Source organism: Oryzias latipes, chromosome 20 (assembly GCF_002234675.1).
Source record: "Oryzias latipes chromosome 20, ASM223467v1".
Classification (NCBI taxonomy): Eukaryota; Metazoa; Chordata; class Actinopteri; order Beloniformes; family Adrianichthyidae; genus Oryzias; species Oryzias latipes.
Genome location: NC_019878.2, coordinates 17,638,625 through 17,779,800, shown reverse-complemented (window position 1 = coordinate 17,779,800; position 141,176 = coordinate 17,638,625). Strand labels below are relative to the sequence as shown.

The window sequence follows — 141,176 nt, the reverse complement described above, 5'->3', positions numbered from 1 at the left end:
GTTGGCCCCATTTCTGAGTCGGTATCCATAGCCAGTCTTGGTGATTATTTGACTGAGGGGGTTCAGACCTATGCAGAACAGCAGTGGGGACAGAGCATCACCTAGGTATATCCCACATTTGATGGACACTTGTGCAAGTGGCTTTCCATTGGCTTCAAGGGTGGTTTTGCACAGCTTCATTGAGTTTCCTATGAAGGCTCTTAGAGTCCTGTTGATGTTGTACAGCTCCAAGCATTCAGTGATCCATGTGTGTGGCATTGAGTCATAGGCCTTCTTGTAATCAATCCAGGCTGTGCACAGGTTGGTGTGTCGTGACTTGCAGTCTTGAGCGACTGTTCTGTTGACCAGAAGTTGGTGTTTGGCTCCTCTGGAGTATCTACCAATGCCCTTCTGTGTGTTACTCATGAATTGATCCATGTGCCTATTTATCTTTGTTGCAATGATGCCTGACATGAGCTTCCATGTTGTGGACAGACAGGTTATTGGCCGGTAGTTGGATGGGACTGCACCCTTTGAGGGATCCTTCTGGATCAGGATCGTTCGCCCTTCCGTTAGCCATTCGGGGTGAGTCCCATCTCTTAGCAGCTGGTTCATTTGTGCTGCCAGGCGCTCGTGGAGTGCGGTAAGCTTCTTTAGCCAGTAGGCATGTATCATGTCAGGGCCCGGTGCTGTCCAGTTCTTCATACCTGAGACTCTTTCTTGGATATCTGCCACTGTGATGGTTACTGGATTCTGTTCAGGGAGGTTGCTTTGTTCTTTTCTCAGAGAGACCAGCCACTGGGCATTGCTGGTATGTGCTGTCTGTTTCTCCCATATACTTTTCCAGTACTGTTCAGTTTCTAGCCTTGGTGGGTCTGCTCGGCTGTTTTGACCCTGCCACTGAGCGTACACTTTTGCAGGTTGAGTTGCGAAGAGCCTGTTTATTCGTCTGGCTTCATTGTCTCTTGTGTACCTCTTTAGGCGGCTGCTCAAGGCTAGGAGCCTTTGTTTGGCAGTTTCCAGTGCTTCAGGTATGGGCATCTGGCTGTATCTCTTAGGTACTTACTTTCTCATTGTACCTCTTTGAGCCTCTGTCAGCTTACTCACATCCTTCCGAGTTGCCTTGATTTTGGCCTCTAACCGTTGCTTCCATGGTGGGTACTGTTTTCTTCCATGGTTGCTCTTGTAGCCAAGCATCTCAAGGATCACTGCTGCTGAAGTGTAAACCAGTTCATTGGTTTCTGTAATGTTTGTGGTAGGAATTGCCCTCAGTGCTTCATTCACAGTTTCCAGTAGACTTTCAGGTACGTCACTTAACCGTCGTAGTTGGTGTCGGGGTAGCCTAGTGTTCATTGTAGACATGATCTTGTCTTTCAGGTCATTTGCTGCCTCGCTCAGTGTAATTGTGGTTGTTGGGGCTGTGTACCCAATCTCAGGGTGGAAGTGTGGCATAACCTCCTCTCAGACCTGTTGTTCTGGCTCTCCCGTGGCATTGTATTGTATCGCTTCAATCTCAAGTTGTGATAGAGTTGCCGTTTGTGGATGTTAGAGAACTGAGATACCAGTTGTTTGGCAGTTAGCTTTGATTGTGGGTTTCGAAGCATCCATTCATTCCACATTCTCTGCATGTAACCCCTCTGGGTGGGATTACTTGAGTAGTAGCATTCTAACAGAACCTTGTTCTCACATCTAGTCCATTTCCGTCTTGTTCCAGTAGCCCACTTTCCATCAGGGTGCTCTGGTTCCTCAACACCTGACGCAGACTTTGTTTGGCCGGGCGACGTCTGAGCCGGCATGACATGTGGTTCATTGTCTCTCATGTTGTGAGGTAGGCAATAAAGTTAAGGGTCTTGCCCAAGGACCCTCACTGGGTGATGTAATTGCCCGTCTTTGTTATGGTAATTGCCCAATTTCCATTGTTATGGTAATTGCCCCATTTTCCATTACCATTAGTTGTTCGTTCCGCCCTGGGAATCGAACCCGGGTTTCCTGCATGACAGTCCTGTATCTTACCAACCGAGCTACCCATATATATATATATATATATATATATATATATATATATATATATATATATATATATATATATATATATATATATATATCTGAATTCTGATGTCTGAATAGGAGATAAATTCAAACCTTTTTTAGAATACGGTAATAAAACTATTTTGTTCCCCCCCACCCACATATTCATATATTTTGATTTCATAATAAAAGTGTCACTTATTATTAAGAATAACATTCCAACAATAAAAAAAAATCTTTGTGTGAAAAAAGGGTGAGATCTCAACATATAGGCTTCAACATATAGGCTTCACTCTGTTCTTCTCGGTGGTCTGCTGGGGGGGCAGTATATCTGCTAGGGACAGCAATAGACTGAACAAACTGATCCGAAGAGCGGGCTCTGTAATTGGTTGCAAAATGGACACGTTTGAATCTGTGATGGAGAGGAGGACTTTAAATAAACTGGTATCCATCATGGATAATCCTGAGCATCCTCTCCATCCTGTACTGGATGGTCAGCGGAGCTCCTTCTCCAACAGACTAAGGCAGCTTCGCTGTCACACAAACCGCTTCAGGAGATCTTTCATTCCTCACTCCATTGGACTCTATAACTTGTCATCCATGTGCAATAGATAAAGTCATTTATGGTCCGTCTATTTTCTCTCTCCTGAGGTGGCATGCAATACGACTGTGCTAATTCACTGATGTTTCTTTCCGATTGATTGTTTTGGTTCTCTGTCATCTATTGTGTGTAAGTTTGTATCTTGAGCCTAACGCCGATGCTGCAACAACTGAATTTCCCAAGCTGGGATCAATAAAGTATCTTTATCTTATCTTATCTTATCTTATCAAAGAGGTTAAAGAGAGAAGGACAAATGTTTTCAAAATGAGCAAAGATGAGGATCATCCATTTATTTTTCAATCCAGCTTCATGCCACACAGGTTGACAGAGCTGCTGGAGCCTATCCCAGAAACTGTTCCAGCACTTACAGTTTACCTTGTCTGTTACAGGGTAAGATGTTGATCAGTACCGTTTTCTGCTTGTCTTTAAGTTTTATTAAAGATAAAACTGCGATAAGAAGATATAGAGAAGATATATATAAGATATATATAGAGGATAAAAAGATAAAGGTTTGTAAGGTGGGACGCTGCCACCCAGGAATCCAGGGTTTGATTCCCGGAGGGGAATGAACAATAGTAAAGGGGCAATTACCATATCAATGACGAGCAATTAACATCACCCAGTGAGGGCCCATGGGCAAGACCCTTAACAATGCTGCCTCCTGAGCGCGGCTCGTCTGCAGCTCACCGCTCCCCGCTCCCCCAGGGGATGGGTCAAATACGGAGAACAAATTTCGCACACCTGTGACAGATGGTGGGACTTTTTTTTCTTCTATTTGTTAAAGAGAAAGGTGGGAGAGTTTAAAATATTTATATTGATTGACAGTCTCTTTTTTTTAGAAAATGTTTCTTCTACGTAACAAACTTTTTTGTATTTTTAATATTTCAACCTGTTCAGAAATCTTGTCATGTGAGCAGAATTTTTTTTATTTACTTTGTTTCTTTGTTCATAAAAAGGATTTCACTAACTTTTTAAGTGGTATAAAAGGTGGTTTTGCTTTCCCAGATTTTCAAATTAAAACAATCCATTGTCAGACAAGTGTTTTTTCATTAATTAAACTGTGGCGTGGACCTCCAATGAAACAACGGAGGCAGAAGTGGCTCTGAGTTTTTATTTGAGTTTGAGAACCTAGGCGAAATGCAACTTTAGGAGCAGACCACAAAAAAAAAACGATTGTCTGGCTTCCTGTAACAGTCCAAAGACATCCATGTCAGGATTAATGGTTCCTCTGAGTGAGCGTCCGGTTATTTGTCATGTCACCCCTGTGATCAAAAGGCAAGCTTTCAGAGTACACCCTATCCAGATGATTGCTGGGATATGCTCCCCTCCTAACGCTGAACATCATGGAATGAGTACGGAAAATAAATCGCTGTTGGAATTCAAGATGAACGACTCTGAGGTAACTTGGAGTTGAAAAAGTTTACTTTTTATTTTTGCTTCATTACTGAACCACCTATTTCTTAATGAAACCTTCAGATTAAATTAGTTTGAAATACTCGGCCCCTACAAGTTGCTAGGTAGGTTGCGACTATTTAACCTTCTTTGGTAAATAACTTTTCAAGGTGTGGCCGTGTCCTGAGCTGCCTCACATCTTCACACTTTTCGCATTTGACATTTTATCTCATTCACCTTTAAACGGTTCAGGAGCAACAAAAGAGAAATGGAAACCTCAAGAGCACAGTCTTCATTGTGTACTTTGTGATCAACATTCATTAGTTGCACTGAGATTTTAAGAGAAACCATTAAGTGTGATTAAATATAATTAGTTCTAGATGGTCAGCAGTGCAGAGAATTGCTTTCAAAGGTCTTTTAAAAGTGGTTCACCATACTTGGGTGCAAACTTTTCATACCAGGTGAAAAAGAATTAACCTGTTTGTTCTCTAGCAAAAAAAAATAATTTTAGAATTACTAATTTTTGTTGCAGTACAAAAGTGGCAAAAACAGATGATTTACTGTATGAACTCAACTCAAACACCTGAGAAGCGCTCATATAACCTTCATGCAATGGTTGTGCAACACATGCACTAAAACACATGAATGGAGTTCACCTCTTCAGGACATTGTCTCAGTGTTGCTGCAGGTCCTCTTCTGTGGTGGAGAATAAAGGGCAAACGTTACTGCTTTGCAAATTACCCTCACAATGTAACTGTGTTTTTTTTTTTTTTTTTTATCTTCAAGCCAGGTCTCAACCAGGGAGCTACTCTAAGAGATAATGAGCAGAAGGGGAGTCAGACAGCACAAAGGTCAGAACAATTCTTCCACTTCAATCTGGATTCAACAGAGGAAATATCCCAGGAGAGAAGGAGGGAATCACAGCAATAAATAATCCCACTCTTCTGTAACGACGTAATTTAACTTGAGTTTGCTTTTAATTGCAGATCATTTCCTTGAAAAGGTGGTAGACATTTAGCAATGCATCACGAGGAGACATGTATAAGTAATGCTTTTTATGCATGGTCATACCACTGCACCTCCACTTTTTAGGTCTCTGGAGTAATTAAACCAGGGACTCCCAAACCTCTTTCCAGGATTTAAACATGAGTAAAAATCTAAGATTCATATGAGTCTTTGGGTGGAAACACGGTCATATAATGTCTTCAATGGTTTTTCTTATTCCGAATACATCGTATGCAGTCAGAGTTCATCCATGATCAAATGTGGTGCAATTATAGACCCAAGCTGCCACAGTGACTCACTAATTACATACTGGGTTTTTGTGCTGAACGTCCATCACAAACAGACGTGATGTTTTAAAAAGACATATTGCACCAAAGCTTGGATCGGAAAACGTTTCCCCAAAAAATCTGCCAACTTTTCACATTCATGCATAATTGTACATCTTCCCACACTTGCAGGCTGTGTTTACTTCTCTGTACCACTCTCTAACAAGCACCTGGATGCAATTGGTTACAGTAATCAGCTCAGTCACACACTGCAGCTCCCAGCTTTAATAAGACTCTGCTTTTTTTCTCCGTCTCAGGTTTTAACTCTGCGTTTTCCTACGTTAACGTGCGCAAAAATTATGATTAAAATTAAGATTTTGTGACCTGTTCCTTCGATGAATCTTACCTCCAGCTATCTCCAACTTGTATTTCCCCTGGCTCAGTCTGCCTTACAGTTGGGAGAGCCAGATTCACATCAGTCAATGTGTCTTTTGATTTTTTTTCCCCCCTGATAGCTGCTACATGCTTTCAGTAGAAATAAGGATTTGAATCAAACACATATAGACTTCATATCTAGAGAGAAATGTTAACAAAACTCAAACTTTAAAGCCAAAATCAGGACTGTATTTGATCATGTGTAGATGCAGCTCCTATAGTTTTCATTTCAGCTGCATTTCAAACTGCATCAGAGCATATAGCAGGTGCTTGCTAAATTATGAAGCCTCCTGCATGCTTGAGTCCTGCTCCTTTTCTTGGCACAGAGTTAAAGTCTTTAAATAGATTTTGGCATTTTTACTTTGAAGTGAATACTTTGGATTTGAATGCATGTACCTTCCATCAAAAAATAAAGAATTTGTGTTCAATGAATTGCATCATCTCTTGATACTGGTCACATGTTTCCCTTTTAAAGTTTGACAAACAAATGCACATTAAGAAAGTAAGCTTGCATGAAATCCTTTTTTCTGCACTTTTTTTTATTGCACAACATCAGGCCAGGCAGAACAGTTGCAGAGCACAATAATCAAAAAGACAAAAAACTTCCTAGTATAACCATCATTATGAAGTTTGCATCTTCCTCTTGTATCCGCCAGTTTCCTCAATTTAGGCAGCTTGTAATTGTTCTAATCACAGAATCAAATAAAAGCCTTGATGGCTTTTTGCATCATTTATAAGCATTTGTTAGAGTTAGGAACTGTGTTCTCTGTATTTCACAGTCTACAATGGATAAATTCAACACAGAAAATTAAAATATGAATACGCTCTTTATTAAAAATATGTTTTAGCCCTTTTTTAATAATTGTTATTGTTGTTACAACTTTTATCTTTTTTATTTTATTTATTCTTTGGCCCTTTAATGTTGGTTTTCTTTACCTAACTTCAGGTGTTTCTACCTGGGTTCAGTTATCTATCATATCTTAATCCTATCTGCTATTGATTGTATTATTTTAACTCATTCTAGAGCTAAAATTTCCATTTTGATCATATTTCAGCAATGTAGTTTGTTAAGTTTCCCGAAAATTTAATTCCCACACCTACTGTTATGTTAAACTTCCTTTTAATAAATTACATGACTTTGACTTCCCATCAAAGTCTTGATTTTTAATTCTCCAGCTATACTCTTTCTGGTCATTATCCACAACGGGTCATTTCTAACTTCAGAAACAACAGCAGTTTTTACAGGATATAACGTTTGAGAAAGTGAGAATATTAGCCACCATGAAATAATAGAGACATTTTCTTCACAAAATGCATTATTTGTTAGGACAAAACACACAGTTTAGCTCATTCAAAGATCAAGTTTGTTTTCTTAAAGGCCTTCTTTATTTTTCTTCAGCTCATCTCATTCACAGTCTAATCCATCTGCACCTCAGAGTTAGGGTCCTTTATCTTATTTTTTCTGCTGCCTAATACAATTTCTCCAACCCATTACATTTTTGTCGCTCACACCTTTCCTTTCTTACATATTCTTCATTTCCTCTGTACTAGAATCTTTTGTCACCCTCTCAGCTGCAGGCCCCTGCTGCCTGTTAGTCCTTTGAAACTTGTTAATTAAATCTGCTGATTGAAAGAGCCTGAGGGAGCCATGTTTAATCGATGAGCACAAATAGATGACTTTCATTCTACACAATTCCTCCCTGAACACTTGCCTGATCCTTGGCTCAATCCAGAAAATTGTGCATTTGGCCATTTGGACAGAAACGAAGCGCCCATCTAAACATTGTGAGAGCAATCTAAACCGATTGCTATAAGAATCTCTTTCTCCTTAAAGTCCCAGTGACAGAAAATAAAGGATTTCTTAAGTGCCTGATGTCTCCTTTTTGATAAATGTGTTTAATCTTTTCATTTTTTTTACATTAAGGTTTTTATACAATCTTCCTCAGGCTCTGCTCGCCCTTGCTCTCCACTCCTTATGTCATGTTGAAATGTCAGCCAAACCAGAAAAACTGAGTGTCTCTTGGTTAATAGGTACCTGTGGTGCATAGTGCAAGAGGTTCCCTTTACTCCCCTTCTTCCATCTCATTACTAAAGCCACACTGATGTTGCCTGCAATTCACAAAAAGATCAAGGTTACATGCAAATGTAGTGCCTAACTATTTGAAAAAAGGACATGGCATGAGCACATGTGCACACAGTCGTGAGACAATGGCGGCCCTGGCCTTTTTTCAGCTGCAGGCAGAATCCAGTTTCACCCAGCTGTTCTTCTAACCCTGCAGCTAATACTGTGCCTGACCTCCCCGTCTCCAGCAACAACAGCCTGACCCAGCTGGCACAAACATCAGCAGCAGCCACGACATCGCTGGAATGCAAATTTGTAAGCAAAATATGGGCATGACTAACCCACACCCAACAGCCTCTCAAATAATCCAACTGTCCTGGAGAAGTAGTGCATATATCACTTTCAGGAAAATCAAATCGCTCCCATGTTTTTAATTTGTTTCACAGTAAATTGGAAAGCCTGAGAGGATTAATCTGATTATCAATCTGAATATCAAGCAAGATAGAAACTTTGTTTCAAGAAGGAGCCTCAGTGATGACAACAATAATCCAAGAACTAATAAAAAGAGGCTAAATTTGATTTGATTAATGCCTCTAAAGGAAGGGGTAGGCAAACATTTGACTTGTGGGCCACAAAGCGTTTTAAAATTTTAACAGAAGGGCCGAACCAGGAGCCCTGGAGTGGGGGGTGTTGGGGTAATCCACCATGGAAACTGGACAAAAACATACTTTCATTTTGATTGAAAATGACTTTGTTTATTTTAAAACAGATAATTTGGGAGTTTTAATATCAATCTGTGGCTTTTTTTCTCATTTTAGTAGCAAGTGCACCAGTGGGTGGACTGCAACTTCCGAGAAAACGCAAATTGGTGAAATGATGCATTTATGTGGTGTTTGAATAATTGGACAAATGACTTTCTGACTCAGAAAAACAACAAATCTCTCAACACCACATATACGCAAAGTAACTGTGCACCTAAAAAAAGGTAAATTTATCTGTGCAACATCATCTATGGGGAGACAACAGAATTACAGGAAAATAAAACATTAATAAGGATTATCATTATAATTTATTCCAGTTTGACGGGCCAGATTAAATAGTTTAACAGGTCACATGTGGCCCCTGATGGCGGTGGTGTTCACACAACAGACAAGCAGGAACCGACAGGGACGGGCGTCTTGCTCTTTTGTTTTTTTATTATTAACTGGCGCTTGTCCACCTCCTACAGGGGGATGAATGTTGAAGAGGGGCACATCCCATAATTGTTGCTCCAGGTTTTTTGTTTTTACAGCTCTATTCCAATACATGAAAGACTTGGTGTCATATAATTCAGGCAAATATTAATTTCTCCTTTGTGATCATGTTCACGACGGTTGATACTTGTTGATACATGTTTTGAAAAAGATGCTTCTGACACGTCACTGCCAAATCTGAGTTCATTGGTCACAGTTCAGCATTGTTGCGGTTTTACCGCCAATAGGTTTAACCAGTTAAACCTTCAGTGCAGAATCAATGAACACCCTTTCTGTATGTAGAGCCCGTGACCGGACTTAAAAGCTTGCATAGCGACGCGTGAACGTGAGTGTTGTGGACGCGGAGGCCCAAAATTCCGGTTGACGCAACTTTACATTAATACTTGGAAAAAAGTAAATTTAATTGAAAGTGGCCTCTGAAACCCGAGTCGACGCAGTCGGTCTGAATGTAGCTTTACCGTGTTCTTCAACTCATGCTCGGTGTGTACGTAGATTTACATCAAAATCCAAAGTTGTAAAGAAGTAAAAGAAGTATTTGACTTGTCTTGATCCCTGAGACAGTTAAACCGTTTTCTGTTTAAGTGCTTAAATAGAACTCTGTTGGCAAAGCTTTAATTTATTTATTTACAAGAATAATAAAATAAATAAACATAGATGCCTACAAAGTTGCTCACAAAAACCAGCACAAGTGTAAAGCTTCTGCCTGTCCTCTACCATTTACCTTGATTTTTATCACTTTTCTGCCGTGCATCCATACATATATATATATATATATATATATATATATATATATATATATATATATATATATATATATATATATATATATATACTACGCGATAAGTATGAAACAGGAGGATTAATATTCAGCTTTACTGCTCCTGGGCACGTGAGGCTGAACTCTGCCGCGGCAGAGCCTTCACTAAGGTGCTGATCTTGCTGTGACAAAATGCTGATGTTATTCAGGTGCAATGTGACAATCTTCATTTAGCATGTTAGCACACTAATACATCCTTAATGGAGTCTCATTAGCATTGCAAGTATTTGGGCTTGATCCAAGCAGTAACTAAACGACCAGTCTACACAGCTGTTAAAAGATTTCAAGAAAGCACAAGTGGCAGCCCTAGGGTACAGAAAAACGGAGGGAGAAAATCACAGGAACTTGAACATCGTTAACATTTCTGGCAACAATTAAGGACAGTTTTTAATGTCCCAATGGACTCAACATCAGACAATCACCTTAAATACCATCAAGCTGATCGAAAGGAGTTTTTGAGCATGAAATTATGAGTCGATATACTATTTTTTAATATATTTGTTAGCTAGAGAGAATTGCGTCCTGATATTTGAATGTGTAATTATCTGTCAGCCAAGGTTTTTACTTACTAACATTTTGTACAATGACAGCTTTGCATATTTTTGTTGTTGTAAAATAGGAGGATTAATTGATGTTTTGAAGATCAAATTTAATAGCGGGTCACCTTCTTCATACATAATTGCATAAAAACGTTTCCTCAGCAGACAGAGCTGGAAACTGACAGAGGACACAAAAGCTGGTTTGAAAAGAGGGCGAAAAGCTATTAAACACACACAAAAAAAGGAGACGGACCTGACAGCTTCAGCTGAAGAATCAAATAAATGCATTAGCACAGTGCTTCTATGGAGTAAGGCACTCTTGTTTTTAATATACAGCCTTCTGCAAAGTCATTATTGGCTTTAATAACATGCAGCTGTGTGGTCACCTTTCCTGTTGTCATGCATCAAATCGTCTGTTGCACAGAAAGGCTTTTCCAGTAATTGTTACTCTCAGCCATCCAATGTCCAGAGCATTTTCTAACTCCTTTCAGTGTTTTGGGGATTACATTCTCTCCCTATCCACCTGTATTACAATGCATTGTATGACTGGTCAGTGGGTCCATGCTGGCTATTATGCTACAACAAATGTTTGCAATGATGGAAAGAAGAAAAGAAGAAGAGAGGCTGAGAAGTAAGTAGCGCAACAAGGCTTTGTGATGGGCACAGCTCATTTTGGCTGTTTTGTGTTGAAGGAGCTGCTGACTCGTTATAGTTCTGAGTGGGAAGAATGCTTCTTTGTGCAGTGAAAGCTGTTCAGGTTTGCTTGGACTCTGATTTTACGGCAAAAACATCACTGGAGCGTTGCAGCACCAGATCCTTTAATGCGCGTCTATTAAAAAGCGCCAAAGCGATGCCTCGTTTGGACTTCATTCCTACCTTTGTGGATATCATTTTTAAAGAAAAGTGTGTTTTGTGTCTTATTTTAAATTTCTCAACAAGTAACTTTTAGTCAACATTCACAAAAGTTTTAGTGCGATGCTCAATTTACTGCAAGTTTTTTTTGAAAACTTTTATTTTAAAGGGGTAGTGGAAGGTTTCTTTGACAGTTGGAGCGCGTTTCCTTTGTCTCTTCAGGTGACATCACTGATGGGATCCTTCGAACATTTGACTGATGGGATCCTCCGAACAGAAATATTAAACTTGTCTTGGAAACAGCTATCGATGAAAGCCAGCCTGATTTGAGTTCATTTGCCCCGATAATCCAGAACAAATTTTCAGTCTGAATACACCCAAGCGGACCCTGGTCCGGGACCAGGAATCGTTCTCTCTGACCTATCTTTCGAGGTGGTCCTGGTTCGTTTCCAATCGTACTGAGCTTTAGTTCAGTCTAAGATTCCTCAGTCTGAATATAATCCGTTCCCGGAGCAGAAAAAATGAACCAAACTGCTACTGTAGTCAGTGGTCATGTGATGTTCAAAATTAATGAGAAAAACATAAAGTTTGAATACGTGAACTATTCGAACAAAGACTGCAAAGCGCAGGACTTCCATAAATTCTGCCTCCAGTTGCTTTACCCCGCACTCGTAATTCCTGACCAATGAGTGAAGAGATCTTTAGTCACATGGCTTTGTTCACAAGCTTTGGTGCGAAACAGAAAAGTTCCTTTGACTGCAGTCTGAATTCAGACCAAAACACAAAAGTTCAGGACTCAATCTGGAACAAATTGAGCAGACTAGGTCCGGGCCAACAGATTTCTCCAGTCTGAATTCACCTCAGATTAATTTACATTCATAATAAATAGTGAAAAATTGTTTCTATCACTTGAGAAAACTGGCAAAATACAAAAAACATTTTATGCAGACCTGACTTGGAGATGATTATTCACGCTTTTATTTCTTCTCGTTTAGATTATCGTTATTTCCTTTTACTTGCTTTAACAATATCTCTTTGAAACGTCTGCAATTTGTCCAAACGGCTTTTAACAGCTGTCTTGAAACGAGATAATATATATCTTTTCTTCTGTCCTCTTTAGGTTGGCTCTCAATCAAATTTAGAATAATTTCAAGTTTTTAGAGCCTTGCACAACCAGCAAACATTGTTGACCCTTTAACCCTTACCGCTTTCTTATAAAACCAGCAGAGATCGCGCCTTCCAAGTGGTTGCCCCTCATCTTTGGGACACCCTCCCTTTGACGTTTAAAAAAAATACAGGTCAGACGATTTTATTCAGAAAACCTTTTGATGATTTTAAAGTTTTATTATGACTAAATCTTTGTTTTAGCTAATAATGACAGGACTGCTCCTATTTCTTGTTAGAGTATTCTGTCTGATATTATGCTCCCATTTACTGTTGTGAGGCAGTTAGTGATTTTCTCTGAGAAAGGTGCAATAAAAATTTACATTTACTTACTGTATTTTGAAGGGAAAACCTCAAGGGAAATCTTTCATCTAATATCCATATGTAGACAGCACAACCTGCAAAATAAGTAAAGACATTTACAACTTTTTATGGAGTAAAATAACAAAAATCTGTCACTCTAAACTTTCATGATGAAGATGTTTTGGTTTTTATCTACATTGATGCACTTCCTGATACTTTTAAAATTAACTGGAAATAAAAAGTATTTAAAAATTCACATATCTTTGGAATTTTATTCCATGTTTAACATCTTCAAATTTGGCTGTCTCTAATTTCCTGCTGCTCTGCAATACTAGCATTCCAAAAATCCCACAGAAACTTTCACACTTCCATCAACACCTTCTTTTTGAATAATTTTTAGATTAATAAACAGAGCTTTTCTCCTCAGAGCTGTTTCATTTGAAATAGTTTATAAAAACAGGACCCTATTTTTTGTATAATTGGTTTAGCAATGCAATTATTTTGTTTGTCAATTGCTCGAAGAAGGTGGGCTGTTCTATAGTTACTCATAATTTCTTTTGCAATGAGATGTACTGATAACGCCTGGAGAATTCTCTGTGGTGCTCGATGCTATCCTGCCTGGGCTCTGCGTGTTATCCAGGTGCTCCTACAGTGCTCTTCCCTTATCATTTAATCCTCTTGATGTGTTACAATCTTCTCTTGGTGATGTTTGTTTTTCATCTGGTAAGAATCTGTACCCAAAGATAAGAGCTTTATTTCAGGATGCCCTACTTTCTGTCCCCATTCAACTCAGTTTATTGGTTTGATTTTGTGGCATTAGGTAGAACAAAGTTTAAACTTTATCTATTTTTTATTTGTCTAGAGTGCACTTTTCGTGATCCATGAAGCCAAACATTATAAATGTGATGCAATGTGGTTGTTTTCTTTTTCTTGTTTTTCTTGGAGTCTATTGCAAACAAGGGTGCTTTAAAGCATCCAGCCAATATCTTCTGCATTTTGAAGTGTTACACAAATAATTTCACGTTAGGGCCTCGTCCAGCCGCAACTGTCTCAATCCAGTCAAATTTGTCCTACTTTTGCTAATTGGAATAAAAACTTGTATCAAGAGAGGAGGAAAAAAAAGTCACTGACAAATAAAACACAAGTTTAGGCTCCCTCATGTATTAGAAACAGAACCACCAGCTAGAGCCACCAGAGATAGATGGGTCTTCAATACCAGCAGGGTACAAATATAAATGTGTTAATTTTTTGTTTTTTTTAGCACACAGTGTCTTTCCACAGTTTGTATAGTCACTTAAATCTGAAACCAAAGCTATATTTTTCTTTTTCTGTGGGCTTCACTTTGACAACAAAACAATGCAAATTGTAGATCACAACCTTTAATAAGACCTTAAAAGCCCATAGAGTAAACAATTTAACAAGCAGTAATGAAGGTCTCATGAATTTCTACCACATGGCTGCATGCGGTGAATTAAGTAGTGTCAAAAAAACATCAGGCGACAGCCAGAAAAGCACTTACTCCGTGTGGGTACATGACAAGTTCCTCTTATGCATTTCAAGTCACTGAGTCCACAAGAGAGGCAGATGTTACTGCCCTAGTTTACGTCTGCACACTCAGACCACAGACCTGGAGTTATTATTCAACTAAATGTCCCAAGTGGGGGCAACTGACGGAGACATATAGCAGATTTGTGGAGTGCAGAGGTGGACAACAGGAGAAATTTGTGCGCATGTGGCCGCCTGACAATGTATTTATCAAAACCCTGAACTGATGCCAGAGTTCCAGTGACTTCTGGAGCGAGCACAAGAGGTTTGTAATTCATGGAACGTCAGTCTCCTCCCTGTGGAGCAGAGATGTGACATCCTGCTTACAGCTGAAAAAGAAAACTTCTGGGTTGAAGGAGTCAAAATGCAGACACTCTATCTGCTGAAAACTTTTTCTTTTTTTATCTGAGTCACCAGAACATCCATCTTTGACTCTATCGAGACAAAACGAAATTGCCTTCAATTCAAAGCAAGTCACTGTGTCTATCAGAGAGGCATCATTAGTCACACGGCGTCTTCCTCAAAACAACTTAAGAACTACTTTTCGATAGCTTTTTTCTCAACTGTGCGGCACTACTTCCTTTATTTGTGTGACTTTTTACAGACTGATGTTCTCTGGTGGCTTTTTCTCCCTCTGTTCATGTGCAGCCCTTTCCTCAGAATAAATATTCTTAAAAAAAAAAAAAACGTTGGCTAAAGACTCATATGGCACATGTCAAACACAGTTAAGGCCTTTATTTTCCTTTTCCCTTCTTGAAACCTCACAGATGTTTTCCTACAGTAATAAACCTTGAAAAATGGAAAGCAAAAGCATTTCTGAAACATTTATAATCTGCATCATTTTCTTAATCCATTATTGAAAGAGGGTTTTGACCTCTCCGGCTAAAGGTTCATATCACAGCTGCTGCAAGGTAAAGACGTTTAAGATATAAAATAAATACTAAGCCGTATGCATGGGTTTAGCTATCAAGAGAGAAAAGGAAGTTTGAGGGTTTTAAATCCCAAAAACTGAAAATCTGAGGGAAAAATAAGATAAAGTTACATTGAGAGTCCTGCAAATGCACACATCTCTGACTAAAAGGGAAAGCACTGCCTAAATCGAAACTGACTTTGAATGGCTTTTAACTTAAATCCTTTGAACGCCTTTAACTATTACGATGTGTGAAGCAAGACTAATGAAAAACATGTGCTGGGGATGAGCCCAAGCACATCTTAACCCCTCAGGATGTGCATAAATGGGTATCTTTTTGCAAAAGTCCACCCAACCTTTTCAGCAGTTTGGGTCAAACGGTTAATCTTCAAAAATGAAAAAACACAGTCACATTTCACAGCTTTTTTTTATTACTTCTACCCCATAAACTAAGACAAGTCCGATTGGATTTTATTTGATGGAAATTCAATTTTAAAACCTTAAAATATCTTGTCAGAACCTGAAGCAAGAAGTATAACTCCAAGTCTGTAAGTTTTTATTTTATTAGGCAAACCCTCATGAGAAATTTGCCCCTTTAGTTGACACTTTAATGTTGTTAGCTAACCCCTGGCAGCTGCAATTTGATTGGATCTAAAGGTGTATTCAGTGTTCATGTGCTATGATGGAGGTGGTGAGATTCCTCATGAGAGATGGGGAGGAAAAATGCAGGACCAGCCCTTTCTTGATGTCTGCCACAATTCCAGACACACTAGGACATGTTCAAAGTGTTCAACAATACATTATTAGGTTACAAGCAAAAGGCTCTTCTGAAGTGTGAACAAATGCTACAGCACTCAATCAAAGTTGTAAATCACAGCAGCATGATCTCCATAAAAATTGGAACAAATCCTCAGAGTTCCTGTTATTTCAAAGCAAAAAAGATGTAACATGGAAAGAGAATCAGCTTGACTCCTTTTTAAAGGCATGTCATGTGAAGCTGAGAGTTATGGACTTCACAGCTCCACAGCAGCACGATTGGACCATTAATAGTCCTGCTGGGTGGAGCAGGAGGCCTGAGGCAGCTGGAAAGTTCAATAATAATGGACTTCAGTACTCATTTCAGCTGTAAAGTAGATAATTTTAAAAACCGTTTTTATCAAAGCACGGTGCATTAGCGTTGTTCAAATCACATCTGAACGGGAGCAGAAACTTCAGCTTGAAACTCCTCACTTTTGTAGCTGAATGTTCTCTATGGTGGGAAACCGGCAACAGATTTGTGACATGACTTAAAGCTTGACAAGTGAATGTGCTTTTGAAGTCCCTTCAGATTCAGATGAACTTTAAAGTCCCTGCTATCGGTTGTCTTCACTGCAAGGTTTTTCAATCTCCTCGCTGGAATTTGGCTTCCTGCAGTGGATGTGCTCCCTCAAAAGCTGCTGTCAGCTTTAGTTTCCCTGTCGTCCATTCACTCTTCTAAGTCCCGCTTTTTTTTATATTCTAGCAACTTCAAAAGAAATAGTAAACACCAAACAAAAAACTATTAGGCTTTGTCTCAAAGTTAGAATATCATCAGCAAAGACAGATGCAAACCAAATATTGGCGCCTTTTTGTTAATATAACTTCATCTGAACAATAAAACTGAATTTGATCTCTTTTAAATCAAAAGTGTTTAGTCTTTTAGATTGATTTCTCTCATTGTTTGGTCTCCTGCCATTTGAAAATGGGATAATGGCTCCACACAAAAGACTAGAAGAACATATTGTGTTTTCATCCCCACCTGCAGGCTTTGAGAGCCAAAACAACTTGTTAAAGAGATATCAAATAAAAGACACAGCTGAAGTAGGGATCCTTAAAGACCCACTCGGATGAAAATCATGTTTTTAGGGTTTTCAACGTGTTCTTGTAGCAATTGTTTTGATGATAGAGGACTTTTATAAAGAAAATCAAGTTCAAAATTGCATTGCTGAGCATTTCTTTATTCAGATTGTTGAGAATCAGGGGCAGATGGAAAACATGCTGTTGGGAAAAGCTTGTAGGTGTGACAGAAGCTGCTACAGCAGGTCACAAGCTCCCTGCTCTGCTCCATTCTGATGCATCCGCTTGTAAATGACTAGATCCATCTACGTTTTCGTGTTCCTCATCCGAGCTGGTATCAGGCTCAAAACTGGGTAGCTCGGATATTGCTCAACACTTTTGTTGCACCACTGACATTAGGTTTGGGGTGTGAGGGGCTGTAAGCTAGCGGGAGAGCATGAAAAACAAATGGATGATGGGAAGTGGGGGCAGGCCTACTCAACAGGTGAATTTCTAATTAGCCACTGCTGCTCTGAAGGAACTGTGTAAAGAAAATTACTCAGATTTTGTTTTCACCTCAAAACGGCATAATCAAATTTTTCAAATTAGATAAAAAGATGATCGGAGAGGGATTTAAAAATGTATTCATTTGGATAGCAGAGTTTTGTTCCCATAACAACCTGGTGTACTACTTAAATTTTACAAAGTACTGTAGCCCTTTTAGAAAAGTTTGCCATTACCCCTCTTTTCAGTGTCCTCTCCATCTTTATATAAATTCCAAATGACCTCGAGAAAAGTGGAAGTTTGTGTTCTGTGGAAGGTCTACCAATGAGGCATTGCTCCTTGTTATCTTAGTCCCTGGAGATTTCTTCAAAGTTTTTACTGCAGTTTGCAGCAAAGTGAATGTTTGGCTTGAATTATTGGTCCAGGACAGCAGCACCAGCTGAAACATTTAAAGGGCTTTGTGCTTTTGCTCCAGTGACCATATCAGATGAAGATATGCCAGCTTGGCGTACTCGCCACTGGACATGTTTTTTCTCATAAAACTAGCTGCAGATAAAGTTAAGAAGGTCAATAAATGAATTAAAACATCCATGTAGTGTATTTATATAGAATATTATTAAAGTCACTGCAGTACAGAGAGAGTGGATGGAGCTGCTGATCCAAACACAGTCAGTGTATACTAAAGTCATAAAATGTGCTATTAAAATGGCAATTTCCTTTTTATTTGTCGTTATCAACTCATCGACCTATTATTCCCCAATCATTTTAGTCAATTTAAAGTATGTAGTAGCAGGAGGGGATTTTAGGATACCAGCACCTGTCTGTCTCAGCCTATTAGTTCATGTTCTTCAAACCGTTTTTTATCAGGTGGCAGAGAGCTTACACAGCACTGTCTCCTGAGGAATTCAGTCAGTTCAAACTTTAGGGTGTCAAAGATCTTTAATTACGTTATGATTTTCATAAATCCATTTAAGTTTCTGGCCTACTGCACATCTGGAAATCATGTGAGAACACCACATGAAAGGTCCAAAACCACAAAAGAATGAATGAAACTGACATTAAACCCCGCTCTAAAGCAGATTGCAGGAACAAGCTACACAGCTGTTTTAACTTGTAGCGACCATTAAATGACATTAGCGCCGCACTCTCACATCCTCCTCCAGATTGTTTTTGTACTGCCATGAATATCATTACTATAAAACGGTGACAGACAATATTGCCCAAATATCTGTTTGTGGGAGGCTAATTTATGAGTCGCCAACATTTAAGAATGTGAAAATGAATGCCTTTTCATGATGAGTGAGCCACAGGTTGATAAATTATTAGCAGAGTGGGTTATTTTATTCACCCAAAAATAACTAAATTAATTATCTTTTAGAAAATTACAAAATTGGGTCCATTAAAAAGGTCAACTGAACATAACTATTATGAAGAAACTTAACAGCAAACACAAACTTAAACAGTAAACAAACCAAACTTACAGGGACATAAGCATAGCATTGAATCAATTTAATGCTACTGACTTCCACCAGGCAGTGGCTCCATAGGTAAGGCAGACAGTGAAATGAAAGAAACTAACAAAGCTAAGTATAACAGAACAAGAAAACTAACTGTGCTCACTAAATAAGGTTAATCTTATCCTGTTAAATAAAGAAAATAAAACAAATAGTGTTCATTTGCATTAATGTTTCTGAAGTAATGTGGCTGTAACTGAAATTAATGCATGAAAAGGATGTGGAGAGTGAGTAGACATTGCCTTCACAAGTTAATATGTTTATGAAAGTGTTTGTCATGTTTTTTCGGTCATGTTCTATTAAGCTTTGTGCTTTGCTCAGATACAATGACTTACAGTATTTGTCAACCCTATTTCTGATAATTATTCTATATTTAATGCTATGGTTTTCAGTTTATCAGTTTCATATCCGATCCTTCTGTCTTCAGTCTTAATCACGTCATTTTTTTGTTTTTTCATCTTCTTGTTCAGTTTTTGCTTTTTTAATGTTAGTTTTTTTTTTTTGTTTTTTTGTTTTGTTCTTTTCAAAATGTCATTTTTCGGTTGTTTGCAGTAGTTTTTTTTTTTGCTCCTTGTTTTGTTGTTGATGCAATGGCATTTTGTTGGCCACACAAACTTAAGGTTATCCAACAAGTGGGGTGGCGTGGGGGCGGCCGTGGTGCAGCGGTAGGGCGGTCGACCCATGATCATAAGATTGCAGGCTCGATTCCTGCCTTGCGCGGCCATGAGTCGGTGTGTCTTTGGGCAAGACACTGAACCCCACCTTGCCTCTGGTGGGAGGTTGGCGCCAGTGTTCGTCAGCGGAGCCGACACCAGTGTGTGAATGTGTGTGTGACTGGGCGAATGGGACTGTGACTGTAAAGCACTTTGGGCCTTGTAGGTAGAAAAGTGCTATGTAAGTATAAGCCAAGTTCCCATCCTGACATTATATGTATTAACCCATAAGAACCCATGGTGACATCAGTGTAACAGAAAAATATGAGAAATGAATTCTGTCCACTTGGTTAGTGGTAAAATACACTCACCTTTTAAGAAAAAATGTGTCTGGGTTCTTATAGGTTAAAACGTGACTGATTTGACATCATTTTTAGAAAGAAATTTGCCACAGTATTTATCATTGTCAAGCTTTTAAATCACTTCACTTCCAAAAACCTAGTCAGGATCAACATAAAGAGAAATCCCCAAAGTAGAGCAAATACCCTCCTGAATTATTTTGCTCTCATTAATACTCTTTTGGGTAATGCTCTATTCACCAATTTCTGCAAACAGTGTTCAGTTTATGCTGAATGAGACTTTTCCTCCCCATTTTCCTGCATTCATCAGTAAAGGTCAAAGTCTTTGTGGCCTTTTCATCTATCCACTTTCCTACCACACTGAACATACTGACCTTTCCCTCAGCTCCCTCTCACCTCTGAGGCAGCAGAGCAATAAATATGAAAATCCCACTTTAAAAAAAAAGCTAAAATCACAGAAGGGCAACCAGTGCTCTATAACATGCCGTAATTTGTTAAGACTTTGTAATAAAATGATTTAAATAGTTTTATTATGAACTGTTATAAGGCATCACAGTGACGGAGAGATAACTTTATTAACAGATACCCAGAGATCTAAAAAAAAAGGTCTTGTTTCTTCTGAGCAACAACATGGCTGGAAACATTTTGGTACTACTTTCTGTCTGTTTTTATTTGCAGATTTCATTTATTCTGGTTGGAATTAAAGTAAAAAGTTCCTCCAAACATTGTGTAGGGCTAATTCATTCAAGCTGTCCTGTCAGTATCTTCTACATCAAAAGAATTTGGGTTTTTGTGAAAGAATGGCAGGCTTCATGGTGGAGTAGTGGTTGGCGCTCTGGCCTCACTGCGAAAAGGCCTCGGTTTGAATCCCAGTGGGACCTTTCTGTGTGGAGTTTGCATGTCCTCCCCATGTATGTGTTGGTTTACTCCAAAAACCTGCTTCGTGGGTTAAACAAATTGCGTGTGACTGTTTGAGGGGCTGCAATGGACTCGTGACATGTTAAGGGTGCACCCCGCCCCACCCAACAGTAACTGGGTTGGCTTACGCAACCATGTAACCCCAAAAGGGATCAAAGAAAGCAGGAAGCAAAACCCACATGGTTAGTTAAAAAAATCTAACATCTTAATAAAAAATAATTTCAGTGCTAAGATAAAACTAGCATCATTGTTACTTTTTATTATTAAACCTTAAGACACCCTGTGAGCTCTTTTGTTTAGGACTCACACCAGCAGTCACTAATAAATAGCTCACATTTTGTGTTTTTTTATTCTATTAAAAAAAGATAATTTTGAGATTTTCAAAGCATGTGTTACATAATTTAATAATTATGAGCCATAGAGACTCTCCAGCTTCTGTTTGTGTATAATTGTGCATACTGTGCTACAGTTTGCATTTTAGAGGTCTTTGTCTCCCTGAAATACTTTTTGTTCTCCGCTTTGTCTAATTTTTTTGAATCGCAAACATCTAATTTAAGTTTTCTTCCTTCTGCTCCCTTTCATTTCCCTTAAGAACTTGTGTGAAATCTTTATTTTTCGTTGTTTTATAGAAATACAAAGAAATTGAAAAAAAATTAAAATCAGAAATCTTGTTGTTGTAATCCTGACTTTTATAGCAGTGCAAACACTTGCTGCTGAACTGATTTGGTGCATTTAATTATTAACATCTGACTGCTATTCAGGCCATTAATTTATTTTAAAACTTTAAAGGTTTACTTGATATTTTCACATATTATTTCTTCAGTTTGCCTTTTTTTCCTGTGTGGTGTTATGGCACATTTTGTTCCAAATGTCAATAAATTTACCTGACTGTAAAGATGTATTTTTAACTCTCATCCTCACATGTGAAACTCCATATAAAAAGCTGACATGGTTTGTAATAATATATTCAATCAGAGCTTTTGTGGGAAGTAAAATGTCTGTCCTAGTTTGGAACACTGTAACGTGATGCCACATCTTATATAAATGAATCTTGAAACACATCACAGAGATAATAAGGCTTTTGGCTTTCTGCTTTGTGAGCAATCAGTTATAGTTGGAAGAGAGGGAAGAATCACGGGTACTGCTTGATGGTGGTCAGGGGTTACCATGGGGACAGTGCAGCAGGTCAGCATCTAGTCGGGGAGTCGTATCCGTCTCGGTTCATGGTGTCCTGATTGTTTTTGATTGGGTGAAATTGAGGCAAGCCTAATAAATGAGCAGCCTCTGTGTCGATGCGTTTTACCTGTGAGCAGTTAATGATCAGAATTTCTATACTGTAAGTCTACCAGTTTGTTGTTTTTTTGTAAAATAAAATAAACAGTGTAAGAAAATGATGAAATGAATGAAAAGATGTTACTTTGACCTCTCCAAAATGATTGACGTTTTTTTTTTTTGGGTGTTTGCTAAAATTGTAAAGAAAAGACAAGAAAGTAGAACAGAAGTAAAAAAAATTATTTGTCTAAAACAGTAAAAATTTTAATTAGTGTAGGTTTTTTATGATCTATGATCTATGATAGGACACAAACTTGGAATACTTGGTTAGCATGCACAGATTTAACTTTATGGCTCAGACAGAGATCTGCTGTGCAAAGAAAAGCTGCAAAATCAGACTAAACGTACAAGAAATGATTAAATTGGAATTAATATTGTATAAGAGATTTCTTGTACAGAAAATTGCACAGAGCTTGTATTCAAATACAAATGAAATCTAATTTAAAAAAACGTTTCACTGTGTTTAATGCAAAACAATAAGACTCCATCATCTGCAAATGAATTGCATTAACCTCAAAGAACTAATTTTTCTAGAAAAAAAGTGATTTCTTTGGCGTCAAACATTAACAACCAGAGCACAAGTATAAACATTGAGTTCTACTAAAAACCCAATTTAACCAGTAACTGCAATTAACTTAAAATTTTTTTTTACCAAGTTGGTTTCTTGTAGAGCCTTCATGAAATGATGTTTGATCAAATATTTAAGCTTCATGCACGGAGATACCTCATAAACTGGCACACGCTAACTCTAGCTCGTGTCTACAGGTTCCATTACAACACAAGACAAACCCTTTTACTGACCATTGTTTCCTCCTGCCTCACACCACTAGTTTTATGAAACACTGTCATGTATCCATGCTATTTTTGAGGGAGCAGCTGGCCTCATTCTTTTTTCATGGCACACCATCACCACGGCAGATAACCATCCGGCTGCCATGTGAAGTGTGAGATAAATGTGAAGTTTGGCTCACACCGCTGACTTGTCCAGAAGAGCAGAGGGGAAGAAAGAGACTTGCAGCGATGTAGTCTGAATAGTTCACTGCAGCTGTATAATTGGCTGAAATGAGGGATGAGGGCCACCTGCTGACTGTTTCATTTAGAGCTGCTTTACATGGAAATGTTCAGTGTTGCTTGAGAAGCACAGAAAGAGGCAAAGAAGAAGTGTGAGCAACACAATTAGCAATACCCTCACCTCTGACTGATTTACAAGATAACTTTCTCACTGCCTACACTCTTATCACCATTAATACATTTAAATGAAAGGTTTAAGATAGTAACTCATGTGAGGATTATTATGCCTCTATGGACCTCTTCCAAAAAAATAGTATATCATGGAAAAGTGTTTTCAATTCTATAATTTCATTTTTAAGTTAAAGTGTGGGTGACATGGCCTATTTTAATAAGCCAAAATATAGTAAATAGTTTCTATTTCATGTTGCGATTGTTTTTAATATTTTTCGAAAAAGAATAAATAGCGAAAAACGCAATATAAACAACGAGGACGGCCGCCGGCTTCACGCATTCCGCCGAATTCGCGCCGCCCTGTTTGTGACGTAACGAAAGGAAGACAAGGCAGACAACATGGCTAGCACCGATAGCGAAGCACAGAGTGATGCTACCGTCTCTATTAGCGATTTATCATCAGATGAACAGAAAGATGAAGAGGAAAGTTGCGGAGATTATCATGATGATGAGTCACTTTTGCAACCGTATCGATTCGAACCCTTTTGCGAAAGTGAGGAGGATATAGCAGAAAGTAGTAGGTCTAGTGATCATGCCGATCATGACGATAGCCAGCATGAAGATTCGGCTAGACTCCAGTAAGTCTAAAAAATGTATAAAATTAAATTACTCCACTTACCCTAAAATATACTCAAAATGTCCCCTTTTGGCCTAATCTAAACAAAGGTAAACACTGGTTTTCAACCCAATTTACAAAATAAATGTCACAAAATAAAAGTTTCCCAGATGGTACTACTCTTTAGTTAACAAAGTCACTGTATACCATTAACAACTGTGGAACATTAACAGTTTTACCCGTTTGAACCCGTTTGAAACCTTTTCTCGTGCGCGCGCGCGCGCTCACACACACACAGTTCAGTTTACTCGCGGTACCGGCACCTCAAAAGCAAAAGAAAAAAAACGTTGCAGGCCTGTTGCTTCTCTTGCAAAACATTGAGTGCGTTGAAATACTCCAGTTGGATCCAAGGACAACAGAAAACACGACTACTTCGCCTCAATGTGATCCATCGTGATGCACACTAGCTTAGCAGCCTCCGCTCCCGACTCCAGCGCCGTCCTCTCCGACCCAGAAAACGGCTCGCTCGCTTCCAGCTCACCCGCCTTTCCTCGACTCAGAAGCCAAGATCCTCCTCCCAACTCTCCGTTCAAAATTCTTCGTTTGTGTCCCGGTTTTTGTCCCTTCGAAAACGCAGACTTCTCTCCTGCAGATCTGGAGGGAAAAATCCTTCGCCGTCCACCTTCTTGAACTTTCCCCTTTTCAGCAGCGTTTCTTGTTTGGGAATTTTATACACAGATACACTTTCAGTAGATGTATTGCTACATCCAGCTGCCACACAAAGACTTGGCATGTTGATGATTAACAGATTTAAACACGAGAGAAACGAAGACTACCGGTTTTGTTTACATGCTGTCCGAAGCGGAACTGCGAAAATCAACGCCTTTCATGACGTCACAGGTCATATCGGGTTCACTTCCAGCCTGCGCTCTAGCGGCAGATCCAAATCTCTGATTCCTTCGAAAGATGTCTATTATTCATATGCTTCGGATTTTTTTCGACGCGAACTATTGGTATCAATAGAATCAGCGTTTAAAGGGCTTTTTTATTTGACAAAGTTGTTCAAAGCATGGCATCCACACTTTAAGCTTTCATAGAATTTAGTTCCGGGGCCAACTACTTCATTGATTTCACATGTTTGTTTACTTTTACATAAATTGGGAACATAAAACAGGACTTTAGCAAATTAGAATACTGTGGAGAAATCACCATTTACTTATGAGTTCTTGTAAAAAAAAAAAAAAAAAAGACAGAGATTCTGATAACATCAATCCAAATAAAGTATTTTCTAAAATGATGTCTTCAATACTTCAATAGTCTGGGAAGGGGTCCAGGTCCTGCTGGAAGATAAAATCTGCATCTCCATCCAGATCCTCAGCAGAAGGAATCATGAAGTCCTCTAGAATACTTTGCCAGACTGTTGTAGTGATTTTGGATTGAAGAAAAGCAGAGTTTACTAACACCAGAGCAGCCATTTCAACCCAAATCATGACTGACTCGCCAGTCTTTCTCCAAATCCTTGGACCTTTATTCCCAAATGAAAGGCAGACTTTACTTTCATGAGGACTTCTGATCAGCAGTCCAGTCCTTCTTCTCCTTGGCCCAGTTGAGACGTTTCCTCCGTTGGTCCAGGCTCAGAAGTGATTTGACCCAAGGAACCCAGCAGTCGTAGCCCACCACTTGAATGTGTCTGAATGTGGTGGTTTTTGAAGCTGTTCCTCCAACTCATTCTGCATGTCTCCTGGTTCTTGAATCTTTTGATTTATCCGCTGAAGCCCACGGCTGTCTCCTTTACTGCTACATCTTCTCCTAACACATTTTCCCTTCCATTAGACTGTCTGTTGATCTGCTTGGACACAGCCAACCCTGCTTAGCTAGGAACTTTTGTGGCTTATCAAGACTATGGAAGGGATCGAAGTCGATGACATCTGGAACTGAAGAACTGAAAAATTTGGTCAGATTTCTTCTCTCTGAAACCCTGTTTTTATGAGTTTTATGAGCTGGAACAAAAAAGTACTCGAAATCAATTTAACAGTGGGTCCTGAATCTATATTCTATAAAAGTTCATTTTTTTAATGAGATTATGGAAATAAACACAGTTTCCATGATATTCTAATTTTTTGGGGGAATGGTCTGTACATAAAATAAGATTCTTAACACTGCATCATTAAAAAGTATTTGTTTAAATCCATTTTGTGCTTTTGCTCACTTTGCTTTACTGCCAAAGCTTATATACTACAACACGTCCTGGATGAAAAGTGACAACCCTATCAACACCGGTATAAATTTAGCTCTTACAAAATCCAATTTTGAAGATTCACCAGTTTATTGTCTGACTGGCTTTTAAAGTAATTTAAAGCCACAACTGTACCGGGGGAGACCAGGTTTAGACAGCTTTGCTCCGAAGAGATGAGGATTCAAGGTTTGCTACAAAGAAAGAGCAGAGTCCCCTAAAGAAGCTTTTGACTGTTTTTCATTTTAATCTAATGTGGGGGAAAAACAAGGTCCCTGATATTTTGCAAATATTTTATACTTTTTTCTTGAAGAAATATTTGTTAAAGAAAAATAAACAGCATTTTATCAACATTAATCAGGAGGAGCCTTGGTGTTCAGACCCTCTCTCCTCTGAAGGGAATCTTAAATGCATGTCAATGCTACAGTCAAAAGTTTTATGATGCATATTAACTGTATAGAGGGGAACAGAATGAAGGAATTTTGTTGACAATGCAGAAATAGCGGTAACGTTTCTGAAGTTAAGGTCAAATATAAGCAGGAATGGCAGAGCAGAAAGTTTTCGTCTCTAAATCTCCCTGAAAGTCTTTTTTTTTTGTCTAACCTGGTTTTGATTTGCTTTTCTATAAATCCTACTGGCACTTTTTTGCAGACCTGCAACAGTTTCTCGGTTTAAACTGTCTGAAAGCTCAAACCTCTTGGGGCGCCTTCGCTTCGGCATGATGCTCACTTTCTTCCAGTTTTTCTCTTTTTAAGATGTTCAAAAGAACATTTTGATGTTTGGAGGTCGTGTCAGGTTAGGCAAAAAAAAACTATGACTTTGACAAAACTCCTGTATTATATTTTATGAATAGTTATTATTTCAAACACCTCCTCAAGGACACCATTCAAAACTTGCAGCTACACTTAAGTATACTTTTTGTCAGATAATTGCTACTTTTATTTCAGAGTCAAGCCTGATAAACAAGTGCAAATGAATTCAGACTCATTTTAGTCTGATTAATTTCAATGCTTTGCCTTTTTAATGGCTTGTTTACTGATTGCAGATCAGCTGAGCAGACTTTCATTCAAATTTCTCACAAACTAACAAAAGAAGCAGCTGTTGTGTTTGCTGCTGGAAACAGCTGCTTCAGAGGAAAAAAAAAAGACATGCTGCAGTCACGCAGGAAAAAAGAGGGCAACAGCCAATCACTGCTTTCTATTTTTACCTACTGATCTGGGAGATTGCCTTTATAACCATCTCTGTGTCAGTTTCCATCTACTGCCGATTTATTTAACTTTTATTTCTTGAAACATTTATGCACAGCGCACACCCACTGATGACAGCAAATCCTCCAACCTACTTCTTCATAATGCTCACTGCAGTTAAGATAACCCTGGGTGGAGGGAGGTGGGGGAGAAATTCCATTGCTGTTCCACAAATCTGTCACCCTTGCCTCCCCCTCAGTGTGCCCCCTTTCCCCAACAGTCATGCACAGGGTTGGCAGTCAATTATATCATCTCACCTTCAAAACCAGCCTCGCCTCACCACCTCAAGAGAGTCAGCAGAGAACTCTATCTGTATCTGATCTCCATCCTTTCTCAGCAGCAGGAAGGGCGGAGCTGTCAGCTCTCAGGTCCTGTTAACCAGGTAGAAGTTAAAGCATTTCCTCAAGGCAAAGCACACAAATCATGCATGCTGGTTAGAGAGAGTCGGCATTAGAAGGAACGCTTTACTGGATCAACAAACATGAGATACACAGAATCAAAATGCAGAGTTAAAAAGAAGGAAAACGAGAAGGATATTAGCATTGATTCCATGTTTTTTTTATTTGTCGTAACTGATTTTTCGCCAGAGTTTACAAAAAATTTATCGTCCATCAATGAATCCATTTAGTTTCAGTTCCTACATGATCAGATTTCTCCTGAATCCTCTTCCTCACATTAAACCAATTTTTACTTCCATTTTTTTACAGACATTAAAATATAGAGTTTCCTGCAGACATGTCACTCAAAGAGCAGAGTCGCCTTCACGTGTTCCTGGTTTCTCCATGCACTCTTTTCTTTAGGAGATCCATTTTATCGGTGGCCAAAGCTTCTCTCACGGCACCGAAGAAATTCTGATAGTGGGTCATGTTGTGGATCATCAGTAGCACTCCAGCCAGCAGCTCATTGGTCACTAGCAGGTGGTGCAGATACGCCCTCTGGTGGTTCTTGCAGCAGTAGCAGCCACACCCCTCCACCAGGGATTTGAAATCATCCTGATACCTGGAAAGTGGTTCAGTTAAAGTTTAAGCTTCACAAACAGTCGCTGTAAATGTTAATCAAACACATGAAAGTGGAGGTTTTGCAAGCGGCGAGCACTTCTGAAAGCCCAGGGGGATTTGAGCGAGGCTTCTGCAAACCTTTTGTCTTTCAGATTCATTTCAAAGCTCGTCATCTGTGTTTGATCCTCGCAGTTGAGATCGCCTTTTGGTTGCATGTTGTCCCCCGCTGAGTGCTTTTCTTCATTCAGCTCCAACACTGTCAAGACACAAACACGCCTCATTAATTCCAACCCAAACGCTGCAATTTCACTCTTTCTTGAAAATTAAATCACCATTTAGACACCAAGCAGAAAAAAATTAAGCATCTCATGACAGTCGTTCTCTAAACGGATGCTTCCTGTCTATGCTGTGGATGTTAAAACCCATTTCATGCGTGATACTTTACACCCCAATAATTGTTTTCATTCAAAGTTCTACGCAGAAGACAACTCGTCCTCAAAGTCAGGAATATTTTTCACTTGAAGATCTTCTCTTTGGCCAGCGGCAGACACAAGGGGATGTGAGGAGGGGGAAGAGGATGAAGAGGAGGAGGAAAAAAACAACCAAAGTGGTCCATAGTGATGCATACATTCATAGGCTGAGATTAAAGGGCAACAGAGGAGCGAATGGGTTTAATGGAAGCTGAACAAGGTCAAGCAGCAAGCAACACACCAAAAAAGAACCTGCAAAGGAAAAATTTTCATGGGGTCTTTATGCAGCATGGAGCTGAGAGGAGATAAGCACAAGAATAGGAAAAAATGACGTCTGACCATGGAAAAGGCCAAACAAGGTGCAAAAGATAAGATTCAGCATTTAAAAAAAGCAAGGGGCATCAACAACATTTATTAAAGCCAGGAGGAAAGGAAATGCTCTGAAATAGACAGAAAAGGAGCGTCATTGTACGTCTGTTAAACCGCAGAGAGACTGTTTTCAGCTTTGCTCCTTTCAGAATTACACCCAAAAGCAGATATTCATTAAACTTGGGGCCAAAGGTGAGAGCCAATTCAATTTTATGGGCATATCCAGATCTCCTCCTTTAAGGGTAAAAAGCAAGGAAGGCTCCGGGTGCACAGCTCCAAACGCTTTTTCCTGTCAAAACCTTTGGAAAACCACAGGAAGAAGAAATTCACATCTACCCCGCCGTCCTCACAGCAGAGCCACACTCTCAGTCAACATGACATAGAACCAATCCATCAACCTAACGTGAGCGTTTCTCTGAGATTAGCCACAAATATTGCAATTTAACAGAGATTGATTTTCAACTTAACATAAGGCAAGCTGCAAAAATATCACAAACGTTACAAATCACAGCCAGTGTGACAAAAACATTTTCATGCATTTCAAATCTGACAGTCTGTTAAAGCGAGGCCTCTCACAGCTAAAATGAATCAAACTCTTGAATTTGACCGACACATCCGTGTGGGCCGTTTGATTCATCGATCGGAAGGGAGGCGACAATAAAAGCATTTACAGCATAAATGTCCCACTTTGATCATCTTTTGATCTTATGTAAAGCATTCTTAGTGGTCTTTTAATTATGATTATGTTGTTTTTAGTCAAAATAAAAAAAAACTGTCGTTATAAAACATAGTTTCTGCAGAGCGGCAGGAGTTTATCAGAAATTCACCTCATATTTGTGGGCGGGGCAGTTGTCGCAGAGTAAGCCTGATATCCCATCAACCCTTTGTTTACAGTTTCTCCCGCTAGCAGACGAGGGATTGGAATGGAGCAGAGCAGAGAGGTTGTGGCCTTCCAATTATAGTTTGTACATAACAGAATGAATCCATCATTCCGTGTGTCTCTTTTATTCAGATCAGCCCACTACTCTTCATCAGGGGAAATTTGGTCTCTTCTTTCAAGCTTTATGTTCTTTAACAAATGCAAACCCTATTTCCCACAATTACCCAGATAAAAGTGGATTTCTTTAACTTGAATTGCCATTTCATCCCAAAACTCTTGGTTTCTTTATTGAGTTGAGTGTGTGGAAATGTTTTAATGATTACCAATCACAATAATTTAAGTATGTTTCTTATTAAATAATGGTAATCCTCAATCCTTCCAGTTGTTAATGAGGCAAACATTTTTTTTTATCCAACTTCAGCAATCTCCCAATATGTTTTTTTTTTCTTGTTAGTAATTTTCTACTTCTGAAGCAATCTTTCCACGTCCGTCTGCTTGTTGCCAGCAGAAACAAAATCCTCCATACAGTATTGATCCAGTGGGAAGGCTCCTATTTCATATTTTCCTTATTGAATGAAAGGGGCGTGGTTATTTGGATAGGGCACGCCACGCCCATCACAAACAGCTGATGGCAGGCAAGCAGTGAAAAGATGCCAAAATAATAATGTCTTTACCTAATTCAAATTTGTCTGATAAATGGTAAAAACTCTAAATGGAAGACAAAAGAAAAAACTGATTTCATTGCAACTGTAATCTATAACACCAGACTGATGTAAACAGTTCATATGAAATAAAATTAAAAAATAAAAAAGAGTTTGCATACTAATTCTTGTTTTTGGAGTTATGCAACACATACCTGAGACATACAGAAGCTTGAAATAGACGTTTGGTGTGAAAGGGAATCGTTCTTTTGACACAAAGTGAACAACTGATATTTTCATATATCAGGGTTTTCATTCTATTGCAGAACTCAGGAGAGGATTTTCAGAAAACACCTGCTATACCAAGCAAAAAAAAATTACTCATTTCAGATACAATTCTAGGACACATCAATCAAAAGACATTGTTTCTTGCAAAATGCTCTTATTTTCTAATATATTTCTCCTTTACCTTTACACAGAGGTGCTCATTTCTCTCTCTGACTCAAACTTACACTGATCAAATTATTCTGATTATTTTTTTCTACTTATTTAGTGACAAGGAGATTTAAAAAAGACTCGTTTAGACAGATTCCACGCAAATTAGTACAATAGAGCACTTGTGTTTATTTCAGGAAAAAGCAGAAAATGAATGCCATGACTTTACTTCGACATTAAAGTTTGACTGAGAAAAACCAGCAGGAATAAACGAAGACCTGAGCAATCAAGAAGAATCTTAACCTAAGCGTAAAGGTGCTAACCCATCTTCCAAAATGTTTTTGTAATTGGCCTGCAGGGAAATTAAAATTGCACTCTGGGTTTGACTCCAACTGGGAACTCACCTCACCTGAACTCCATTGTGCGCCCTGTGGAGAATCAGTTAGTCCGCCCTGACATGACATGCTCCCTGATAGCCAAACGTCCCTCTGTCAGGTGACTTTATCACAATTTTCTAATTAACCACAAACCGGCCAGCAGTCCTGCCTGGTGCTTGTTCCACACCTCTTCATGCAGCACTTCTTAAGCTCTTAAAACAACAATCACAACAAAGACCTGCTCTTAACCGCTTCTTGCTTAATCTGCTAAGAGATACTCCAATGATTTATGTCACCAATTGTCCTCCGCTTCTTCCAAGGCCTGACAACAAACACAAACTCTAATTTTGCTTTCATGATGAGAAAAGTGCCACTTGAAGCGGAGGGTTAGCCATTTATTGACCACAAAGTGGAGGCTCTTCACACTGAATCACTTAGAGACATGTGGATCAAATTGTTGCTACCTTTTTGCTAATGAAAGAAAAACCCAGAAAGGTCACTGAAAGAAAATGAAACTTAAAGAAGTAATAATTCATAGAAATATTGAAAGAACAGGGAAAGCAGGTTCTGCTTTGATGTGAGAATCAATATAAAGCATATTCATAAAATTGGTTTGGAAAAGAATTTATGCATTAACTTAATATTTTGTGGCATAGGCAGGGTATAATAAATCTCAAGACAACCTGTGCCAGATGCAGAAAAACAATCCCAGACCATAACTGAGCCTCCCCCGTGCTTTACAGTAGGGACAGTGTTTTTGCAGCTGATGGGCCGTACCAGATATTTCTTTGTGGTTTCTTCAGTCCAAAGACATTCTTTAAGAAGCTTTGCAACTTGTACCACTATGCTAAATTACAATCTGATTTTTTTTATGACTCCAATTTGGCTCAATCACCTCCTATTGCTCTTGACATTGCACTGTAAAAATTGAATCCGATTTTTTTTATTTGCAGAAAATCTGCCAATAGGGTAATAATTTAAGAGCTTGTTTTTGCAGTGTGGAGTTAATCTTTATCGCCTTTGGAAGTCATTCTGGACTCTTTTTAGTCCTCTTTCTTCCTCAGTCTTTCATTTGTCATCAATTCTCCATCATTAAGCTGCTAGAGCGATTTGTTCTTTGTGTCTAATCTCTCATGAAAACGTTCTTCACTTTATGTCGTCCACACTTACTTTAGCAAATTTACCTAAACTTTCCTTTAGCATTTCCATTTGGTCAAAGTATTTTCCCGTATTTTCAGGACTACCATCATCATATTTGTAAAAACATTTCTTTCACAAAAAAAATTTAAATTAATAATTTTCTTCAACTGATAATTACTCCATCTTTGTTTGTTATTGCTTCAAGTTCAGTACAAGTCATTTCAAGGACCTGTGCGTTCCCTTCATAGACATAGTTCTATCACCAATGGAGTACCAACAGTTTAGTTCAGTGTGTAGGTCTCCTGATGGTGCAACTTCAAGCAAAAGTGTGACAAACTTCTTTTCAGCTTACATGAAAATCCAAAAAAAAATTAACTTTACATGCATTTTTAACTCAACATCAGAGGCTCTTCCAACAGAAATTAACAATCCCTGCCAGGCTCATTATTCAATCATCAAGTCAGTATAATCAGTCAAATGCAATTCTGCACAATTAAAAAACATCAAAGCCCATTTCCACTTCTAAAAGGCTGTAAGCATATTTATAAACGGCACGCTTGTCTCACTGGGCTAACCGTATCTCTCTAATGTACAGATATCCAACTAATTCAAGTATTTTGTGCAAGAGGATCAAATTTTCCATGAAGATCACATTTTATTTAAGAGTCATAATTATTGGAAGAGAGACTTCATACACAAACTTCTAAATGACTCATTTATGTTTGCCCCAGCGCATTTACAAGCTGCTAAGGCTTCCCATCATTTGAGGCTCATTTCTTTCATCGCACGTTTCATTAAAAAAGTAATTATCTGGTTTTGGTCAAAGTAGCTTTGAAAGGTCATTTGCTTGAATGAAAACAAAAAAAAAAATCACAGTCAAAATGAAAATGCTGCCAAAATTCAAAAGTAATTTTCACCTTCAGCTTTCCAAATAGGAGTGACAGTTACAGATTGCTCTTTAATGGGAACAGGAGAATGGGTCCATGAAAAATTCTGTCTCCAATGACACAAATCATTTATTATAAAGATTGACATGAAACAAAAAAGGAATTTAAAGAAGCAGGAAGTTCGTGTTGATGCAGTAAAGAAAATTAAGAAACTGGGTTGTTTAACAAGAGTTTGATTTAAAGAACTACTTTTATGTAGAAGTGGGTTACCCAACTGCCAGTCAGGTCACTTTGATTTCTATAGATGTGGACACAGTCAGCTCAGATTTGACGCCTAAGCAGAACCTCTTTACTTCATATAGCACATCTTCAATTTATGCATTTTGGTTGTGTGGTTGAGCTCTGTGGAGCAGACCAAGACCCCACCTTCCCTAGTCAAGTGCAACCAGTAGGTACCACATTTTGCAGTTCCACCAAAGACCACTAGAGACAGACTGCAGAAGGGAGCAATTCTCTATTAATTCCTATGTTAACGCTTTAACACCAGTGCTTTAGCTACAGTGTTGACGTTCATTGAAATACCAAATCTGTTAGATTTTGTAAATTGCATAAGGGCTGGGCGATATGGCCTAAAAATCACAGATTTTATTTTTTTTAATTCGATTTCCGATTTTTTTCCCGACCCCCCCCCCCCCCCCCCCCCCACTTAAGTAAAGCAATAAGTACAAACGGCAGACAACTTAAAGCAAATTTTGCTTTTATTTAATCAAACACAAGACAAATGTAACCCCCATTTCTGGGATAAATAATAAATAAATGAACACACTCTTGGAATCAAAGCCCCAGCTGTGTTTTATGCCACACTTTGTAGTCTAGACTAAAAGGAGACAAACATTTATCTTGAGAGTAGCACCATTTTCTAAACGATTAACAATACAGCTCATATCTGGGGTCTAAGGTTTGAATTAAATGAATAAACCCCGTCTTCTCCACGGTATATATGGGTACCGTGTCTTTGGCTGTATGCAAAGCGACCGCTTCAGTGATTGTTCTCCACCGTGCCCTTTCCTAGGGATGGGTACCGAGCCCAGGTATTGGACGAGCAAACATTCTTCAAGACCGCAGTATTCGTAAGATCTGACCTCAACGGTTCTGCTATCGGTACTGGAGAAGTCGTGTTTTTGTTGTGTCCCACAAAACATAAACTAGAGCTGTGACAGTTAGGGATGGGTATCAAGCCCCGGTATTGAACCAGCCCCGGGGCCGCATTCTTCAAGACCGCAGTATCGTTAAGAACTGACCTGAACGGTTCTGCTATCGGTACTGGAGAAGTCGCTTTTTTTGTGTGTGTCGCACAAAATAAAAACATTATCTGTCATAGTTAACTCATCAAGTCAGTCAATTTTCCTTTAATTAATGATGATGTAAATTTCGCTGTTTTCGCTGAACAGGAAAGGTCTGTTTGCTATTTGTGTGCACGGGGGGCGGGGCTGTTCAGACAGTACGCGCGGCGCGCACGCACACAAGGCAAGTCAGCGCACCAGCAGTCCGTAGTGATCTCGTAGGGGACACATGAGCGCCCCCTGAAAATAATCCTTTTATCCCCCTATATACTAAGAACACCCATTTCCGTGTAAATTAATGAAGTTTGCGTCAAGGAGTCCCTACCATCCTGTCACCTTGCTGCTACGATGACCGTATGTTGCGCTGTCTGTGAACACGCTGCGCGCGCGAGGGAGGGGGGGAGGGAGGGGGGCTACACGCGGAGCAAACAACGAACAGGTAGAAAGGCGGGCCGTACACACCGGGACGAATATTCGCCAGGCGTTATTCGCCAGCGTTTTTCGCCACGTTTTTTGTGTTCACACCCAGGCGATTTTCGCTGACGATGAGTGGAGTGAACATGCAATTTCATTCCCTGACATTAGATGGCGCTTAATGTAAAACAGAAATACTCCTGTACACAAGGTGGCGCTGCGCAACTTTACGCTTCTGAAAGTCGCTTTTCACTCAGAAGAAGAGAGCAAGTATTTACACGCTTGTCAGAATCAAACAAAGAAAACGTGAATATTTCAAGCACCAGTAGCTCCAACTGGTGCTTGGTTCGGGGATATTTTAGAATGTCCGTCATTATTGCTTCGCGGCTGTGTGTAGACGCTACTTGGCGTCTATCTTCTTCGCTGGTATGTGTGCTCAGCAAGGCAGTTTTGTTTGAGCGCCCCCAAGTTGTGTTTTACTGTAACTTCAGAAGCTCCAGACACGTGAGCAAAAGCGCCGTTCTCATTGGTCGAGTAGATTTCGACGCGACGCGTCGAAAAAAAAAACGAACCCGAGGCGTTTTTTTTTTGACGCTTTAACGCCTGGCGTTTTTTCGCGTCGGTGTGCACACTCTCATTGGGGCCCTTTGTTTAGTCACGAGGCGTTAAACGTCGGCGAAAATCGCCGACGAAATTCGTCCCGGTGTGAACAGGCCTTAAGACTCACCGCTTATGGTTCCAGACCCGCAACAAACTAACGGCTGCTTCCTAACACTTGATAATAATTAATAACTAATGATATTCTTCATCCATAAAATTAATATAATTTATTGGGTTTACTGGATTTAAAGAAAAATAAAGAAACAGAAAGGAGTCTGTATTAAAGGTGAATTTGTTTCCATCATCTCACTTAACTTAACTTAACTCTGGGTGTTTGACAGACAGAAAAGTCTATTCAAGGTTGTGGAAAATGGACAAAAGATCATAGGAAACATCACGCTCATAAAGAATAAAAATAATTAGTTTAAATAATTAAATAAATATCCTTTCTGGTAAATTCTCATATATAAAGTAAAATGTTTTGTTAAAAAAACAATGTTGTTGCAAAATGAGGAAATAAAACACTTTATGTTCTTAATTTGTTATTTATTTATTTTTCGTCTTCATAAAGTATCGATAAGAGTACCGTTAAAATACCGGATCGATAAGCAGTATCGATAAGAGTAGTAGTACCGTTAAAAACTTAACGATACCCATCCCTAGTGACGGTGTGGGATTTTTGATCACCACTGTGATGAAACAGCTGGAGTCGCGGTCAACGTCAAACCCACCCCCCCCGCCCACATTGCCGAACACAAAATCCCCAGATGGCCGCGTCGCAAATGAATACATAATTACAACGCAGTATTTTTTATTAACAAAAAACTGTAACAACCAACTACTAACTATCTAACTAATGAACTAACTATATAGGTGTTGTAGAATGAGTATGTGTGTCAGCACGCTGCTTGTGTAAGAGGAAGAAGCACCTGCCACGCGAGAGCGAGTGAGAGCGTGAACAAGTGTGTTGGGGGTCGCGTTCATGTTTAGTGTTACAGAGTGAAGGAGAACAGTACAAAAGGTTTCCCCCAGGTATTGGAACGGGTTTGTGGTGCTGCTGCCTTTGACTGTGATGGGCTTTAGGCAAATGTTGCAGCGTGGGGTCTCTTCCTCCACGTCTGTGGCAGCAAACCCATACCAGTTCCAAACAACAGATGATTTTATTCCTTGGGAACAAACTTCCTACTCTCACCTTGCGCTTTCGTGTGTGCTATGATGTTGTTGTTTGTCGCTTGCCATACTGCCGTGTAAAACTAAGGCTAAGGAAGCTCTGGGGAGTCAAATATGCGCCATTACACAAAAACTCGATATAGTTCTTTTTTTTTTAAATCGCCCATAACAAAAAATTTGAATAAATTAATTCAATCGATTTTTCGCCCAGGCCTAAATTCCATTAACAGTCAAAGAGTTACAGTAGTTCAAAGCATGTATGTTGTTTTGCTGTCACAGGATGGTTTTGTCACACTCAAGAGTGCAGTGTGAAAAAAAATCAATCAAAAAAACACACAAATCAGGCCTATTCTGCCAGATTTTCCCAGTGTGAGATCTATCCATCAACCCCAATCTGCTACCATGTGTGTCCAGACCTCAATCTTAACAAAGTTTCAGCTAGTTCATGTACGGCTCTTTACCACACCTGTCTGGGGCGCTCTACCTGCGCACTCTGGGTCCGGTGAGACGTCGTAATTGAAGCAGAGAGCACATCCTCGCTCCGTCACCTGGAATGGGAAGAAACCCTCAAACAAGTCCACGCCTGCCTCCACGCATGCCAGCACTTCATCCGGTCGCCCCACGCCCTGCAGCAGCCTAATAACGACGTGCACATCCAAAAAAAAAAAAAAAAAGGCAAACACACAACACAGCAGGATGCATTAAACATTAATACAACATGTCTTCAACTCAGCACTGCCAGACAAACAGTGCACGGAAACATCAGCAGAGCTCTCAACAACATGTGCACCCTTGGGTGTTTCAGCTTCCAGTTAACTAGCTGTCTCTCACTGCCTGCAGGCATCAAGGTCAAGCTCAATTTAGCATTGGATAATGACTCTTCCCGAGTTTCTGCATGGAAGCTACACCTCCTCCCAGCTTGGAAAACCAGCAGGAGTAGATGCCCCACGGTCTATAGACTAGCCAAGCAAAGCTTCCAGGGGTGTTTCCGCTACGAGACTAACACTTTCCCTGCTCTACTAAAACAGAGAAAGCCGCTAACAGCTAGAGAAGCTCCTCCATCGCCTCCAGCAGAGAAGTGCTCATGTCAGGCAGCCTCCAGACAGAAGTATCTGACATGCTAATTTAATCTGGAGTAAACAACTTCCAGCAGAGGTTTGCCCTTGTGTCTTTGAAAGAAATATTTAAGGCTATTATGAGGATGAAGACTAGCACTTTTTCATCACTCCATAACCTTTTTATGCTATGTAAAACTGGATCCCATTTTCTTCACGTCAAAGTTATTTATTTTTTTATCATATTGCCTGTCCAGGGACGCAACTTTTGTCTGATTACTCATGGCTGATTTATGGTGATCATTTCTATCTCTGACCTTGCTTTATATAGGAATTCAGCCAACAGTCAGGCTATGAGCTTTCTGAAGTCCTTCAACAAGACATGAAAAAGTACATTCTGCTGCATCAGACAATTTTTTTTGAGTTTCTGGAGTCATCAAATCTGGATAAATAACAGCCAGGATAGGAATTCCAGAAAGCCCGAATGAGGACAGTAGAAAATAAAACTAAAGTCCAGGATTTGCTTTTGTTTTTTTTATTACTAAATTTATGTAAGAGTTTGCCTCTGTTACACGACAAGTTGATATTTCTTTGCAACACAAAGTCTTAAAAAGGAAAAAGAATATAAAAACAAAATAGTAATTATTAGTAGTAGTAAAATCACACTAGTTACAATAATTTACTGGTTTATTAATACATTTAACTTTTATTAAGAGCATCTTCCAGAAAGATTTTCTAGATAAATCTATTATCTAATAATAAATATATGAATAAAGTTGAAAAATTATAAGAAAAGATTCAAATTTTAACAAGAATAGTTATACAATTCTTAGAAAAAAGTTGTCCAATTTTTGCAAGAAAACCATCATAAATGTATGTTTTAAAGAACGCTTTTTCGAAAACAAAGTTGTTTCATGACAACAAATTTGTACATTGAGAAACTAAGTAAAGTAGGTTATAATTCCTGACCAGTGTGACGTTCATCCAATTTCTCTGAATTGTCTGTAACATAAATTGAACAGGTAATGTGCAATTATCTTTGTCAAAACATTTTAAAAGTTAAATGTAATTAATTTCATTTAGAAAAAGCAAGCCTTTCTATTTGTAAAATTACAACTTTTGGAGCCCCACATTTACAACTTTATTCTCACAAATAGTATTTTTTTTATTGTAAAACCATTCTCGTAATATTTTGACTCTTCTCTTAAAATAATACAACTTTATTCTCACATATTTATGCATTTTTTTTCCATGTTGGCCCTAATGCTCAGTCATTATCATTGGATGTATTTACCAGAGAAATATTTGTCATTTTAACCTTACTAATTATGACTTTGACTTTAATTATGACTAAAAAAAAACTAAGAAATCTAATCAGGAAGTGAATTATGGAAACAACTGATGGAACAACATGTTTGTTTGAGTTTTCTTGTCTTTAGAGCAAATCATGTTTTTCTTTCTTTTTTTTTTTGTTCACAAACATCTTTTTTACTTTTACTTCTACCAAAAAAAAGGAACCGAATCACTCAGAGTTTCGATCCACATCTTTTCATCTGTTTTTTGTTAAATATTTAAATTTCTTTTTCAGGAAAAAAAATCACTTTAATTAAAAAAACGTTGTGTTTTTCCACACCGATGCTGAAGCGAGCAAACCTTGGTTTGTCCTCAGGCAGCTCCGTGGTCATAGAAGTGATAAGCTGCGTCCTCAGAGCCTGGTCCACAGAGCCTGTTTGGAGCCCATCCAAGCAGAATCCTGCCACAGGCCTCTTCGCCGTCTCCCTGGCTGAGCGGACTCTTTCTTCCATGACGTCTCCTCCCTCCACCACCCCAAACAACTCAACTCCATCCAGGTCCTGGAACGAGGCAGACAGAGTGGTGATAAAAAACGAAGAAAAAAAAATGTTTCAGAATGTATACCAAACGTGACGACAAAAAGGCTGACTAGACAATCTATAAAGGAAGAAAAGCATCCTTTTCATTACTGAGGCTTGTTCCTGCGTCTTTATCCACTAACATATTCATGCTAGTCTGAATAAAGTGGCTGTGTCAGCACCCAGACATTACTCAGTATGGATCTCAAAAGGAGGACTGCTCAAGGATGTACGCATTTAGTGAATGTGTGTACCTGGGATTTCTGGTGCACCAACAGGCATTCATCCAAGTAAGCCAAAGTTCGATCCACAGACTTCCGGATCCTTTTTCGAGAAGTGTTGGTCTGCCAGGTCTCTCCATCTGCCATGCTCTGATACCAGTCGGGCTTCACCGTCTTCAGGAGAGCCATGAACTTGGACGCTGTCAGCTCTATCCGCCCACCACTGCCCCACACGGACACCGTCTGTGTGAGACAGCAGAAATATCAAGTTAGGAGACATGCTGCCATGGAGTGTCACAACAAATAAAACATTGTTGTTCAAAACTGAGATCAGGATTTCTTTTTGTATATTTTCGCATTAACTGTGCTTGAAACTACAGCCGAGTGAGAGAGGATGTGTGTGCAAAGGCAAACACGTCAGGGGGAGCTGCAGCTCACCTTGTTGGTGGCGTAACCCGTCGGGCTGCGTGTTGCAGGGTCATGCAGTGAGCAGTAAAGTACTGTATTGTGGAGCCCTGACAAGAGAATCAGTACATTATGGTCACAACATGGAAAAAGTACGTGTGGCGGGTGAAGACAAAATAAAAATAGAAGAGAAGTGCTGCTTTTCTATGAGTAAACACAGAAAACTGGTCCTCAGACATGATGACAATGTTGATAGCATTTTCATGTAAAGCTTTAAAAACTTTTTAATGTTCAGTCAAAAACATTGTACGTTTAAATTTCATTCCTCATGTATGGGACAGGTTGTGTTTTCATAATAAAATGTATAGTAAATTTCAACCTCTGAGGTCTAGAGACAAAGATTTAACAGCCCCGATGATTATTTAAATAAATGCAAATAAATACAACTAGGAAAAACTTGTATTTCTGCTGTAAATAAACTGCTCCTAAAACCTGTTGTTGCATCATTTTGCGATTTAAAACATTCTTTGCTTAAAAAAATGGAAACATATACGGATATGAATGAAACTTTACTTCTATAGGTCTTTAGAATTCCACCAGTGTAAAAATGAGATTTGCAATAAAAAAAATTAAAAGAATATTTAAATTGAGCAGATAAAGAACAAAAATAAAAAAAAAACAATAGAAAAAAAGGCAATAAAATACATAAAAGACAGATAAGAGTTCAATAAAATTAGCAAAAAGAAAGTAAGATGCCACCAATTTTAAAACCCATTGTATGCACATCACTTAACCAGACTAACAAACACACTTTTGGGGGGAAAAAATAACTATACAATTCAAAACACCACATATTATTTGAAATAAAAAGAGCAAGATCACGTTATTAAAAAGTTTATATCAAAGTAGATTTTCAAAAAAAGTATTTTGTTATTGTTTACATGGTATAAATTTATTCTTAACAAATGCATGTCAGCCCCACAGAGGTAGAAATAGTTATTTTTTTTTAAACAAGGCATCTCTTTATGTCTATTAAATATTGTTTGTCTTTCATTTTCATGTACGGTCAGTCAGATAAATATTGTTAAAATGGAGTGAAGAAAAGTGAAGTGAAGTCAAGTCAAGTCAAGTGAAGAAACTAATCATGGCTAGTACCTGCAAACGCCTTGAATCCTTCCTTAAACTCCTCCAGCACCTCTTGGTGCTCTGCTCTGGTGAGACACGTGATGGAGATGCAGGTTAAAACAGGCTCAGCCAGGCAATAAGACTTTTTGCTGAACCAATAGGATTTGACAGGTTTACATGCACTTCAGGAATTGAATAGTTTAAAAATGGATGGGACTAAGTCAATATTTTGATTTCTTTAAAAGTGTAGGGATCTAAAAGCTCAAACTTAGTTGCTTTTATTGTTTTTTTACACATCTTTTGTGTCGCAACCATCCTACAAAGTTATTAGATCCAAAAAACAGGCAGTACTCCAAATGTAGTGTTTGGATTTTTCTAACTCCGTTACAAGGGGATTTCCTCTTTGCTGTCTCTTTAGTATGGAATACTCCAGAAATAAGTCAAGAACTCTGAAGTTATTTCACCAATAAAGCTTTCAGTGCCATGCCAACATTTTCCAGTAATTAGATTTTCTTGTCTATATTTATCAAAGTTTTCCCCCAGTTCTCTGTTTGTTTTTATTATATTTAAGGATATTGAATTTAAATAGCAAAAATAATCTTTAAAAAAATGAAGGAGTCAGACAACGATCAAATTTTTTTGGAGTGCAAATAGGTTTTCATGAGCATGGGTTTCTCTTACATGTTAGACAAAGTGACCTGGGTGACAGAAGGGAGGTTGTTGACAGTTTGTAGCGTGTCCTGAGTGAGGTGCGGGACGGTGCCAAAGTGTGTGTACAGCAAACATCCCGGGACCTTAAGAGAGTGCTGACCAGTCCTCCCGATTCCCTGCAGAACACCCAAACGAGCGCCTCCTTGTATCACACGGGAAAGCTCCAGCTTCATCACCTTGCAGTTCGACAAAACATTCGGCTTAGTCTCAATGAACGTGGGGGCTAGCAGCGTGGCTAGCTAAACTAGCATTTGTACTCACGTGCTACAGTGCTAACAAATCTTTTGCTGTTTAAAGTAGTTTTATCCCCTGAGGTCAAACGTTTTGCAACGACTTATAAATTTGCCTTTTTAAGGTATTAAACGTTGCATTTACTAAACAAGATAATCGTTGTTGTTTTTTTGTTGTTGTTCCTTTAGCTAAAAACTTGTGCAGGATATGAACTACAAGTCGCTTAAATATGTCGTCATCACGAGCGACGACTGACAAAAACTTTCACAGTCCGGGCTTCTACTTTTTCTTTTACTTAAAATGTCAAAATTCAAAAAATGCGTGGGGTTTCTTCTTATTTAACAGATACCTTAACAAAAAGAACAAAATGTCACGAATTAGAAGACTGTCGTCAAGTTTGCAGAAGGGAATGGGGTTGTCATGGTTACTGATCACCTTTCAAACGTACGGCTTTTGTGGGACATGTAGTTTTTTTTTCCTTATTTGATACTTTTCACCAAGAAAAACTGTTAATCTACTACATTACCCATAGTCCTGTGTTATTAGATGGTGTTGACTTGAGCTCTCTGTACTTCGGCATAACTTTCGAACACTTTCCACTTAAGAAATAGACAGTCCTTTTGATTAAATGTGTCTTTTTACTGACCAAACTAAAAAAAAAGGTAATACATATGAGGTTTAGGGAGTTTTAGATCTACAGGTGTAGAACTTGTGATGGCGTTCTCTGGCAACAATCCTCACCTGTTCAGGTGGAAAAGGCTTAGTTCTGCAACCAAGGTAAGTTTGGACTGCTGTTAAATTGGTCAATCGAAAGAATCGACTGTCTGTAATCATTTCTTTCTACTGAAAAAAAGCAATTAAAAAAAGTCACCTAATGCTTCTCAAAATAAATGATAGGTGGTCAGATAAATTCTATCTAAATTGAAAATCTTAAATCCTTTCTCAGCCCTCTTTAACCTCCCAGATCTTTCAGCAGCGATAAAAGATAAAAAATATAAACGAAATTGTAGTTGCATGCTGAAATTGCATATTTAAATGAAGGAGAGTCAGATTTTTCACGCAGCATATGGAAGTATAGCTTATGTCAGTAGATTAAACCGCACACACAGTTCTTTCTTTGATACTCTTGTGCTTGCAGCTGTACACCCCTGCAGTATGAGACTAAGATAGCCGAATCGCTGCTGGTGAGCAATGACTTTTTGAAGTCTGGGAAATGATTCTGAGGTAATCTGTGGATTTAAGGCAATAGCTAAGCTTTTCTGTGGAAAAAATCTGCAGATATCAGGCTCTTGGCTCAGACACCCCCCTTTCAAAACTGTTTCCACAGCTCAAGGTGTCACTAAACTAGTCTGGGGATTTTCCAACAGGCAAAAGTGACCATACGACCTATATTACTTTGAGAGCTTTACGCTTTCTTTGCAATGGAAGCAGCTTTCACCTTAAATATTTGTTCTTCTAAAAGCAGAAACCTGACAAGAATGGTGGAAATGATCTCTGGAAGAAGGTTAGAAAAGTATTTATTGGTCAGGATTTATTTTATCAGTTACATTTTGGTCAGCTGTTTGTCTCTTTCAGCGAGTCGAGATGGCTTCTGAGTTTGCAGTTTCTCAAGTTTTTGCAAATAAAAAGCCTCATTTGGGAACCAGGGGGTTAGCCACACAAATGCACAGCACGGAACAGTTAAGGGATCATGATGAGGATTACAGTGAAGGTAAGCTGGTCTATAAAACATAATGATAACAAATGGGTGTGTGTGAAAGAAGGCTGCACAGCGGTACTGCACTTTCTACTGAGCAGTTAGGAAATTTCATTAACCACCACTCTGCAATGCGTGGGTATAGCTTTATTTTCAGAGCACAGGAATCACATTGAAAGGGATTTTGAGAGTTTGTCAGAAGAAAAACTCTTCATTTGGGCGGACATGGTTAAAAAATCTCTAATAGAAAAAACACAATCACTAAAACTTGCGGCAAATGTCAATTAGCACTAAATTGATTTTAACTGACTTTTTTTAAATAAATGAGTCAAACATTTGTACTTGCAGAAGGACAATGGGAGTATTCAAAGTCACAAAACCAACTTTTTTTTTTTTAAGCAAGAGTCGACAATGTGAACAGGGCCATTAAGGGAACAGCAATACAGCAGGGCAGAACTGCGATTAAGAAAGTCACCGCTCTCTAAAAATAACATTGCAGCCTGTCAGCGGTTTGCTAATAATGGCATGGACATGACAAGAAAAGAAAAAAAAGGAGAATGTATTTATTGCTTCTAATGAGATGAGTTTGGTTTTGGAAAAGATCATTTGTCACAAACCTTTTGACATATTTGGTTCATGTTGCAGCTCAGACTCTTTTGAGTAACTGGTTGAGCAGTAAGTTACGAATTGACCTGGAAATCGAAGATGAGGATGACCTGATGTGTCCTGATGAAGGGAGACCTTCTGCTGCCACTGCTGCAAACCTGACTGCTACATTCTCTCACGGCATTTTTGATGGTATGATCCTGTTAGGTTTAACTGTAAGGCCATGCAATTAAATATACATGTTAAATCATATTTTCTGAAACAAGGAAAAATGCTTTTTAATTGAAAATTTCCTAAAGGTAAACTGCATATGAAAAATTGGCTAACAACTTCAATTTTTGCAATGATAATCTGAAGATTAAGATGAATTGTTGTGTTCTGTCAAAACCAAAAAACTCTTTTTGGTTGATATTTTTTAACGTTTTGTAAAAAATGTTTTTAGATTTTTGCCTGAGTGATGAAGAAAAACAATCAGGTGTGAACAACATTTTACAAGAGCTAAAGAAGCGAGAGGTGCTGGACACTGTGATGATGGAGAAACTGGTACTCGATGATGAAACAACACCCAAGAAGTTCACAGACCCGGTCCTCACTATGGAAGCTCGACACAGACAAGTTTGTGCAAGATAACATTTTTCTCAGATTAAAGTTGTGAATACTTTGTGTTAAGTACACAGAAAAACACACAAGTGTAAATGAGTAATACTGTCTTTACCTTCTCCCGAAGGTGCGAGAAAACAGATTGCAGCGGGAGGCTGAGAAGGAGAGGCAGCACAGGGAGAAGGAGGCTCGCCAGGCTGTCAGACAGGAGGCTAAAAGAAGGGAGAGAGAACGGGAGATGAGGAGGAAGCAGGAGCAACACAAGCAAGAGGAGCTGATGCAGCAGGAGCTGGTGAGACTGCGACGTGAGATGGAGCAGAGGAGGGCTCAGGAGCAGCTTCCTCGACAGAGGTATTGTTTTCACAGCAGGCAGCCGCTTCATGTAAAACCAGTCTGCTGCAACTACATAGTTTACTGACATTATAAAAAAACTGTGTTAAAATCCAACCCTGATCATCTTTTGATCTATTTTCAAAGCGTTCACAGGGATCTATTAATTATGACGTTTTTAGCCCAAATTTAAAAACCTGTCATTTTCTAGGACATAGTTTCTGCAGAGAGGCAGTAGCAGTAGAAATTTGCCCCAGTTAGGGGTCCTAGTTAGGGGTGGAACTGTTTGCTCAGAGGACAACCTGACCTCCCTTCCCTTCTGTTCCTGAGACCTCTCTGTTTACACTCTCTCCTGCCTCTCCTTCACATCCCCAACCTAAAATTACTGTCGCAACAAAAATGGCGACCAATATTGGAGCTATCCAGATGTACAGTTTTGAGACAAATGTCAGCTCAAGACAAGTCCTACATGGATCTAGTCGTTTATAAGTGGATCCATCGGAATGGAGCAGAGCAGGGAGCTTGGAAAAGAGCTTAATTTTTTAGCGCACAAACAGCTTTTTTTGTCTGCTCCTGATTCACAACAATTTGAAAAAAGAAATATTCAGAAATGCAAATTTAAGCTTCATTTTCCTAATTTACAATTTGGCTTCCATCATCAGAAAAATGCCACAAATACACGGAATGGTTTTTTTAAATTGAATAAAAATGAACCAATAAACATTCAGTTTTTTGTAACAATAAAGTTTAATTAAAAAAATTTAAAGTTTACTTGAACCATATGTGTTTTGCTACAAAACTACAGTCAGGAGCATAAATATTTGGACAGAGACACATTCTAATTTTGTTTCTGTGCATTACCATAGTAAATTTTAAATAAAACAACTCAGATACCATTGAAGTGCAGACTTTCAGCTTTTATTCCATGGGTTGAACAAAAAGATTGCATAAAAATGTGAAAAACTAAACAATTTTTAAACAAAATCCCTTCATTTCATGGGCTCATAAGTAATTGGACAAATGAAATAACTGAAAACAAAATGGTCATTACTAATATTTGGTTGAAAACCCTTTGTTGGCAATGACAGCCTGAAGTCTTGAACTCATAGACATCACCAGATGCTGGGTTTTCTCCTTCTGAATGCTCTCCCAGGCCTTTATTGCAGTGGCTTTCAGTTGCTGTTTATTTGTGGGCCTTTCTGTCTGAAGTTTAGTCTTCAACAAGTGAAATGCTGCTCAATTGACATCAGGTGACTGACTTGGCCATTCAAGAATATTCCACTTGTTTGCTTTAATAAACTCTTGAGTTGCTTTGGCTGAATGTTTTGGGTCATTGTCCATCTGTATTATGAAACGACGCCCAATCAGTTTGGCTGCATTCACCTGGATCTGCGCAGACAGTCTGTCTCTGAACACTTCAGAATTCATTGGGCTGCTTCTGTCCTGTGTCACGTCATCAATAAACACTAGTGTCCCAGTGCCACTAGCAGCCATGCACGCCCAGGCCATCACACTGCCTCCACAGTGTTTTACTGATGATGTAGTGTGCTTTGGATCATGAGTTATCTCCACGCCTTCTCCATGCTTTTCTCTTGCCATCATTCTGGTAGAGGTTGATTTTGGTTTCATCTGTCCAAAGAATGTCTTTCCAGAACTGTGCTGGCTTTTTTATATTCTTTTTAGTATAGTCCAATCTAGCCTTCCTATTCTTGAGGCTTATGTGGGCTTGCATATTGCAGTGTACCCTCTGTATCTACTTTAATGCAGTCTTCTTTTTATGGTAGACTTGGATATTGATACGCCTACCTCCTGGAGAGTGTTTTTCACTTGATTGGCTGTTGTCAACGGGTTCCTCTTCACCATGGAAATGATTCTGCCATCATCCACCACTGTTTGTCTTACGTGGACGTCCAGGTCTTTTTGCGTTGCTAAGTTCACCAGTGCTTTCTTTTTTTCTCAGGATGTACCACACTGTTGATCTTGCCACTCCTAAAACTGTAGCAATTTCTCGCATGTTTTTGTCCTGTTTTCTCAGCTTAATGATGGCTCCTTTCACCTGCATGGAGAGCTCCTTTGACCGCATGTTGTCTGTTCACAGCAAAATCTTCAAATTGCAAGCACGAGTCCTCCAACCAACTCCTGGCCTTTTATCTGCTTCACTCATAATGACATAACAAGGGAAATGCCCACACCTGCCCATGCAATAGCATGGAAGTCAATCGTCCAATTTCTGACTGTGAGGGATTGTGTTTAAAAAATGCTTTAGTTTTTCACATTTTTATGCAATCTTTTTGTTCAACCCATGGGATGAAAGCTGAAAGTCTGCACTTCAATGGCATCTGAGTTGTTTTATTTAAAATTTATTGTGGTAATGTACAGAAACAAAATTAGACTGTGTCTCTGTCCAAATATTTATGCTCCTGACTGTACTTCAAAAAATTATTCATTTCAGAGTTGCTCTAGATATGCTCTAAACATAACATGTTCCATTTTTTTTTCAGAAATGTTGTTTGGACAAAGAAAAAGTAAATTGTAGTTTTTATGTTTTGAATCAACTGATGAAAATCTTAAACTATAGAAAATAACAGTTATAGTTAAAAATAGGAAATGAAGATCTTTAGTTGCATATCTTTACATCATTATATGCATTTTCCTTGTAATCCATCTCATTTGCATGAACTTAATAAGCCTGCAAATTTTAAAAGGGGACAAAAGTGTAAGTCAATGGGGGGGGTTAAGGCGGTGCGACTTGTAGGAAACTGGTGTCACACAAAAATGTAGGCGTAGAGTTGCTTCTCAATGCGATAGCGGCCCTTCAACACATCATTGACCAATCACAAAAACAAGTTTCCGTAATTGAAATCTATTCAGCCATGAAGCAAAAGAACTGAAAGCTTCAGATTTTCTTATCTTTATAATTGGCAGCCAAACTGCATTCACCCAAACGTAACAAAGACTTTTGAGTAAGAGTTTATTGCTTTTATTAATGGGATTTTTCCTTATTTTTAATCATGCACTGCTTCATCAAAGTCAGTGGTTTAACTTCTATTGTAAATTCCTAATGATGAATGAGATCATTGAAATGAAACTCTTCAAAACTGGCATAAAACAGAACAGGCGGTTTTTGTTTTTATGATATTGTATTTTTGCACCCATTTTTTTGTCTGCTTGCAATTTAGTTCTTGCTTAAACTTTTTTAACATCAAGGCTTGTAGTTGATTGGCACTTTTAGCTGTTAGATTTAAGTTCATGGAGCTCTGTTTTTGTCTTTACATGTTGGTCTCGTTAGTGGGGTTTATGGATGCACCATCACATTGTCCAAGTCTTACCTATTTATCTGGAGCACATTCAAAAGTAGATCAAAGCTGTTTTAAAATTTGTGTTATGTTACAGAAGTTTTTTTTTTTTTGTAATACAATATTCTAATAACATGAACACTAAAGTCATGCATACTGACAAAAAAATCTTTGAAAATTTGTAATAAAAAAAACTTTATTTTAAAGGGGGGACTGAAAATGCAACAGCCATTCAAGAGTTCTGAGTTCCTCTTCATCTCCTTCCTACTTATAGACTCATCTTCCTTTAATTCCCTTTTTATAGTCAGTTTATTTACTTGTTGCTAAAAATCATTTGTAAAAGTTTCTCTAGAGTCATTCTTGTTTTGTTGTATACTTTAAAGTCACACAGCTTTGCAAGTTTTTAATTGAAGCATGTAGCTGTCCTGTAATTCAAAAGTCACATGTTTTTGCACAATTTTTTGTCTGAACTGAATCTGCTCACACAGAAAGGAAGACATTGTGAGTTGGGCTTTTCTGTTACAGAAAAAGATCAGAATTGCATCAGGCAGCAGCAAACACCCAAACAACTCCAGCCCATCTCACAAAGCAACAGCAGAACATCGAGCAGCTCCGTCGAGAAGAGTGGATTCAAGCAAAGGTTCACACAAGTAACTTTAAGGTTGGTGTGGTCCCTGGTGCCTCAGAACTGCTCAAGGCTTTCTGTCCTGCGGTCTGTGGTTTGGACATCCCCCCCCCCCCCCCCCCCCCCCCCCCCAGCCTTTAAGTATGAAGGTGATACTGTCTGCAAAAATACAGTACAGTAAAATAATATTTGTCTAAGTCTTTCTTAAATTAGTACACTTGATATAAGAGAGAATCACTTGACAGATCATTTTTTAGCTGAGAATGAATTTTTTTTTATACGGGAACAAGATATATTTTAGTTTTTTAATGTCAGGACACGGCCTCTATAGTTTTAAAACAGTGAATCCTAAATAAAACCAATTTTCATTGCTATAAAAAAAAAACAAATCAAAGAGGCAAATAATTAATAACAAGCAGATTAAAAAGCCAAAATCCCAAATGCTATATTTGCAGTTTAAGATGCTTTTCTTCTTTTAAATAAGTCATTCTATTAGTGATGTTTGTTTGTAAGTCACCATGCCTTATAGTAATAAAGTAAGTTAATTTGTGTAGACATTAGACAATTATTCTGGTAAGAATTTTTTGATATGACTTTAAACCTTTTTCCTCCTCATTGTCCTGTTTGTGCACACTTCTAGTGTGTACAGAGGCATTTCTGTGGGTGGCATTCAGCGGTGTTGGAGCGACAGCTGCAGATGAGTAAGGCCACGGCCTTTTTTTCCTGGAGGAGGCAGCTGAGAGCGTGGAGAGCGTGGCGAGCAGTTGTTTGTGCAGAGCGAAGGCATCGGGATGTGGCAAAGACAAAGGAGGAACTACGAACAGAAAACAGGCATAACTCATCTGAATTCTAAAATATTCTGAAGTTCTGAGCTGGTTTTCATGTATTTTTGCACCTTAAAGGTCACAGTGAAAGTTGGATTGCATCATTTCATATTAGCTGTTTGCCATCAACACATTCAGTGGCAGACCGCTGACATTCATTAATAGACTGTAAATTAAATATCCCAATTGGCCACCCACTAATTAAAAGTTATGTTGTCTTTTTGTAACTGAGATGATTAAAATATGTTAATATTATTTTTCCCCTTCAGAAAACACCAGCTGGCTGTGGAAAGTGACCGACGGCGGCTTTTACGGCGTTGCCTTTATGAGTGGCAAGTATGGTGTCGGATCATGAGGGAACAACGGTGCATTTTGGCCCAGCAGCAGGAAACCAAACGCAAGATGGCTGCCTTACTCAGTGCTGCGGTTAAAGGCCATCTTAAAACCAAAATAACTATTGCAAATCAGCAACAAGTGATTCAACCAGAGCTGGGAAACCAATCTGAGACCTCAGCGAAGGTGAGAGGCGGACAAATTCTCAACAGCTCTAATTTTTTATTTTTTTCCCCCCATATTAAACAAAGTTATTATTTATATTTAAATAAGATCAGACATGACTAAAACACCAACCCTGCTATTCCAAATACCTAAAAAATATAGAAGTTTAGGAACAAAACTTAAAAAATAATATTCTGCTTTGAGTCTTTACCTAACAGAAGACAACCTGAACATTTTTCTGAGGCTAAAATATTAAGAATGTATTCTTTGAGGTTTTTTGTGTGTCTAGAACTTTTATAATTGTCCTGCTTTCTTTTCCCTCTTCTCAGATTCTGATATCACGAGTAGCACGAAAAAAGGTGTGAAAGGGGCCGGAGGGACAGGAAAATAGGAGATAAAATTGAAGTTTCGTGACTTTGATGCTTAAGAAGGACCTCTGTAGTCTATATATCACAATTACTGAAGCTAGACAGTCCTAATAGATTGGCTTGGACCCCTCAGCTCTCTGTAGACTTGCCTGGTTTGGTCCAGCCATTGCATAATCCCCACTTTATCTTTTATGTATTCTCCAGAAGGATCAAAACAGTTCAGACCCTTCATCTCCTGGGGGCTCCATGATCCATCAGGGTAAAAATGCAACAAGAACTGTTTCCGGGCCTTTGCAGCCTTGGCAGGTGACCCGACGCCACACAGCACCCACTGCTGAAGACTTCCACAAGGCGCGGCAGTGGGTGGAAGACTTTACCAGCTCCACGGCGTCAACAGGCAGCAGGTTTGAAGGCAGACATGCGGTCCAGCAGCAGATTATCACACAGCAGAGGAAGCTGCTGAAGGAGCAGCAGGAGCAGATCGCCCGGCTGAAGGAAGAGCAGAACATGAAGGATCTGAGGCTGGAGATGGAGAAAACTGCAGAGGAAATGGAGAAAACTAGGCACTATGCACCAGAGCAAAGGTAGGCACTCTGTAGTAGATTTTCCACATCCCAATACTATTCATTAATTTACCAAATATATTTCCCATTACATATTTTAACAAACTTATTTACAGATTGAATCTCCCAGCTGGTAATAAAAGTCAACAGTTTTATTTACTTTCAATCAAATCTGCTTGTCTTTCTAAATAAATTCCACTAAAAATATATTTGTCAAGCAGTTTGGGATTTATTGTTTGAATATTAGGATCACATTTGATGAAGCCAGGCTTTGTGTTAATATATCATCAATTTGAATAACATTAATAGCTGCAGAACTGCTGCCAAGCAGCTGGACATCCAGATGCAGTTTCCCCCCAAAGTCACCGATTAAACCATCCATTAGGTCTGAATGCTGGAGGAGGACAGAGAGAAGCCAAAAACGTGCATCACAACCTGATAGGCAAGCGGCCGTCCTCCTAACGGGCGTACATTCTGACTGCAGTCGTTTCATCTCGTGGCGGTCAGAGAGCGGTGACCATTGGGTCCATATTAGTTTCACTTGAAAGCTGACATTTAGACTTTTTTTTTTTTTACGTTTTTCACAGTCTGCTTCTGTCAGTCAGGGCCAGAATCACACAGTCCAGATGAATGCACACAGTGACGAGGGCGGACTTCAAATGAAGCTGAACTGATATAATCTGGGGAAATAAAAGGAGACACTTAAGGTCGATAAGTTAATGGCAGACATGAAAATACATGTTTGCATTTGCAAATCAGGCAATATCTACATTTGGACATTTGCATAAGTCTTCCAGCAAAAGGCTTCAAATATTACACCTCTGTGTATTTTTGTCTCCTTTTTTTGCATGTTAAAGAAGTAAAATGACGGCGACAAAAGAGTGGTTCTGACTGCTGCGTCTCCCTCATAAACAGAACAAGATCAAAGTGCGAGGCCCATGATTCAATTACCACTGCTGTTGGAAGGAGATAAAGAGGTGGAAGCTCTCAGGACAAAGGATGTCCTAAGACTCACCGCAGAGCAGTCTGTGCGTTAACATGCCCGTCTGCTCCATTATTCTGGCTCATAATTAAAACTCCCCAGACGGTTCCAAAACCATTTGAAGGGATGACTAATGGCTCACTATTCCTTTTATGCTAAATACTAACAAGACGTCGCTTTTTCATTCAACTCAATCACTAAACACTTTGTTATTTAACTAAATTTAACCCAAATTAAGTACTTTTTTTGTCCAGAATCAAACACTGTCAGGAAAAAATCAGCCCTACATCAGAATGCAGACAGCCATGACGGGACCTTTTTGTGTGTGTGCCTGTGATCATATTTGTTGCAGGGCACCTGCTGGAGAAGCTGGCAGTCAGAGTGCACCTTCAAGGAAAGCTGTCACTCGGCAGGCGTACCCCCACCCCATTGTATCAGGTCAGTTTGAACAACCCCTCGGTCTGGAAGTTTAACAGCACATTACAAGCACAAACACACAACTGGACGCAAACGACCCCTAAATTTCAAGCAGGCAAGCTAGGATCTGTGCATGCGTACAAGGAATGTTCCAGAAACATGACTGTTTTAGCCTGTTAAGCAAGCAGCAATAAAACAAGCAGGACGGTGATGTGAGTACAAATAAAAATCCAGGTAATGATCACCTGTCACTCCTCACTAGGAGTGCAGAACACTTGGCAGCCATAACAGCTTCTAAATATGTAAAATGGTCATTTTGCTGCAGTCTGCTGGCATTTCCTCCACTCTTCCAATGGAACTTTACAGTTTGTAAGGTTTATGTCAGGCCGCATTGCTGACTCTCTTCAATGCCAGTCGTTCTTTGTGTCGGTTGACCTTCAGAATAACCTGAAAACCTTTTCCACAGATGCTGCTTTTCTACAGTTCAACCTTAAAATACCTTTCATTTTGAACTTTTCTTTGTTTATTACTTCTTGAGGCAGTAAACCAACAAGACAGACTAATGGATATCAGCTGTTCCTTTTTAGAATATCCAAAAAATGTTTATTACTCTCTATATGATTAAAAAAAAAAAAGAAAATTCAAACAGGATTAACTTTGCCAGCACATCACTTTCACCTAATTCTGTTTATATGAGAATGTTAGTCTGGGCCGATTCTCTGTTTTTATGGATTTTAGTGTAAATGCATAAAAGTTTAATATTTCATCTCCCAGGATCCTCTGGATGCAACCCTTGACAAACAACTGCAGCTTTGATACTGACAAACCATCTGTATCAATCTCCTTATTCAGCACATTGTATTCAGTCGTAAATCACTTAAGACTCACCGCTGGTTTAAATTTGACACCATCAATACTGCTACAGCCTGGTGGGAAACAAATTACCTGCTCCATTTCCAACCACATCGATCAATTTCCCTTCGTGGACGCAGTGTGGAGTGTGCAGCACCAACTTCTGACCTTTGACCAAAGCTGGCCTTTTTGTTATTCATACCAAAGTTCCTTAAAAGAAACGAAAAGAAATAAAAAGTCACATCTCCAAAGAGGATTTAAAAAAAATCTTATTAGTTGGAAACACATGAACAAAACAGATTCAAAACAAATGTTTGTAATTTTATTGAAACAATTGGGAACAAGAAGTAGAAGTGTCCTTTAACAAAAAAGTAGCCTATTGAAGTGTACAAGCATCCTTAGTCTATACTAAAAGTGAGGCAGTATACTTAAAGTTTAATTTTTCATATACTGTCTATATATTATTTTGGACTGAAGAAGTATTCAGTTACGTACATGACCTGTAGGATATTTGCTGTACTTAAGCTTGAAATGTAATTTCTTAAGTATGATACTTTTTGCTAAGGGGTATCCATCCATTGTGCCATATGATTCTTTTTTTTTTTTTTTTTTTTTAACTTGTCCTGTCCAACAGCTAGGCAAACAGATGAGAGCTGAGGGCCTATTGTGTTGGACATATTTTATTTTAACAAGAGGGGTTATTGCCATATGATTCTTGTTAGATGGTTCTTGGAGAGCGGTCCAACATTTTTAGTTCTCCGTTTCATGTGTCGTTTTTTAATTTTTTTTTTGGCAGCCACTCACAAGCTCACATCTCCAGACGTTTCTGCTAATCGCTTTATCTCTGGTATACTAGACTGTATCACTGTAATGGAATATCAGGAAAGCCCAACTGTTAATAAATAATTATTAAAAAAAATCATAAAAAGGCCAGAAAAATATGTCATCTGGTTAAAAAATAATAAATAAATAAAGATTGTTTTTTGGATTGTAGTAAATAAAAAGCATCAGACGGCTGAGAGGCCTGCATAGTTCCAGGCTACCAGATCTTTTCATGTCATCAAGAACATTTACTTTTTTCATTTAAATGTTTGATACCTGCATTTAAAAGCTCTCCTTAGACTTTTTTTTCCTTTTACATTCTCAAAACAACAGTTTTATGTCAGCTGATAATATTATGAACCATTTCAACATGTTTTCCAAAGATTTAATGACTGCATTGTGGACTTCTGGAATCAGTGCTTCTACTAAATTGGAGTGAAACCATCTTTGTTTTTTTAATTTAGGTCACGAGAAAACATGAAGCTTAAGAAAGTTTCATGCTATTTGAGGTATTAATTAAAGTTGATCAAAAGCTTGGCAATAATTATATCTGGGTTACACTTTAGAGCAACTTTCTTTTGAAATTAAAACCCCTTAAAGTTCAACATTTATGTTTTTTGTTCTACTTATTAGTTCACTCATGTTTTAATGCTTGGAATTAGGCAGTGGAAAAGTAAGTAGTAGATAAAACGTTATTTTATTGTACAAAGTAAAGACGTGCACTGCTTTTCTTAGCGATGGAGGCCCGTGCACGCCAGCGTGCAGAGCGAAGGAAGGAGATTGAGGAAGTCAAGAAAAAGAAAGAGGAGCAAAAGTTGGTGAGATGGGAAAGTTAAAGTTATTATAATAAAAGGTCTGGGTATGAAGGCAGCCTTGAACAATCTTAGCACCAATTTGAATGGCCTTTCCAGGCCGAGATGAAGGCTGCTGAGGAGCGCAGGCAGCAGGAGGAAGAGGAGGAGAAACGCCAGGCGTTGGAAAAACGCAGGGAGGAAAAGAGGCTGGAAAGAGAGGTGACCCGTATTTCACATTTAATGACATCCAGGCGGTTAATTCCTGTCAGGAACATGTGACACGGGATTTAAACCACGTCTCACCTGCGTCTGCACAGAGAGAAGAGGAAAAACAGAGGCAGCTGAAAAGGCAACAAGAGCTTGCAAGACTTGCCCATCAACACTGTAACAAGACCTTGTTGCTACAGCGAGGCCTGGTGCCATGGAAACGCTTCATTCAGTTCCTAAAAGTCAACAAGGAGGTAAATGCCCTGTCCTGCCCTAAGCAGCTGCCACTTTAACATTGTCAAACTGCAGCACATCAAGTTTTGTAAAGCAAACTGTTTGGAGCTTTTTATCTCTGTAGGATTATGAATAAAAAGTATTAAAATGTGAGGGGTTTATCATAGAGGTCACGTGTGTAACATGAGTTTCAACACATTTAAAGCTCGTTTGGCTAAAGGCAGCTGGAGAACCCCAGAACAACAAGTCAATTTTAGATCATTCTTTTGTTTGTTCATTTTGGGAAGCAGCAATAAACAGTAGTCAAAAAAAATCAATCTTATTTAAATCTTATAAAAACAGAAAGAAAGAAAAAAAAACATCAAATTCTGACCCTGTGGATTCTCTGGGGTTAGGAGCACATGCTGTAGCTTTGAGACTTTGAAAAAGTTAGGTTACACTAGTCTGTCATTCCTTAAAGACCCACTCAGGTGAAAATCGTGTTTTTAACATTTTGTTGTGGCATTTTGCTGATATAGAGGATATTTTCTGTATAGAGAAACTTGGGCTCAAATTTGTATTTTTTAGTATTTCTTTTTAGAAATAATAAGAGCAGATGAAAAAATGCTGTTGGAAAAAGATGGTATTTGTTAGGTAGAAAATAAGCTGGGCGGGCTTCGATGTCTCTGCTCCGCTCCATCCTGATGCATCCACTTTTAGACCACTAGATCCACGTACGTCTTTGTTTTTCCTCGTCTTAGCTGGCATCTAGCTCCAAACTGTACGGCGGGATAGCTTCAATATTGCTCGCTATTTTTGTTGCACCGTTACCGTTAAGTTGGAGGCGTGAGGGGTGGAATTTATTTATTTATTTATTTATTTTTAATAAAAGCACCAGTTTTTAATAATTAAGAGACTTGTGGGAACACTTTTAAAATACATCAAAAGATGATTGGAGTGATTCTTTTAGTCTTGGCTCTATAGACTTATTTAGTCTAAAGTCAAGGTTTTATGTTTGAAATAAAGTTTAACTTTAAGGCCACCTAGATATCAGAGAATTTATCCGTTAAACCTTCTATAAACCTAACAAAATCCCTAAGTGGTTCAATAAAATAAGTGTTTCTTCTGTATTACCTGAGCTGTTTTTGACTTTTGAGTTTGTTCCTTTCATGAACGGGGTACACAATATGTGTTAAATAGAAAGCAATACCATTTCAGCTGCATAAATACCTGTCCACAAATACAAGATTGGCATTAAAATGCAAGAGTATAGTGACATATTTCCTGTTTGAAAACTACCAAAAAAAAACACTAAAGAATACACCACCTAACCTCCTCAATCTGGTGATAGCTGTAAGCGATGAGAAAAATTAACAGAGCCGAGATAAAATCCTTCATATGCCCATTATTCTTGGGACATGCATGCCTAAAGCAAAGGAGCACTCAAAGTGTTTCTACCTGGCTCCTCATGAATGACTGCTTTTTCTGCTCTCCACCAGCTGGCTGAGAATCATCACAAGCTCCTTCTCCTGAGGCGCTGCACTCTGCAATGGCAGCAATCAGCAAGAGAGTCCATGTCGGAGAGAAACGCTCGTGCAGATCTTCTGCAGCAGCACTTTATACTGCGGAGAGGCTTTAGATGTTGGATGAAAGTATGTAAATGCGTGTTTTACCCAGCATAAAATTACTGCAACCCTTTAGAGATGTATTACAGAAAGCATGGTTGACATTGGTTAGCTGCATTTCTTCCTGATCTATGATAAATCCTCTTCACATTGAATACACTGCTGGCTAAAGCTTCACTGAGCACTCTCCTCTGGGACTGTTTCAGCTGAGAGACCTGCAGGTGGTTCAGGAAGAGCGAGCTGAACGTTTTTATCGCAGACACACTCTGAGGAGGTTTCTGCACACGCTGCTGGATTATGTGACCCAGGAGAGGCTGGTGGAGTGGGAACGTCAGGAGCTGGCTCAGGGACACAATAACAGGTCTGCTACCACAACCTTTGCCATATGCTCATCGCATGGCTGCAGTAATAGAAGTGGCTGACAGGTGTTGCACTGACATGTAGAGAAAATGTTCAGCAATTCCTGAATGCAAGCAAACAGCAATCTGGCTTCTAATGTTAGATCTCTGGCTCTGTCGCACATTAACCAAATCATTAGCGTTTAACCATGTCTCCATGAAAAATAAGAACATTTGCTGGAATATGTGCTTTTGCATATTTTTGCTTTTTTAGAACCCAAATGGAAATATAAAGAAATAAGTAAAGCTTTATTTCTGTAAGGTGGTTTTATTTTAAATAAAATAATTCCACTTGGCCCTTCTAGATATATTTGAAATGATTTATACTGTAGCTAAAAACATGTTAAAAAAAATTATCTAATTTGGGGGGGGGGACTTTTAATTTAGATGGAGGTATTTTTTAATGCAACTTGTCTTGGTTCAACAGTATTTTATGCACTTCAAGTTGAAAACCAAATTTAGACTTTATTATCCAGATATTTGCAATATTGAACTTTTTCAAAATATATTTTTTTATATAACAAAGAATTTTTTTTAAATACCTGAAAACAATCTTAAGTTTCTTTTCTTTTTTTACTGAACACATCATAGAGACCTGTATAATTCTCAACTCCAACAATGACTGATTTGTTTTTGCAACTATCAACCAAAAACATTCTTACTTTATTTTTTATCTTTAATATAAAACAAGACATTAAAACAAGGAAAAGAAACATATTTCCCATTTTGCACATATTCACATATTTGTTAAATAATCCACAAACTCCACAAGTGGGTCATAGTCAGCAAAGTTCATTCTATGGGAAACATGAATGGACCCCCCCACCCCCTCCTCCATGGCAGCTGTGATTAAAAATAGAGCTCCGTGAAAATCCTTTATTTTCAGTTTCTAAAATGTGCCCTCCGTTTGTGAACCGTGGTTTCAGATTTTCTACACTGTGCTCATGGATTTAAGAAGGACGGGGGAAAAACCTGAAAGCAAATAGGATTTCCAGTGTGCTTTATTTACTGATTTATTTTGCCATTGACACCAGGCTGGCCCTTTTTGAAAAAAACTTCACATTCAGTATTTATAAAATCAACTTTTTGCATAGGTAACACTTCTCAAATGAAGTTCTCCTTCAGATACATTCACTATAAAGCATTAACATGTTTCACCTGGGAGGTTAGATCTGCTAATGGACCACAAGCCAAGTCAACACTCAACAGCTGCCCACCTGCCTCTGTGAACACACCCCAAATAGCACGCAAAAAAAACGTAATTAGATGTCGTCAAGCTGGAGGTCCTTCTAATCCAGTTTGCTATTGCTCACTTGCTCTTTTCCCGTCTGTCCTTCCATCTGTTTGTATTTCAGACGGGTGCAGCAGAGATGTTTCCTGGCCTGGAGGCAGCTTCCATGTGTGATGCGCAGGGAGAGAGAGAGGAATGCTCGGCGAGAGAAGCTGATCCGGAGAGTGGCAGAAGTTCTGCCCGACTTCCACTCCCATCCTTTATGAAAGCCTTTAGGAGAGAAGTGTCAGCGAGGCCGAAAAACTATTCACCCACACAGACAACCGTGCAAACATCAAAGTGTCACTGTAGCAAACAGAGGCATACTTCAATTACTTAAAATATTCAAGTAGCTACAGAAAGGACCGAAATGGACAATACTTCATAACTATTTTGACACAAAACAATGAAATTCCATCTAGGATTGAAAACCAGATGTGCAATGAAGCATGCAGCTTCATTTTTTTTTCTGTTTATTCTAGTTGCAAGTTAAGTCAAAGCAACTAGAAATATGTTACTGGGAATCTATTGCTCGTGTACTTTACATTAGCTTCACGCTTCATTTATCTGTGCGAAGTGCAGTTAAGGAGGATGGAAGAACTGCCACGTACAAACCACCCACCCACCCATTGATATTTTTGCCCCCATCAGATCAGAGGGAAAAGATCCAGAATGGAGGAGGGTGGTTGTCATGCAGCAACACATTCAAGTGGATTCTGCATAGATGGGAGGCGAGCTGTCGGTCAAGTTAACGGCAGTAAATCTTTGAGGTTTTAGGTTCTTATTGCCAGACAGAGAAAGTCCAGATCGTTGCTAAGCTCTCAGTTTCAATTTGCTGTCCCCAGCTAAAGACCCGATCAGTAATAGGACCATGCTGCCATCCAGTGGATGACGTGGAAACAGCAGCGTCAATTCCCAAAGGACAGAAAGGTCACACCAAATGAGCAGGAGAGGGGGGGCTCACTTTGTCTCCCATGCTCATGAACTCGGACCAGTTGCCGCTGAAGCCTCTGGAGTAAACCCCCGTTTCCACCACCAGCCCCCAGCAGGAGCTGCGGGCGCTTTTCTCGCGGAGGGCAGCTCTGGCCTCGCGCTCTGTCACATTGCAGCTTATGTTGACGACTTGCACCACCAGCAGGTGAAGAACACCAGCTGACACAATGCTGCAGTACCACACACAGGTGAAGCAAAGTGCAGTGCTGCAACACAAAAACAAGGAGAGAAGGAGCTCAGTCTTAATGTAAAGCCCTGTGCCTTATTTCTGACACCATTAGTTCTCAAAAACAACCAATATTTATATTTTAAAAATATAAGATGTTAGTTGATAGTCTTCAGCAGAAGATTTTTATATTCTGAAATAAATTTCGGATTTGAAAATGTTGGTTTCTCAGTAAAGGCATCTTCTCACTCTGCTATAGAAAATATAAAACCAGATAAGGTCTGTAAAATAATTTGTTTGCTTCCTGTTTTTCATTTTAAAAAAAGCTTAAATGTTTCTGGAACTGAGGTTGTATTTTTGATATGACTTATTTCAAACAACAGAAAACCTTATTTTAAAGTCTGAGAACTTGATTTTTATTTTATTTTTTAAACTAATTGAACAAATAAACATGTGCTTATCCATACTTTTAATTGTTTTAAAGTTTTTTGATGATTTCCTCCTTTTAAACAATGGCTGCAGGATTTATCTAAGTTCATTTCTGCAAAGTTTGGCAGAAGTTTTACAAAAGTCTGTTACAAATAAATAGCTTATTTTTTCCCTGAATGTTAAACAGGTTTTGGGATTTGCAATCAAAGCTTAACTATGACCCCTTCAATTGTACACCAATCTGTAATGCATGAAAAAAACTACATATACTATTATAACAGTGGTATCTTGAGTTAATTTGGGGTGTGTAACCCTTGTGCTATCTTAGATGACCCCACCCTTACTTTGACGTGTTCTCCCTACCATGACAAAGGTGGATAAAGGTAGAAAGATTTCATGTAATCCATGGACACCAGTGACGTTCACAAATCATTGAAGAAAAAAGGTTCAGCGCACTGTCTAGTGGGTCTAGATGACCCAACTCCCAACGTTAAAGTACCTAGGATAGCACAAGGGTTAATTATTAAAAAAAACTATCATTCTTTGACTAAATCTATAAAATACCAAATTAACTTATTTGCAGCTCAGTGTCTTAAAAAAATGTACTTAGGCTTAGTTTAAAAAAAGAAATACAGCAAAAAATAACTGATTTCGTTTTTCATTCTCTAAATTTCCCAGAGTTGTGACCCCAGGCAAAAAAGTAAATAAAAAAATGTGATGACTTTAAATCCTAAACTATCCTGCTTTAATACACATTCAACATTAATAAAAGTATAAAATATATTAAAAGACAGATTTTTTAAATTTTGACACAGCAACAAACTATAGTCCCTAAATATTTCCCATCATCTAGATTGATAGTCAAAAAAGACTTCAGAAAATTGCTTCTGTGACAGATCATAATTTTTAAAAAGCTCTGGCATTAAAAATAGACTTTAGAACTAAGTGATACTATGAAGAGAAGGAACAATTTGTGTAAAAAAAATCATAAAGCTGCAGTGAATAAATGGCAGACCTGAATAGGATTGTAGATGAGCAAAGATGGTCAGTAAAAAAAAAGCTTCTAATTTATCACTTAAAATGTTTTTAAGTTTTTATATCTTCTATAATAATGTTGAGTTTGTCAGATGAGGCGTTTTTAAGTGGCTTTTGAGGGAATAACAGCTGAGGACTCGTCTTTGTCAGTTATAATAAGCGGTTCTCTGTACCTGAACTGGTTGTAAACTCCAGGGCAGTAGAGCAAGGCCGTGAGGAGGAGCTGCTGCGGACACACGCTGCGCAGCACCAGGCCGATGCCGTACAGCGACGTCAGCAAGAAGAGGACAAGAGTGAGCAGGAAGCTGCGGTGGTTGGCCTGCCCCACACAGCTATTTATCCTGCCCTCGCACAGACAGGAGCAGACGCACGGACACACAAACACAAGCAGACCAAAACATTGTACTGAGACTCCAGGGTTACGAAACAGCACACAAACAGGAACACACAATAAAACTGGTTGATGGCGGTGAAGGAGTGATAACACGACATAAAAAAGGGGGCGTGATGGAGTTTAACAATACAAAAACATCTCATTTAACTATCCAACGCTAAATGATTTTGAGTGTTTTGTGCCAACAAAACAAAAGAAAGATTTTAATGGAACCCACCAGACACAGTGGTGGTCGAGACGCAGCACACAGACACCACAGATCCGGCAGTGTCCAGCCCTCGGAGGCCTCACCACCTGGCACACGCTGCACCAGTTCCGGTTACTTTCCTTCAGCTCGGGCCCGTCCGGCTCTGTAAACCCCGTCTGGCTGGCGGCGGTCAACAGGACATCTTGCCTGCGTCCATTGAGGAGGGAATCCCTGTCTGCTGAGGGACTGTAGTACGTCACTGTGCTGTGGATCGCCTCTCTGCTTGTCCGAACAACGCCGGGATTTCTCTTTGAGTGGAAAAGCACCAGTACAGTGAGGGAGACCCCCACTGTCACAGCAGCCAGCTCAACGGGACCAACATCTCCACGGGGAAACACCTCGGCGATGAACAAATAATACATGTACGCCAAGGAGAAGAGAGCCAGGCTGAGGAAGAAGAGAGTTTGTCCTTTCTTTCGATGGGTGAAGTAGTAGTACCACAGCACCAAACCGGGCAGAGCGGTCAGAACCACTAGACCGAGCAGGAAGTGGAGAGCAGCGAGGTGCAGCATGGCAGGGAGGAGAATAAGAGGAGGGACAATGGACAGGTCCAGCTTTTGAGCTCCGCCCCACAGCCAGGGCACACGGATCCGGTCAGAGATGACTGCAGCCACTTGAGACAGGGAGTCAGGTTTCTGAGAATCCCTCTTAAAAAACCTGATAGAACAGGAAACATAATGTTATACCCGTTAAATCTAAAAAGCATATAGTTTTATGAAATTGCTGATGCAATTTAAGATTTGTTGTTATTAGGTCAATCTCTTGTTTTTTTGTTGAATATGTTTTTATTTTTGTTGTCATCAATAATGATTCTTCATTAAAAACACATTAAAATAGTATATTTTCAGCTTCTGTGAAGTAAATTAATTTGATAAAATTCAAACATGATTTCCAGCTCAAGAAAATGTATCTCGCCTGATTTTTGCATTATAAATAAAAAATGTATATATGCATTATCTATATTTTATGTTTTGAGATTTATGCCTTTAGATGTGACAGTCAATAAAAATGTAAATCTTTATTATAATGTAAATCTTTAAGTTAACACTATTTTCTTGTTTAAAAAGTTTGTAAAAAAAAACTGAAGAAATAAGAAAATATTCCACTCATTTTAAACACTAAAACTTTATTTATTTATTAATATAATAATGGTTAAATGTTTGTTTTATTTATACATTTGATAGATATTTTCCACACAGTCTAAAAACTCTTTAAGCTTCTGTAATTTGCAGGAAAATTGTACTAAATAGAATAAATAGCAAACTGTTAAACACGTCGACTATTTTGTCAGCCTTTTAACAAACCTTTTTTTTTCTCTTAAAAACACCTTATAAACACATAAAAGACGGTTTTGGGGCTGTACGATTTAACAGCTGATTTATATTAGAAAGCAATGTTTTGTAGCTCAGCTGTTGAGATGTGCAAATTACTCTACAAAGAGAATGATGGAGTGTCCTATGACAGTAACTTCTCCTACCTGTCACAGGCATCGTCCAGATCCTCACAGTCACAACAGCAGGCGGCTATGTGACTGCGCTCCCCATGTCTGTTCACGTACTCACAGCAACACAAGCTCTCCTCCTCTTCCCCCCTCTTCAACACCTTGTGGGTTTGTTTCTTCATACCAGGCACCTGTCAAAAAAAAAAAAAAAAGAGTGTTTTTTACTCATTTAATTTGTTTGGGTTACAGATTGGAGCCACAGCTTGGTAGTGGATGGACAGCAAAAATCCGTCTTAAAGCCCATTTTGCCGTCAGCAGATTACCATCCATTTGCATGCGTTTTACATGATGGAAACTGACTTTATTGTGCAGAATGCAGAGCAGACCCCACACATCTGACCCAACCCAATCCATCTGCTTCCAACACATCTGTCACACATCTGCCATGCTTTGTGATTTACAGCAAAAGAGCCCTCCCACCCAAGCAATATGTAGGCTTATATATAGCACAGATGGATTTCGGTTTAAGTTAAGGTGTTGTCGTTGTTTGATACAATCAAAACCCCTCAGAGTCTCTCAATCACACACTGGTGAAGTACAAGTAGGTCGGTGTGGTTGGTCCTTTAGATGAGTCAATGCCGATCTTTGGGTTGGGAGATCTGACTATGCTGAGAGGGCCTGAATGATCCTCTCATCAATGTGTAAATGTTAAAATACCAAAACCAGCTTTTGGTTGTGGCAAACTCGATGCAAAGCCCTTAAGAGATGTTAGACTGGGACGGATGAACTGACTAAAGAGTGCAATGGCATCAAACAGCACATCTGCTTCCTGACGAAAACCAAAAACACTACTGAGATGATTCATAGAGCCATAGCAAGTCTCAGTCTCAGCTGTTTTCTGATGGTGACTGAAATACATTATTGACCTGCAGCTGCTACAGGTGTTAAACAACGTGTATATATATATATATATATATATATATATATATATATATATATATATATATATATATATATATATATATATATGTATATATTGACATTTGACGACAAATAATAGTTTTCCACATAAATTGAAATTTATATTAAACTCCCGAGTTTACTTTTATCAAAATCAATTATTTATTTAAACAACATAGGATTAAAGTAGGAAAAATACGAGGTTTTCCGGGATCTGATGGATTTCAATAAAGTAGCCACGAAAAGCTTTAGGACTCACTGTCAGTTTAGGATGCACTTTTTGTTCGATTGTTTGCCGTAAAAAAGGTCAAAATAACGTAAAACTGTCGTTAATGTTGACCGTATCGTCTCAGCTTCGGGAAAACAACAAAGCAGCGGTCGCGTTACCGTACCTGGACGTGCCCATTCTTCCAGAAACGCCGAAACAATTTCCCCCCGCAGGGCTTGTCAGCGGAAGTATCAGTCTCGGCGTATCCGGTGTTTTTTCTCCCCGCTTTAGTCGTCGGTTTTGCCGCGGGAGATACTAGAACGAAAGTGGCTCCAATGAAGGAGACACTTGTAGCCTTCCATGGGACTGCAGACCTGTTCCGGTACTCCGGTTGGGGTTTTTTTTTCTTCACGTTTTTTTTAATCAACTTTATTGCACATTATGTCATTTTACAAAGATGTACTTTTAGGTATGCAATAAAAAACACAACTGCAAATATCAAATACACAACTGTAACAAACAGAAGAACAAGAATAGAGAGAAATAGGCCAGGGGGTTAAACTCTACGAGAGAATACTGAAACTATCACATACAGACAATGTTCAGATTGCTTTTTGCTTCTCTGAATTTCGAATACTGTTGATATACTGATTTAATTCAGAAAGGAATACAGTGAAACAAGGTTTTCTACCAGAAAATTTACATTTATGAACATGGAATTTAGCCAAAATTAGTAAAAGATTTAAAAGAAAAGCAGAGTCCTTTTGCATATTTTTTGATATTAAACCCAACAAAACATCTTTCCAAGATAAGACAAAACAAAAATGAATTTTATCATTAATAAAATCACATATCTTCTGCCAAAACACCTTAACTTTGGGACAATGCCAAAAAAGATGGATAACTGTTTCAGGGGAATTACAACCAAAACTACACAGTGTGTCAATGTTTAATTTAAATCTGTTTTGAATAAACATTTTAGCTGGGTAAATTCTACGGATAATCTTAAAAGAAACGTCTTTAACCTTATTAGTGATTAAAAATTTATTGGGTGCAATATCTTCAACAAACACGTTCCAATAAGACATGCTACGAGGTAGTGAAACAATGTTTGTTTGAAATAATGTTCGTATTGCTTTGTTGTTTTTCCTGGGATAACCGGTCAGACATATTTTCCCCACAGGAGTATTTATGGGAGAGAGTAGAAAAGGCTCCTCAATATTAACTCTGTGTTGGAATTTAAACAGCATGCAGACACCAGAGGGAATAGCTCCAAACACTCTAGCATATTCTAAAGGGGGAACAGGGAGGTTAAATTTAGAGAGAAACTCCTCATAAGTTAAAAGTAAGCCCTGGTTGTTAAATAATTGATACACAAAAATAATCTTATTTCGAAACCAATGTTCTATGAAGAGTGATTTGCGTTTATATAAAATGTCCCTGTCATTCCAGATAGAATATTTGTGAGGTGAAAAGTTGTGTTTGTATACAAGGGACCATGAAAGGAAGGCTTGGCGGTAAAATGCAGATAACTTCAGTGGGATTTTACATACATCATAATCACACATGAGAAAGAAATCAACACCACCAATTTTAGATAAAACATGAAGAGATATAGTGTTCTAAATGGAGCTGGGATTTCTAAAAAGTTGTTTCAGCCAATTAATTTTAAATGTGTTATTCAAGGTAGAAAAATCGAGAAAATTGAGGCCACCTTTGTCATAGGAGTTCATGAGAACATTTTTTTTAAGTAATGGGTTCTATTTTTCCAGATGAAATTAAAAAGCATTTTGTCAATTTCTTTGATAATTTTATCATCAACATGTAAAGCCCAAGCTGTGTATGTTAAGCGGGAAATACCTTCTGCTTTGCTGAGTAAAATCCTTCCTCTCAAAGATAAATCTCTGGAGAGCCACTGATTCAATTTCCTTTGTGTTTTTTCGATTATTGGGTTAAAATTTAGGGAGCTTCTTGCATGTTGGTCTTTTGTTATTAAAATACCTAAATATTTCACTTCAGATTTAATTGGAAGATTATACAAAGTAGTAGCAGCACATTCTTTAATTGCAATTAATTCGCATTTATTCACATTCAAACAAAGACCGGACGCCTTTAAAAATGTCCCAATTACGTCAAAAGCAACAGGAATTTGCTTTTCATTTTTTAGAAAAAGTGTAGTGTCATCTGCAAGTTGAGTAATAATTAGTTCTTTGTCAATGAGATTGATGCCTTCAACTGCACTGGATTTAATGTGATCTGTTAACAGTTGAGAAACTAAAAGGAAAAGATATGGAGAAACAGGACAACCTTGTCTAATTCCTCTCTCTAGATTAAATCTGGGAGAGGTGCCACCTGCTAATTTAACAGAGGTGTTACAGTTTTTGTATAATGTAACAATAGCTGAATAAAAGTATTCTCCAAAACCAAATTTTTTGAAGACAATGCAAAATGAATTTATGGTCTACGGTATCAAATGCTTTGTAAAAATCCAGAAATAAAATAAAACCATTATCATTTATAATGTCTGGATGATCAAGAATGTCCAAAACTAGCCTGATATTATTCATTATATGTCTTCCTGACATAAAGCCAGACTGGGTCTCATCAATTACTGAGTCCAGTGTCAGTTTTAGTCTCTTAGCCAAGATTGTTGCGAAGATCTTATAATCATTGTTTAGTAGCGATATTGGACGCCAGTTATCTAAGAATGACGTGTCTTTTCCAGATTTCGGAATTAATGTCATCAAGCCTTGAGTCAATGTCGTAGGAATAAGTTCTTTATCTATACTTTCTAGAAACATTTGATGTAAAAAGGGAAACAGATCCTCAGCAAAACATTTATAAAACTCTGAAGTCAGCCCATCTGCCCCTGGTGATTTTTTAGATTTAAGTTGTTCTATGGCCTTTTGTACTTCCTCAAGTGTTATCATGCTTTCACATTGCTCCCTTTCACTTTCAGTGATGGTCTTGACTGTTAACGAATCTATGAAGGCATCTGCTGAAACCTGACAAAAGTTAGAGCTATAAAGTTTCTGGTAAAAATCACAATAGTTAGAAATGTTCCAGCAGCGCGAGGACTTTTCTTTTTGACGTCAGACAGGGGTGACTTTTTCCGCCACTCCCACATGCCGTCTCTTTCTGTACAGAAATCCAGCACTTTAGCGTGGATTATAGCCTTTTTATAGCCGCTCCATGTAAAACTACTGTTTAATATTATTGTCTTAATTACAAAAAAAAAAAAAAACTTAAGTGAAAAAAAAGTCCTATTTGAAATTACCTCAAAGCCTTGTTTTGCACTCTCAGCTTGATAAGATTCATAAGAATGTACATTACAGTCAAATAAACTTATTTGCAGTGTGCCAAAATGGAAGCATAAATTATGACCTCACAAGTGTTAAACAGTAGACCCACTGTGACACTTTTATTATGTTATATTTGATTTAATATCTGATAAGATAGCTCCTCTACCGGTAACATTAACAGTGATGTAAAAATAAAGTCAGGACACAAAAACAAAAAAGCTGTGGAATATTCTCTTTGGAATTAACATTTGCAGTTTGGTAAATAATTAAAGTAACAGTTGAGTTGTATTTCATCTTAAGAGAGGAGAGCAGTGAAACATCAGCTGGTTCAAGTCAAGATTTAGGAATAGGCATGCCATAACTCCCCCCAAAAATGTGATGTCTGCCACAAATAAATAATAAAAAATAAATCACAAAAAATAAATAAAAATTCTAAATAACATACAAAAAAATGACAGACCCATGGGGAAAAAAAAGATAAATGCAGCCTCAACAGGGCCCGATCCAGTGCATTTCTTGTGCTGGTTAAAAGCCCGGTAAAAGCAGAGGGTTTAACATAAAACCTATCAAACATATCTAATAGATCAAAGGAGAAGATAGATATATAAATAGATAAATAACATGATAGCATAGTTTTCTGTGCAGGTTAGGGGTTCAGAGGGATATGTTATCCCAAACTCTGAGCTGCCTGTAGTGGGGCTGACTAAATCCAGGCCTGAGCTGTTTCTGCAATTTCATCTTTTCAGCCAAGAGAGCATTTTGGTACTTTGACCAGCAATAAAAGACAGGAGTAATAGTTTGTCAATACCAAATATTGTGCTTAAATACATACTGAAGGCTAAAAATGTGGGGAAAAAATGTATTAAAAAAAGAATGCAATGTCTGGTCAGAAATATTGTGTTTATTAAGATAAGACATACCAAATGAGAGGATAACAGGGTTTTTATGTATATAGAATGGGAAGAAACGTCTGCTAAATAAAGATGTGCAATATGTTAACTATTGTTTCATAAAAAATAAAATACAAATTTGCAAAGTTCACAAGACTTAAAAACTCTGTAGTATTTAGCCATAACTAATGGCTGCAAAAAATAAAACTAGTGTCTCAAACCCAAAAATGTTTGCAGTAAAACAGCACAAGGGTGGAAAAACTAGCCCTTCATCTTTGACACAAGAAGTGTTTCTAACAATCATAAAGACTAATATTAAAAAATAACGTGCATTTTTTCTGTGAGCCTGAAAAAAATGCCAAGAGGATTTTTAGGACTGCAATTAAAAAGATACAATTTCACATTTGTGTCTGATTTTCATAATAAACATTGCAATTCCTCAGGTTAAAAAAAATAAAAATCAGCCTTGCTCACAAACCATTTGTAAAAATAAAAATACCCCAAAAGATCACTTTAAATATCAATTGAAACACCAAATTAAAAAGAATTATATTTAAAATAATTTATGTTGACCATATATTAAACTTTTAGTGAGGTACATTTTAAAAAAGCTTTAAAAAGAAACAGTATTCAGGAGGTGAAAACAGCACCATAAGTCCAATCAGTGCCTGCTTTGGCACCTGACCCGTAACCCCTGGATACAAGGCAGCATCCTGTGGATACAAGTTTCCCCCGGAGACATTTTGATGCTTTGGAGCTTCTGTTGTCTCCATGGACACTCGCAGTCCTAATCCTGTATTACTGCGATGCTTCCGTTAAGTTGGTCAAAGGAAAGTTGCGTTGAAGCATTATCAAAGAAGCACGCAGCTGTGGAGAAAAAAAAAAACAACAGCTGCTTGAGCATAATTTTAGGCTTTTAAAATATACATATCTCCATCATTGTGATTTATGAAGCTTTCCTTAACAAGCTTATCATCAAAATAATTTTAAATTTCTTTCGTCCTCTTTTGATTACTTACACAATAGTCCTACAATGAAGGAAAAAAAGGTTAGAGATTTAAAAAAAACTAAACTGACTGTAAAACTGGTTGTGAAAGAGTAAGATGATTTACAGATGAAAGTTTGTTAATTAACTTATAATTATACATCATTTATTTACTTTGTGTTTAAGAAAAACTTATTGCAGTTAGCATAAATCTATTACGCAACATAAAAAAAATTGAAAGGGTAATTTCTATAGGCTTCCCAAAATAGTTTGTATAATCAGACATGATGTTTTTCCCAGTTTAACTATCCCACCTGTTCTAAAAGGTTAATGGAGTCCTGCAGTACTGTTTTCAGTAGGCTCATTTCTTCATTGTTCCTGTATCCTGATCCCGGTTTGGAACCATATTCAGGTGCAAAACTGTAAATGGAGAAAACAAGCTTATTCAGGCCATTAGTTCCAACATGTTTAGCGGTTTTGCTAAAAGAGAAGAAATTGCAAGGAGGCATATGATGCTGCTTTCAAATGACACAAAAAAAATGTTACAAAAACCATCTTTCTCTTCTCTCCTCACAAAAAGACTACCTTTAAAGATAGACAATTGGCAAAACAGAGCTCAGTACATTCCATGAGTCGTCTTACCTGGCTTCACTCCTCTCCCTAAGTCGGTGTTTAGTGGTTAGGTACATGCGGTTAGCCACATCCTCCATGGCCCAAAGTTTCAAAAGCAGGCCCAGATTCAGCAATGTCAAAATCAGCAAACTGAGACGAAAAAAGCTTAGAATCAGCACCACAAAAAAAGGCAGTAACTCAGAAGAACATTGATGTTTTTAAAATGTTTGACTTTGGTGAGAAAAGGATCAATTTAAAAAAAAAAAAAAAAAAAGAAACTACGTTTATTTAACTCACATCAGACTCATGCCAGCAACGATCATAGTGGTGTTCACTCTGTACGAGTCTGTGGAGCCTTTTAAAAAGAAAAGACAATTATATTCAAGTAAACAATGACAGAAAACAAAAAACATCTTTTGACAATGCAACTTTTAACTTCTCCATAAAATGACTTTGCAAAATCTCAAGTAAAAGCAAATCTGTTAATGTCAGTTTTTAAATTCTAGTAAATTGGATTTGGGGAAAGTAAGATGGCGACGTTTGGTTTTATTGCTTATTGTAAAGTTGTGATTTACAACATGACTCTTCTTTACAAATTAATAATCCAACTTTTTATAAATTAGCAAACTTTCTTTTCTTTTTAAGTCATTGTTTTTCTTGCATGTCATCGTCATGACTCAGGAGCTGCCAAAAGAAAATTCCAACGTGCTTAATATGTACAAATGGCAATAAACTAATACACGTCTTTTTTATTTTTAATTATTTATTTATTTTTTAAATGGAGCCATCATGCTACTGAAGAATTACTGAAGAATGTTACAATATTTTGTTACCTATATTGCCATCTCGATGCATGTCAGAGTCCTGCCCATACGGCTTGTTGGACTTCATGTGCTCCGGCAGAGTCCGGCTGTAGGTTCGCCTCCTCCTGCGTAGTCCACCCATCATCCCAGCCTCTCCATTTGGCTGGTTTAGCTCCGCTTCCTCCTCTAGCAGTTCTGCTTCTGCATTGCCATAGCAACATTAAAGTTCAAACATTTCCTCAATAATCAATATATTTCTCTAATATTTATACATCTATCTATATAATATATATCTATATAGATACTTTTTTTTATTTCTATCTATCTATCTAACATTCAGGCAATGCAAAGTGCTCTGATATGTTAGGTTCACAATTTATTTTGGATTTTTCTTTGTCCTCTGATCGGAAGATTGCAGGTTTGGTTTGTAGTGCAAGACACAGAACCCCACATTGCTCAGGATGGTCATAGGTCCCAGTATTCAACAGCGGCGCCACAATGAGCGAGTGAATGGGAATGTGACTGTATTGTGGTTTGGACTTTCTGGATCAGGGGTTCTCAAAGTGCGGCCCAGGGGCCAATGGCGGACCGCAGGAAGATTTTTTGTGGCCCTCAATAAAAGAGAGCCAGAGCAGGTTCCTTTGAGGGAAAACATTGTGTTGGTGAGAAGAAAAGGCGCTTTCAAGCTAAGTGAGCAAATTTGTCGTACCTCATGGGCTGGATAAAGTCCTGTGCCTATTTTACAAGCAGGTAAATGCAATGCTCAAAGTATTCAATATAAATCGTCACTGTTCCGATCATAAAAACTATGACAAATTTACCTGCGAGGAGCGCAACAATAAGCTCCAACAACTACGAGGCTATGCTGCACAGCAGAGAATATTTACAAAAATGGTTAAATCCAGTGAAGCTGTGTCCAAAGCTACTTTGTGGCTTTGGAAATGGCAGCAAATGCCCAGCAAAGCAAGCCCTTCAGTGACGGGGAGTTTGTAAAAAGAATGTATGCTGAAAGTCGCTGACATTGTTTGCCTGGAGCAAAGGAAAAAGTTTGAAGAAATAAGTCTATCAAATGATACAATTACTAGACGAGTAGAAGTTCTGGACAGCAACCTCCGGGAAAACATCTAGAGGCCCTGGTTAATTGTACAAAAGACACTTGGTAATTAAAAACAACTTTTTCTGTTTAGCCTTTTTTTTTCCACCATAATTGGCCCCCAGTCTAATGTCGAGTTCTTAATTTGGCCCTCCGCTACAAAAACTTTGAGAACCCCTGTTCTAGGTAGTAAAGCGCTATACAAGTATATTCCATTTACAACCCACCTTTCGTGCAAAAGTAACACAAAGGCCACAGTCCAGAATAATTAAGATACTTGTACGAAAATACTTTAAATAATTGAGAGTACAAGTTGTTATAAATCATAGTAAAATCAAAATAGAGCTTCTCATCACAGCTGGGTGATGCTTTTATTTTGATCTATACAGTCAGTTTCCACATCTTTTCTTTGTTTTACACTAGTTCATTTGTCCCAAGAAAAATGTTTAAAATACTGATAAAAGTTAGGACAGTGGGTTATTTAGAAGCACTACATCTCAGATTACTGTGAAAAGTTATCAGTGTCAGATTAACACATCTTTGCTTCATTTTTATCAATTTAGGTCAAACAGTTCAGATTTGGAACCTGTTGAAAAACATTTAATTTTAAGATCCAACCAAGTCAAACTAAAGTAACAGACATGTAAACCTCACATTTAAGTGTTTGCCACCAAAACAAATTGTTTTTCTTTATTAAACAATGAATAAGGATTTAATTGTGTGCTCTCAAAGCAGTTGATAAGAGCAATATTGCCTGGTGCCCTAGCTTGCTGACGCAGCAGTAATGTGACTCATCTGTGATGTGATAGGGGACTTTAGAGGAACCGACTGGTATCTGATCAGATTATAACAAGATCAATCCCAGCTTGAGGAGAAAAGAGAGAACAGTTCTTTTTTAATGAAAATAATTGTGTCTTCCTACCCAAATGCTTGAAATAGTCTTCAATACCACTCCAGGAGTTTTTGGTGATGAAAGACTTGACCAAGCCCCAAGGCTGCCTCCTGTACTTCACATCAGAGTGGACTCTAACAGGGAATTTGAAGTTTTATTCTCTATAGTTAAAAGTAAAAAAATAATAGTAATTAAGTTATACTTTACCTCAGTCGACACTTTCGCTTTGAGTGACTTATTATATAGTACCGGTTTGATGTGTAAAAGTAATCGTGATAAGGAACATCATGGGTGTAGACATCCGAGTCCACCAGGTAATACTGACCTTCCCTGGACTCTTTGTAAAGCGTCTGAGAATAGAAGAGAAAATAAGCAAGAAGCTATAATTCACAGTTTACTCATCCAATCAAGTGCAAAAGCCACCCTTCACACAAATGTAAACACACCTGGTTTTCTGTTGCAGTGGATGACTTTCCAACCAGAGGATTAGTGATTGTTATGGTGTAGTTCAGAGACCGCCTTAAATTTCCAGACGGCTCTTTCTGCCAGGGGGTAGAACTGGCATCTAAAAGTGGGTAGAACTTTCTCTTAATGGAGTGTTTGAGCGAGTTTCTCAGAGAAGTGAGGAAAATAAATAAAGTGCCTTACTTGATATCTTACGAATGTCTTTAAACCTGCGAGTGAAGGCGGAGTCTGTGAAAAGCAGCTCAAACATTTTGTCTGCACTGATGTGAAAAACCTTGTTGAGATAAAGTCGACCTGGAACCTGGGAAAAGCTCATCCGCTCCTCTGGAGCAAGAAGAACAAACGGTTAAACCAAGAAGTCAAATCTGACAGAGGAAGTGGAGGTTGGACGTCACCTTCTTCAACGCTCTCAGATCCACTTTGGTCTAATGCGGAATTCTTGTTGGCGTTAAGATCCAGAGAGTTTGAGGAGCATTTGGAGAGACGTTCTGGAACGTGACGCTTCAGGGATAAAGCCGGACTGCGCTGCTGAGTAGGCGTACTTCGGGACTCTTCCTGAAGGAAATATGACACAAAGAGTTTATCCCCATGTACAAAAATAAAAAAATAAGTAAAAGTCAACTGTTGGTACCTTGTTAGAGCCTGGTGAGCTTAACTGGGAGGGCATTTCCTCTCCTTGAGGTGTGGAACTCTGCAAAGGCGCAAGTTCCACTCCAGAAAGGCGAAGGGAGTGGGGGCGCTCCAATTTCCCAACGACTTCATTAGTGGCAGGTTTCTGTGGAAGGTTGAGGCTGTGGAAGGCGGGGGTGAATTAAAACAAAGCAATAAACTCAAAATTGGAGTTCAGTAGAGTACATTTTTTACCTGGTCTGCATGCTTGTTTCTGCTGACAGCTGTAAACTTTCCATCTCTTCGAGGCTCAGACCAAGATCCTGGCCGTAGTGCTGTTTAACCATCTGCCACAGCTCTGCACTGGTAAGAGGCTAGGGGTGTAAGACAACATGAAAGCCTCAGATGTACGTTTTTTTATGACAAACCAAAATTGTTTCCTCTTTCACAACACAGAAGCATGTGACCTCTGACAAAATCTTGCAAGGAAAACAACCAGAAACCAGAAGCTTCTCTGTACAACTGGTTATATCAAACAGAGCACACAGATAAGGTGGAGAAAGCAGAAATGTTAACTTGAGGACAACAAGTTCTTTTTTTTACTAAAGTGAAATTCAAAAGCGTTTTCAGCTCCCTTTTCATCGTGAAATGTTAAGTTTTAAGTCTTAATTCTCACCTGTCAGAGCGCATATCCCGCAGCTGTGAGCGCTACCTGCCTGTCCCACGGTAACCTGCTACCCAAGCGCGCCCTGACTGCGGAAGTCCTGGATTTGATAGAGAACCGCCCAGGTTTCAACATCGAAGATTAATATTCAAAAGCTCAAAGGCTACCTGTCTAAATTACGGTCCATAAACAGCTCTGGAGACCGTTTCCGCTCCAACACCAGCTGCGCGTAAAGTGCGCCCTGCGCGGCTACTCGGAGGCACGACGTTTACGCAAATGAGGCGTCAGAGCCCCTCCTGCAGGGGGTCAATGAACTTTTGTTTTCCACAGGTGTTTACTGCAGAAGGTCCCAGCAGACACACACCTGTGAGGGCGCTGCTGCGGCGCCAGCCTGTCAAAACCAGGCCAGAGATTTGGTTATTCGGGTGTTAAACTCCATATGGCTGCCAATAGAAAGCAAGGCTGCTGGTTATAGTTTCCTTTAATATCCATTTTCCATTTTCATGTCTTAGGATTTTTTTGATGGCCTGTTTAAAAATTGTTGTTTTTTTTTAAAGCTGTATAATTTTGATTATCTGACAAAAATAAAAATATTTTTCATATAAAACCAATCCTATTGCACGTATAAAACCTTCACCTGCTTTCTCTTTATTTACATATCATTTCAAAGATGCTATAAAATGCAATTGTAACCCACTTAGAAAAAGCATTTAATTTTCCTACTGGCAATTAAAGGGTTAATTTTTCCTTTGCGGTAGAGATGGTTTGGCCCTCCAGGCATACCATGCAGGGCTCTGTGGAGGGTGCCATCTTGTGTCTGCGTGTTTTTTTCTTGCAAGCACGAGGCAGAGAAGGAGCTGCGTGACCAGCAGAGAAAGATCGGCAGTGTTATAGACGGAAGAAGAAAAATAAGTTGAAGAATTAAAAGAAGCTACTTTTTGTTTTTTGAGATCGGTTACGTTGTGTGCCGAAAGAACATTTTCAGAGCGGCTACGTTGTGAACGCGTGTCGTGTTTAAGAATTCTTGGAAACTCCGAATTGTTTTGATGACCCTCAATTGTAGCTCGGACTACAATTCTTCGTTGGAAGTGGATGGCGAGCCAGGCGTAGAACGAGAGTATCCTGTTGAAGATTGACGTACAGTGTGGCCAGCTGTTACTGATTCCCATCAACAGGATTTAACCCAATCTGACAGGACAAGAGATAAGGAATATTCCTATACACATTCATTTATCCTACCCGGGTAGAGAACAAATTGAGTGCACAAACGAGACAAAGGACAATTTATTTTATACTATTTTTTATAAAGCTGATTTATTTTGTAAAAGAATTCAGTTTTAGGAACAAATTATTGTTTATGTTGTTTTTCTATTTTGTGTTGTGAAAGGTAATGTAATAAACCTGCCCTCTGTTATTTAAACACATTGTTGTTTTTTCTTCTCTTCATAAATAGAACCTAGTAACTTTGTGTAGCTTTTGCTGGTTAAGTTTGACACAAGTGCTACATAAAACTTGGCGAGCCAGCCAGGAGAGATTTAAGTGTTTAAATCTTTAGAGTTAAATCCAAATACAGTTGGGCAGTTTTATTACAGAACCTTAATTTTTCTGATATTCCTGCTTGCACAATGGAGGTTGTAGCAGCTGAAAATGTAAAAGTACCAAACTCACTGCTTGTTAGTGGATTAACAGGTGCAGTGACAGACAATGAGGTAATCGAGTTTTTGCAGATGTATGGTCCAATTTCAAGAGTAGTGAAGCTTAGTAGTTCTGACCCCGATTTTAAGAATACTGCTATAGTTGAGTTTCAATCAGGTCATGCTGTTGAAGCACTTCAAGAGAGGTTACCATGCCAGCGACCCACTTCTGACCCAGACGTCTCTCATGGTATTCAACTTTTGTCCACCTTGTACAGTACCAAGCTAACTTCTGATCTGACTCAGTCATATTTGGCAGATCTTAAGGGAGTTGCAAAGACGAGTGGCACAGAATATGAGCGAATATTGCTGGAAGAGCTTGCTAAAATCCAGAAATCTGCGAATGGGAAAAGCTTGGGTTCTGTTGTTCAACCCACAGAATCTCAAAGCCTTTCTCCTGACTCTGGCAATGATGTCGCCATTGTAGACTCAAATCTTGCTCAGACCAGTCAGACGGCTGATCCCATCGGAGCCAACCTTCGCAATGTACAATCAGTCATTGCAGACCTTGACTTTAAAGCTTCATCTTCCACTGAGAAACCTACCTATGCTTTGACATCCGAACAGATCAGTCCACCTGAGGTTCAGAGGCTTGTGGTTGAACATGTTGTGAAAGGCAGCGAGATACCACAGTCACCTCACGGGTCTTCTAAACTCAGGCCATTTTCTGGAAGGGTTCCATGCCCTAATTTAGAAGTTGATTATGACACTTGGCGTGGTCATGTTGAATTTTACCTTGCTGATCCAACTATTTCTGAGAAGCAACTTGTCAGAAAAATTATAGAAAGTCTCCTGCCCCCTGCTGGTGGCATTGTGAAACAGCTTGGGCCTCTGTCCAGGCCACAAGATTTTTTGAGCCTTCTTGATTCAGCTTATGGCACTGTTGATGATGTTGATGAGCTTTTTGCAAAGTTTCTTAACACCAATCAAGACGCTGGTGAAAAGCCGTCTATATATTTGCATCGTCTTCAAGCAACCCTGAGTAAAATCGTGAAAGGTGGCGGCATTTCTTCTAGTGACTCTGATCGCCAACTGTTAAAACAGTTCTGCAGGGGATGTTGGGATAATGGCTTAATTACAAGCCTCCAACTGGAACAAAAGAAACTTAACCCACCACAGTTTTCTGAGCTGCTACTTTTATTGCGCACGGAGGAGGATAAACAATCTGCAAAGTCCAGCCGGATGAAGCAGCACCTTGGGCTCTCAAAGCTAAAAGTTCAGTCTCACCCACAGAATGTGTACTCAGGTACAGGGGCAACCGCATCATCATCATCTGATGATCCATCTCCAGCTGTAACAAAAAAGTTACAAAAGCAAATTGCAGAGCTTCAAGCGCAGCTAAGCTCCTTAAAGGCCAGTATGAATGAGCCTTTAAACAAAAAACAACACACTAAAGCAGTAACTGCAAAGAAAAGTGTGATGAAAGAGAGTGCAGATAACCTTCCACAGTTCAGTACCAACTTTGGCAACAGTAGTAAAAAACCACGTGCTGGATACTGTTTTAGATGCGGGGAAGATGGACACATAGCTCCATCATGCTCCAACGACCCCAACCCGCAAGTTGTTGATGCTAAGAGAAAGCAATTAAAGGAAAAACAAAAACTCTGGGATGAACAAAATAAATTTGATTTAAACTAATCTCAGTTCCAGTTGTGGGGCAAATTGGAGCTGATGTGGTTGAGAGTCCCAAAAACAAAGCTGCCTTGAATATGACGAGTCATGCATCCAAACCAAAGCATCAGTTTAAAATACCCAGAGGTTTAGTTGGTAGAAAATGCACAGCCAATGTCACTGTAGGAGGTGTGAACTGCAACTCATTGTTGGACACTGGGTCCCAAGTGACTACTATATCAGCCTCATTCTATAATGAGAACTTGTCAGATCAGCCCATTGAACCCATTGACTCTCTTGATGTTGAAGGTGCTAATGGACAAGCTGTTCCATATTTGGGCTTTGTTAAAGTTAACATTTGTTTCCCAAAGGACTTCATTGCCACACAGCCTGATGTTTCTACCTTGGCACTAGTTGTTCCTGATTTGAGATCCAGCACAGACTTGCCAGTTTTAATTGGTACAAACACACTTGATGTATTGTACCAAGAGCACTGTCATAGCAAAGCTATATATGACATTTCTACTGTCTATGGCTATAGGCAGATTTTGAGCACTCTTGCACTTCGAGACAGGGTAAATCATTCTGGTAATATTGGTCTTGTAACATTAAGAGGCAATGCATCACAAGTCATTCCAGCTAAATCAAAAGTTTGTCTGGAAGGCTATTTCAATGCCAAAGCTACTGTAAGTGGCAACATGGCTGTTGTCGAGCAACCAAGTACAGCCATTTTACCTGGGGGAACCTTTGTTGATTGTTGTCTAATCACAGTACCACTTCATAATCCACAGAAGGTTCCTGTGTGGATCAGAAATGAGACTAACCATGATGTAACATTTCCAAAACATTGCGCTCTTGCTGAGCTACATGTTGTTGACCAAGTTTTTGACCCTCAAGTCTCAGATACTGGAGGATCTGCTTCTGCTGTTTGTTCCAGAATTTCATCTCTGTCTTCTACACAGCTTGGAGACAACCAGTTGAGATTTGATTTCAGTGATTCACCCTTGTCTGAGGAATGGAAAGAAAGGGTTACAGAAAAACTCAGTGCATACACTGATGTCTTTGCAAGCCATGACCTTGATTTTGGCCATGCCACAAAGGTCAAACATCAGATAAGGCTCAAAGAGGAGACTCCATTTAAACATAGACCCAGGCCTATACATCCCAGTGATTATGAGGCAGTAAGAAAACATCTTGAAACTCTATTGGAAGCTGGTGTGATTAGAGAGTCGCAATCTCCTTATTCATCGCCTATTGTTGTTGTGAAGAAAAAAAATGGCGATGTTCGCCTTTGTGTTGATTATAGGAAACTTAATGCGCAGACAATTAAAGATGCCTACGCATTGCCAAATCTTGAAGAAAGTTTTTCAGCTCTGTCCGGTTCAAAATGGTTTTCTGTCATGGACCTGAAGTCCGGATACTACCAAATTGAAATGGAGGAGAGTGACAAGGCCAAAACAGCTTTTGTCTGCCCTTTAGGGTTTTGGGAGTTCAATCGAATGCCTCAGGGAATAACAAATGCACCAAGTACATTTCAGCGGTTAATGGAGCGGTGCATGGGTGACATCAACTTGGAAGAAGTTCTGGTTTTCCTTGATGATTTGATTGTCTTCTCTGATTCCTTGGAGGAGCATGAGAAGCGGCTCGAGCATGTTCTCCAACGCTTGAGAGAAAATGGTCTGAAACTTTCTCCACAAAAATGTAAGTTCTTCCAAACATCAGTACGATACTTGGGACATATTGTCTCAAGAAATGGAGTAGAGACAGATCCTGAGAAGATTGCTGCTATAAAAACTTGGCCAGTACCACAAACTCTAAAACAGTTGAAGTCCTTTCTAGGCTTTGCAGGCTACTATCGCCGTTTTGTAAAAGATTATTCCAAAATCGTCAAACCTTTGAATGAACTAACAGCAGGTTACCCTCCATTACGGAAGGGACAAAAAGGAACCACCTGCCAGAGAGTATATCGAAATCCAAAAGAGCCTTTTGCAGACCGATGGACAGGTTCTTGTCAGGAAGCTTTTGAGTGCATAAAAGAGAGATTGACCTCTGCTCCGATACTGGGGTTTGCAAACCCTAAACTCCCCTATGTTCTCCACACTGATGCTAGCACCACTGGCTTGGGTGCTGCTTTGTATCAGGAACAAAATGGCAAAATGCAAGTGATTGCTTATGCCAGTAGAGGACTTTCTCCAAGCGAGGCTAGATATCCAGCTCACAAACTGGAATTTTTGGCCCTGAAATGGTCCATTGTTGAAAAATTCCATGACTATCTTTATGGCAATACATTCCAGGTGGTAACTGACAACAACCCTTTAACTTATATTCTCACTTCTGCCAAGTTAGACGCAGCCAGTTATCGGTGGTTGGCAGCTCTTTCTACTTTTGACTTTCATCTTAAATACAGGGCTGGAAAGGCTAATCAAGATGCAGATGGGCTCTCTCGTCGGCCTCATCATAGCCTTTCTGATGATCCTGCTTCAAAAGAGGAAGAAGAACACATAAAACAGTTCACTTCCCATTTGTTGTCTCCATCACCATGCGAGCAAGAAGAACATGAACTGAGTCCTGATGGAGTGGCTGCTGTGTGCTACAAACATCTTTTAAGTGTAACCAAGGACTACTTACCTTCTATCACATTGGTTGAGTCTCTTGCAGTACATGCAGACGCTGTACCAGATGGGTATGTTTGTGATGATGATTTGTTGGCTCAGATTGCAATTCCAATTTTTTCTGACACTGATATTAGAACCCATCAAGAGAGGGATCCAGACATCAGTCAAGTGATGCAGTTGATAAAAGCAGGCGTGAATGTGCCTCGTGACATCACAGATGGATCCCCTGGCATGAAACTGATGCTGAAGGAGTGGAAGCGTCTTGAGTTGAGAGATGGTTTGCTGTATAGAAGGAGGCAGTGCGATACGGTGACCACTTATCAGCTTGTACTTCCAATGGCTTTGAGGTCTGATGTTCTCAGGTGCCTCCATGATGACATGGGACACATGGGTTTAGAACGGACCCAAGATCTAGTAAGAACTAGATTTTATTGGCCAAAAATGGCTGCAGATGTTGAAGCAAAGATAAAAAACTGTGGACGATGTGTCAGAAGGAAGTCCCCGCCTGAAAAGGCGGCACCTCTTGTCAATATCAGGACAACACGACCAATGGAATTGGTTTGTATGGATTTTTTATCATTGGAACCTGACAGTAAAAATACTAAGGACATTTTGGTAATAACAGACCACTTCACAAAATATGCAGTGGCCTTGCCTACGCGAAATCAAAAGGCAACCACAGTTGCAAAATGTCTTTGGGAACAGTTCCTTGTGCACTATGGGTTTCCTGAGCGGCTCCATAGCGATCAAGGTAGAGATTTTGAATCTCGGGTGATTAAGGAACTATGTTGTTTGACTGGTATCAGGAAAGTAAGGACAAGTCCATATCATCCCAGAGGTAATCCAGTGGAGCGATTTAATCGCACACTTCTTAGTATGTTGGGTACGTTGACAAATGAGCAGAAAACTCACTGGCGTGATTACGTCAAAACTCTCGCTCATGCGTACAATTGTACGAAAAATGAAGTCACTGGATTCAGTCCTTATGAGCTAATGTTTGGCAGGCAACCCAGACTACCTGTTGACCTTGCATTCAACTTGCCAGTCAAAGAGGCACAAGCACCGACACACTCTCAGTACGTCAGGAACTTGAAAGCTCGTCTGGAGGAGAGCTATCAAAATGCCTTTGCAAACGCAGAGAAAGTTGCAAAAAGAAACAAGCAGCATTTTGACAAACGTGTTAGGGAATCCACCCTTGCTGTGGGGGACAGAGTTCTAGTAAGAAACTTGCGCTTGAGGAGCAAACACAAACTGGCTGATAAGTGGGAGTCCACAGTCTATCATGTTTTGAAGCAAATGGGAGATTTGCCAGTGTACATGGTTCAGCCAGTGAATGGGGATGCTCCAGCTCGAACCCTTCATAGGGATCTTCTACTACCTTGTGGAAATTTATCTGAAATGGACGAAAATGAGGGTAACATACCAAAACCTCCCTGTCGACCCAGAACTAGACAAACTCAGTCTCAGAATCCTGCACAAGAATGTTCTGATTCTGATGAGGATTATGAAGTACTACATAGTGAGCCGCTGAGTAACACTGAGACCTTTACCAAAGTTTATGACATTAACCAAGGAGGGGTCCTTTCCAGTGCTCCAGAAGGTCAAATGCCCAGTGACCAGGTTACACCTGAAAACCCTTCACTTCTCCCTGAAAGTGATTCTCAGCAAATGTTGGAAGGGGAGACAGGAAATGACATTTGTGAAAATATCCGGAATGAGGAGGTTGATAATGCAGCTCAGTTCCCTGGCATGGATGAGACGCAGTCAATTCCAGGCAGTGATAACAGCCATACCGAGTGTTTGACAGATGCAGTGGAGCATATGCTGAGTCAGGGACAGAATATAACACCCCCTGTTGATGAAGCTGTTGTCACACAGACCGAAAAAAGGGAGGAAACGGTGGAATTAAATGACGATGACACAGCACTAAGAAAGTCTGAGCGGTTAAAAAGACCACCACGTCGGTTTCATTATCCGCAGCTTGGAACGCCTCTGATTTCTTTTGCTCAGAGTTTATTGGAAGGTTTTAATCGCGCACTTGATTCTATACACGAGACTGATCACCATCTAGTGTATGAGATATAGTTATTGACACGATGTAACATGATGGGACTCATGTTATTTTTTGGGGGGGAGGGTGTAACCCACTTAGAAAAAGCATTTAATTTTCCTACTGGCAATTAAAGGGTTAATTTTTCCTTTGCGGTAGAGATGGTTTGGCCCTCCAGGCATACCATGCAGGGCTCTGTGGAGGGTGCCATCTTGTGTCTGCGTGTTTTTTTCTTGCAAGCACGAGGCAGAGAAGGAGCTGCGTGACCAGCAGAGAAAGATCGGCAGTGTTATAGACGGAAGAAGAAAAATAAGTTGAAGAATTAAAAGAAGCTACTTTTTGTTTTTTGAGATCGGTTACGTTGTGTGCCGAAAGAACATTTTCAGAGCGGCTACGTTGTGAACGCGTGTCGTGTTTAAGAATTCTTGGAAACTCCGAATTGTTTTGATGACCCTCAATTGTAGCTCGGACTACAATTCTTCGTTGGAAGTGGATGGCGAGCCAGGCGTAGAACGAGAGTATCCTGTTGAAGATTGACGTACAGTGTGGCCAGCTGTTACTGATTCCCATCAACAGGATTTAACCCAATCTGACAGGACAAGAGATAAGGAATATTCCTATACACATTCATTTATCCTACCCGGGTAGAGAACAAATTGAGTGCACAAACGAGACAAAGGACAATTTATTTTATACTATTTTTTATAAAGCTGATTTATTTTGTAAAAGAATTCAGTTTTAGGAACAAATTATTGTTTATGTTGTTTTTCTATTTTGTGTTGTGAAAGGTAATGTAATAAACCTGCCCTCTGTTATTTAAACACATTGTTGTTTTTTCTTCTCTTCATAAATAGAACCTAGTAACTTTGTGTAGCTTTTGCTGGTTAAGTTTGACACAAGTGCTACACAATGTTAAACATTATTACATACGTTTTTTTATTGCCAAAGGTATTTAGATTATATTAATAATTACTTCAAAGGTAACTGTTGTTTATGCAGTGAGAAGGGCATAAACTGGATCATGGCAGATTGTGATAAAGGTAGTTAGAGAGAAGCTCACTCAGCTTCCTCATGCAGACAGAACAGTCTCTTTAGGGATCAACTGGTCCCTTTGGTGTTTATGGATCAAGTTTTTCACTTTCCACAGCTGATAGATTGCCCAGACGTTTAACATTTAATCTTTCTACTGTTAATAATCACCAAAATTTTCCTGCAAATTATTTCAACTTGGTTTTCTCTGTGACACACTCTGGGTTTGTGTTTTAACTCTGCTTTTCAGTGATTTAACTGTTATTTAACTGTCATTTACGCACATTTACAGAAACCACAACTCGTCTGTTTAAATCAAAGTCAACAAGTTACCTCGGACAGATACGTTGTTTTTATTATTAGAAACATTTAGTGTATCTGGACTTTTCTTTTGGACTTAACTGTGTAAAAGGTGAAAGCAAAAATCCAGCAGGTTTATTTTTAACTTCAATCCAACACACTCAAGGTAATTATTTCAAACATGTTGTAGAAAAGTAAACAAGCCCCAACAGCGTGATCTTTACCCCTCAAAAATACTTTTTTTTTTTTCAACCACAAACTACTGTAGGGCCTTACATTGTCCATCAGCGTGTTTTGCCACATCCGGAAGACATCCATGTAACTTTTTTCTCTCGCAGAGAAGGAAGTGAAGAAGAACTGAGGGATGCAAAGAAAAGAGGAATACATTTGTGATTCTGTGTTGATTAAACACACAAAAAAGAAAAATTCTGATGGATTTCTCCTTTTTAAGCCCAGATACCTTTTCAGTGCTTGTGCAGATCTGTATAGCATTGGGGATCAGTCGAGCCGTTTTCTCTCGGCTCATGGTTATGACGTCTTTGAGAGTCAGCATTATCTGAAAACAGATAAAAATGTAAAAATTATTTGCTTTACACTGGAATTCTTTTTTTTTTAAATCATTGGGATTTGGAAATGAATCGGATTATATCAATATCTGTAGCAAAATACTCAACAGCTGAAAAACTAACTTTCAATGCTGTCCCATATATGTGTCCCACATTGTTTTTGTGAGTTGATGTGCATCTACGTGGGATTCCACAGTGTACTGCTCCTCCTCTGTGCCTTCCTTCCACACACATTCGTTACCTTTGTGCCTCGAAACACATTGCTGTGGAAACAGATCCAGTTCTCTGAGAGGTAGAGGCGTCCCTGCAGGAGGATGTCCCTCTGGAGAGCGCAGGGATAGTCTATCAAGAAACACAAAGCAGGTAACTCCTCCACACAGAAATGTGATTCAGCACCTTTCAGTTTACAGCATTGACTGAAAATAAACATATGCAAATAATAAGGAAATAAAGTTTTTATTTATTTATATCCTGCTAGTTTTATAAATTTAGTACTTCATTTTGGAGGGATCCAGAATTTGTTTTTTTGAGAGGACTTCGTGGCTGAACATGAACAGAGTTATACGCTTCACTACTCACCAACTATAAGTATCTCTGTTTCAGGCAACTCTCTGAACAGCTTCTTAAATTCATCCAGCCTCTGTTTGTAGTTCCACAGAGGAGTCTGTGGTGCTGCAATAAACAGACCCTGAGGGTCAAGGATCTGCCAGAAGACATTATACAGCCAGATATTAGCTTTTCAGTTGTTGTCTTTTGTTTAAAAACAGAACAAAAGAAAAAGATGCTGCATTCAATTATAGTGATTCTAGATGTTTTTTCCTGAATAAAAAAAAAGTTTATTGAAAATGATAAACTGACTTGAAGTTAATGATTTAGAAACGAGAATAATCTAAATTTCTATTTTAGTGATCAAACAAATGTAAAATGACCACATTTATATTTTTACAGAATAAAAAGCAGCTAACTACATTTAGATGGAGAATCCTTTCCTGGCCTTATCTCAAGGGCATTAAAAATGATGCATTTATGGTCATTTTTATGGTAATGGAGCTGCGCAGTTGGATCAAAAGAGATGGTAGAAAATGCATACACAAGATTAAGAATCATGAAACAGCCTAGATTGAGCTGAGACGTGTTTGAAGTTTGATAAAGATACCTCCTCTTCAGAGCTCAATTTGATGTCCAGGGATTCTGTTTCATCTGCAACATCATCACTTCCATTGGTCACCTGGTCCATCGGCTCTGCTGTGCTGCTTAGAAACAAGCAGGTTAAGACTTTGGAAAACAGCAAGAAATGAAGGTAAAAGGTAAAAAAAAGACAAGGAAAAGTTACAAATAAAAGAAAATCATCTGCACCCCTTCGAAGTCTGTATCTTGGAGACTTTCACATTCTTCTTAAACTCAGACTACTGTGGACCTGCAATCAGCATGTTCCAGATCTTAGCTTACACTGTTTACAGGAAGGTTGGAATTATATCCTGTGTTTGCCGGCCAAAAATTGTTGTATTTTTGCCATCAATCATACCATAATCTAAATAGTTATGTTCACAGCCACCTGAAAACCCCTCAGTGAGAAACAGACTGTTTGACCTTTTTATAAAATGTTCAAATCAAGTCAAAAGTCATCCTTTCTTTTTAAAACAGAAAAGTAATTATGCAGCATCTCACTTTCAATATGCAGGATGGAGAGTTTTACTTTCCAAACGAAAGACAATAAACTGCAGGAATGTCCTTTAGTGTTTCCACACGAATGAGTGAGATCAAAGATTTTCTGTCAGGATTAGCTCAGACAGTTCTCACACTTAGACTTTATTTATAAAAAGGTTTAGGCCTGAAAACATTTTTTTTTTTAAATAAAAACAAGAATTCCTTTGGGGAACTTGAAAAGCTTGATTTGAAACTTGCAGTGTTACTTCTTTATGAATTAAGTCTCACAATGGGTTCAGCAAAGGAACTGGTTTGACTGGAGAGCTATATTAGTATGTGCACAAATATGTCTGGTCAAGCACAGCACGCTGGAGCCAATTTGTTTGCTTTTATCTTAAAGAAAGTAATAAAACACATTTTTATCATTTTAGTTTGCTGAAATGATAAGTTTTATGATAAGAACCACCAGTTGTCATTAATCTAATCAGGCTGAGCGTCAAAAAAGGAGAAAAAAAAACATTACGCACAGACGCGTTTTAATATTCCCATCCTCAGTTATCCGATGTGAAGTTAGTTATCAGGCACTCACCTTTCACGGAGAGGACCCAGGGTGTCTGCTCTGTGTCCAACAGTTAAGATAAAAACAGAATGAAGGCCCAAAGAAGCCCTTGTTCTTGGAGACAGCCCTGACGCTCAGCTGAGGAGTTGGCGCGCTCCTCCGGCGCCTTTATTGTCGCAGGTGCTTCTCATCCGGTAGGGGAACATACCTGTTGGGAGTTGTCACTTCATTGATGACGCCTATTGGCCTTCTTCGAAATTGATCTATACTTAGCAGCCCTGAACAGGATGTGGGGATGAATAAGGTTTTTTTCCTCTGTAGTATGAACTGTATTTGAACCCCCAATAATAGTGAAATTCATGCATTTTCTGTACAAAGGTATATCAAATAGGGGCGTTAAAAATCTTAAATATAAAAGTTGATGCTTTGATTCTTTTATGCAAATAATGAACAAAATGAAGCTTTTATTTTGAAGGGACAAAAAGTTATATAGAATGGACCGGATGTTACTGACATGCAGAGAGACCAGTTCAACAGCATTAACTGCAGCATTAATTAGACAAAATGAGGATAAGAAAGCAAAGAAAAAAATCCCACATCACATTGTTGTTGTTTTTTCTGCCCGTTTTTTATTTTATATTTTTGGGAGTAACATGATGAAACAGCTGGACAGCGAAAGCGTCAAGAGTTTGACTCTTATACATTCACACAGCAAACTGCACAACACTGCAACAGCATGAAACACGACCATAAAAACAAACAGAAAGCCTCTACATCAAAATGCTGGCAATAAATAGACTGATCTTATTAAATTTATATTCAATACTCTTCTGTACAGATGGGCTGTGAATTACAATACATCAACTGAACAATCCTCTTTAGGAAGAGCAACACGGCTGCACACAGAAATCATGTCAACAGAGAAAGGAACAAAGGGGCCGGTGACATCCATCTGTCAGGACGCACGCACACATACGATTGGTGACCATGCAGAGGATTGAGAGGATGCCTACGTGAGGCAACAAAAAAAATGAGTACAGTACATCTTTCTCTTTCCCCTCCACATTATTTTTACGCACTCGCACAAAATCACTCAAAGGAGCACGGGAGCACACAAAGAATACATGGAATGTGATCCTGCACTGGAGGGAGACAAGAGAAGGAAAGTGAAAGGAAGTGGAGGCCTATTCCTCCAGGGTACGGAAACCGTTCTGCATGTCCTCCAGCAGCTGGGCGTAATCGGCCTTTATTTTGGCCTCGCCGTCCTTCACGGGGTCCTAAAAACACACATATATGTGTAAAAGAAACTGCAGAAAAAAACTAAACATACAGTATATACATTTAGAGTTATATATTGGACACACAAATAGAGAAGTTTTGGCCCATAAAACTGACTAAAACTTTTTCAAATACTTACCGTTTAGCACCATTCTGTTAGGGTAAACTAACTATATACCCAGAAACACAAATGGAATCTCATTTTGAAGATGTTTTCTAACAAACCTTGAATTTCATTGAGCTGATCCTGTAGAGGATTTCTCCCATGTGCTCTCTGATCATGGCCCAGGTGATCTTATTGTCACTCTGAGCTGTGGTCTCCACCGCATGCCGTGCCATGTCATAAAAGGCTATCATGTTGGACAGTATGCCCACCGTCTTGTAGAAAGGGCAAAACCTGGGAAGAAGAATTAAATGACCATAAAGTGATACAGTAATACTGTTTATTAGATGAATTCCTCCAAAATATACAGGTTTAATTTTCACAAAGAATCAAAAACCTTAATCTGATTAGTAAAGCGGTGGAGTACCTGCCATGTCGGCTGTAATTTACCTGTCATACGGAGTGTAGCCGTTCTGCTGCAGGAAGTCGTCTTTAATCAATTTTGCAACCTCCAGAGTGATTTTATCAGTTTCTGCTAATGAAGCCTGTCAGGGTGATAAATATAGGTTTATTTATAGAAAATGTGGGATTCTTTTTTTAACCCTTTGTCAGGATGTTTGTGTCAACCGCTCACTTGCCTTTCCCACAAGCTGCACAATCTCAGCCAGGTCCTCCTCCTCCTGAAGGATCTCCTTCGCCTTGGTGCGCAGGGGCACAAACTCAGGGAAGTGCTTGTCGTAGTACTCATCCAGAGCCCGGGTGTATTTACTGTAGCTGATCAGCCAGTTGACCGAAGGGAAGTGCTTCCTCTGAGCCAGTTTTTTATCCAGACCCCAGAAGACCTGAAGGAACGAAGTCAAAGTCAGCTTTATTGTCAAATGTACTGCATACACAAGACATAGAGCACAGATGAAATTCCTTTCCTCTCGCCCCACAGTGCAAGCAGCTGATAAAATAATAAAATAAAATAGATAAAATGACAGTAATAATAATAAGAATAACAGCAATCTAAACGGTGCAAAAGAGCAATGAGATGCTTAAAGTGACAGTTTAAAGTGACAACAGTGCTAAGAACAGTAAGTAGATGAGTCAGTGATGGCAGTCTTTGGTGAAGATGATGTTCTGAACAGGTGTGAACGTTTTTCAGTGTGAGTTTGTAGCAGGGAGTGGTGGGGGCAGAGGGGGTAGGACAGGGGGGGGGAGTTGAGCTTCCTTATTGCCTGGTGGAGGAAACTGTCCTTGAGTCTGCTGGTTCTGGGCTGGAGACTTTGCGGTCTCCTCCCTGATGGCAGCAGGAGGAAGTGTCTCTGGGATGGGTGGGAGGGGTCCCCTGCAGTCCTCATGGCTTTGCGGGTGAGGCGGAGTGATAAATGTCCGAGAGGCCAGCGAGAGGGACACTGATGATCTTCTCAGCTGTTTTCACAATGTGCTGCAGAGTCTTCCGGCAGGACGTGGTGCAGGCTCTGTAACACACAGTGGTGCAGCTGGTCAGGATGCTCTCGATGGCGCCCCTGTAGAAAAGTCTGCCTGATGGGGGGGAGGCGCTCTGGCCCTCTTGAGTTTGCGGAGGAAGTACAGGCGTTGTTGGGCTTTCTTGGCCAGGGATGCAATGTTGTGGTTCCAAGACAGGTCGTCAGAGATGTGCACCCCCAGGAACTTGGTGCAGCTCACCCTTTCCACAGCAGCACCATTGACGATCAGTGGAGCGTGCTGGGTGGGAGTTCTCCTGAAGTCCACAACCATCTCCTTTGTCTTCTCCACATTCAGGTGGAGATTGCTGTCTTTGCACCACAGAGCCAGCCTGCTCACCTCACTTCTGTAGGTGGTCTCATTGTTGTTGTTGATGAGACCCACCACTGTTGTGTGATCCACAAACTTGATGAAGAGGTTGGAGCTTGATGTTGGGGTGCAGTCTTGAGTCAGCAGAGGGAAGAGAAGGGGGCTCAGCACACATCCTTGGGGGACCCCTGTGTTAATTGTGATGGTGCTGCAGGTGTTGTTGCAGACACGAACTCCCTGTGGTCTCCCTGTCAGAAAGTCCAGCAGCCAGTTACACAGGGAGGTGTTGAGTCCAAGTTGGTCCAGCTTGTGGATGACGGTATTGAAGGCGGAGCTGAAGTCGATGAACAGCATTCTGACATGAGAATCTTTTGTTTCCAGGCGGGTGAGGGCTGAATGGAGGGCTGTGGAGATGGCATCATCGGTTGATCAGTTAGACCGATATGCAAACTGGTAACTGGTAGGGATCCAGAGTGGGGGGGGGGGGGGGTAGACTTGATGTGATGCATGACTAGCCGCTCAAAGCACTTCATGAGAATGGGGGTGAGAGCAATCGGGTGGTAGTCGTTATCGCAGGAGGGAGATGTCGAAGAACACATCCGCCACAAAATAGACTAAACCAAACATAAATGTTAAGCGCATCAGCCGGACGAGAACTTTACCTGAACAATACCGAGTGTGGCTGAGGTAACTGGATCAGAGAAGTCACCACCAGGAGGCGAAACACTGCAAAGAAACAGTTTTATTGTAAAACAAGAAGAAAAACAGGGATATGTAAAGTCTCCCTCTAGTGGCAGAAGGCTACTTACGCTCCAACGATGCTGACGCTTCCCTCCCTTTCAGGGTTTCCCAGACATTTCACTCGTCCCGCACGCTCATAAAAGGAGGCAAGTCGGGCACCCAGGTAGGCAGGATAACCGCTGTCTGTGTGCAGATTAAAAAAAAGCATTTGCACCTATGAGTCACTGCTTTAAACACTCATATGCTTGGATTAGACAAAAAGCCTCCATTTAAACTTCAATCCAGTGCATATAAAATAAAAATAAAAACATTAAAAAAATAAAAATTGAACCATTTTATGACAATAAAACCTCAACGGTTTTGTCAAAGAAATGATGCGATTAGAAGGATTTCAGAGCTTTCAAAGGTGAAAACACAAAAAAAGGAGGTAATCTAATATCAATTTGTAGTACTTCAGGACACAATTAGAAAACCGTTTTTGCCAATTCAATCTGTTTTCAACAATGTTGGCAGAAAGTGTGATATAAATGTCCTGAGAACTCAAATAAACAAATGCATTTAAAAAAGTGATCTAGTCTATATAGCATATGATAATATAAATCCCTAATGGACAGAATAATTTATAGGAACAACAAAAGTTTACCTTTTTACTGTAAAGTCGTTACAAATGCTAACTCACCAGCAGGCATTTCAGCCAAACGTCCGGAAATCTCCCTGAGAGCCTCGGCCCAACGGGAAGTGGAGTCAGCCATCATGCTCACATTGTATCCCATGTCTCTGAAATACTCAGATAGTGTAATTCCTGTCGAAAAAAGACATTTATGAGATCTGGTGACGAGATTGAGATTAACGAAAGCACTCGTTGTTTATTCCTCAATGCTTAGCCATGATGAAAGGTAGATTCAGTGCAGCTTACCTGTATAGATGGAGGCCTCTCTAGCAGCAACAGGCATGTTGGAGGTATTGGCCACCAGCGCCGTTCTCTTCATGATGCTCTCAGTCTTTCCGTCCACTTCCATCGTCAGCTGATGAGGATAAAAAAGGCCGTCAGCCGATCCAGGAAGCAGTTGGAGTTTCGTCACAGCTCCTGGAAACTCACCTCTGGGAAGTCTCGCAGTACTTCAGACATTTCATTTCCACGCTCTCCACAGCCCACGTAGATGATGACGTCACTGTTTGAGTACTTGGACAGAGACTGAGAGATGACCGTCTTCCCACAGCCGAAAGCTCCTGGGATGGCGGTGGTTCCTCCTTGCACGCAGCTTCACACAGAAAAAAAACCCCGACGCTATGTTTTGCAAAGTTTTTGGATGAAAAGGTTAAAGGGAGGACGCAAGACTCACGGGAAAAGGGCATCCAGCACTCTTTGCCCTGTCAGCAGCGGGTGATTGGAAGGCAGCTTCTCCGTGACAGGTCGCACCTGTCTGACAGGCCACACCTGCACCATGGTGAATTTCTCCTTCACACCCTCAAACTCCAGCTCCATCACCACATCCTGACGCAGAAGGACACAGCGTCAACACAGGACAACAGCTGTCCGAAAGCGCGGCCGCAGCGGGAGGCCGTCAAACTCACGCTGATGTCGTAGTTTCCGGGCGGAGCCACGTAGGTCACCGTGCCTCGGTTCTTTGGAGGGAGCATGATTTTGTGCTTTATGAGCGAGTTTTCAAACACCATACCATAGATGTCCCCTCCTGTAATGTGACTGCCGACCTAACGGGAAAGACAATGATAAAAGAAATTAAACTTCATTTAAAAAAAAGATGATCATCATATCAAGCTGGCACCGGCTTATACCCGCAGGCTCTTGATGGGGGTAAACTCCCACTTGGAGTCTCGGTTGAGGGCTCCAATGTTCACTCCTCTGGGGATGTAGATGCTCTGTGTGATATCATTGATGTCCTTCAGGGGTCGCTGGATCCCGTCAAAAATGGATCCCATAATTCCTGGGCCCAGCTCCACGGAGAGAGGTTTTCCAGTCCGGAGCACGGGGTCTCCCACCGACACACCAGCTGAAGCGGTAGTCAGGAAAACCCACCAACGTTTCATGGAGCAACACTTCATAGCGTGAGCTTGTTATGAGGGATTTTAAAAAGCTTTATCGTCAAAAGTGTCCTATAGCAGCAATCGTCTCAACGGGCCTTTCCACAGTAAGGATACACGTCTCCTCGTAGACCTGAATGGTGGCCATGTCTCCCTCCAGCCTGATGATCTCTCCCACCAGCTCACTGTGGCCGACACGGACCAGCTCGTACATGGCAGCTCCGGCCATGGCCGTGGCTGTCACCACTGAAAACACAAACGGAAGACAATCACACTAAACCACATGTTTACATGACAGTATTCGCCGCTTACGTACAGATAGTGGACCCTTCCCTTTGTTTGTGACACCAGCAGACTCATTAAAGACCCACTGAAAAATGTGTTTTTGACACGTTCTTAAAATTGCATTTCTGAGTATTTCTGAATAATCATAAAAAGATCGTATTGCTTGCCATCTTTATTGCACCACTAATGTTAGGTTAGGGAGTTGTAAGCGAGCAGGAGAGTGTAAACAGAGAGCTCTCAACAATGAGGGGAGGGAGTGTGGCTTCTACACGCCAACGTCCACAACTGCCGCTCTGCAAATACTATGTCCTAGAAAACGGACATGGCATAAAGGGCATAAATGGCATAATCATAATTATAAGACCACTGAAAACACTTTTAAAATAAACTTCAAAAGATGATCTTTAATGGTCTAGCAACCAAATTTTGTAAAAAAAAAAGAAAAGAACTGGTTGTTTTTCTGTTTGAGATGTAATATGCTGGAAGTAGGGAAAATATGTTGTTGCATGTTTACTGGCAACAGGAAGAATATAATTGCTCATAAAAGGCAAACTCGGTTGTATAAAGTATTGTGAATTCATGTGAGTTCTGCTACTGACATTTAACCAACACAATCAATCCAATACAATCAGATTCTTCAATCTTTCTTTAAAAAAAAGTCTGTCTTTCAAAATAAATTAGACTTCAGCTACAAAAATCAACACAAATACAACAAAGTTTTAATTTAGACTTGCTAAAATGTTATTTTTGCTTAATATTATTATGACAGAAATTGTGTATTTTTATGTTTATTTCTCCTGTGAGAAACATATTTTCATGCGTGTGTTTTTGTGCACATGACCAAGGCCGACCTGGTCCAGAGACGCCATGAACGTATCCAAACTCGCTCTCTCTGTACTCATCCCTGATTTTCGGCAGCTTGGACATGTCCATCTTTACGGGTTAGCAGTCCAACTGGAAGAAGAGAAGAAAAGAAAAGCGTGAGGAACTCAGTGAAACATAAAAAGACCTTGAGATTTATGCTCCAGCTGAATCACAAGTTCAATGATTCAACAATGATTCTGGGAAGTATTAGCTGTTATAATAGTAAACAAGTGTATTTCCCTTCTTTTAAAGCAAGTAATACATAAATTAAAATAAAAATATATATATTTGTTTGACACTAGTAAGCCTCAATTATTGCTTCTTTCTCTAAAACAAAGATTGCCATTACTCCTCATTTCTCAAGGGTAAACAATCTGTCATCTCATCCTTCAGATTTGCACACATCTGACTCTACTAGTGCAAAACATTCAATCAAAATATTCATTTATAACTGCAAATTGCCTTTCTATTTAACCATTTCCACCCCTGCTACTAACCAAAAATGTATCTGCCTGCGTGCTAGGTTATGTTGTGTAGAAGCTTTGCGCTTGAAGCTCCTGCTGTCATTTTTTGGTGTCCTCTTCCCCCATAGAGATGAAGGCAAACAGCATGCAGAAGTCCCAGCAGATTTAGAAAATATTGCAACACGGTCCTCCAACCTTTATTTTTATTCTATTTTTTTAAATAAACTTTATTAACAATATATTGCACATACAAAATACCAAACACAAAACTCCACTGTGTGCAAAATACAATCTTCACGTTTGTTTATTTTTATTCTCTGCGTGTCCTTTTTTGCCCTTCCCCCGGATGTAGAAATCTTCCTGTTTGCGCTCAAAACAAGTGTGCTTTAGTAAAGCAACCATCTAGTGGCCAAGGGAGGAACTGCAGAACGAAATTCATTAAAACGTTTTTGGCTTTTTAGCTGTTATTTTTTTTTAACGTTGGCTTTTTTATGGGTTTTTAAGCAACATAATGTGAATTGTTAGAAATTAAGGTTTATTGGTAGGCATTAGAGTGATGAAACCAACATCTCCAATAAATCGTTTATTTTAAAAAGGCATTATGGCATCTCAATATTACAAAATACGCTTTTATAATAATGACATTAGAATATAATAACTGAACATTTTATTACAACTTCTGATGAAGTTTCGGACGCTTGGTCATATGATCGTAGCACATGACTGAATGGCATAACTCTATCTTTAAGGAAGTGGAAAAGCGGCATGGTGCAAAACTGGGAAGTACAAAGAAAAAAATGAGTGTGAAAATATATATGTGGAAAAAATGTGGAATAGGTATCCCACCTACCCACAGACAGAGCACGAGCCACCAAAGATTATTTCAGTTTACAGATAATGATCGTTTGAGACGGCAGTAAAGATCTTCGATGAACTGCTTCTCACTCTTTTCGAAAAATCGAAAAAGAAAAAAGGGGGGACGAGTTTGTGGATGAGCCAGAACACTTTAAGTAGCATAACTGGAGGTTCCTAATCTGGTTTGAGAGGCAGCAGATGCCCTGAGAACAAAAACAAGCAACAACAAAAAATGTTGCATGTTCGTGAGATGACCAAGCAAACCCCCCTGACGGGCTGATGCTAACTGCAGACCCCGTGAGCCCAGATAAGATATATGAGGAATGTTGTTTTTAAAAGACAAAACCTTTAATACCGTTAAGGAAGACGTAACGACAGATGAGTGAGGTTGGCAGTCCGATTAAGATAGCTACGGATTTGTACCGATACTAGTGTCAATGCTAAGAGAGATTTCTTTGACATTGAAAAACTAGCTAGCTTAAGTTAATATTGATTTATTGTTGCTAAATCGCGCGTATATTTACATTTCTGGAATTAAACATTTATCCATCACAATGTAGAAAACGTAAGATGGCTGGGAAGGGAAGTCTGTTTCGTGGAAACGACTGTTCATTCGGCCTGGTTCCGAAATTGCAATAATTTTTACCGCAACACAAGAAAGCTTGCTAAGTAAGCGCTTTTCATTTCCAGCTCGCGAGCAAATCGCCGTTAAAAACAACTAAACACGGTGGGATAATAAATGGTCCTACCGTCTGGTCGTAAGGTGTCCGTTCCCTGTCTTTCCTCGAACGAGAAAACGCAAGATTGTGCGGTGCGTGACAGGAGGCTGAGGTCAGCTGACTTCATTCACTCGCGCAGCTTCAGTTTTACTGCTGGGCCCTTGCAACTGCCGCCATTTTGGGTCTACCCAGGGATTTCTGCAAAGATCGTTAGAGAGAGTGATCGACCACACCACAAATGTTGCGAACCCACTTGATATTGTTTGTGTAATCGTCGTGGTAATTTAAAAATGAGTCTTAATTAAGTTTTAGTTAAAAAAAAGAAAATATGGAGATTTTGAAAACATTGGGATATTTTTTGTCATTAAAAGAAGACTTAATTTAGCTTCTAAAATATAGAACTAATAGAATTATACCAGAACAAATGCAAGTTCGGAAAAGCAGTATAATACAACCTTTTAAGGTAAACAGATAAGTATAATTAAAAACAAAATAAAAGATAAAATAATAATTTAAATACAGTTTAGGCTGAAACCACAAAGTGTAACTTTTTTCATTCTTTTTATTGCAACATAAGAACTTTAAAAAATAAATTAATAATGGCAATCAACAATAAGTCAATGTACAGAAAATAAACAAACAATGGGACACAATGTACAGACAGGATAAAAAAATATTTTTAAAATAAAAAGAAATCGAGATAAAAGAAAAAGTATGCAATTGAACTTGAAATAAAACGTTTTCATATTAATTAAATTATTTATGCGATATTTCGTGCCGTTTGTTTAAAGAAACATGTATCGACAGGTAGTCAGTCAACTATCGTAGATCATTGACCATCTACTCATGTGAGTCGTGTTGAAATAACATTAACGATGCTTAATCCAGTTTGTCTACGTAAACCGTTATTGATTACTTAACTCAAATCAACTATTCATTTACTCAGGCTCATTGACACATCTTTTATGACAGAAACCAACTATAATCCTGAAAGGCAAAATTCAGGAAAAATTATTGAGTCTGCATAATGGCGTTTGTGCGCATGCGGGGGTCAGAGTTGACGCTCACAATCGTGGTAGAAGTGTGGCGGTTAAGCTAACTTTAATTGCCGCAACTAGCTACATGTGGAGAGTAAAACGGGAGGCATCCCGAATACCAACTCTTTTAATAGACATAGCTTATACCTGACTGAACGATAGACCTTACTCGAAAATAGGGGACACCATTTGTTTAAAATGAAAGGGTGAGTGTAGTATTTTAGGTCACAAAAATGTAGCGTAGCAATACTAGCACGACTAAAGTTTCTTGACTGTGTTGGGGAGAAGATGAGGGGACGACGGGGCTAGTTATTGTGCCAAGCTACTTAATTTTCGTATTTATCTAAAAGTTTATATATATTGAAGAAAAAAATTTATACTTGAAAAACACTGTCAGTACTGTTACTTTTGCTCCTCGCCGCTTTCGGCTCATTTGTGGCTTAAAAGCTAAGCTAACCAGCTAGCTGCTAGTACTGAGCTGAGTCAGTAAACTCAGTTTAGCTAACCTTAGTAGATATACCAAGGATATCTCTGGTTGTGCTTGTGAATACATTTAATTTAATTACGTTGTGTATAATTTCTTTTAATTATTCAACCATTATCGTGATAAATAAGCCCATGTCTGTGCTTTGTGTCAAAAGTTCATAATGATAGCATAGCAGCCATAACAGCAACTTTAGGAGCTTGGCTCAACTGGATCTGTCAAAGTACCGCCGCCAGTTATGCAGCAGCACTCTGCGTTTTTTGAAAATGTGCGTCTGGATACCTTCTCAATTTATACGTAGTTGAGTAATAATACGCATTTCAGACTCAGACGTTACTGTACATAGTACTTGGAAATGCAACACACGTGTCTGTCCGCTGTTTGTGGACACTTGGCTGTCCTATTTATACTTCTTGAAACGCATCAAAAGGTCAAGTTGACTTTTGTATTAGGACTATTTTTTCTTTTAATGTAAGTTTTGAACATAAAATTAATTTATTTTAATCTTAGTAACGCTGAAGCTTTTAAAGTTTAACATGGTTTCTCTTTTTAGATGGAAAATATTATTTTAAAACATTTTCTTTTGGAAATATTTTTGTAATTCTTAAAGCTGTGAATAATCAGTAGACGTTCATGACAAATATTCTATTTGACTTAGTATTTTTTCCATGATATTTTAGTATTTTCTTTGCTTTTGCATTTACCTTTGTTTAAATAATGTAAAATATGAATGCATCGAATGCCAAAAAATAGAGGAAATAATGAGGAAATGTTGAATGAAGAGTGATTTCTTTGTGTTCAGTTGTTGCGCAAATCAGTTCTTTTTTTTTAACTTCAATTTCAGTATTTTACCATTTTTTGTTGTAGTAAGGAAACATTTAACTTTTGTACTTTTTGTTAAAATACAGGCTTTTGATCAAGTGGTAAAAAAAGTTGAAAAAAAAGTATTACATATTTTATCCTTTAAACTGAATAGGGATGAAACTTCATTAATTAAATTGGAATTATTTCTTTATTGATATTTTTTTGGCTTTGTATAATATAAAATAAATTACTTTAATAAAAGCCATTTTTGGCTTTGGTGAGTCAAAAATTGCATTTTTATAATGTACATAAAATAATATACGGTATGTACTTATTTTACCAAAGCCTCTTTATTTGTCCAGCATTCTAAACAGTATAACTTTTAAACTACGTAACTTATTCAGTTGATCTAATTTTGTAGCTTGTTTAGCTTAGTTGTCCTGTTTGTCTGTGATTTGACCGTTTTGCTCTTGTTCCAGTAGCCGGATCGAGTTGGGGGACGTTACGCCTCACAACATTAAGCAGTTGAAACGGCTGAATCAAGTCATCTTCCCTGTCAGCTACAACGACAAGTTTTACAAAGATGTTCTGGAAGTTGGAGAGCTTGCAAAGCTAGGTGAGAGATGACTCATGTAGTAACTTAACACAACTCAGAACTTAAAACAACATCAAGTCATTGCTGAAGTTTATTTTAAACGGATCATGTGGAGCATGATGCAACTAGAGTATAGGATAAGTGATAAGAATTTATCACTTATCCTTAGATAAGAATTTCAAAATGTATGACTGAATTTGCCAACATGAAATCATTAAAAAAATTAAGGAAAACCAATTAATTATTGGGCATTTGAAACAACCTACAGGTTGTTTCAAAGATGGATGTGGATTCATCTTTAAAAATCGGCACTGTTTTACATCCTTCATAACATTTATGCTCTGCATTGGAAATTAAAGCACAGATGTTGTTGTTGTTGTAAGGGTACAAGCAAGTTATTGGATTCTTAAATAGTCAATGGACTTGACATGGTATTTTTAACATCATATTTTGATATTTTCTTTGCTTTTGCCTTTGTTTAAACAATTATAAATTAAGATAATGGTAAACGAATGCATCTAATTCAGTTTTGACAATTAGAAATATAAAAATACAATATTTAAAAAAGGATTGGAGGCAAAGTTAGCTCAGCAGTTAAGCTATAAATAAGCAAAAAGCAATCCAGTTTAGCAAATATTTCTATACAACAACCAGCTAGAAATCCTTTTTATCTCTCTAAGACCTCAGTTCAACTCCTGAACAGAATCCCAAAAAATTACAGTTGGATAATTTTAAAAAAGTGCTTTTCTTATTAAAGAAAATTCTGATGCATACAGAAAAAAAATAGAAGAAATTTAAAAGTAGTTAATGTCTTGTTTTGATAATTTAACTCTTAACGCTAGATTTGTTGTGGTGACGCCTAAATAACATGCTCTGTGACATACCTTAAATCTTGGACCGTTTACCTGATCGACATGAATTGGCCGATTCTGATGTGGAGAAAAGCAGCTTTTTATATCGGCTTTGCACCGAGACGCAATACTTTAGTCGGTTTTGTACCGATATCGGCGCAAGTCTTTTTTCTCCGCAATAGAATCGGCTGATTTCCATTGATTGCGTAAGCACTTCACCACTGTAAAGTGTTTCAAATCAGCATGACACTGCTTTTCCCTGCTTCGGAAACTGCCGGAATAGCATTATTTACGTCAACAGTTAAAGAGTTAGGATAGTCAAAATAATGTATAGAAGGGTTAAGGTAAGAAATCCCTTTCATTCTGTAAGGATCTCTTTTTATTTCTTGCAGCATACTTTAACGACATTGCAGTTGGGGCTGTGTGCTGCAGAGTGGATCACTCTCAGAACCAGAAAAGACTGTACATCATGACACTTGGGTGTCTAGCCCCCTACCGTAGACTCGGAATTGGTAAATTATGTTTATTTTCTGCCGAATAGATTCTGGGGGAATTTAATGATGCCTTGTTTTTAAAATGTTGCTCTGTTTTGCCGCAGGTACAAAGATGCTGAACCATGTGCTAAACATATGCGAGAAGGATGGCACATTTGACAACATTTACCTGTAAGTATTTTTATCCAAAGCATTTAGAGTTTCATTTTTTTATATTTTTAATTAAACTTATATTTGTATACATCTTTAATTTGATTTTTTTTCTTTTTGGTGTATTTTGAATGGATTTGTTGGATATTTTTTTCAATTATTTTATTGATATTTAAACTAACAAAATGTTTGCTCTCCTCTCTTGTTTCCCAGTCACGTGCAAATCAGCAATGAATCAGCCATTGACTTTTACCAGAAGTTTGGCTTTGAGATCATCGAGACAAAAAAGAATTACTACAAAAGGATAGAGCCAGCAGATGCCCATGTGTTGCAGAAGAGTCTGCGCTCCCCATGTGCACAACCCAGCGGAGAGCTTCAGAAGACCGAGTAGGGGCACAAGATTGTGAAAGACCCAAATGTGCCCTCCAGCACAGAAACAGAACTGTGACAAACGCCCCGTGGCCAAAGCATATAAAAGTTTCTTCAAAGGACACAAAAAGACAACACATTTTGATGATAAAAAAATTGCTGCATTTTGTTTCAAAGGCAACTTCTCCTTATTTTACTTCTCCCCTTTCTCATAGGGAATTATAAATTCCAACAAGCTCAGTATCCTAAATTACCCCCAATGGCAAAGGCCAAAACCAGGCAGATGTAGATGAATTGGAGGATAAGAATGTGATGTTTCAAATCATAATGTTTTGTTCGAGTAGTTTTTATGCAGTTAAAACCTGAAAAAGGACATGTCTTCAATGAAAGGTTATTATAAGGGGTGACATTTTTTGCTTTGAAAGATCTAGTCATAGCTGACCAGCTTGGAGTGGTAATTGGAATTGTTCCCTGAATGAAACGAGTTTTATTTGAATGGGATTTGAGTTTGGCAAGTTTATCTCCACTATGGAAGTCCAGAAATGTCTCCAGAGTATTGACGTACGTAAGGTGGAACGGTTTATCGGAGGTGATGTGTTGGCACCATTTAGTTTTTCAGATTATGTTGGGTTTTGGTCTGTTAATTTAATTCCCTTCAACTGTTTTTATTTTTTGCATTGGGAAGAAAAAGGGTTTTGAGGTTCTCCTGGGTGCACTACTAATTGATGGAACAAAAATATTTATTTAGACTTGAAATTTTCAAATATGAATTCAAAATGAGTTGATTGGCTAAACAGATTGGATTTAGGCTTCTGGGGTGGTAATTTACCGAGTGTAATTGTGAAAACCTAAACAAAGGGTTCAGAAAGAAAAATGGAACCACTTTTTGTGCACATGTAGCCATTTTACCAAAAAGTGTAATCGGTTAATTTCTCTCTTTAAGGTCACCTGAACCAATTAAAATTTGGTGACATTTCTTACAGGTGTTACCCAGAGGAAGCTCCAACCCTCTGCATGATAGGAGAGATGTCTTCTCCATTGTAGTATACAGCATGTTTTCTTTTCTTTGACAAATTTTATCTTTTCTGGAGCTCTATATTGTAAGACTTTTTAACGTCTAAATAAATTACTATTTGCAGTATGTTCTTTTATTTATTTTTTTTGCCTCGTGTTTATGTCAAACATGTTGGAAATGTACAGTTCTGCCTATAATCTCAGTGGCTGTGGGTGCATTTTGTCTTAAACACCCATTGACTGAGCTTAGCTGTTCTATGATTGGCTGGGATCTGAAATTCAAGAATCCTATTGGCTAATATCTACGCAAAGCCCACCCCTTTCTGCACGGGTTTGGATTGTTTTGAGAGATGAGTTGAGGGCTCTGCTAGCTAATAGTTAGCTACAAATGTCTAAGTACTTTTTTGACCCAGCATTCTTCAAAATGCCACAACGAAAGGTTAGAAGAAACTGCTTTCTATTTACAATGTTTTAAGATAGCGTACGTAAATCACACCCCGGTTTATGTGAATAGTAAAGTAGTTTATGCTGTGCTAAGCTAGTTTTTGGCTAACAGTAAGCTAGCTGCCTAGCTAGGTATGTGCTAGATGGATAAATTCTTCCTTTTAGGCGATATGTAATCTTTTACTATCGACACTTCAATTTAAATGTAAAACCAATTAGTACAAGTGCAATTTATCTAGTTTGCACTATTATAAACTTAAATTTAGGGTTATTAGCTCGAGGGTGACTATTGCTAGGTTAATGTGCTGTAGTTGTTTAGCATAGTAGTAGTAGTCTGTTTATATTTCACTCATTTATTTTAAGGACATGTTGGGAATTTTTGTTTGCAGGACGGGTGCAGCAGGGGTTCAAGGTCCAGCTGTTGAATGTGTTGCACGGTCGCTATTCATGAGGGCAACTGTTAGGACTGGATGCCAGAGATGACCGAAACACAAACACGACTTGGTCATAAACCAAAGTAAGAAAGGTCTTCTTCATATGTGTCTTTTACCGAGGTATTAGAATTGGACATGGGGTTAGTAAATATGTCTATTTTCTTTTTAATTGTAAATGTTCGTTATTGTAAATCGTTTGTTTCTTAGAAGGAAGAAAAACAAAGAATCTCACAATGCAGGTAAAAAAAATATATCCCTCTCTTCAGCGTTACATTACATTATTACAGAAAAATCAATTCCAACTGAATGAAAACATTTGATTTCTAAATGTTTGTGTTTGCAGATGAAAGACACAGAAAGGAGAAAATTAATGCTGGTATTAATCGTATTGGAAACCTCTTGCCTTGTTGCCAGTCACTTAAACAGGTAAGAAATAGTCCACTTTTACCCCTTGTTAAAGACCCACTCTGAGGAAAATAGAATTTTTTGTCATGATTAAGGACATTCATAAAAAATATTAAGCTTAAGAAAATGGAAGAGTGCGTGGCACAACAGTCCCGTCTACAAGTCAGAGGTGAATTTATCCCCTGCCTCTCTGCAGAAACTATGTCCTTGAAAACGACATAGAATTTTAGGATGTTGTCTAAAAACGGCATACATTTTTACAAAAGCTCAAAAGATGATCGAGTGGGACTTTGACAACCAGAATTCCATTTTTTTTTTGATGAGTTATTTAAAAAAAAAATTTTGTTTCATCTACAGAGTAAGAACATGATATTGGATCAAGCTTTTCGCTACATCACTGAACTGAAGAAGCAAAATGATGCAATGCTACTGGAAGGTGGAGATAAAGCCCAAGGTATAGTTTTCATATCGAGGACTTTGTTGTTGTAGTTCATGTTAATAACCTTCCTTGTTCTTGCTAGCAATATAAAATGTACTTTTTACTTTTATAATATATAATACAGTCAGTTTTGAAAAGAGTTTACAAAATTATTCTAACATCAGCCACTGTGTTTTTTATGTAGTGGCTATAAAATGGTAGGGAGGTATTTACACAACACATTTTTGATGATAATATAATTTTTTTTCATAAATGAAATATATTTCAAAAAAATCCAGTTGTAGCCAAGATGTTTTGTATTGCATTGATTGATGATGGTGTCTGTTTGTGCAGCGGAAGAGATTCGTCGACTGAGGCGTCAGTTGGAGGAACTGAGGAAGAAGAGTGCTCACTACATCGACCTTCTCAAAGCTCATGATATAGATTTTTTAGAGGACCCTACTATTCACTGGAAAGGCAAGCAGCGCTGTGCCAAATTGACGAAAGTGACCCCCACTCACAAGCTCCATAAAGGGATTGTTGTCTATTCCAATGGCAACGCAATGTGCCTACCAGGAAAACAGACTGGTCTCAGAAAGCACCCGTCTGAAACATTAATTGTACAGCCAGCAGTTGAGGCCAGATTGAGGGTTAATGGAACTCTGCTGCAAGTCGACGCATCTTCTTCCACTCCTGCACTTCTCCCTGGATCAGCTGCCACACCCACTCAGTCTACTCCAGGTTTGAGAGTGATAGAGCAATGTGTGGTTGAGGGAGCAACTGGAGGCCCCACTCTACCACCTTCTGTGTCTTACATCACTCTCCAGATCCCTGCTGCCACCACGGCTCTGCCACAGCAAACGCAGCCTGCTGCCCTTCAGACTCTTTCTATAGCAGCTACTTCAGCCCCTCAGCTTCCCGTTGAAAGCCCTGCACTGCTTACACCATTGCAGACGGTTACTTCAGAGGTTTGCTCTTCAGCAACACAGGACACTTCCATCAGGACTGTAGGTTACTCTGCTGTTCCAAGCAGCCAGGCTCTTCTTAGGACAGGGGCTGCAGGCAGCACCCAGACTACATGGACAACATTGCAGATGGCAGGAAATACAGTGCAACCAGTCTGTCAGAGTCTAACATTTCCAGAGGTCAGTGCTAACACCAAGGCTGTCCAGCAGGTGACTGCATGTCCAGCGAATGGCAATCCATCAGTTCATCCCATTCAGATTCAAATGCAGCGAATACAGCAAGCACCCATCACAGCTCACCCTCAAGCACAGTCTTTTCCAAAAACACCACAATCGCAAGCAGCTGTTCTAAACCAGGCGCAGTCTCAATCTGTTCTATCCCCCCAACCTCAATGCGCTCTTCTTCCCCAGTCAGCCATAGTACCACAGCCAGCAGTGATCGCTCATCCAGCTGTTGTGTCACAGGTCCAGCCTACTGTTCTTCAACCAGCTTCAGTTGTCCCTCATCCTCCAGCGACTCTTATACCGCAGCCACAGCCTCTCCCTCAACCAACCTTGGTGCAGCAGCCACAGGCCACAGTTCTCCCTCTTCTCCAAACCATGCAGGTGCTGCAGGTCAATCCTTCTGGATCACCAGCATCTCGAGTAACGGCATCTCAAAACACAAACAATGCAAGTGTTGTAATCCTGCAGCAGGCGGGTGCTTGTCCTTCCCAGCCAGTTCTCAGAGACGACTTGAATAATCAAACGCCATGTCAACACATAGTTATCATCCAAGCACCTAATCAGGCTCCGTCTGGAACCCAGAATCCTCAAATCGGCATTGCGCCGACTGCTGTACCTGCTGCCTCCACTCAAACATCCACAATCAGCAGCTCTGCATCTACCACTACCCTACCGAGCGTTGGAGGAAAGCAACTTGTGCACATTCTGCCTCGTCCTGCCCAGCCTCAGGCCACCCAGACTTCCTCTTCTCTGCCTGTTTCTACAACCCCACAGACCATCACTGTTAATGGTCAGGTATTTGCCCTGCAGCCCATGAAGTGTTCTGACAAAGCTAGCTCCCAGAGTGGGCAAGGTACCCTCCAACTTGTCCAGCCAACCACCACTGAGGAACCAACTACTAATGTGGCTCTTAAAAGTTTAGGCGCCCTTTGCAGTCTCAACCAGAGCATCTCTCAGGGTCTTCCTCTTAGCATTTCTAGCCAAAGCAGTTGTCAGCTTCCACCGGCTTCCTTAGCAGTAGTGCAGCAGAAGCAACAACCAAAGCCTCTTGCTGCAGCGCCAAGTTCTGGATCTGGACATCAACAACCTCCCCAAAAGCTACAGGTCTCTTGTATGAAGCCTGTCACACCAGGGATTGTGGGTATTTCCCCAAAGCCTTCTGGAAAGAGACTTCGTACAGCTTTAAATGCAAAGAGAGCAACAGCTAAAAGGACTAAACCTGTTAAGAGAAAAGAGCTTAATCAGGCACAGCTGTGTGTCGCAGGAGAGTCCCAAGCGGCTCAGACTGCAAAACCTGAAGTTATACAGTCCACTGCTCTCAAAGTAACTGACAATTTATCCGTATCTACAACAGTTTCCACAACTAGTAGTAGCAGGGAAGCTGTTACTTTAGCTCAGAACACAATAGTGTGCAGCTCATCAGAAAATGTGGTTATATTGAGCCCATCTCCTCCACATGAGAAAAGTTCTGTCACTTCATCTCAGAGTGACTCAACATTTACTCAAAAAGACATCAGTACCATCAAAACTACAGCTACCACTGTTAGTGCAACATTAGTCAGGACTTCAGGGAGTGAGACTATAGCATTTCAGAGTGAAACACCTGTTTGTTCTACCGCTAACTTGGCTGCCAACAAACTCTCTGTTCCAGACAGTAAACAGGTCACTGCCAGTGCAGCAGTTTGCACATTACAGCACGAGTCAGCCACCACCACTCCTGTTTCGAAACAAAACAGTTCAGTAGATACTTCTGCAGCTGCTGGTGCGGCTGGGTGCACATCTGCTGCAGATTCAGTCGCGTGTTCGACTCCTGTCTCTGTGACTGGTCTTACAGCAACTGCTTCTATTTATTTAAATCCAACTACCCTAACAGTGTATCCATGTCCGTCTCAAGGATCTGAAGTCCCCGATCCAGTAACATGTGCTAAACCTCAGTCCACCACTTGTTCCTCTGGGTCTACAGGGGCAGGATTGTCATCTTCGGCCTCATTGTGCTCTGCTGCCCACAGCACTGTTACTGCCTCAGCAACAAATGCAGAGTTTAGGAAGAGGTCCACTGCTCCAAGAGCGCCATTACAGCAAGATGAGGAGACTATACCCACCCCACCATGCCGACCTGATGAAGTGAAGCTACCGCTGGCCAATAGAAGTGAAAGAGAAAGTCATGCAGGGAGACTGTCTTCTACTGTAGAGAAAGACGTTTTGGCTCCAGTGACTTCTGCTATTCCTAAAAAAGACTTTGCCCTGTCTGAACAGCTGTACACTAACTTGGATGAACAGGCTATTGAACATCCCATGTCGTCCAACAGACAGACAGATTCTCCCCTGTCCACGGGCTCTGGAGGTGGCAGAGTGTTCTCTGTGGCATCAATGCTTCCCCAGGGCCACAGTCTTGGTGCCTCAACAAGCTCCTTTGGTCCATTTACATTCACTTCTGAGCAGGCTGAAATGCTGGCTTTGGCTATATTGGAGCAGGACAACTCTGGGAAGAGGACTAGTGGATGCTCTGGGGACAACACCTCTTCAACAACCCCCACCACAGTCTCATGGGATCCAACTAAAACTCTCTCAACGTCTACCAGCAAAGAACAGAGTTTAGGTGAGCAGCAGACTAAAACAAATAAATCTGTGGATCCAGGAATAAATAAACCTGTTGCTGACATGCATGTCAGGGGACAGATCATAGAGGGGGCTGTCGGCGTGCCAAATGGTGGTAGACATCTACAAAATGTTGCATACTCACACTCACCATCTCTCCCTCAAGCCCAGACCCAAAGTTCATCCCAGAGTGAAACTGGAGCTAGTCTTAGCATTAACAATCTGATCAGATCCAGCCATCAGGGCTATCCTGGCTCTCCTAGTATTCTTGGCCATCAGGGTTCAGTTCCATCTCCTCTGGCAACCACGGCCCACATATCCCAACCCATAAACAACGCCATATCGCCATGTTCAGGGGCTTCCCAGGACAATGAATACAAAAAAAATACTTTAATGAGAGCACAGCCTGGAGTGGGCATGGTCGAGCGGCAGGTGAAGATCATATCAAAGCGGCAGGCCCAAGAAGAGGTCATGTTAAACACTGGGAAAAGGCCAAAGCCTTGCCCTCCTCCTGGCAATGCAGTAAATCACATTGATGGGAAAGCGTCAGACCACAATCAGATGATGGGCCAGCTGCCATCCACTTCAGCCGCTGTCACGCCGAGGATTATTTCAGAAAGTGGAGGCCCGCTTTTCTCCTCAAATCCATTCACAAGTCCCTCAGGTCGTCCCGCGGACGGCCACTGTCCCCCGCAAGGATCTGCTGACCAGAGCCAGTCAGTACTTCATGTGGCTCAGAGTCATCCACAGCACACAGGAAACCAGCAGAGTCAACACCTGGGAGGGAACCTTTACGTGAAACAGCAGCATGAACAGCAAAGACACCATCTGTATCATTTGCAACACCAGCTGACACAACCAGACCCTGCACAGCGCCTCTCACTACACCAGAGGGTGCTACAGCAGCAAGAGCAGCAGCAGCAGCACGTCCAGAAAAAGCGGGGAATCGTACGAGGCAATCAGACTGGCTCACCGGCTGGCCTGCAGCAGCAGCAGCAGAAGCAACATCATCTGGAAAAGTCTGGAGTCGCGCAGCACTCGCATCAACAGCAGCAACAGATTCAGCATCAACAGCACGCGCAGACGCAGCAACTGCAACAGCAGTCACACCAACAATCACAACAGCATCAACAACCAACCCAACACCAACAGCCTCCTCAACACCAGCAGCACCAGCCGCAGGGACACCAACAAGCTCCTCAAGCGCAGCATCAGCAGCACCAACAACAACAACAGCAGCAGCAGCAGAACTCCCACTCCAGACACTCGCAGCACCTGCAGCAGCAGATCCAGCAGCAGCAGCAGCAGCAGCACTTCAGACACCAAGAGAAGAGCTGTGAAGTCCAAGCAGCTGGATCCAGGGCCCACCACAGCAGCCACCTGGCTCAGCAGGAACACCTGAAGGTTGGTTGTGCCTAAACTACATTTTTAAATGATATACCCTCTAAATCCCTCTCCATAAAATAATTTAAAAGAAAGTTTATAACCTAAAACCGTACTTATCAGAAATCATTTGGGACTTGCACATAATTTCATTTTAGTAGAGAAATATTTGTAGTTTTCTGAATTGTTTTGATCAAACACTTCATTTTTAAATAACTTATCAGGTCAGAATCAACCAGTTCAGCTTTCTTTTTTACATAGATTTTTTGATAATTCATAATTAATATTTCCAACCTGGTTTTGAACACATCTTTTATTAGACTTTAATCAAATAGTTTGTCTTTTTCATTGTACTTTTGTGTTAATGGTGTACATTTGAACTTTGTGCTTCCTCAGCCCGGCCAGGACCATAATGCTTTGCAGAGGATGATGAATTCCAGGAGCCTGGAGCAGCAGCTTATTTCTTCTCCCAGCAATCCCGTGTCCCGTTCATCTGATCTGGCCTGTGCTTCATCTCGCCAGGAGCGCCATCGCGTGTCCAACTACTCCGCCGAGGCACTCATTGGTAAAACATCCACAAGCGGTGAGCAGCAGCGAATGGCTCTCCATCTTCAGCCTGGTCGCAGCGGCAGTCAGGAGCAGCCAGACCTCCGCGGTTACTTGGACACATCCAGAGGGAAGACCAGCATCCCCCACAATCCTCAGAACCGCCTTCCATCTGACCATCAAGGCCCCACTGATGTTCAGCGTGTTTCTGAGTGTCCGCCCTTTAAGGTTATGGGGGCTGGAGGAACACATCAGCTTGGTGGTTTTGAGGCCCAGGTGTCTCGTGGGAATGAGATGGCATCCAAGTCTGTTCCCCCCTCCCAGAGAGGCCCTCAAGGGCAACAGCAAGGGGGCTTCAGGATGAGTGTTGGGCCTGCGGGAGATGGCAGAAATCGTGGTGGCTACAACGGGTCTCATCTCGGGACGCAGGGAATTCAAGTTGGAGCGACGGCGCCACGTGAGCAGGAAAGCTGTCATCAGAGCTTTATGCAGAGCCTCCTGTCCCCCCACCTTCCTGAGCAGACCAACCACCAACGAACAGTGCAGTGCTGTCCGCCTGTTAGCATGGAGTATAGCTGTGTGCCCGGAAGCTCTTCAAGAGACATTCAGGCCAAGGCTTCCAGCCCCAGCGTTCCCCACTCTCAGAAGGCTCCAGGTATGCGGCTTGCAGAGGGCCACAAAGGCCACATTCCTCAGGTCAGTGGTAATTTGCACGCTGGACCAGGTGTGCGAGCAGGTCTCCCCCACCCTTCAGCCCCGCACAGCAGCTCTGAACCCGGCCGATCCTCGGCTTCTTCCAGACCGCTCACCGCTGTCAGCCAGCAATCTCGCCATATCACCAGGGACACTCAGTCTACCAAACCCAGACCTGGGGAGAGGCTTCGATCGGCTCCTCTCAGATCCACCAACCCCTTTGAGCCAGAAAGCCACCTCCCTCTGCCTTCTGGGGGCGGGGTGCTGCTGAGTCGTTCTCAATCTGGAGGAGAAGCACGCCGCAGCACTATTGTACGTTTTATGCCGGATGGAGCACAGGTTCCCAGCGACAACAATTTAGTTGCTGACCAACATTTAGCACAAAACTTTGGTTTCCCACTCATACATGAAGGAGTCATGAATCCTCCGCCCCCCATCAATGCAAACTCCACTTTCATCCCTCCTGTGAGCCAGTCAAACACCTCCCGGACACCATCTCTTCTCCCGGTGGAGCCCCAAAACACTCTACCTTCTTTCTATCCCTCCTATTCTCCGGCTGCTCACCCTAGCCTCTCCAGCGACGTCACTCTGCAGTACTTTCCTAACCAAATGTTTACAAGTCCAAGTGCTGACAAGGGCAGCGCTCCTCCACTCAACAACCGCTTCAGCTCCATCCTCTCCCCACCCCGCCCTGTTGGCTTTGCTCAGGCCAGCTTCCCTTTGCTTCCAGACATCCCCCCCATGCCCATTGCCAATTCTTCCTCCATCACCCCTCACATCTCCAACTTCAGTTTCACCTCTCTGTTTCCTGAAATTGCCTCTGGCGTGTCCACCGATGGCTCGGCCATGCCGATGTCTCCTCTGCTGTCTCTGTCCAACACCTCCTCTGCTGATTCCAGCAAGCAGCCCAATCGCCCGGCTCATAACATCAGTCACATTCTGGGCCATGACGGCAGCTCAGCCATATGAGACCTGCTCCTCTGTCAGAAATTAAGGGATTCCTTTACATGAAAAAAGCAGGTGAACTTGATGCAGCTTTTTAATTAAAAATATGTAGTTTAATGTGACTAAAAAGTAATTTTTTTTCTAAGGAGAAAAAATATATGTTGAATTGTTGGTTATAAACCAACAAGTAATAAAGATGAAGGTTTAGAACATTTTTGGTATGGTCATCTGAAAGCCTGCTGCACAGTTGCTAATGTAAATTTACTAACTTATCAGGTCGTACTGTACAGAATCATTTTCCCCCCAAGAGCTATTTTGTAAATACCAATGTTTCATATGAAATGTGTTAGATTGTGTATCTATTTGTAAATACAAATTTGATTGATAAAGTTTATAAGGAGACTTTTTCTTATACCTGGTGGATTGTTTTTGTCCAGATAAAAAAACATGCATAAGTTAATTCTTATGAAGCAGTAGTGACATTCTCTCAAACACTCAGATGGGCTTTACATGTTATTGCAGCAACACAAAAATAAACAAAATACATAACCAGTCAGCTAAAGAAACCATAAGATTATGAAAAGATTATATACTATCCTAATATAACAGCTGAAAAATGATTCTTTGGTAGATCAGATATTGCTTCCAGAGAAATTCCCTTAAATTGGTTTATAAAAGATGAAAGCTATAAAATGACTTTGCAAATACATGCTAGCAAAAAGAACATAAGCCATGTTTAATTTCTATTTAGGTATACACAAACATACAGTATTATTTCAAAGAAACGCCAAAAAAATAATAATTTACTTGCAATCTAACAGAGAAATAAAGGATGCCTGACATATCTCTTTTCAGTTTAAAATTTAATTTAATACAATATATAGCTTTTACTTGACATATATTTGTCAATAAAAAAGTAGTGTCACAAAAATATGTCTTGATTTCTACTAATCCTCCAGTCTTGCTGCATATCTAACCTTGATTTTCTGACAAGATTACAAAAAATAACATGGAGGTTATCAAAAACACAATACATCAATTAACCCCTTGTGCTATCTTAGAAGACCCCACCCTTACATTGACATGTTATCTCTACCATGACAAAGGTGGATAAAGGTGGAAATATTTCATGTAATCCATGGACACCAGTGAAGATCACAAATCATTGAAGAAAAAAGGCTCAGAGCACTGTCTAGTGGGTCTAGATGACCCAACTCCCAATGTGTGCAAAGTGCCTAAGATTGCACAAGGGTTAAGTTATTCCTATGAACATAAAAGATAAGGGTTGTTTTTTTTTGGGGGGTGGGGTTAAAAGATTTTTGCTCACAGATCAAGTAAACACTGAAAAATGTCAAAACACAGACATTTTTTTTTCCGAAAAAGATAAAAATAATACATACCTTTTTCTTGCTTTTAAATTTTGTTAGCCATTATACTGCCTAAAATGTCATCAGACTGCAACCAAGTCACTAAATAAAACAATGACAATTACATTTTAATAAGATTACTTATAGTGTAATGGGATTACTTGACATCGATTAATTTAGCTATTCAAAACAATTTAGGTTAGTTAAAATGTTACCCAATTTGTAATCCGATTATTATCGGATGGTCTGGTTGTCAATTTGTTTGTAATATTCATAGCATTTGGAATGAAATAGAATCGAATAAATATGCAATACAATAGAAATTTTATTACATGCTAGAGGTCCAAATGCTTACACAATAAAAAAAAGCATTTTATTAAAGGATGCAGAACCACACAAACATTGATGTGTCGATACTAACAAAAATCTGATATTGTGGAAACTCCCATTTTCAAGTAATAGGAGTTATGCTTTGTTTCGTAAAGACTTTAAGCACAGATTTGCTTTTATTTTTCCTTTTTTTTAACTTGATTGTTTTTTTGTTTTGTCTCCAAGAGTTTTTAGTAAAATCAGAATTGTTCTGTACTTTGAGAACAAATATTTGGCTTTTTTGCCCCTCCATCTGGTAAGCGTGCCATTGAAATTGATACCAGATTTGTTTGCGTTTCTACATACAAATAGAAAATATGACACTTATTGCAGTCAAACCTTTAACCCTTGTGTTATCCCTTGTGTTGACATTGGGAGCGAGGTCATCTAGACCCACTAGACAGTGCTCTGAACTTTTTTCTTCAATGATTCGTGATCCTCATTGGTGTCCATGGATTACATGAAATCCTCTCCACCTTTGTCATGGTAGGGATAACACGTCAATGGTCATCTTGACCCCATGGGATAGCACAAGGGTTAAATCAAAAACTCAAACAATTTAGCATCTTTAAAAAAATCTTAAAAGTTGTATTTTATTAAAAAAAAAAACTACCATAGCAACATTAATGAAACGTTTAGAGTAAATACAGTTGGGCAAAAAAGTATTTATTCAGTCACTAATTGTGCAAGTTCTCCCACTTAAAAAGATGAGAGAGGCCTATAATTTTCATCATAGCTAACTATGAGAGACAAGATTAAAAAACAATTCCAAAAAATCAAAGAGTCTGATTTTTAATTAATTTATTTGTAAATTATGGTGGATAAGTATTTGGTCACCTACAAACAAGTAAGATTTCTGGTTCTCACAAACCTGTAACGTCTTCTGTAAGAGGATCCTCTGTATTAATTGAACCTGTTTGAACTGGTTATCTATATAAATGACACCTGTTCACAACCTCATACAGTCACACTCCAAACTCTACTATGGCCAAGACCAAACAGCTGTCTAAGGACACCAGAAACCAAATTGTTGACCTGCACCAGGCTGGGAAGACTGAATCTGCAATAGGTAAGCAGCTTGATGTGAAGAAATCAACTGCGGGAGCAATTATTAGGAAATGATAGACATACAAGCACAATGATAATCTCCCTCCATCTGGGCCTGGGTCCTGGAGTGGCCTAGCCAGTCTCCAGATCTCAACCCCATAGAAAACCTTCGGAGTTGAAATTCTGTGTCCCAGCGATAGCACCAAAACATCACTTTTTAAGTGGAAGAACTTGTACAATTGGTGGCTGACCAAATACTTTTTTGCCCCACTGTACACAGAATTAACTTACGTCTTACAAAGACAAATTACACGCAAATCGATTTCATAAGCTTTTATTTACATGCAATAGTGCTCCAGCATGTTCAGCCGCGCGACATGCCTGCACTTTTCAGGGAGTGTAGATTCAAGATGTCCTTCATTTTGATCACAAACGTCTCTGTTGAAGACTAATACTTTTGCGCTGAGCAGTGAAGAAGGAATAATACTGACACTCTTGTCACAGCACCCTCATCCTGACAGTCATTTGGTAACCAGCAAATAGGTAAACATAGAAGTGGCTGCAGTGTAAGTCGAGCTTATCCATGACTGAGTTATTTTCCAGAATCTCTCCCATTCAGTGATTTAAAAAAAAAAAACAGAAAAAAATAAATAACTATACAATATATAATCTCTTGGATGCTACTGAAAAGGTTTATGTTGCATACACTTTGTTAATAGCTTGTTAATGATGAGAAATGCATAATACATTTGTGTTACTGCTATACAAATGACAGTTCATGCGGAGGAAACACAACAGAGATAAGAGCAGGAGAGCACCTCATGATAACCGCATCAGAATGATTAGCGTGGCCCCTTTATTTCTGTTGTGTGTCCAAAAACAAGTACCTAAGGGGATTTTTTTGTTTTGTTTTGTTTTAGGGGGAGCAAAAAGAAAAAAATAGGAGGAGAGAGTCAAAACGGGAAGTGCTGAACTGAGAAGGAGAGATGTTTTAATGCCCCTCCAGGGGAGCAGAGTTTAGTGCCACAACTCCCTTAGTCTGTGAAGTGAGCTGAAAGAGGAATAGTCTTTTTTTCAATATGAAAATAACCATATATACAGTATAATCAGACACCTATGTACAAAGCCATAAATATATAAATATCTGTCATACAAAAATAAATATTTTCTCTTGTTTTTGTCAGTCTTTTATGCGTCTGTAGAGTCAGATGTCCCTTTGCTTTCTGGAGACACTTCATTCAACATGATGTCCTCTTCTTGTATTGTATCTTGGGATTGTTGTGTTCCAGCTGCTGAAGACTGTGCAGAGACGGTTTCTTGATCTTCAAGTGACAGAAGATACAGAGATGCTGGCTCTGGAGGGTAAGAATGGAGGAAATCTTACTCAGGAATATATTTCTTTAGCAGAAACACTTCAAAAACAGACCTCTTCACAACAAGCAAAAAACTATTGACCTACTGGCCGATTTTCTTTAAATATGCAAAAAAAAATAGTCTAACAATGGGGTAAGAAAAAAAGGTCTCATCAAGAATTCTTATTTTAAGAAATAAAAAACTGGTCAGTTTTCTCAAACTAAGATTGATAAGAATTTTTTTCTTGCAAGAAAAAAAAAGACTTTCTTTAAACAAGGTCTTTTACTTTTAGATTCACCTTTTGCTTGGAAAAAAACCCCTTTAAAATCAACTTCCTTATTTGGCTCTTTCTATAGAGATCTTTAGTGCTTGTTCTATACATACTCGGGGCAGACTCCGCTGCTCCGTCTCCACCACACAAGCTGCAGTTGCCTCCCGCTTCCTGTGGGCTGACGAGTTGATGGGAGCATGCCAGGAGCTGATGGGTGGAGCTGTCAGGAAAACAGCATGTCTGCTCGTGATGATCAGGGCTACAAAAATAAAAGGCATATTTAATGATAAAAATGTGAAAGAATCCTGATTTTTTTAGAGGTTTTTTTCTAAAAAATGACAAAACAAAAAGTAATGATATTAAGATGATCTAAAATATACTTTTTTTGTTTCTTAAAGTTTTTGTTTTTAGATAAGAATAATATATCTAAACCACACCTGCTGGAGAGCTGGTAGACAGGCAAATGCCCATTTGATGGTGTCTGTGGCAGCAATGTGTTGCACTCCAATTCACAGTCCACCTCATCCTGTAAAGCAAATTGAAACATTACAAAAATAACTCTAGGAAATTAAAAGTTTGGATTAGTCTGCGATTTCTTATACCTGCTGTATTCCTGGCAGACAGTGTTTTGGGTGTTGAACTTTGCCGTTTTGAGGGAACTCGCCATTAGCCGGGTAAACACCGTGTTGAGCTGCCATGTGGGCGTCCAGCGGACAGTGTCCCACCAGAGCAAGCCCCTGAAGCGGAACCATTGTGTACTGACATGAAGATACCGGAGTCACCACAGCAGGAAAACACAGATCGGATGTTTGTTCTATGGAAAACAGAGAGAAAGGAATCACAAGTGTGACAGGAAAAAGTCTAGACTTTTTTGGAGAGGCTTAAACAGCAGAGAAGGACACGTACTCTGTTTGGCCCACGCTCTCCAGAGGCAAAAAGAGATGAAGACAACAATGATGAAGACGAATGCTCCAAGGACGATACAAACTATGCGGTAGGGCAGGTCGCCGGGTCTAGGCACCAGCCTGCTGGGCGCCGTCTGATCTGGGTCTGGGGACTCTGACGGGACAGGTCTGGGATGGTGGGGCCGAGCTGAGAAAACCAAAAGGTAAGCTAATGAGAGATTCTGCCACGCCCAAATAAAAAAAAGAAATCAATCATCTATACGCCAATGCTGCAGAAGAGTGACCTCACCTTTCGTTTCCAGGATCACCACATTGCCAAATTCGCTTTCTCCCTTCTCGTTGAAACTCTGCATCTTGATATCGTAAGCCGTCTCCGGCTGCAGGTCAGTGATGGAGTGCCAGTAACGGTCCCCCTCCACCACATCCTTCTTGTAGTCACTGTCATTATCACTGTCAGTGGGGCGGTAGTAGATGTAGAAACCGTAGATGGGTGTGTTGTTTACAGGGGTGTACTGTTGAGGGACAAACAGGGAGCTTAAAATAGGATCCTCTTGACAAAAAAGCAGTTCTGTTTTCAGAACACTCACGGTCCATTTCAGAATAATAGTGGTTTCGTTGATTGCTTCGTTGTAAGTGATGTAGGGCCCATCGATGGGACGCTCGTGCGTTCTGCCCCCCACCACCGTGTAGGCCTTTGAGGGCGCACTGGGCGGGCTTGAGCCGATCACGTTCACGGCCACCACCCGAAACTTATAGGATGTACCTGCAGAGGGGGAAAAAAATTAGCTTGACTCGTCTTTCTGGTCAGTCAACTCCCCCCCTCAGTTCTATTTTAAAGGTTGAGTAATGATGTTGTTTTACGTCTTCCTTTTCTGAACAAATGTTTTGTTAATTGTGACCCAGTTATGGTTTTGATGAACGGCAGCAATCACTGGAATGACTAACAACACTCATTATGGTGATAAATTTAAAGACCGTGAGAACGTAATTATGCATGTTATCTTCATTGCAATTATATGGGACATTCTACAACCCCCCCCCCCCTTGGAAAAAAAGGAAAAAAAATAGTTTAAACTGTGTGTGTTTTGTTGACCGACCTTTTTCCAGGCCTGTGATTTCCACGGACAGCCTAGACGGGGGAATGTTCTCCACCGCCGTCACCCAGTCCTCGCCTGCCCTCTTCACCTTCTTGTACTCCACCCGAAATGACTGGATGGGGAAGCCGCGATTGCCACGAGGAATCCAAGTCACATACGCCGAAGTCTCTGTGGCTGTAGAGACCGTGGGCTTATCGGGAGCTTCGGGAGCTGCGGAAGAGGAAGAGGAGGAGGAATGGTGTCAGCCAAACACGGACATAACTCACAGCTGCCGACATCTAAATCTCAGCGAGTCACATCGCATTCACCACTTACTGCTAGCTCATCCTTCAGAGACAGAAATGCAAAAGAGAGTGAGAAGTGTTAGTCAGAAATGTAAGCATACTGTAAGAGGTGGACACTGCTATCCTGTAGACATCTTAATCATTGCTCAGGTGTTATTAGTTTTGGTTAATCAGAGGGTGATCTGTTCCAGCAGGGATGGGGAGGGGGGCTTACGAGAGAGGCTTGGAGAAGGAACAGCCGGAGTCTTAGGTGGATCGATTGCTCCACTGGGACCTTTCCGACCTGGAGACAGGAAAAAACAAAAACACATTTAAGTTTATCCAGAAGAAAACACAATGGTGTTATCTCTGAGCATTTTTCTGCTACTTGGAGAAAACCAACTAACTGTGGATCCACATCTAATAAAAATAAATGGCAACCTTACACAAATGCAAAGCCATATTGAATTTGATGACAGCCGTTCAAAACTGACTTTGGTCTTTGTGTAAGATTTGTTGTCCTATCTTCACACAACAAACTGAGGAGAGTTTCACTCTCAGGAGGGCAAATCAGATGTGTATGGCTCAGAAGGGGCATCCAGTTTCAATGTCAACATACAGATGCAATCAGAGGTCCTGCGGCGCGATTTGACTGTCAGTCACAGTGTGGCAGTTTGATAGCAATGCCTTTTAGACCGCGAAAATTCTGACGCCCATGCTAGTTCAAATATCTGCACTTTGGTGAAGAAATTATGTTACATCAACCAATCAGGGACTGAGCTTTGGCCCATGATGTGTTGCTGATGTGATCAGCGGGTGGAGTCCAAAACCAAGAATCTCTTAATGGTAATGCAACACTGATAAAAGGTTCCTCTCATTTTATTCTTGTTTTTATTTTTTTGCCTCCTTGGACTAATGCAGGACAGCAAGTCCTCAAACTGGGTCACAGAGAGACAGAAGTATTGCTGAAAGTGGCAGTCATTCAGACACAGCTCCTGCAGTCAATGGTGAACCTAGATGGGGAGAGTCTCTGAATTATCCCAGACATGGAGACTTTATTACCAATGCTTTTTCAGAGATCTCTAAAATAAATAAACCTGATCTCACAACATCATTTGTTTCTTCCACGCATTGTATATGAAAACTTTGGACAGTAGCAAATTTGAGCCAGAGGCAGCGGATGCAAATTTGCCCTGCGAATGAACGCAGCATTAGTGTTGTACCTTTTCCCGTCCTGAAGGTCATCATGGCCGGCTGTCCCAGACCGGCGCAGTTCTTAGCGGTCATCTCCACTTCATACAGACTGTCTGGCTGCAGCTTAGCCAGAGTCAGCTTCTGAAGAGAGCCGGAGATACTCCTCGATGTCCAGTCCGCAAGACCGTCTCCCACCTAAAGGAGAAAGAGGTTAACTCAGCACCAAGAAGTAAAAATCATACTCTATCAGTCGCAAAACAAAAGGTGTCAGTTTTACCTTTTTGTATTTAATCACATACTCCAGCACAGGAGGGGTGTGTTCGTGCCGTGGCCTCCAGATGAGATCGTAGTGGTCGGCCTTGCCTGTGCGTGGCTGACTGAGGATGATGGGGGCTTCTGCGGGCACCAGCTGTCCTGTAAGCTCAGAGCAGTCCAGAGGCAGCATGGCCCCAGAGACCCCGGGCTTTATCGGAGGCTGCTCTCTCAGGACTTTGTCTGGACTGAGTGGACGATAGATTGACGGCAGTCGCCCCCGAGACAAAATCCCTACAAAGACATCAATGGCCAAATCTAAATGTCATTAAAAAGAAATCAAATCAGAGAGGTATCACCAGACCTAATCTACTCACCAGTTGATACAGTGATGAGGCGAGCAAAGGCCTGTGCGCTGCCCACGCCATTCTCCACCATACACTGGTACAGGCCTTCATCCTGAGACCCCACGTTGGAAACGCGCAGCTTATTCGAGGTCAGGCGGTGGCGAAGAGATGGGCTGAGCGGTCGGGCATTGTGGAGCCACATCACGGAAGGGGTGGGTTTACCTCTGGCATCGCAGGTGAAACGCACCGTGCTTCCATAGACAACTTCTTGCTGCTGCAGCTCCACTGTCACCCGAGGAGGCTCTGCAAGACGAAGAAACCAAGAGGCTGCAGATGAGCTGACCCCCAATTACCAGACTTACTTTTTAGGCATTGAGTCATCTCAGTTTAAAAAAACAGAGGCGTGCACAAGGATATTTGACACGGGGGGAGGAGGGCAGAGTCAGACAGGCCAGCTAGTTGATGGTTGGCTGCTTGTGAATGAGGGAAAAGACAGAACTCATTAAAGCTACAGCAGCGGGCTGACTTTAATTAGAGCCAGCTGCAGAGAGACAGAGTATTCATACACACACATGCACACGCACACAAAATCACTGTAAAAACAGTCATCCATTACTTAGACACATTCAATCAAGTGCTAGTGTGTAACAGAAATCTCTGTCTCTATGCTTTTGCACACATGCAGTCCTGTCTTATACCAGGAGTCAGAAAGGTTGTAAAACCCATGAAAAAAAAAAAAAAATTGCTCCAAACTGACTCAAATGAACAAATATTTTAGTTAGCAAAAGTGTTTACAGACAACGACCACCTTACCATACACGTGCACATCGTAGCGCACAGTGGCAGGGCTGTCAAAGTTGATGATGTTGCCCGCTTTGCAGATGTAGACGCCAGAGTCTCCTTCATCCACAGCGTCGATTAGCAGGTTGCTGAGCAGGAAGTGTGTGTTGTTGTGGGAGCGCAAGTCATGGTCATCCTTGGTCCACGTCACCTGCGGAGTGGGGATGCCGCTGGCGACGCACTCCAGGACGAGCCGCTGGCCTTTGGTCACCATGATGGAACGCTGCGCCGGCGGGTAAATGATTCGAGCCGCTTCGGAAGTGGAACCTGAAGTAGAGGAGGACGTTACCCAAAATATGAAGCCTGGATGCTCTGACTTTGATGATGAGGAATGCATTCGTGTTAACGTGCGAGCGGGATGAAGATCTCACATGTGCAACACAAGGTTCTGCAGAAACATCAGCGAGTCTTTATGCTCAGTTTTATGATTCAAACTATGATAGAATATCCAAACATGTCAGTTGCAGCTCAAATGTACTTAAAAAAATGTATTATTAATTTACAACAAACAATAAAATAAAGTAGCAAAAGACTCACGGCGTATGCGTAGACGGTCTGTGGATATGGAGGTTTTGACCTCCTGAGTGATGGGGTTGTAAGCAGCACATTTATACGGTCCCTCATCTTCCTGTGTGGCATTAGCGATCTGCAGGTTCCCTGATGGCATGATGAGGTAGTTTCCTACAGATGAGAAATTAGAAGAAAAAAAAGTCAAGGAATTGTTGAGAAAATATTAGGAAACACTGCCCAGAAAAATAAGAGCTGGACAAAAAAAGAAGAATGTATTGTGAAAGACTTTGTAATCCGAGCTCTATCTGCCATTTCAACAGTTGGCTGCGCAGTCAGGAGGAGCCACAGAGTGGCGCTCTTGAGGCTGATTGAGCATGCTCAGCCAACACTGGTCATTTCCTCACAGATAAGCAGCAGATAGCCGTACCTACAGCTCCCAGGCATCATCAACATACCGGCCACAAACCACTGGAGCTTTTCTTCTCTTCCAGGCAACTTGGAAGTAAATACTTTGAAAAATAAACAACCGCATTCCCATGTTTCAACATTCTCCAGATAATAGCCTTATCACCAGTTTTATGAAGACTCAGATAACAGGATTGTAGCATTCCGGTAAATTATGAAGATAATACGGGAATTAGGAGAGCAATGAGGGTGAGATTGGGTATCTTTAGATCCAAATGGACCTCGGCAGCAGAGCACTACCTTTTGACGTTTCCAGCCATTCCTGCTTGACGCTGTAGCGGACCTGCGCCTTGGGTTGACTCTCAGGGAGGTGACACTCAATGACGGCCGTGTTGCCTTCATCCACTTCGATTTCCTGCTGGTCGTCAGGCTCAAAGTCTCGCAGTTCTGAAAAACACAGTAAATTTGTCACATAACTGCAGCTTTATTCAGCATAAATCACATCTGAGTGCTCGAGTACACAGCCAGTTCTCAAGTTTACAAGAAGAAAACCACAATATTCTGAGCAATAATACCACACATGGATAACAACCCTCCCTCCTATCAGCCTGTCTCTGCTGTGTTGCAACCACATTTCCGCTGTGTCGCTAATGTTTTCTCATAAGTCAACTTTCTGCTTATCGATTTAAAAAAAATTAAGTTATTTTTTGTTCATGTCTCTGTGGGAAATATGCTATCCTTAATGTTTGGCAATAAGTCATTAATCCTGCTAACATTATACTGGGATCCAGTTGAGTCTGTGGGAAACGGAGGAGTGGGATTGCCGGGGCCATGTGATCCAACTGCGTCCTGCAGACATGGAGTCTGCGGAGCAGCGACTCTCACCTGACCTCTGACTTCCCCTAAACCCCTCGAATGAGCGGCCCAGAGGCCCGAGCTCCGGGTTAAAGGTGAGAGCGCAGCATCCGATGGGGTTTCAGAGAAAGATATCCAGTTCGGCTTTGAGAGGAAGCAGCAAAACCCTTCTCAAATAGGAGGCCGGAGGGGCCAAAATAAAAACCAAAAAAACCCATTAAAAAAAAAAACCTTAGCAGGAGAGACGTTGTCATTTTCTTAATATGAAGCAGAAGGAAACTGAAATGAGAGTGAGGGAAGAAAAACAGCGAGGGAGAAATTGAAAAATTCGTCATGTAGAAGTCCAAGAGTGAAATGAAAGATAAATAAAACTTCTCCAGGAACGCAATAAACGTCTACCAGCTTTTGTTGATTTACTCTTAGCAAATACAGAGCCTCCATTCTTTCAGGAGGTGCTACAACTGCTGTATTTTTCTTGGAACGGTAGCGCTGTTCAGCACAAAAAGAGAGAAACCGCGCTGCTTTTACATTCGGTCAGCTGATTAGGCTTTGTATACAGATCTAATTCAACAAGCAAAGTTCCGTCATTCTATCCTCCGATAGGGACACCGGAGTAATTTACTCAAAGCACTGATTAATTCACCCGCAAGCTCTGGATCAGTCTCTCTGTCTGCATCTGGAGGAGCGTTGATGGGAGAAACAGGGAAGAAGGGGAGCACGCACACACATGTGCAGACGCCCAACATGACTCCGTCTCAGACTCGGATGCTTGAAAGATGGGAATCCCAGCCAGGACATGTCAAGCTTTAGTGGTGTGTGTAAGAGACTCGTTGGCGCTCCATTTGCTAAATCAATCAGGTGGTGTTTTTACAGACAACCCTCTTCCAAACTCCGCCCTAACACATACACAAGAGTCCCCATGTCCCGCATTCTTCACAACAATGTGTGTGCGATCTCCGTCTGCGTGGGACGTGCGCCTCTCAGGTGCGCACTTTGTGTGTCCCACGCGGACGGGGAACGGATTGAACACATAAAGCCGAGCACTGGGGCAGCACGCCGCTTCAAGGAAGATGACGCATTCATCATCTTTATGTGCAGCAGTAGGAGAGCCCAGCTCGAGAGCCTTATTCCAAATCGTGGCGAGTCTGTGCAGCTACGATACGCAGGAGGGCAACTGTCAGTGCGGGAATTCAAGCAGGAAGCTTTTTTAACTCGGTGCCAAAAAAGCGCAGATACTTCACAGTCAGATAGTGTGGAGGGGCTTTGATCAACATATCCCCCGATCGTGAAACGCAAGCACGTACACACTCCCAGCGGAGTGATTCCTTAGGCAATTTCAGGGTGGCCGGAGAGAAACCATTATTAAATCAAAGATGTTTTTTAAAGAAGAGGAGCATTTTGTTATCTCAGCATGCCTCTCTGCCCAATGGGCGGGAAAAATGGAGACGGCAAAAAAGAAGTCGAGAGAAAGTGAAGGGAAAAAAATGATGTGAGTGCGAGGTTACGCAGGGCCTGAAGGAGAATGTGACATCACGTCTCATCTTGTGGGGGGGGATCTTGTCCCAACTGGCCTAAAAACACCTCCAGCTCCTCCGGTGAAGAAAGCCTCATACATCAATCAAATCACTGCGTGTAAAACAATACTGTCAACAGACGCTTTTTTCTCACCTAATGGCATGTTCTGCTGTTGCCTCCACCCATACACTCTATCCACCCCCACGCAGACACACAACACCCTTATCTCCCCCTCAGCCCTCTACCCAATAATGGGGTCGTAATTTTTGGCAGGCCCTGCTGTCGGGCCCTAAGGATTGGAATGTGGTGTTGTGGGGAGCAGAGGGGCCAATGTAGGTGGCGAAGGGGTGGTGTCCTTCCTTCCCCGCTCATGCTGGCCTCCGGCCCTTGGGTCTACTCCATTCCTGGAGCTCAGGTTTCACGGTTTCGGGCCCCCCTTTCAGTCCCTTGATGCGTATCAAGTATAACAGACAGAGCAGCAAAGCTCTAAAAGTGTCAGCATGAGGAGTCGTCGATATGAACTCTATTAGACCGACAAGACGCAGCAGAAAAATTGCTGTTTTGTTTGTCTGCAAGCACTAATTGCTTATTGCACTTCCCAGTAATGTGCAGCAGATTCTCACTGCAGGAACCAAAACTGTAGCTGGTCTGGGCCTTTTGTGAAATTATATTCAGACTAACCGCAAGCAGTGGAAAATTACAAGGTTTACAGTGTTGTATTGGTAAAGAGTCGAAGCAAACAAATACCACCCCTTCATTGTCTTTGTTCCCCTTGAGGAAAATGAAACCAAGTCGCTCTTTGGATCTCCTGACAAACCAGCGAAGGCTTTAAAGAGGTCTGTGTGTTTGTGTTTACTTGTCACAGCTTTGTGTGGGTGGCTACTCACTGGCAGCGGTGACGTTTGCAGGAACACTGGCCAAAGCTCCGGCACCGGTGCTGGCCACACACTGGTATCTGCCCAGCGTTAGGTTGGAGAGAGCGGGGATGAACAGGCTGTTGTGGCCAACCACTACGCCCAGGTCTCCGTTCGCCAACGGCTCGCCGTTGAGGCGCCAGCTGACTTTGGCGGAGGCAGGTCTGGCGCTGCAGTGTAAGGTGACGCCGCCTCCTAACTTCTGCACCACAGACTGAGGCTCTTCGTCGAAAAATGGCACTTCATCTGAGGAGGAGAGTTACAGTTAGACAGCTTAATAATTAAAAGGATCTTTACTGTATCGCTATTTTATGACCTAAGTACAAGAATCTAATGATTCTATCTTAACAACTTTCCATGAAACTAAGCTCTCTTTCATAATCAATCAAAAGGGTAGATGGCACCTAATTATTTACACTTTTATTTGGTTTAGTCTTCTTTCACACTGCACTGGATGGGAACACTTCCCCCTGAAAATGCCCTGTAGTTACAGCACCATCTCATTCGGGGGTGCTATTACCCCAAAATAACCGCTGACCAAAAAAATAGTCACAAACTTTCTGCATTCCTTTGATTTTCTTTTTTTTAATCTTTTTTTTTTAATGAATTTACATGTATCCAACAGTCTGATCAACTGTTTGATAGTTGATCAGAGGTGAAATTTAGACCACTGTACGATGATATGAGGAAAACTCACAATATGCAATATTAGGGATCAATTTTGCGATGATAATATAACTTGTGATACATGAACAAATAACAAAACAGCTAAATACGGTACATAATCTCCATTTAACTGCAACAGCTTAATTTAAATAAGAGTCAACATAACTTAATTTATACTCCAAATGACCTTTGTCTACATAACAGAACATCTAACATAATAGGAGTCCACCCGATTGGTCAGCAACGTGAAGGGCTCCATCTGATTGGTCAAATCCATAAAGTGATTTATTTGATTCGTTAAATACTTCAAACTGCCATAAGATTGTTTGAGCACATCTAAGGTTACCATTTATTGCAATTTTTGGCGACTTCTGCGATATGCGTATTGCACAGTCTGATATCGCGATAACGATAAATTTGCGATTTATTGTGCAGGCCTAGACCACTGGATGTTTTATTTTCATTTTCTTTACATAGTAAAAGGCCAACAAATGTTCATAAAAGAAGATAAAAGATACAAATAAATCCCTAGTCATGGATCGACAGTTTAACACCAAAGCTTTAGCCCCAGTGTTGACATTCTTTCGACTACTGTAACTCTTCAACCGTTTACGCAGTTCCAGCGGATTCTGAAGCGCAGAAAAACAGCCTTGTGCTGACATGCAACACTCTACAGTTGTGAAGGGCTTACACAATCACCGCAAATCAGCTGATTCTTCCGCGGAGAAAAGCGGCTTTGCGCCAATCGTGATGTGTTGCATTTTGCTGCAAAGCGTTATGAAAAGCCGTGTTTATGTTGATTGTGTAAACGGTCGGAGAGTCAAAGAGTGTGTGTGATTTAGGCGTCATTGGTGACAACTGCTGTCTTAAAGGGATGAAGAAATATGTTGCACAAATTCGTCTAAAGCAAATTTATCTCCTAAATCCTTTATTTCAATGAGTTCATTAATGAATTAATTGGTACATTACAGCAATTCCCCAAACAAGGCTTCTATTCTTTTCCAGTTCACCCACGGTGCATCTGCAGCTATGGCTCATCCAAACAGCTCACTTCTTCAAATTTATTTCAAACAAACTGCAGAGACTGCTGCCAGACATCCAAACACTTCGCTTTCTGTGTTGGACCCACATTATATTGACCCTGGCAGGATTTATTCTGCTCCAGGTGTCCACAAAAATTGATTAAAAAAAAGGCCCTTTTTGACGCCAAGACTTTTTTTTTTAATCAGACTTTCAAATATATGGGGGGAAAATGGCCATAAAACTAGAAAATACAATTTAAAAAGACAATTATGGCATGAATCTGGTATGTTGTGATGTCTACTCACCAGTGGGTGAAGCGCCACCCTGCAGGCAGAGCAACAGTACTGCACCCAGTGCAAAAACCACTGTAGTCCTTTTCTTTCTCATCCACGGAGTCCAGTAGCGCTTTCCAGACATCTTCCATTCACTAACCCCTGAAAAACACAACAGAACACGGTTAGAGAGTCATTACCATGTTTGGCGCTCTCAAAACAAACAGCACCAGCGAGGTTGTGCTGACTGACTCAAAGAAAAACAGCGAAACTTGAAGGGATGACAAAACTGTCCAAACTCAACTTGAAAGCCTGCAACTTTCAGCCGAGAGGTGAGAGCCAGAGTCACAGGAGCCCCTCGCCATCTGCTTTAATCCAGCATGCATGCACACGAGCGCAAACAGACCGCCATTAACGCAACCCAGGTGAGGTGACGCGCTCTGCAGCACCCTCAGCAGCCAAACCCCTGGCACAAACAAAGCCTTTCTTTTCTCTCAGCCCCCATCTCCCCACAGAACTGATCCCCTCTGCCTACATCCGCACCCATCAAAGGGGCGCCCTCATTCTGCGGGCCGCAACCTGAGCCCTCCGCTTTCCCGCTCAGGTGTAACTGATACAGGTACAGAGAGGAAAAGAGGAAGGGGGAGAAGAAGAGGTTGTATTCAAGACATGGGACAAAGAGTACAACCGAGGGGGGGGAGTGGATATCACAGCAGAGAGGAGAGGAGCTCCTTTGTAGGAGAAGACGATGGTCAGAATATTAACAGTTAATGCAGAGAGGGGGAGTTTTTCTTTCCTTCGTCTCTCGCCGCCAAGTTTCCCGAATTCTTTCCTGTCAGGTTAAACTAACAACTTCCCTTCAGGATGGGGAGGACGGTTCTGCAAATTCTGAACCCCCCACTTTTCTCTCACGCACGCCGGGCCTGTCACTGCTCAACTGTCCTGCATGGACTGTGGTGTAAATGTGGAACCAGAACACAGCTTTTTCACAGACATGTTTGTCCTGACCCGATTATGGCTCAGAGGAATGATTAATGCAGCGCCCTCGCATGCACATAAACACACACACACACAGGAGGGCTGAAGCAGGACAGAAAGAGAATGGAAACTCTTACAGCGCACCTTCATCATCTAATAGCAGCAGTAAAATTTGTTTAGCTGCCTGGCACAGTTATTGAAAATGAGTAAAGGAGTAGGCTAATGGAAAAACGTCTGCAACTGTGAAACAAGACCACACATCGCTGTACCACATTTTAATTGCATTTATGATTGCATAAACAGTTTAGATGATGAATTCTGAAGACATTAAAGCAATTCTTGCTTAAAAACCCAACATAGGGATAACTAATTGGATCAATTGAAAAGAGCCTGCTTTGAAAAAAAAAAAGGGGGGGGGGGGTTCTGATCAGTTCAGAAGCTGGAAATACAAGGAGGGAAGAAAACTTGGAATATTGGACGGAGTCACACAGACACAAGCCAGCAGAGACCGGTCTCACGTTGAGTATCTCTGCCAATCAATCCTAGAAAGATTCTGCAGCACGCCAATATGCATTTAACCAGAGGAGAGCAGGGAACCTGAGATGTGTAGCTCATAGGGAGGCTTTTACCAGGAGTATATCCTAGGGATAAACTAAACAATCAGCAGAGCTGAAGCAGCTTTTATTTATTTTTGCCATTTATGACTAAAAAAAAGGGAGCTTTTTAACCATTCAGGCTGATAAATATCCCAAATCTCCAATTCAGGACAAAAAAAAAATCTGTGCAAGCTGAAGCCAAAAGTAACAGTCCCAAAAGCCAAAACAAAGGGCTTGAATACACAAAACACACCCATCCACAGTCAAGAAGGATCTTTTTTTTTAATAGACTTTAAGTTCTTTAATGTTTACGTCTTCTACTTTTCTTAGTCCGTTTACAAACTCGCAGAGATAGCATGATTAAGTTGCAAACTGTGGATATCAGCTCTAGCAGGAGCCTTGCAGACATGTACAGTTTGATTTACTCCCTGGTCTAAACAGACTGGCCTATCAGTAGCGGGCCCACACTGTAAACAAACAGTCGGCTTGTGGGGTTCCAGGAGCCGAAGAGCTGAAGGTCTGTGGCTTTTGTGGCTGCTTGACGTATGGACACAACCCAGGACAGCTGCCCGTAAAAAACACACGTGTGCCCAAACACCTGTCTCCAACTGCGAGAGTCGCTACCCATAAACCACACCAGTCGGTCAGTGCTACCTCATACCTGTCCGGTTCTGCAAAGCACACAGGAGGAATAGATAAGGAGAGAGGTTGTATGAGCTTGCCCCCGTCATGCATCATTTATCCCTAAAAAACAGCTTTACTCCTCCAAACCTGTCTGCCTGATTCATTGGTCAGCCGGGTCCTGTTTGCTTTGCAGACACGCTGCCTCAAGATGAAAAGTTGGCCTGACATCTACGTCTAACTTTTTCCATCCATCCTGCCCGGAGAAGCCACAGGAGTAGAGAGAAGAGCCTCCCACGCATCAGCGAGGCTGATAAAAAACAGAGCAGCAACAAGACAGCCACCCTAAATTGCCAGAGGCCGGTGTGTCTGTGTGCGAACTTGAAACCCTGCGGAAATCTTTTAGGCATTCCAAATCTGGCAGTACTTCAGCCTCCTCATAACTTCATAATCTTTTTTACTTAGATTAAACTTTTGTTACAATAAAAAAACAAGAAAAACTGTTTTTTTTATTTTCTAAGATGCTTTATTAACTTTTGGGGAATAAAAGATGCTTTTTGACTTTTGTGTCACACAACATTTGAAAAAAAGGATGTTATAAATGTTAGAAGGCTAGAAGCGTCCATTAAAGATCCACTCTGATGAAAATTGTATTTTGGGTGTCTTCAACATGTTTTTGAGCTATTTTTCTAATGATGGAGGACATATATGAAGAAAAATAAGCTCAAAATTGCATTTCTGGGTATTTCTTTATCATTCTGAATCAGGAGCAGATAAAAAAATGCTGTTCGAAAAGAGCTTTTTTGTGATGCAGAAAATACACTGGGCGGGCCACAAGCTCCCTGTTCTTAGTTCTCAGCAACAGGGAGGGGAAGGGGAGGCGGGATCGCTCCAACAATCCCCACCTACAGGTGTGAACTTCTAATCAACTACTGCCGCTCTGCAGAAACTATGTCCTATGTTTTTTTTTTTCATTTTGGCTAAAAACAGCATAATCATAAAGAGCCATAGATAATCGGTGTGGGACTTTAAGTCACGGGAACCTTTTAAAAGCTTCTTGAATGTTTGAGAAATTAAAAAACAAGTTCAGTACAAAGTATTTAGTCAGCTAAACCTTTGGAGTTTAGGGATTTGTGCTTAGTGCACATCCTTCAAAGGATAACTGTAGTCTCAGTGGCTTAATTAAATGGTCTCGATGGAGAGGCTTGAAACCATCTTGGCTTCCCTTTTCTTGTGGTCCCTTCTTTGGGAACTTAAGACTTGTTCGGAACGACCTGTGACTTGACCTGGATCCAGCTCAAAGACGGCCCCACAGACCTGAACGCAGGTGTTTGGGGTGTATCTGAGGTCTCCCTGGAATGGCAGTGAGGAAGGAACAGCAAACATGAGGTTGTGTTGGTTGTGTGCAGGCATGCAGTGCGAGTGTCGATGCGCAGCGAGCGAGAGTCACTTGACAGAAGTTTATTGTGAGCGTGTAAAAGTAAAGACACCAAAGCCCCTGTCTTTTCGGGCCACTGCTAGTCCCATTGTCTCCCTGTGTCCGTGGATAAATTCATTTTGACAACCCTGCTAATTGGATAAAACTAGGATGGAGCCTCCTCCCCGAGCTCTCACATTCCATCTGCTTTCTGGCACGGAGAAGACACACAAGAGGGAGGACGTGGTGGAGGGCTCGCAGGGCAGCAACTCCTTCAGAGGAGCTGAGCTGTTGAATATTTATCACCTCCCCAAATTCCCCTCTTCGCTGCCCTCCCTCCAGTTTTACGTCTTTTTACACCCCCCTCCCTCAATCAAGGCCCTCCAAACACCACAAAGCCCCCCCTTTAGATAAACACATGTGGTGTCAAGTGTGAGGAGTGCCGGGGGTTCAACTGCCCCGCTCCAGCCCGAAGCCCACAATGCTGTGCCGCATAGCTGCCATGCGGGAGGCCGGTTGCCCCTGGCGACGCTAACAGGCAGAACGCACCTTAATAGAGTGGAGAGTCATTGTAAAGCAGTGAGCCGCTGCACGGACAAAGACCCCGCAGACCCTTGGAGAAAAGGGAGACGCTACTCTGAAGGGCCCGGGGAAGAGCTGATGGGCCCTGCTCAATGACCAGAGAGAAGAGGGGGGGGGCTCAATGACCAAGAGGTTTGGGAGAAGAGAGCTTGTGGAGGCAAGGGGGGAGAAGGCCTTTATAGATTGATGTGAGATGAGCGACTGGGGTTTGTGCCGGGAGCTGGAGGAGGCGGGAGTGAAGAGTTGACTGTGAAAGCTGAACAGCGACTCAGATTAATAAAGAGGATGTCAACTGGCAGGCGAGCAGGAGGAGAGAGCAGAGCCTCCTCACCGAGGGGAGTGTTTGGGAGAGCGCCCCTGAATGTTCCAACACATTTTGCCCTCACTCCGTCAATCTGCTGGATGGCCTCTTGGCCTGGCTTAGGGGTTTTCTGCTGAGTGGAGCTGGATGAGGACAGAGCTGAGGCTGCTTCACTAACCACATCCACTTCACTATGCCAGCATCAGCAGCACAACACAGCATCCAGACGTCAAAGAAACTATTTTACCTGGAGGTTGCCAAATATTCAACAATACTGAGCACATTTGAAGTTTTGTTTTGGTCAATTTAAAAATTCAAGACCTAAAGGTGTTTATTTTTGGATCAATATATTTGAGAAAAATATCCTTCAGATTTTTAACTCTAAAAATGTAAAAAGCATCAACATCCAGAATCGGAAGTCCTCAACCAGAACTGGAGGTCCCCCCATATCCCTCAAAACTGGCAACCTGGACAGTTACAGTTTTTCCCATTTAAGCTTTAATAAAAATAAATTCTGTAATTCTGAACTCTTTTGGGTTAGGGCAACTTGCATAATTTCCGCTTCCGGCTGATGATGTCAGGCGCCATCTTGTCTGCAGCCAGGTCCCTCTTGATTTTTGACTAAAGTTTGTGTCCTTAAGCTGTAACATCATCATATGACGCTGGTTCACAACCTTTACCAACTGTTTTTAGGATGGGCAAAAGCAGCCGACACACTGCACTCAGAATTCCTTACAAAATAATAGAAATCTCTTAGATTTGCTCCAAACCAGTAGTTCTACTAATTATTTTTTTCTATATAAGTGACACCTAGTGGCCGTGTTGGAAAATGCATGAGAAATCAACATAACAGCAGAAAAATATTGGGAAATTTAACCTGAACCCTTATTTTTTCCATCAGCAATCATCAATCTATTATAAAATAAACAGAATAGAGAGTGAACGCCAAACCTTAGTCCTAAATTACAACAAAGCAAAACTCCAAAATATATTGGAGTGGGAGTTTTTGAAAATGGTAAAACTATTAAGCAGAGAAAACACTATTACACAAGAAGATTGTCAATAACTAATACAAATTTAAGGAAAACAGGTAATTAAAAAGAAATGAAGATTTTATTCCCTCTATGAGTACAACAGCTGAATTGGAGATGTATGCAAAACTAAAACACGGTGCACAGTTCAGTTCACCAGGAAATGTTCAAAAATGCAATTCAGAGAAAAAATATTGACACCTTTATATTTACTGAAATGCAATTAAAACTAGTAGTTACTTTTGCTAAATATCCATGATAACAATTTACTGTTTCAGAGTCAAAATGGACAGAATTCTCTATGGAGAAAGTCAGCATCCGCTTAGGTTGACAGGGACAGTCTCAGGACCTTTCAGTTCTACTTTAAACACTTAAAAATCTTGGCACACAGCAGCTCTCACACTGAACAAGAAGAGAGACTATTTGTCCGAAAATCCCGCTTAACAGGTGGAGAGTGGACCGATCCCAACCCTCCTCTCAAAACATCACTAGTTCTCATGCCATAAAATCACACATCAAAAGCATCTAAGCATCCTTAACGAGGCTGAGAATCCAAACCCCCCCCCCCCATCCCTCCCTCATAATACTCTCCCACACAAACACACACACGCACACAAGTATTAACGAGCTCCAAGCCCTCCTTCAAACTCCCCGAAACCCCGGCACTAACGAGCTACAGAGCGTCTCGAGGATTAACAAGAGGGATCTGGACAGGCCTGCCATCTAGAGGGGGGGGGGGGGGGGGGGTCTAATCAATTAGGCACCATGGCATTTGCATAATTTAGATAACGAAGCTGAATTAACCACAGAGAGCTAATTATGGTGAACACATCCACCCACATTCCTTCCTTGGGATGCCATCCACCTGGCCATGGGAACAGAACCGGATCACTGAGGCCGTTGGGGGAAAGAGGAGCACCTGAGAAGATGGGAGGATGGAGGGAGAGGGATGAAAGGATAAAAGGCATGAAACCAAAGAAAAGGAAAAAGGCAATTGGGATCGGGTTTAGTTGATGGAAGGAAAAAGGCAAAGAAGAAAAAACTAAGAAAGATAAAGACCATTTTAAGAGTTGTTGACTGGAAGGGAACTTTTCATCATCCGTGAGAGTAAATTCAGATTTATTTGAGTTGTCTTGACTAAAATGAAAACAAAGATTTAAGCATGAAATATTGATATTGGCATTTTAGCATAAATTCAATATCATGCATAAGTTAGTGACTGGCAGAAAAATAATGGATTTAAGTCTTTAAAGTTCCACCTCAATCAAAGCGTTCCCAGTGGACTGTAAATTATTAGGAATTACGAGGAAAACAAAGACGTACATGGAGTTATTTGTATGTAAGTGAATGCATCAGAATTGAGTGGAGTATGGATCTTGTGGCCTGCCGATTGTAGATTTTAAGTAACAACTAAGCTCTTTAAAACACCTTTTTTGTCTGCTTCTGATTCACAAAAATTTGAATAAAGGAATACTCAGAAATACAAATTTAGGTTTACTTTTTCTATATATATATATGCCCTCCATCATGAGAAAAAATGCTACAAGAATGTATAAAAAACACCAAAATAACTATCTTTATTGGAGGAGGTCCTTTAAATGTCCTACTAAAAGAGGAAAACGTTGATTTCGACTCTTTTATAGGAAGTCATTGCCATGGCAACATTAGCAACATTAAATATTTGCATGTTAAATGGATTTCTATACACCAAGCAGTTCTGTTAGGTTAAAAGATTTCCATAGATTGTCTGGAAAACCAATATTTAGGATTTCCGAAAGCCTGTAAACTTTAAAGACGCACTCACATTAGCACCGTTACATATTTCGTCAACCCACAACCATGCTTTGACCGCACACACACACACACACACACACACACACACACACATTAAAGCAGGCAATCCCACAAAGTCCTGTAAGATTGTGAAAGTATACTCACAAAGGCACAGAAATATGCAGACCTCAGGAAGTTTTTCCAAAACAGATGCCAACAGGTTTGAAAACCGGCTACCACTCTCCCCCCCCCCCTTCCCCCCCTAACTAAAGAGAATGAATACCGTACATGTACCACAGCTTTTACCCATGCCAACATATATACTGTATACTACTGCCTCTTGTGTGTTAACTGGGAGGGAGGGTTGAGACCCGGGGATATGTGTGTGGGGTGGGTTAAAGGGGCCCCCAAACTCTTTTGGCAGCCCATGCATCAGAGTGAATGGAACCAATTATAAATCAAGAGCAATTTCTCCCCATTATTCAGCAGGAACCCAGAGGAAAAAAATAAAAGCGGGGGGAGCAGGAGGCTACCTGGCCCTGCAACTCTCAGTGGGAGCTGATGGGGGGGGGGGGGGGCAAAGCAAGTGGAAGATTATAAGAAAAACAGACATAAGAAGGCATTTGGAAAAAAAGGAGATAAGGCAGACAGGAAGAGAAATGATGGAATGAAGATAGGCTGTAAACCGAAATAGAACAGCCAAAAGGGGAGTAATAGCAAAAACAGAGGCGAGAAAGGCAGGAAATTGAACCGAGAGGCCGTGGGGCGTCAGGCATGTTCAAGTTGGAGCTCCAGCTGCTGGTTTGAAGTGAAAGCTGCTGGGTATGAAAGTTTCTTAAGAGAAGAAACAGCTGGCGGAGGCCGCTTTCAAAGGGAGCAATCAGTCTGAGGAGCTGGACTTGTGACACATTGCACAGCTACCATTTGCCCTGTCACTCACAGCCACAGATGTGCATGATCCTGCCATGAATTATCATAAAATAAGACTTCATGGTGATATGACTTGGACGGCAAACAGAGACGCTCTGTTGATGGAAAATTCCAGCTCTGATAACCTCAGGGGCCTAATAACGTACTAATCAGGTGCCCAGTGATTTATTCTGTTGAATCCTGTCTTCTGCTGCCAGTCTGGCATTCTTCAATGATTAGTTTTCTCTCTTGAGTGAAACATAATAAATCTGATTACTGGTTCCAGCCCTGGAACACGACCCAGATTCCCTGACACGTCTTTTGACTGCCATTATTGTTTCTCTCACACATGTTGGAGAACAAAACCAATGTGCAGTCAGAAAACACTGCAGGACGGTTTGTAGCCACACATAAAACCAGCCACAATGAGTTAATTTTTTTATTTTATTTTTTACAAGCATGAGGGGATGGATAAAGGCTAGAAAAAAAATCAGAATGCAATCTTTAGCCTGCAAACGAATGATCTATTAGAGCATCGGGGTTGCCTTTGGCTCAGGAAAACAACCCCTAATCTTGTCCAAATTTGCTCTGCACACGCGAGACTATTTGTCGACACACACTTCACTCTCCTACTCCACTCTGGAGTTGATAAATGACCTAATGATGCTCAGAAAGTCTGCATGTCTGAACGAAAGGGAGGTAAGTAAGGAAGGCTGGAGGAACTCCATTATCCAATCAGCAGCTTCTTAAGTTTTAATTCATGGAACAAATCAATCCAGTTGCTTCAGATAACTCCTATTAGCTGGCAAAACATGTTGGTGAAAGCACTGAATTTATTTCATTTATCCATTAAACACTTTGCTTCTGAACTTTCTCCTTTAGTTTTTCCCAGTTTTGGGGGGGCATACTGCATTCCTCTGTTTTCCTCCTGGGAGGATCAGGGGAAGAGAGGTATGCGGCCCCCGGGGAGGGGGTTTGGACCCTGGCCACCTGCCAATCCAGGTGGCCCTCTTTGGTTCTCCGATGTCTGACTGGACACAGAAACTCCCCATAGGGGCACGACAGCCCAAGCTCCGGCCTCCAATCTGTCAACGCCAGAGGGCTAATGCATCGTATGTCAACACACCCATAACGTCCAACGCTGGAAAATAAAGCAAGCTTATTTGGTGACCTGTTTTTTTTTTTGTGTCAAAGTCTGTCAACTCCAAAAAACTAAAAGTGCATGATATCATGAAGTAGCTTTACAAATTTGAGCTCATGGAAATATTCCAAAATCACACAGATGAGGCCACTCATGGACCCAAATGACAAGTGATGCATTCCAGCTCAGAGAGATGATCTTGATTTGACAACACACACATTTGCAGCCAAGACTCTCAGATTCTGTCTGCAGGCTGTTATGACTGCATGAGTCTACCCGCTGTCAGAGAGATGAAAGCGTGCCCTCAGGAAGGAGGTTTTTTTTTCTTCCTTTGTCAATTAACGCCAATGTTACACCCACTACAATAACAATGCTGCTTTCCAGCCCCACAGTCATAACTGTTGCCTTTCTATAAGCGAGACTCAAGCAACAACTGGAGACCTTATGAATCTGCTGGCTGTTTCTAATCATTGAAAGAACCCAGCAGAATTTGATTTACTCCCATATGTAGAGTAAGTTCCTTCATCTTTCTTTTAACCTTCAACTTTTTTATCATTTAAATAGAAAACTCTCCTTTTTTTGGCTGAGGACCCAAAAACACACTGTAGTTTCTTTATTGGCTATGATATAAGTGAAAATTCAGCCCCTTTAGGAAAATGGAAAAAAAAAAAAAAATCCAAGTAGCCATAAGAAAGACACTGGAAAATGTGCTCAGTCTGCCTGGCCGATCATTAGGATCAATGAAATTTAATTTCAGAGCTCTGTTTTAAAGGTCCTGCTGGCAAATGTCACACCAGACTAGAACGAAAATACTATAAAAGCAGCTTCCTGTCATGATCTGCAGGATCTCAGTAATAGCCCCAAAACGCCTCGCAGGGTTTTTCAGTAATTGAATACACTCTTGTCAGTCAAACCTCTTGCAATCTTAACCCTTTGGCAAAAAAGTTTCTATGATCCTGAAGAAGGTCTAAATGTGAAACTTGGTTTTAATTCTTAACTGAGTCCAATTTGAGTGAATAATATTTCTGAATATGTGATACTAGTTGACTAAAGCTGCGAAAAATGATCAAAGTCCCTGATGGTGCCGTTTAAGAAAGAGCTGAACAGCTGAACAAAACGTGATTAATCTTCACATTTGAGAAACTTGAACTTTCAAATCGATTGTTTGAAAAAGTCTGGGAAAATCACAGTGTTTATATATACGTAAGAAAAGGTGCACTTTTTTTTAACATTTCCTAACCTCAGTTAGTTTGGACTCAGCTTTAAACAGGGACATTACTTAACATCCAATTTGCCAATAAACTTGTGGTTTTCAACCCTTCATGTAATTAAAAGAGGCCAAAGCTGAGTGAGAAACAAGGAGATAATCAGACTGGAATCATTTAGTTGAACTTTGATCCGCCCGCCTGTCAAAGATGATTAACAAAAACAACAACCGAACAACAAGGCTCCTTCTTACTGAGACCAATTAATTCGCATATAGGCTGTGCGCCTAATTGGGGGAGGCCAAGGCCATTCGTTTCGACTTTTAATCCAAGTGACATTGATTCAGCGAGAACAATCAGCTCCTCTTGTCTGATGCCATGTCTGTCACTGAATTGCTGAGGTTCCTTCATGCGAGGAGGCAGCGGAGGCTAAATGTAATCCAAATCACTAAACAACACCTGGGGTTGGAAACTTGAGCCCCAACGGCTGTTCCTGCAGGCCTCCTCCAAGAGGATACCCGGCCAACTCTCATTAACAGCCAAGGGACTGGCAAGCAGGCATCCCCTCGAAAGAGAATGACTTACATACTTCTCTGTAAGGATGCTCCTGCAGCTGTCACTTTAATGGGCACAATCTGACCCCAAACCTTCAGTTTGGGGCAATGGGGGTGTTATAAGGTAGCTCTGTGTGGATAGAAACTTAACAACAAACACTGCCAATATCTTAATCATGTATTTTTAGATGCAAAATATTTTTAAAAGCCTTACAAAAACAGACTAACTTATCTTTGTTGTGCTCCCCCATTATCCTATGGAGCATGTCAACCTTCTCCTACCCTATGGGAGCAGCTATAGGCTGAGGCCTGTAAAACCCGGAGGCATCATCCCCTTTAGAGGCATTAAAACGTCTATAATCCCAGCTAGTAGTCTCTGCGGCTTTACGCACGGCTCCAAACACTCACTTATAGCCCGTTGACCTGTAGCAGATCTCAGATACGTGCGGGAGATTAAGGAAAAGTTTGGGGAAATATGGACTAAGAGTTCATCCAATCAGCAGCAGGCTAAGTCCGACAACAAAGTTAACTCTTCTTATAACAAACAGCCGAAAACGCGGAGCAGAACGCGCGATTTGCGTTCAAAACCCAGCGCGAGTATGCGTAAAACTGAACTTTTACAGCTTAAAGTGGAAGAAAAAGAGGAAAAATAAGGAAAAACAACTGCGGTTTTCGGAGTCAGCCGTATGACTATGAACTGAATGTTAATCCCTTTATTACCACTAAAATAGTCATGGAAACGTTCAGATGACCAGCAAACAGGCACCAACGTGAACGTGAAGCGTGGATGCATAATCGTGTATTAGAATAAAATACAAGAATGACTGAGTAAAGCGCCGCAACAACGAGACGTGCGTAAAAGTTCAACTCACCAAAGGCTCGCTCTTCTTCGCACGCTCTTCCTCTCGCCTCTCTTCTTCTCCTCCAAACTTTGTTTTCGCTTCTGGTTTCTCCCTCTAAAGCCTCGCTGCTTTAGTAATTTACTGCGATGCCACCGACATTTTCTTCGGCTCCTCAACTTCTCACATTGAAAGGCCGTTTTTGGATGACTGAGCTCTCAAACAATTCTCCCTTTTGCGAAGCCTTTTTGGGTCCTCCCACTTCCCAAGGAGGAGGAGGGATCTGAACAAAAGGGACTGGCTCCCAAAATCCCAGAGCTGGGAACTGTCAACAGTTTTGAGCCGTTTTCCTCCTTCAAGAAGACTTTTTGGGAGATACCTTTTTTCCACAAATTAGAGTTTCAGATCCAAAACTGACACTTCAAAAAGTTCCTGAAACTAAAATTCCTCTGAACTGATTGGATCTGGAGGAGAAAAGTGCGCCCCCTCCCCCTCCCCCGACTCTGTTCCCCTTGATTTGGTATGCACTGGTCCCCACAGGAGTTTGTATTGACCCCCGTCCATTGAGGTCTGCAGGCCCTCCAGCGCAGCTGTGCGTCGTGCTGTTGTGGTTGGGACCGACCCAGTCAGGACCACAGCACAACCACCACAGCTTGGACCCCCCCCCCCAATATAGGACACCCTGGAATTCTCTTCACTTCAATCGGCACATTTTAAAACCATGTCCACTTCATTCATAAGAGGATTCTCCCAGATCACAGGGCTGGACGAAGGACACTGATGGTGGGATATAGTACTCCTCCAGCCTGGGTGAATGCAGGAACTCCCACCATTATGTACCTGTGCAGTTATTGGGGCTGCATCCACCCATAATCTGCTTGTCAGGTCACCTGTTGCTTCTGGTGAGATTTTAGTTTGCAAATCGTTTTGAATTTTAAAAGCATTTTTACAGAAGCTTCTTATGCTTTGGTGCTGTTCCTGATTGTGGCTTCTTTACACTAACTCCACCCTACCCTGAACTGCAAAGGCATAGAGAGGGCAGAAAATATGGGGGACTCCCCATCATGGAAAACAGCCCCCTGGCCCCCCTCTGTCTCTCCATGCTAGGCAGGATGAATTAGCCTGTACACAAAAGGCTTTGTGGGCTTGCCATGAAAGACCTATTAACCATGCTGCATCCCCTAGAGGCCCTGCCTGCAGGACACTGCCTCCCAGAATGCCACTCTCTCAGCAGGTCACAATCCCAGCATGCACTGCTTCCGTTTAGCACTAACCCCTGTTACCCCAGAGCTGCACCATGGATCCCACACAGATTGTCATGTGGATGATTATAAATGTTGTTATGAACAGAATGGAGAATGAGAATCAGAATCAGGAGTGTCAGAGTGCGAGCATGTGGTCTGATTTGTGCATCTCACCAACAAAGAGTCAGAGTTAGATGAACCAAGCGCACAGAGCGAGTTTTGGAAGTTTTGTGAGGGTACATCTCAGCAGTGCAACTCCATCTTGTCTTCGGCATTGTTGTTTAGCTAAGCATCATGATAACGACCTGCTCTTTCTGGAGTACCCCTTATAGTCTGACATCCACGACTGCAGTCATTGGCTATGTCCAAATTCCCTCCCTACTCCCTAACTATTAAAAAAACATAAAGTAAACAATTGCATAGCACTTCTCCACCTTCCTTGAA

The 141,176-nt window shown here is 40.3% G+C and overlaps 8 protein-coding genes and 1 long non-coding RNA gene across 14 annotated transcripts; 4 read left to right on the top strand and 5 right to left on the bottom strand.

The window, feature by feature from the left end:
* The first annotated feature begins 22,809 nt into the window (after positions 1-22,809).
* On the top strand, positions 22,810-25,271 carry LOC110017284. Its single transcript, XR_002292645.2, has 2 exons — positions 22,810-23,600; positions 25,112-25,271. It is a non-coding gene; the product is annotated as an uncharacterized LOC110017284 (long non-coding RNA).
* Positions 25,272-28,039: 2,768 nt separating this feature from the next.
* On the bottom strand, positions 28,040-43,078 carry qtrt2 (queuine tRNA-ribosyltransferase accessory subunit 2). 2 transcript variants are annotated; one of them, XM_004081062.4, is made up of 9 exons: positions 42,877-43,078; positions 42,586-42,791; positions 41,935-41,990; positions 40,813-40,889; positions 40,408-40,617; positions 39,936-40,135; positions 37,694-37,863; positions 28,640-28,757; positions 28,040-28,502 (listed from the first exon to the last, which is right to left on the bottom strand). In XM_004081062.4, the coding sequence occupies exons 2-9, from the start codon at positions 42,786-42,788 to the stop codon at positions 28,265-28,267; spliced, it is 1,272 nt and encodes a 423-aa protein (XP_004081110.1). In that variant the 5' UTR covers positions 42,789-42,791; positions 42,877-43,078; the 3' UTR covers positions 28,040-28,264. The 2 variants fall into 2 exon arrangements, with proteins under 2 accessions (XP_004081110.1, XP_020568044.1); XM_020712385.2 differs by having other exon boundaries at positions 37,712-37,863.
* Positions 43,079-43,186: 108 nt separating this feature from the next.
* Positions 43,187-60,100, top strand: ccdc191 (coiled-coil domain containing 191). Of its 3 annotated transcripts, none has more exons than XM_011488943.3 (17): positions 43,187-43,623; positions 44,312-44,350; positions 44,422-44,557; positions 45,188-45,340; positions 45,591-45,763; positions 45,876-46,099; positions 49,900-50,035; positions 50,640-50,830; positions 51,093-51,342; positions 51,894-52,273; positions 53,587-53,672; positions 56,061-56,143; positions 56,237-56,338; positions 56,437-56,580; positions 58,039-58,191; positions 58,371-58,525; positions 59,918-60,100. In XM_011488943.3, the coding sequence occupies exons 1-17, from the start codon at positions 43,561-43,563 to the stop codon at positions 60,057-60,059; spliced, it is 2,610 nt and encodes an 869-aa protein (XP_011487245.1). In that variant the 5' UTR covers positions 43,187-43,560; the 3' UTR covers positions 60,060-60,100. The 3 variants fall into 3 exon arrangements, with proteins under 3 accessions (XP_011487245.1, XP_020568042.1, XP_020568043.1); XM_020712383.2 differs by having other exon boundaries at positions 44,309-44,350; XM_020712384.2 differs by lacking the exons at positions 44,312-44,350; positions 44,422-44,557.
* A 111-nt stretch (positions 60,101-60,211) lies between these two features.
* zdhhc23 (zinc finger DHHC-type containing 23) lies at positions 60,212-66,093 on the bottom strand. The gene is made up of 5 exons (XM_023950089.1): positions 65,890-66,093; positions 64,574-64,728; positions 63,067-63,753; positions 62,629-62,796; positions 60,212-61,031 (listed from the first exon to the last, which is right to left on the bottom strand). Exons 2-5 carry the CDS (start codon positions 64,717-64,719, stop codon positions 60,764-60,766), a joined length of 1,269 nt encoding a protein of 422 aa, XP_023805857.1. The 5' UTR covers positions 64,720-64,728; positions 65,890-66,093; the 3' UTR covers positions 60,212-60,763.
* A 3,795-nt stretch (positions 66,094-69,888) lies between these two features.
* On the bottom strand, positions 69,889-88,293 carry gramd1c (GRAM domain containing 1C). The gene is made up of 18 exons (XM_023950212.1): positions 88,122-88,293; positions 87,042-87,135; positions 86,465-86,588; positions 86,127-86,227; positions 85,780-85,875; positions 85,596-85,676; positions 75,612-75,730; positions 75,379-75,538; positions 75,143-75,302; positions 74,931-75,071; positions 74,729-74,847; positions 74,490-74,632; positions 74,313-74,416; positions 72,328-72,498; positions 71,792-71,849; positions 71,525-71,644; positions 71,197-71,302; positions 69,889-70,764 (listed from the first exon to the last, which is right to left on the bottom strand). The coding sequence occupies exons 2-18, from the start codon at positions 87,120-87,122 to the stop codon at positions 70,696-70,698; spliced, it is 1,953 nt and encodes a 650-aa protein (XP_023805980.1). The 5' UTR covers positions 87,123-87,135; positions 88,122-88,293; the 3' UTR covers positions 69,889-70,695.
* Positions 88,294-88,697: 404 nt separating this feature from the next.
* Positions 88,698-97,431, bottom strand: atp6v1a (ATPase H+ transporting V1 subunit A). The gene is made up of 15 exons (XM_023950213.1): positions 97,253-97,431; positions 95,172-95,274; positions 94,153-94,281; positions 93,790-94,004; positions 93,568-93,705; positions 93,336-93,487; positions 93,092-93,254; positions 92,909-93,017; positions 92,672-92,794; positions 92,061-92,175; positions 91,914-91,977; positions 90,111-90,314; positions 89,923-90,017; positions 89,595-89,766; positions 88,698-89,368 (listed from the first exon to the last, which is right to left on the bottom strand). Exons 2-15 carry the CDS (start codon positions 95,251-95,253, stop codon positions 89,276-89,278), a joined length of 1,854 nt encoding a protein of 617 aa, XP_023805981.1. The 5' UTR covers positions 95,254-95,274; positions 97,253-97,431; the 3' UTR covers positions 88,698-89,275.
* An 845-nt stretch (positions 97,432-98,276) lies between these two features.
* On the top strand, positions 98,277-103,161 carry naa50 (N(alpha)-acetyltransferase 50, NatE catalytic subunit). 2 transcript variants are annotated; one of them, XM_011488941.3, is made up of 5 exons: positions 98,277-98,465; positions 100,030-100,163; positions 101,386-101,505; positions 101,592-101,658; positions 101,851-103,161. In XM_011488941.3, the coding sequence occupies exons 1-5, from the start codon at positions 98,458-98,460 to the stop codon at positions 102,026-102,028; spliced, it is 507 nt and encodes a 168-aa protein (XP_011487243.1). In that variant the 5' UTR covers positions 98,277-98,457; the 3' UTR covers positions 102,029-103,161. The 2 variants fall into 2 exon arrangements, with proteins under 2 accessions (XP_011487243.1, XP_004081108.1); XM_004081060.3 differs by having other exon boundaries at positions 98,278-98,465; positions 100,027-100,163.
* Positions 103,162-103,299: 138 nt separating this feature from the next.
* Positions 103,300-112,490, top strand: usf3 (upstream transcription factor family member 3). The gene is made up of 7 exons (XM_011488939.3): positions 103,300-103,459; positions 103,854-103,981; positions 104,106-104,137; positions 104,242-104,324; positions 104,661-104,757; positions 105,076-109,913; positions 110,289-112,490. Exons 2-7 carry the CDS (start codon positions 103,935-103,937, stop codon positions 112,098-112,100), a joined length of 6,909 nt encoding a protein of 2,302 aa, XP_011487241.1. The 5' UTR covers positions 103,300-103,459; positions 103,854-103,934; the 3' UTR covers positions 112,101-112,490.
* A 2,687-nt stretch (positions 112,491-115,177) lies between these two features.
* Positions 115,178-139,730, bottom strand: boc (BOC cell adhesion associated, oncogene regulated). 2 transcript variants are annotated; one of them, XM_004081272.4, is made up of 18 exons: positions 139,522-139,730; positions 127,575-127,703; positions 125,554-125,826; positions 122,597-122,743; positions 121,919-122,062; positions 121,355-121,648; positions 120,572-120,844; positions 120,220-120,488; positions 119,972-120,137; positions 118,984-119,052; positions 118,486-118,695; positions 117,976-118,151; positions 117,678-117,900; positions 117,390-117,575; positions 117,086-117,297; positions 116,921-117,009; positions 116,597-116,742; positions 115,178-116,214 (listed from the first exon to the last, which is right to left on the bottom strand). In XM_004081272.4, exons 2-18 carry the CDS (start codon positions 127,684-127,686, stop codon positions 116,048-116,050), a joined length of 3,156 nt encoding a protein of 1,051 aa, XP_004081320.1. In that variant the 5' UTR covers positions 127,687-127,703; positions 139,522-139,730; the 3' UTR covers positions 115,178-116,047. The 2 variants fall into 2 exon arrangements, with proteins under 2 accessions (XP_004081320.1, XP_020568109.1); XM_020712450.2 differs by lacking the exon at positions 139,522-139,730 and adding an exon at positions 127,846-127,921.
* Positions 139,731-141,176: the final 1,446 nt, after the last annotated feature.

Excerpts from the sequence above, each read along its gene's own strand:
- qtrt2 (XM_004081062.4), bottom strand. The coding sequence starts at position 42,788 with ATGAAGCTGGAGCTTTCCCGTGTGATACAAGGAGGCGCTCGTTTGGGT. Across the intron at positions 40,890-41,934 it reads AGGATTCAAGGCGTTTGCAG|GGCTCCACAATACAGTACTT; the intron begins GTACTAGCCATG and ends TTCTCTTGTCAG. Across the intron at positions 40,618-40,812 it reads CGGGTTACGCCACCAACAAG|ACGGTGTCCGTGTGGGGCAG; the intron begins GTGAGCTGCAGC and ends TGTCTCACACAG.
- ccdc191 (XM_020712383.2), top strand. The coding sequence starts at position 43,561 with ATGGCGTTCTCTGGCAACAATCCTCACCTGTTCAGGTGGAAAAGGCTT. Across the intron at positions 43,624-44,308 it reads GGCTTAGTTCTGCAACCAAG|CAGAAACCTGACAAGAATGG; the intron begins GTAAGTTTGGAC and ends TTCTTCTAAAAG. Across the intron at positions 44,558-45,187 it reads TGATGAGGATTACAGTGAAG|CTCAGACTCTTTTGAGTAAC; the intron begins GTAAGCTGGTCT and ends TTCATGTTGCAG.
- zdhhc23 (XM_023950089.1), bottom strand. The coding sequence starts at position 64,719 with ATGAAGAAACAAACCCACAAGGTGTTGAAGAGGGGGGAAGAGGAGGAG. Across the intron at positions 63,754-64,573 it reads CTGGACGATGCCTGTGACAG|GTTTTTTAAGAGGGATTCTC; the intron begins GTAGGAGAAGTT and ends CTGTTCTATCAG. Across the intron at positions 62,797-63,066 it reads CTCGACCACCACTGTGTCTG|GATAAATAGCTGTGTGGGGC; the intron begins GTGGGTTCCATT and ends GTGCGAGGGCAG.
- gramd1c (XM_023950212.1), bottom strand. The coding sequence starts at position 87,122 with ATGGACCAGGTGACCAATGGAAGTGATGATGTTGCAGATGAAACAGAA. Across the intron at positions 72,499-74,312 it reads AGACTATTTCAAGCATTTGG|AAGCAGAACTGCTAGAGGAG; the intron begins GTAGGAAGACAC and ends ATGGCAATGCAG. Across the intron at positions 71,303-71,524 it reads AGGGAGAGGAGTGAAGCCAG|TTTTGCACCTGAATATGGTT; the intron begins GTAAGACGACTC and ends CTCCATTTACAG.
- atp6v1a (XM_023950213.1), bottom strand. The coding sequence starts at position 95,253 with ATGGACATGTCCAAGCTGCCGAAAATCAGGGATGAGTACAGAGAGAGC. Across the intron at positions 93,018-93,091 it reads TACTGCGAGACTTCCCAGAG|CTGACGATGGAAGTGGACGG; the intron begins GTGAGTTTCCAG and ends TATCCTCATCAG. Across the intron at positions 89,369-89,594 it reads TCAGCTCAATGAAATTCAAG|GACCCCGTGAAGGACGGCGA; the intron begins GTTTGTTAGAAA and ends GTGTGTTTTTAG.
- naa50 (XM_004081060.3), top strand. Across the intron at positions 101,506-101,591 it reads CTACCGTAGACTCGGAATTG|GTACAAAGATGCTGAACCAT; the intron begins GTAAATTATGTT and ends GTTTTGCCGCAG. Across the intron at positions 101,659-101,850 it reads ACATTTGACAACATTTACCT|TCACGTGCAAATCAGCAATG; the intron begins GTAAGTATTTTT and ends CTTGTTTCCCAG.
- usf3 (XM_011488939.3), top strand. The coding sequence starts at position 103,935 with ATGCCAGAGATGACCGAAACACAAACACGACTTGGTCATAAACCAAA. Across the intron at positions 103,982-104,105 it reads CGACTTGGTCATAAACCAAA|AAGGAAGAAAAACAAAGAAT; the intron begins GTAAGAAAGGTC and ends TTTGTTTCTTAG. Across the intron at positions 104,138-104,241 it reads CAAAGAATCTCACAATGCAG|ATGAAAGACACAGAAAGGAG; the intron begins GTAAAAAAAATA and ends TTGTGTTTGCAG.
- boc (XM_020712450.2), bottom strand. The coding sequence starts at position 127,906 with ATGGCGAGGGGCTCCTGTGACTCTGGCTCTCACCTCTCGGCTGAAAGT. Across the intron at positions 120,489-120,571 it reads CCTCATCACTGTATCAACTG|GGATTTTGTCTCGGGGGCGA; the intron begins GTGAGTAGATTA and ends ATGTCTTTGTAG. Across the intron at positions 117,298-117,389 it reads GAGAGCGTGGGCCAAACAGA|AACAAACATCCGATCTGTGT; the intron begins GTACGTGTCCTT and ends TGTTTTCCATAG.